At 46.8% G+C, this 134,311-nt stretch overlaps 2 protein-coding genes and 1 long non-coding RNA gene across 3 annotated transcripts; 1 reads left to right on the plus strand and 2 right to left on the minus strand.

Moving 5' to 3' along the window:
- Positions 1–18,703: 18,703 nt before the first annotated feature.
- Positions 18,704–69,739, minus strand: LOC141091512 (uncharacterized). The gene is made up of 7 exons (XM_073577141.1): positions 68,461–69,739; positions 68,201–68,353; positions 65,597–65,738; positions 65,403–65,506; positions 63,503–63,554; positions 57,754–58,453; positions 18,704–19,343 (listed from the first exon to the last, which is right to left on the minus strand). The coding sequence occupies exons 1-7, from the start codon at positions 68,566–68,568 to the stop codon at positions 18,830–18,832; spliced, it is 1,773 nt and encodes a 590-aa protein (XP_073433242.1). The 5' UTR covers positions 68,569–69,739; the 3' UTR covers positions 18,704–18,829.
- Positions 69,740–107,486: 37,747 nt separating this feature from the next.
- LOC141091565 (uncharacterized) lies at positions 107,487–110,848 on the minus strand. The gene is made up of 2 exons (XR_012232543.1): positions 108,673–110,848; positions 107,487–108,553 (listed from the first exon to the last, which is right to left on the minus strand). It is a non-coding gene; the product is annotated as an uncharacterized lncRNA (long non-coding RNA).
- Positions 110,849–120,019: 9,171 nt separating this feature from the next.
- Positions 120,020–130,735, plus strand: LOC141091513 (apovitellenin-1-like). Its single transcript, XM_073577142.1, has 4 exons — positions 120,020–120,067; positions 129,310–129,413; positions 129,506–129,668; positions 129,870–130,735. Exons 2-4 carry the CDS (start codon positions 129,362–129,364, stop codon positions 129,964–129,966), a joined length of 312 nt encoding a protein of 103 aa, XP_073433243.1. The 5' UTR covers positions 120,020–120,067; positions 129,310–129,361; the 3' UTR covers positions 129,967–130,735.
- The last annotated feature ends 3,576 nt before the right edge of the window (positions 130,736–134,311 follow it).

Raw genomic sequence — 134,311 nt, forward strand, 5'->3', positions numbered from 1 at the left:
AGATGAAGGACTTCAACTAGAGATGTCACCGGTGAGTCAGGGTGTTATTTGTACACTGACATTATACACTGTACAGTATATACAGAGCTCCTGTGTATAATGTCACTGGTGATCATTGTATTACCTGTACACTGACACTATATACAGAGCTCCTGTGTATAATGTCACTGGTGATCACTGTATTACCTGTGCACTGACACTATATACAGAGATACTGTGTATAATGTCACTGGTTATCCCTGTATTACCTGTACACTGACACTATATAAAGAGCTCCTGTGCAAAATGTCACTGGTGATCACTGTATTACCTGTACACTATACACTATATACAGAGGTCCTTTGTATAATGTCACTGGTGATCATTGTATTACCTGTACACTGACACTATATACAGAGCTCCTGTGTATAATGTCACTGGTGATCCCTGTATTACCTGTACACTGACACTATATAAAGAGCTCCTGTGCAAAATGTCACTGGTGATCACTGTATTACCTGTACACTATACACTATATACAGAGGTCCTTTGTATAATGTCACTGGTGATCATTGTATTACCTGTACACTGACACTATATACAGAGCTCCTGTGTATGTCACTGGTGATCACTGTATTACCTGTACACTATACACTATATACAGAGCTCCTGTGTAAAATGTCACTGGTGATCACTGTATTACCTGTACACTATACACTATATACAGAGCTCCTGTGTATAATGTCACTGGTGATCACTGTATTACCTGTACACTGACACTATATACAGAGCTCCTGTGTATAATGTCACTGGTGATCCCTGTATTACCTGCACACTGACACTATATATAGAGCTCCTGTGTATGTCACTGGTGATTACTATATTACCTGTACACTGACACTATATACAGAGCTCCTGTGTATAATGTCACTGGTGATTACTGTATTACCTGTACACTATACACTATATATAGGGAACCTGTGTATAATGTCACTGGTGATCACTGTATTACCTGTACACTGACACTATATACAGAGCTCCTGTGTATAATGTCACTGGTGATCCCTGTATTACCTGTACACTGACACTATATAAAGAGCTCCTGTGCAAAATGTCACTGGTGATCACTGTATTACCTGTACACTATACACTATATACAGAGGTCCTTTGTATAATGTCACTGGTGATCATTGTATTACCTGTACACTGACACTATATACAGAGCTCCTGTGTATGTCACTGGTGATCACTGTATTACCTGTACACTATACACTATATACAGAGCTCCTGTGTAAAATGTCACTGGTGATCACTGTATTACCTGTACACTATACACTATATACAGAGCTCCTGTGTATAATGTCACTGGTGATCCCTGTATTACCTGTACACTGACACTATATACAGAGCTCCTGTGTATAATGTCACTGGTGATCCCTGTATTACCTGTACACTGACACTATATACAGAGCTCCTGTGTATAATGTCACTGGTGATTACTGTATTACCTGTACACTATACACTATATACCCTTATATAAGATGGTTGTCTCAGTGAGTGCGCATGCCCGGTGTGGCCGCTCTCATGAGTCATCCCCCAGGCGGCTGGCTGTGATGCGGGAAGGCGTCTGACGTCATGAGGGGTTTTCCCTCTGCCTTCCGATCACATGGGCGGCTGTGGGCGTTGTGTCATGGTGCTTTGCTTCACACTGCGCATGCGCCGACTATGGCGCTGATGATTCTACACACCTGGGTCTCCTACATAAAATGCCCACAATTCCAACACACAGACATAGCCCCCCGAGGAAGCCCACGCGAAACGCGCGTCGGGGCTGCTCTTTTTAGTGCCGCGTTCACCTGCAGATACTTATGGGTATGTTTTTTGACTCCTTGGACTGTGTTGTTACTAATTTGGATGGATATTTATCCATTCACTTTGAATTTCTCTATTTGGAGTGTGATAGCTCTGTTTTCTCTTAGTGAGGGCCTGTACACTATGAAATTAATGGCTCTCTTTGAGATTCTTTGCTTCACTTTATATTACCCATTCTGTTATATATAGGGTGTTAGCAGCGGTTACCATATATGAGCCCTGTTTGAGCAACTTGTTTGTCTGTATTTTTGTACATTTTGTCTTAAGCGTTTGTTACAATAAAGTGACTTTTTTACTATATTTGCGGTTCGTATCTCCATGGTTTTTCTAGGATCTATACTATAGTGGAGTTTCCGTAGTTACTTATATATCCTCAATGAAGATTTATCTATCTATATGAGTAATGAGTGTGTATCAGTGGTATTTATTTTCAAGTCTTTTCTGTGTTTTCACAGCTTTTTCTGCTGATCAGATGGATTTTAAAGCACGTGAAAAAACGTGGCTTTTGCAGCTGGACAAGGTGTTTAACAGTGGTTCATGTGTGGTTGTTGACTCCAAGAATAGGGACTTGACTGAATTAACAATTAAATATAAAGAATTGCTCCAGAGAAGGATTCGCTTATGGTGGAATAAATCCTTTCTAGAAAGATATATCTCGTGTGGTCTTATACCAAGAGGTTTACGTGTTCAAATTTTTCCCTCTTTTAGTATTGAGTGTGATCAATTTAGAAATCAATGGGAAGAAATTGCATCCACGTGCTCAAAAGGTTTTATGGGGTTATTGATTTCCAACAATGAAGGAACTCTCAGTGAGATTGATAAAGATCTCATCCTTATTCAGGATGAGATCAATAAGAATCTAACTCCTGAAACTAGTATCAATTTCAAAAATGAGATTGATAATGAAATAGAGAAATGGGAAAAAGATATCGTTTCTGTTAAAACTAAGAAATATCAGCGTGACTCAATGGATGCCCAAAATAATCGGGTTTATAGATGGAGATCCAGTTTAAATAGGAGATCCACGTCCAGAGCACGATCTGTTTCATTCTCATCAGTTTCTTCTGTGGATGAGAGATCTGGAGCATCTGATATAAATAGAATGGGTTCGGACAGATCTGATGGCAAAGACCGTTGGCAGAGAACGACTAGATTCAGTAACAAAAGGAAAAAAGTTATATCACCTCAGAAAGACAAGAGACCTAAGAATAATACTCTAGAGCATTGAAAGATTTGCATCTATTTTCACGGAAACTTGTGTTGAAAAAACTGCATTCACGGTCTGCCACAGAAAATTTAAGTATTGCAGAACAAGAAGCCATCTCTATATTGGAGGATCTGGAAAAAGAATCTATGGAGTCATCTACAGTATTTTTGCTCATTCCATCATTGGCTTATGCTTTTTGGACATTTCGTGGTTGGAGACTGGAGATTCGTGTGGTATTGACAGGCTATTCAAGATACAGCAACCCTGAAGCAACCGCTTACTTATTGGGTTTTATATTTTATATGGTGGGATGCTCTCTTGCAACTCTATGTGTATTGTATCTGTGTATGTTTATATATTTATGTATTGTTATACACTTTGTTGTTTGTATTTCCCTTTTCTTTGGGATCTTTATAATAATATTTACAGTATATTTTTATGCCTATGTGACTTTTGAGAGATATGTATTAGTATTACGTTCTATATAATGTGCGTTCACTGTGTAGGGTTATCTGTATTAATTGTATATATATGTCATATGCATATGGGTCCATCTTGAGTATGTGCCCCTTATAATGTTTAGATTCACTGATGAACATTAATATCTTTCATAGCTTTTTAGACTGCACTATTATGAGTTGTAGCGATATGCATGCCCTCTTTTTTGCCCTTATATAAGATGGTTGTCTCAGTGAGTGCGCATGCCCGGTGTGGCCGCTCTCATGACTCATCCCCCAGGCGGCTGGCTGTGATGCGGGAAGGCGTCTGACGTCATGAGGGGTTTTCCCTCTGCCTTCCGATCACATGGGCGGCTGTGGGCGTTGTGTCATGGCGCTTTGCTTCACACTGCGCATGCGCCGACTATGGCGCTGATGATTCTACACACCTGGGTCTCCTACATAAAATGCCCACAATTCCAACACACAGACATAGCCCCCCGAGGAAGCCCACGCGAAACGCGCGTCGGGGCTGCTCTTTTTAGTGCCGCGTTCACCTGCAGATACTTATGGGTATGTTTTTTGACTCCTTGGACTGTGTTGCTACTAATTTGGATGGATATTTATCCATTCACTTTGAATTTCTCTATTTGGAGTGTGATAGCTCTGTTTTCTCTTAGTGAGGGCCTGTACACTATGAAATTAATGGCTCTCTTTGAGATTCTTTGCTTCACTTTATATTACCCATTCTGTTATATATAGGGTGTTAGCAGCGGTTACCATATATGAGCCCTGTTTGAGCAACTTGTTTGTCTGTATTTTTGTACATTTTGTCTTAAGCGTTTGTTACAATAAAGTGACTTTTTTACTATATTTGCGGTTCGTATCTCCATGGTTTTTCTAGGATCTATACTATAGTGGAGTTTCCGTAGTTACTTATATATCCTCAATGAAGATTTATCTATCTATATGAGTAATGAGTGTGTATCAGTGGTATTTATTTTCATATAGGGAACCTGTGTATAATGTCACTGGTGATCACTGTATTACCTGTACACTGACACTATATACAGAGCTCCTGTGTATAATGTCACTGGTGATTACTGTATTACCTGTACACTGACACTATATATAGTGCACCCTGTTAGACCGCTGCACCAGACAAGGCTTGGGATCTATCCCGTGCAGCAGGAGAATCCTGGTGCCTAACATTCTGTGTATATAATAGGATTCGAGGGGTGGAAGTGGAGCTAATGTGGAGCCTGGGCGGAGTCTCAAGTGGGCCTGATAATTTTGCCAGTATGGGTCACTGAAATTTCTGGTGGCAACCCTGTATGACATGGTAGAGGTTGAAATAAAACTTCACCCCCCCGGTTGTCACCAGTAAATGTAATTTTAACATTTCACTACCTTACCTTGCATGTGACATAAAGTAACCCTATGATATGTCATATCATGAGTGTACTTTATTTTGGACTTAATGCACTGGTAGTGCAAGAGAAATCAATTTTTGCATACTTTATTTATAGCTGCTACCACAAGCACTGTATGCAGATGGGGGTTTTGTGTGTGCACATGTATGTACCCCTCTGGACGTATACGCTTATATTTCCACCTACAATTTTTTGGTTCAGGCAGTGATTGGGCTTGTGATGCACTCCCACGGGCCTTTTCTTTTATCTTCTCCACTGGTGCTGATCTGGAGCATGCGCACTCTTGTGAGTGCAGACATTGCTCTGTGCGCATGCGGTGGTTGATAATTCTTTACCAGGCGGAGGTTTTGCAATGCTTGTACCCCATTACGAGAGCATCACTTCCAGGACAGCAGGAATGGTCCGTGCATAGAAAACAGGACTCAGGTGCAGAAAATCTCACAGACCATCCTAATTGGCTTGGTTACGAAACATATGCATCTACATTGGTACAACAGAGCTTCACTACAGGCCCCTGAAGAAGCCACTCAGTGTGGCGACACACGTCGGGCGCTCATGTGTCTGGCCGGAGTCCCCCACTATTTGAGCTTCAGTCTCTATCCATGAGCATTTAAGCTATTAAATAACACTTGCATTGTTGCACTTTCAGTCTTTTGGGTAAGATAGTGCCTTTCTCCAGGCAAAGATCTTGTTTGCTTAGGAGGTCTTAATTCATCTGTCCTGTGCAGTCTTTCAAGCTTTCACAGTGCCTGTGGATGCCAAAGACTACCCCGTCTCCAGAGTGTCAATCAAAACAAGCCAGGGTACTGAGTCCCATGAGGGTAGTCAAAGGTTTGCAACACCCCATGATATTCGGGCGGGACTTCAGCCTGTTCTGCAACTTGTGTGGAAAGGCGGGGATACAAAGTGACGCAGACAGGAGCCAGCTCAACCCTGATGAAACCCCATCGCAGTCTGAGGTGGATGAGTTCTCCTTGTGTGTTCTGGACGGTGACGAGGACAAGACGGTGACCAGTGAGGCCGAAATTCTTGAACTGGGGGTTTCTGGTGGAAAATTTTGGGACCATTCAAATGCGGGATCTTAAATTTTCAAATGCCCCTTTTAGGGTATCTGTGATAAATTTGGTTACCCAAGAGCTGGGGGGCCGACACTAGGTTTCCGTACTTTGCAGGTAACGAGGAGTTGCTATATCGGTTCACTAAACAGCGAGGGGAAGTATTAGAGGAGCTGTTAGTCCCAGGACCCTGTAGACGTAGGGTACTAGATCTGGCTCAGTCTCAAGTTTTGGGGGTCATCTAGGCGTAGATAAAACCCAAGAGCGAGTCCTTCAGTGGTTATACTGGCCTGGGTGTCACAGGGACATTGTTCATTTTTATTGATCCTGCCCTACCTGTCAGTTAACTACTCCCGCATCCCACTTCCATAGTCCCCTAGTTCCGTTACCCCTTATAGAGGTCCCCTTTGACCAGATAACTAGGGGTCCTACACGGTCCATGGCTAAGTCCACCCGACCTCCACGTGTCTCTACATTATGGTGGCAGCGTTGGGATGCTACTCAGCCCGGGGGAGCTGCAGGTGATTGGTGTTCTCAGACACCATCCAGGGCTCTACACCAGGGAGACATACAGACAGACCCAGCAGACCATTGAAGAGGCATGCACAGCAGGTTTCGGACATTACTATGTCCAACACCACCAACTCTGCCTTGGGAAGAGGACCAGAGTAGATGTATAATCTCAATAAGTAACGGAAACTACAGGAGCTGTGCTTGATTCAACGGATTGAATGGCATTTAATCCAGGAATTAAGGAATGCGGAGGACGTCATGTGTGGACACAACGGATATGAGTAGTTTCTCCTCAATTACATGTGGAGTTTATTTTCACAAGGAAGACATGGAATATGCTCTGAGGAAACTGGATGTTACAAAGTTTTGTTGTCATAAAGATGAGATCTCTTACATACATGACTGTGCTTAAAGACATGCTGTGGACTGTCCCAGATAAGTGAAGGATAATCAGAATCCTATCACACCTGGCTAGTTAACATGGGGGGGCAATGTGAGAACACAGCATTGTATACAGTATTAATTAACCAGATGTCTATTTCCAGCAAGCCAGGAAGAAAAGACTGTTATCTATATGTTGACTTTTGAATTTATGTGTTTCTTTCTGGTTGGTCAAAAAAACAGACTTTTGTTTGTGTAAGCCTATAATATTGACTTGTAACTTGACAATTTGTTGTAACATATTGTGCTCTTATCTTGGATGACTAGTGATACAGGGTCATGGAAAAATGATGTTTGCTGATATGTTGATTACACATTGTCCAGGCCAGCTGGACTTTTAAAATAGAGGAAAAACTATGCAAATAGCTTAAATAATCAAATAATGTGACTTGATCTTGTCATGATTCTTTCCCTTTACCTGTGAATACTGAATGAAGGACACTTGTTAACTATAAAAAGAGGTTATATGCCTCTGTATGAGGAGTGAAACATTCAGCCAAGACATCCATGCATGCAAAGAAGCAGAGATTCTCTACAGGACAGCAGCCAAGACATCATGACTCCATCAAGACAGACACAGATTTGACATTCTATAGGATGCCAGCTAAGGGGAATACGGCCACGGTTGGAAGAATACAGATCTGCTCCATTGACCATCTCTGAACCACGGATATGTTTCTCAAAGTCAGGCATGAAACCCATCTGTCGCCTGGCTCTATGGAGATGTTCGGAGAAGCCAAGTTGTGACTCTCAGGTCAACTGGCCTTGTACCTGAATGTACTGCCATATTCCTAAGCTTGTCGTTACCTTCTCTCTATTTGTGTGCCACAGGTGGGGTAGTCAGCCCTGGAAGCTGAAGCCAGGTTGTGACCCTACGGTCAACTGGCCTTGTAACTGAATGGACTGTCATCTTCCTAAGCTTGCCATTACCGCCTCTCTATGCGTGCCACAGGTGGAGAGTCAGCCCTGGAAGCTGAAGTAACAGCTGCTCTTATCCCGGCGAGTCACGGTAGGGTGAGACTCTGTAATGTGCACCATCTTGGGTATTTTGCTGGGACTGTTCTATGTGTTATTTGCCTGTTTTGTGGTTCAATAAAGTAGTTCCACACTGTTTTACTTTCACCCTGTGTTCTCAGAGTGGCGCTACGCCCACGGTGAACGGAGGGCGGGTGTTCGGTGGGATGATCCCTGGTGGAGCGCCCCGCAGGGCCTGGGGGTACTCGGTACCGTGACCGTCGACTTCCATGAAGGACAGTGTCACGGCGGGGGCGACCCGGTCCGTGGCCCAGAGGCGTCCAGTAATAAAATAGGGGAAAGTTGTATGGTATTTATGTAGTAAAAATGAAAATAAAGTTATTAGACGGTGACATACGTGACGCCACCTGTGGTATTCTGGTCAGAGGTGACCAGCGCTGCGGTGTTGCTTCTCTGGGATGGATGTTGGGCGCAGCTATGATGTTGTAGCCCTCCACAGGTAGGGCTGTAGTCCCAGGGCAAAGATGTTAAATAAATAGTAAAAGTGGCTGTAAACGTTGGGGTGCAGATAAATGAGAGAAAGACAGAGAGAGGTGCAGTTTCTTTACTTTTTACTGGTAATAGGTTGCAGTCCGGAGTACCACGTACAGGTGATGGAATGAGTCCGGCTTGCCTGGAGGCATTCAGGGGATCCACCTTGCAAAGTGGGGATTTAGGACCTTCCTTTCTGCGCTTTGTGTGTGGGTCTCCGCTGTATATAACTATGCTGCGACCCTCTATTCGTGATGGTTTCACTAACCTGTACGGCTGTCAGCGTGAGCCTATTCCTCGGGTACCGTTCTCTTCACCGTCGGCCCCGGGCTCCTTATCCGCTGCCGTGCCCTCAGGTGATCAATGTGCACAGGAATTTACAATCCCCTGTACTTTCAGATTTGGCTATCAGGACTTACAGCTCCTGTCAGCCTAGGACTCTGATGTCCCTTTTCTCTTTATTAGCGATTCACTCAGGGGTCTGCTATATGCAGTATTTTAGCTTCCCTAGAGTCTCTCAGTCTCTGCTCTTGTCCTTTCCCTCTTCACTGTCATGGTTTGAACAGGGTTCTTGCCCTGCACTCACAGGGTTAAGTGTTCGTGGCCTCTTTCTGGATCTGGGAGGGGTATTTATACTCACTCTTTACCAGGGTTCTCTGTCAGCTATACTGTTGTTCTGGTGTGTCTGACCCCTGGTGTGCGTGTATTCTGCGTTGCTTGTTTGCTTCCCGTGTATGACCCGGCCTGTTCCCTCACTCTGTACTCCGTCTCTCGCTTTGGTACTATTGTCTTCTCCAGTTCTGACCTCTTGGCTTGGCTATCGTTACTCCGTTACAGTTTGTCCCTATTTTACCGTCTATTGCCTGTTCTGGTTTTTCTGATCTATTGCTACGTCCTGACTATCCATTCTGTCTAACCCTTTGGTACTGTATTGCTATCTTGTGCTTTGACCCTGGCTTCATCTGGTTTCTGTCTCTGTCTATGCCCCTTGGTAACATTGTCCTGTAGTTACCTTTCTAGGAGTTTCCCTGCTCCACAGGTATCTTTGGGCACTGTTTTTGTACTCAGGACACCCGCACTGGCTCAGTGAGCAAGTGCAGTGCAGGGCTCCTGACATTCACAGATCAGCTCCCTGTCTTCATCTCACAGGATCTTCCAGAAAGATCTCTTTACCTCACGTCCTCACGTTTAACTGTCATTATTTCTCCTCACAGCTCACAGCTGTTTTGTTTCCATGACAACCCCCTCAGCTCACCTCTAGCTGACTCACCAACCCCCTCTGCTGGCCAGAATTTAAAAGGCATCTCCCTTTTCTGACCTGCAGCAGGAAATTGTGATTAAATCTATTACCTGGCATGGGGGTCCCTTTCTGCCTCCAAGCACGACTTTACCCATTAGAGGGAGGCGATATCACTGTGACAACTGGACTCTGGGGTGTCACACTGGTCCATGCGGTCTCTGTTAGCGGACCAGTGCACCCACTGACCCCCCCGTGTCTCCACAATTGCATTAATAGGAACTCAAGAGTGAAGTGCATGTTACCTCAAGGAACAGGTTGGAGGAGACACCACGTCAGGTGATGGCTGTGGCAGTTAGTAATTATAAAAGGCCCAGGAAGGCAGTGAAGAGGAGGTGTTGGGGCTCAAACCTGTAACAGGACAGACATGCAGTACAGCGGGCTGGATTATAGCCGCTATTACGAGACCAGACCTAAGCAAAGGAGTCAAGAGATTAGATCTGCGTAAAGGAGCCGTGAGAACAGATCCAGGTAAAGGAGTTTAGAGACCAGATCCAAGTAAAGGAGCAAAGAGACCAGATCTGTGTAAAGGAGCAGAGAGACCAGATATGAGTAAAGGAACAGGGAGACGAGGTCTGAGTAATGGAGCTGAGAGATCAGATCTGAGTAAAGAAGCCAAGAGAACTGATCCAGGTAAAGGAGTTGAGAGACCAGATCCGAGTAAAGGAACAGAGAGACCAGATCCAAGTAAACGAGCAGAGAGACCAGATCTGGGTAAAAGAGCTGTGAGATCAGATCTGAGTAGTCTATAGACGAGATCCGAGTAGAGGAGCCGAGAGACCAGCTCCAGGTAATGGAGTTGAAAGACCAGATCCGGGTAAAGGAATTCAGAGACCAGATCTGAGTAAATGAGCTGAGAGACCAGATCCGGTAAAGGAGTTGAGACTAGACCTGAGTAAAGACCACAGAGAAACCAGAGCCGGGAGAGCGGAGCCGAGCAAGCAGAACCAGGGCGGAGAGAGACAATTAGGCCACAGCTAATGGACATTTGTGTGACCGGACTGTCCTTCAGGGAACGAAGGAGGCCAGTGTGACGAGTGTACCAAGTAACTCACCAATCTGGGACTTGAGGCCTAGGCAATACCATCGTTGACCCCAATTTGGGCCTGTGTGACGGTTTGGGTTGCCTAGAGAGTGACAACAGTGACGGGCCCAGCAGTGACAGTGCCGCCCTTTAGGTTGAGGTGTTAGGGCTAAGACATCACTGATGATAACAGATATTTAATGGTAATAATAGAAGAAAGTGTGTAAATAGCATTGTGCCAATATCCTGTTCATCTGAATTATTGTGTTCTTCTTGTAACATATTTCCTGCTATTGTGTCGTAGGCAGCTCTGTGATTTTGTTAATCGAATAAGTAGATGTTGGTTTGTAGTACCACTATCTCCTCTTTGGCTGCACTGTTGGATCCATTTACCTGTTAACATTGAACACCATAAAATAAATACCGGTGATTCTCACCTTACCCAACCCTGGCTTACAACACAGTCAGAGTCTCATGCCAGTCTCTGTACTTTCTGTTCTGAATGGACAGGCTTATGATCGCTGCAGCCAATTACTAGCCCTATTGGTGACCAATGCGTCATCACTGCACCCGGTCATTGGCTGCATTGGTTTCATGTCCATCCAGAACTCTACTTCCTGCTCGGTCCATATTCTCCCTCAATCCTTCTTATTTTAGATGATTCTGCACAGCTGCCGCACAGCAAATGACCACTAGAGGTCTCCATTGCATATAAAAAGAGACATAAAAACAACTGTGATCACATACTGGGCTTAAAACGGAAGTAACTCCCCCAACCCTCCAAAAAAAAATTTATTATAATTATATATTTTTTGGAGGGCTGGGGGAGTTATATACAGCTCTGGCAAAAATTAAGAGACCACTGCACAGTTTTATAAATATCATCTCTCCATGTCTGACAGCCATTCCATTCCAGTGTCAGTTGAATTCCAACCAGAGTCCACCTCATTCTACTTAATGTGCTTCTGATTAGGTGATCACCTGAACCAAATCTTATTTAACGAAGGAAAGTATAAAAAAAAACCCTGCTGTGGTGTTCACAATCCTCTCGGCAATAGTACAAGTGCTAGTAATATCCCAAAAGTAATAGGATGAAAAAATAACTTTTAACCATGCCAAAGGAGTTGAAAAGAAAAGTCTTGAATGAGGAAAAGAAGGGCTCAATTCTGGCTTTACTGGCAGAGGGATACAGTGAGCGTCATATTGCCTCCATCCTTAAAAATTTCTAAGACGGCAGTCCATTACAACAAGGTCAAGCAGCAGACATTGGGGACAACAAAGCTACAGATCGGCTGAGGGAGAAAACGACTCTCCACTGACCGGGATGACCGTCATCTTATTCGAATGTCACTCAGCAACCGCAGGATGACATCAAGTGACCTACAAAAGGAATGGCAAATGGCAGCTGGGGTGAAGTGCATGGCAAGAACAGTTCGTAACAGCCTCCTAGAGGCAGGGCTCAAGTCATGTAAAGCTAGAAAAATAACTTTCATCAATGAGAAGCAAAGGAGAGCTAGGCTGAAGTTTGCCAAAGACCATAAGGATTGGACCATAGAGGACTGGAGTAAGGTAATCTTCTCTGATGAGTCTAATTTCCAGCTTTGCCTAACAGCAGATCGTCTAATGGTTAGATGGAGACCTGGAGAGATGTACAAGCCACAGTGTCTTGCACCCACTGTGAAATTTGGTGGAGGATCGGTGATGCTTCAGCAAGGCTGGAATTGGGCAGGTTAATCTTTGCGAAGGACGTATGAATCAAGCCACATACAAGGTTATCCTGGAAAAACAGCTGATTCCTTCTGCTCAGGCAATGTTCCCCAACTCTGAGGACTGTTTTTTTCCAGCAGGACAATGCGCCATGCAACACAGCTAGGTCAATCAATGTGTGGATGAAGGACCACCACATCAAAACCCTGTCATGGCCAGCCCAATCTCCAGACCTGAACCCCACTGAAAACCTCTGGAATGTAATCAAGAGGAAGATGGAGAGTCACAAGCCGTCAAACAAAGAAGAACTGCTGACATTATTGTACCAGGAGTGGCATAAGGTCACCCAAAAGCCGTGTGAGAGACGGGAGGAAAGCAGCCAAGACGCTGGAAAGCTGTGATTAACAATCATGGTTATTCCACAAAATATTGATTTCATGTTTTCTTAGCATTATTTGAGGTCTGTAAGCACTCTGCATTTTTTGGTTATTTTGACCATTTCTCATTTTCAGACAATAAATACAAAATTTATTGCTTGGAAATATGGAGACATGTTGTCAGTAGTTTATAGAATAAAAGAGCAATTTACATTTTACTCAAAAATATACCTTTAACCCCTTACTGACAGATGACGTACTATCCCGTCCATGTGCCCTGAGCTTTAATGCCCATGGACAGGATAGTACGTCATAGTGATCAGCGGCGCTCACGGGGGAAGCGCAGCTGATCGCAGCTGGGTGTCAGCTGATTATCACAGCTGACACCCGGCACTATGTGCTAGGAGCGGTCAGGGACCGCTCCCGGCAAATTAGCATAGGGAAGAATCACGCAGGGAGGGGGCTCCCTCCGTGCTTCCCTGAGACCCACGGAACAACACAATGTGCTTGCGTTGTTCTGAGGACCTGCTCCTGCAGGCCCCCGGATCCAAGATGGCCGCGGGGGCCTTCTGGGTCCTGCAGGGAGGTGGCTTCTCAGTGCCTGAAGTACCTGTCAGATCGCTGGTCTGACACAGTGCTGTGAAATTATTGGCAATTATCAAGACACCCTCAATAAAGGAGTGGTTCTGCAGGTGGGGACCACAGACCACATCTCAGTACCAATGCTTTCTGGCTGATGTTTTGGTCACTTTTGAAGGTTGGTTGTGCTGTGACACTCGTGGTAGCATGAGACGGACTCTACAACCCACACTAGTGGCTCAGGTAGTGCAGCTCATCCAGGATGGCACATCAATGCGAGCTGTGGCAAGGTTTGCTGTGTCTGTCAGCGTAGTGTCCAGAGGCTGGAGGCGCTAACAGGAGACAGGCCAGTACACCAGGAGACATGGAGGGAGCCGTAGGAGGGCAACAACCCAGCAGCAGGACCGCTACCTCAGCCTTTGTGCCAGGAGGAACAGGAGGAGCACTGCAAGAGCCCTGCAAAATGACCTCCAGCAGGCCACAAATGTGCATGTGTCTGCACAAACGGTTAGAAACCAACTTCATGAAGATGGTCTGAGTGCCCGACATCCACAGATGGGGGTTTTGCTCACAGAAAACTGTCTTTGTTGCCCATAACAACCAATCAGAGCGCAGCTTTCATTTCACTATTTGCGCTTTTAAAATGAAAGCTGTGCTGTGATTGGTTGCTATGTGCAACAAAGACAGTTTTCTTTCAGAGAGGTTTACTGTATTTCCCAGTGTGCCTTTCAGGGAGGCTGCAAGCTTCTCCAGCCAAAATTACTTAAAGGGGTTGTCATATATTGGTGTGGGTCCAACAACTGGGCCCTGTCATGATCCAGGTTGGATATGACAGAGAAAATGCACAAGTAACCTTTTTTTCTCCTTTGGCTGTGTGCCAAAGTTTGTTTTTTTGCCCCCCCGGTGGCCATTAGGATTATTGCACTGTGGTGTCTTTTGTTCTAAATTTGCCCCCCGGTTGTGGTGAGCATCATTGCACTCTGTTTCTTTTGTTTTGTGCACGTAATTATAAAACAGGTGTGATTGCTCTATAAAAGAGTATCAGGTGTGGTAATCACTGTTGGTGATATTGTGAAGTCCTCAGTTACAAGCAAGCCTGGGTGAAGGATGGAGCTGAAGGAGAGTCCCGGGCAGCTCAGAGAGAGTCCTGGAGTGGCAGCTATGGTGTCTGCGAGGAGGGCTGGCATTGCTTGGTGGAGTTGCAGCTATGGTGTCAGCAAGGAGTGCTTGCATGGCTTGGTGGAGTGGCAGCTATGGTGTAGAGCTGCACTCACGATGCTGGACTCGGTTGCTGGAAAGCTGGACTCAAGATGCTGGACTCTTTTGTGGGAGAGCTGGACTCATATGCTGGACTCTGTTTCTGGACAGGTGCATGCAGGTGGTGGACTCTGGTTGCTCCAAGGCTGCACTATGGTGTTGGATCTGGTCGGAGGAAAAGATGCACGCAGGTGGTGGGCTCTGTTGCTGGGAGCGTAAGCAACAGAGCAAAGCTAAGTTGTGTTCCCCTGTTTTGTCTCTCTCTTCGATATGTGTGTTTAGTGCAGTGGTGGGAATAGTTTCCGCCCCGTCCACTACACTAGAAAGGGGTAGGTGGAGGGCGAGCTAGAGTTTAAAGGTATCCTGAGCGGCGCCCGGTGCGGAACCGGCCTAGGGGACGTTAGGAGTATAGAGACACTGACTCAGGGGAGTGCAGGAGGTCTCCACATCCCCCGTTCCCTATCGCAGGGCCACCATTTTTATTGTTACCCAGGTTTTCCCTTTTATTGTTTAAATTCGCCTAACTGGAGGCGGGGTTTCCAGACATGTGTATTTCCGAAATTCGCCTGTTGGAGGCGGCGTATCCAGCTGCATATTTTATTATTATTTAAATTTGCCCTACTGGAGGCGGTGTATCCAGGGTCATGCGTGTCATCTAAATCCGCCCTGCCGGAGGCACTGTGTCCAGCCATGCGTGACCGTGACATTATCACCAACCTTACATTTTTTTTTTCTGGTGAGCTTTGGGCCATGTTCAGACCTGTGAGCAATTGCTGCTGGGCCTCACTGAGGTGAGTGAGGAGTTGCATAGCGTGTAAGCAGTTCCAGCAGCTGTAATCAGGGTCTGGGGCCTTCCCTCTGACTCAACCGGAAAATCAAATAGAGGCTGGCAATGAAGCCCCCTAGTCGCTGCTGGGGAGCGGGACTTGCTCATACTGGCGGACGCACCCAGACAGGTGGATGGAGTTGGTGTCCCCATGGTGCTGTCTGGGGTTCCCCGAGGTGAAGGGGTACGTCCCGGTAGTGAGCAGACTGCTGTTATAGTCCGTGGGGCTCACGCCAAATCTTCCATACCACCGAAGAAGCCGCCCCCTCCTGGTCGTGTGGAGGAAGGTGACCAGGGAGTGTATTTTTCCTCCATATCCCAGGCCCCTCCCTCTCCGGTGTGAGCAGCAGGTGCGCTGCGGGGGAGTAGGGGCAAATCTCAACCCTCGCCATTAGCCAACCCTGGGAGGCGCAGTCCTCGTGGTGTAAAGGGTTGGAGGATGGTGTTCCCTTGGTGATTAGCGGGGGAGTGAGTGTGGTGACACAGGGTAACGCCCCTGTTGTTGATCCCAGAATGAGTTCACTGAATTATGACAAACGAATGTGTGGCAATAAAGGTTCAGGTCCGGACCTGTGTGCGAACGAGCATGTATGGGTGGCCACCAAAAAACATCCTGTGGAAGTGTGTTGCGGAGTCTTACCAGCTCTTACCGAACATACACATACATAACTCGTTCCCCAGGTCGGTGCTTTGGAGATGTGTGGTGCCTGCAGAACATACATTGCCTATACCAGCGGTGCGTTTGTCATTAACCTGAAGTGTCAGGTAGTGGTTGGGGTGAACTCTGGAACTGGGTGCCCCCGCTGTAGGTGGTTCCCTAATGAGGAGCAGACTTGAGGGTCCAGAGGCCCCTCATTAAGGGGAGGGTACTGTCATGATCCAGGTTGGATATGACAGAGAAAATGCACAAGTAACCTTTTTTTTTCCTTTGGCTGTGTGCCAAAGTTTGTTTTTTGCCTCCCGGTGGCCATTAGGATTATTGCACTGTGGTGTCTTTTGTTCTAAATTTGCCCCCCGGTGGTGGTGAGCGTCATTGCACTGTTTCTTTAGTTTTGTGCACGTAATTATAAAACACTTGTGATTGCTCTATAAAAGAGTATCAGGTGTGGTAATCACTGTTAGTGATATTGTGAAGTCCTCAGTTACAAGCAAGCCTGAGTGAAGAATGGAGCTGAAGGAGAGTCCCGGGCAGCTCAGAGAGAGTCCTGGAGTGGCAGCTATGGTGTCTGCGAGGAGGGCTGGCATTGCTTGGTGGAGTGGCAGCTATGGTGTAGAGCTGCACTCATGATGCTGGACTCAGTTGCTGGAAAGCTGGACTCATGATGCTGGACTCTTTTGTGGGAAAGCTGGACTCTGTTTCTGGACAGCAGCATGCAGGTGGTGGACTTTGGTTGCTCAGAGGCTGCACTATGGTGTTGGATCCGGTCGGAGGAAAAGATGCACGCAGAGCAAAGCTAAGTTGTGTTCCCCTGTTTTGTCTCTCTTCCTTATGTGTGTTTAGTGCAGTGGTGGGATTAGTTTCCGCACCGTCCACTACACTAGAAAGGGGTAGGTGGAGGGCGAGCTAGGGTTTAAAGGTATCCTGAGCGGCGCCCCGTGCGGAACCGGCCTAGGGAACGTTAGGAGTGTAGAGACACTGACTCAGGGGAGTGCAGGAGGTCTCCACGTCCCCCGTTCCCTATCGCAGGGCCACCATTGTTATTGTTACCCAGGTTTTCCCTTTTATTGTTTAAATTCGCCTTACTGGAGGCGGGGTTTCCAGACATACGTGTATTTCCGAAATTCGCCTGTTGGAGGCGGCGTATCCAGCTGCACATTTTATTATTTAAATTCGCCCTACTGGAGGAGTGTATCCAGGGTCACGCGTGTCATCTAAATCCGCCCTGCTGGAGGCGCTGTGTCCAGCCATACGTGACCGTGACAGGCCCCTCACCGATCAGCAGAATGCGTAACTTTTATTATAGGTCAGTTTTATCTTGGAGTGAAGCGTCAGTGCTCAAACTCCTGCTGCAGCTCCAATTATTCCCTATGGGGCGGCCATCAAGATTTATCCAGCATCCACATAGAGTATGAGGGGAGCGGTAGTTGAGCATACGCACTCTCGGTCCATTCTAATGGGGATAAAATGGGGACGGACCATCTCCAATCTATAAGATATCACCTAGGTGACCATTTATTTTAATTGGACAACCCTTTTAATTAAATAGAATAACTTTATCGTTATTTTAAACACACATGTATGAATACTTGATTTTGTGGCCATTACTAATATACAACAATTTCAGGTTCTCCTTTTCCTGACAGACAGCACAGCCCTCCTGTATTCAAAATGGCCACTAATGGAGGGAGGAGCATGTGGCCAGTCTTCACGTGGGAAAGCTGATGTCAGAGGACACCATATGCACATGGGTACAAAGCTTGTGGAAGGACGGGGAACAAAAAAGTAGTCGTAGTAAATGGTACTATTCTCCAAATGGGCTAAAGTCATTAGGGAAGTAGAACGAGGCTCTGTGTTTCTACCAATGTTACCCCAAAGTCACCTGTCCTACAAAGGAGAAGTCTTTAAGAACTATCATCACCATGATGAAGAACGAGGACTCCTGGAAGTGATGACCCGGCCCCCACAGAGCCCTATTACAACAAAGGTTTTTCTGGATTATATATTTTTTTTTAAATCTTTTTCATTTCTTGGCTTGTTGGACTTGTGCGGTACATCGGCCACACAATCTTTCCCTGCTCAATACATGACATGACGAATGTAAGTGATCTTAGCTCTTTAATTAACTGCGCATGCGTCAAATGTTTACAGTGCACATGCGCAATCCAAGACCCGATACCAGGCAGGCTCAAATATGACGTAGATCAGTAGGAATCAGAAACGCTTAGGACATTTGACCTTATCCTATGTTGTCTAGACTAATTCAGTAGCGATTTTAAAATTCCCCATATTTTTTTTTTAGAATTTCTACACATTGTACTGAAGAGGGAGGGAAATTAACAGGATGTGAGGTGTGGTAGGCGACGAATAACGCAGCTTTGAGTGGCATTGGGCGGTGATGGGTTGTACTATAAGGAGGTATAGATGGAAAGTGCAAAGCGTATTCTATGGGAGTTGTAGTAGAGGGATGACTGAGCAAATGGCAAATAGAAGGGATATGGTGTCCAAAATAATACGACAAACTAGACATCAAGGTGTTGTTTTAATTTTATTTGTACGTTACAATTTTTTTTTTAAATTCCCTGAAAACCACAAGACATTCCGTGGCAGCAAGTCCTACAATGTAGCTCCACACCTGCCATATTTTTTACAATATGAACATTAAATTGGTTTCTCTTTCATGTGAGTTCTTCGATGTACAATAAGACCCGATTTCTGACTAAAACATTTCCCACATAGCAAACACGAGTACGGCTTCTCCCCTGTGTGGACTCTGAGATGATCCGCAAGTCCTGATTTACGGTTAAAACATTTCCCACATTCCGAACATGAATACGGCTTCAAACCAGTGTGATTTGTCAGATGTTTCATAAGACTCGATTTGTGATTATAACTTCTACTACATTCGGAACAAGAAAATGGTTTCTCCCCTGCGTGAGTTCTCTGATGGCCTATAAGATAAGCTTTTCTATTAAAAGTTTTCCCACATTCCAGGCATGAAAACGGCTTCTCTCCTGTGTGCTTTTTCTGATGATCCACAAGACTTGAATTTTTACTAAAACATTTCCCACATTCTGAGCATGGGAATGGCTTTTCATTTCTATGAGTTTTCTCGTGCATGGCAAGATGAGATTTATTTTTAAAATGTTCTCCGCATTCAGAACATGCAAAAATCCTGTCCATCAGGAACTGATAATACTCCAGTTCATAAAAGGGAGATATAAGGAGTGGTCCCTGGGAGCCACTCATCAAGTCTTCATCTGAAAAAAAAAGAATCAGAATTTTTTAGGAACAAAATGACTGATTTTTCATAAACCCGTACAGTGAGCAACATGAGCATGCAGTCAAGTCGTATCAGAATACATTCAAGGCGAGTTTTCCCTTGTCCAAAACTATCTAGCTAGTTCCACATATTGGAGGTAGCTACCCTATAAGTCAATACCTTGGTTGCCATCTTTAATAGGTGAGATTAGTAAAATAGCTTTTTTTTTACTTATATACAAGGAAAAAGGAGGCCACGTCAATGCCGGGGATTCAGGAGAGAGCTGGCATTTACATTGGTAAAATCACAAGTGACAGGTCCTCTTCAAAGCTAAAGGTACAAGGACCACTATTAATTGATTTTACCAAGGGACAGCTGCAGTCCATAAAACAGAAGACAACTCAATGCATTTCTTTTAGACTGCATTCAAAACCAAGACCCAAGCACTACAAAACAACAACGGTACTAGGATACTAAAACCTTATTCACTATGGTTTGTGATGAAGGCTTCTAAGACGTGGTTTGGAAAGCTGCCCTCAGAACATGGTTTTTAGTATCTTCTCCCAGAACAGGGTTTTGGAGGCTAAACTGGTTGGTTGAGATTGCGGCATACTGGCAATCTCATAATGGGGTGGGTTTTTTTTTTCTTCAAAAGATGTCTTAAGTTTTAGTCCTTTAGCCGGGTATTGTGATGCTCAGCAGGTTCACCGTGTCCTGAATATTGCCTGGAAATTTTGCTTTTTAGAAGATGGCGATACACATAGGAAGTTTAGTACTTATTTGGAGTAGCTAAGAAGAAGTCTGATGACCAGTTGCGAGTTGGAAACCTGAAGTGTTTTTTTACTCTTAGTTTGTTTGATTAGTAAGGGTTCAAGACAGTCAGACAATAAATGTAGGGTCAATTTTAGGTGCATTTTCCAAGATGATTTTCATTATATATGAACCCGCCCAGGCCATCACTGACCAAGAGAAGATCTGGTGTGTTCCTGGCTAGAATATGGTGCTTGACCAATTGAGGGTAGTCCTATCTGCTCCTATTCCTGATAGAACAAGGCATGTGTTCACCACATGCTCTGCTGCCTTTACACCCCTTTGAGTGAGTATGACATGACCATTCTTTGTGCACCACCCTAATTAAGCCTTAATCCTTGGCATGAAATAAATACATTGCTGGACCAGGTTACACTGGTAATACTCAATGTCCGAGTTTTAAGAAGACTATAAAATGTGGTTATACAATTTTGCATATAAATATTATTTGCATTTTATTTATTTCTTTTAATATATTGTGCTTGTGTTTCCGCTTGGATCTGGTCCCGGGGCATCAGGACAAGACACTATATGTGGGGCATCTAACGCGGTGGTTGGTTAAGTAGGGCTATCAGTTGGCATAAAGTACTGAGATCATTGAAATTCATAGTGTAAAATAAGAGAGCTTTTGAAATTCTGCTATATGTATATTTTTGCAGAAGTGGTAGACCTTGTGTAATCGCAAGTGATATCATTGTTATGTCGAAGCCGAACGCTATTTACGGAGTGTTGTCAGATGCTTGTTTCCAGGTCTGATCTCCTGGGTTGGATATATGTAGCAGAGCTTAGGATGTCATTTGCTGCGGAGTCTTCAAATGGTGATGTTACAATATGATTGCCGAGTTACCTATTTTGGTGAACAAGTTCATTTTGACTTACGATGGTGATGTAATAATGTAAGGGTATTGGCGTCTAAAATATTGGTGAAAGTTTTCCCATTCATGTCTGAGAGCTTTGGCAGCTCCATGAGACCGAAGTTGGCCTCATTTCCTCCCATGAATGTCCCTCTCTATGAGCAACACAACTTGATGATTATACCGTCTTCTAAAAGGTATGAAGTGGTGACTGCTACTCCCCGAAAGATAAGAAAGTCATGAAAGGAATAGTACCAGGACGGTACCATTAGTGCAGTAAGTGGCCCGCTCTCTTGTGCTGTGGCATCATCGTAGGGTGTGCTGAAAGATGCCAGGCATTAAATATGGGTCAACTGTTGGGATGGCAGCTATCCTCACCGCTATAAGGGAACTATGCTCACCGCTACAAGGCAGCTACGCTCACCGCTATAAGGCAGCTATGCCCACCGCTATAAGGTGGCTATGTTCACAACTATAAGACAGCTTTGCTCACCAGTAAACCATCAATGACTTTATTGGATATGCTGTACGTTACTGGATGTACTGTGCTGAACATCGAGTACATCCTTTGGGTCTTCACAAGATTTTTTAAAATATGTTTGGTTCAGTCTTGACTGACAATATGGCTAAGAAAAAGTATTGTGCAAAGGCGTTATGTGACCCAGCTTGATTTAATGGGATTTGCTGTGTTTTGCCAGGTTTAGGGGCTCGTGCATTCTTAAATAACCATTATGTGAACAGAGGAACAACTTTCCAATAGATTGTGTTTCAATTCCTCACAAATTCCTCCACTCGTTATCAGTGAATTTCTATTAAGGCCGAATTACGTTCTTTAGAGACTCTTTAGCCAAATATTATAAGTGTGGATCTCTTTGCAATAATGTTAGTTATTAGGAAAACATTTTTTGGATTTCTTATAAAAAAAAAAAAGAAGTAAATAATTATCAAATAATATTCCACTTAACCTTACAGTAAATGTTGATATCAACTGATTCAAGTCAATTGAAGAGAAATTCCATGCGATATACATAAAACACCAGATCAATTGATAGGCTCTTACCTTTCACAGATATGACCTTTTCGAGACCACTCGTCATTTCACCATAACTTTTCTGAAAGGATCACACAAAGGAAATGAGAAAAAAAACAAAAAAGTGAGTTTTAATTATTTTATAACCAGGCAAAGGTCAAAATCTCTAGAAAATGTGGACCATTTTTTTCTGAAGGTAGAAAGATCTCCTCAAATGATGGACCGCCAGCATCGACATTTACCCAATTATTGTACACACTAATCGAAACGGTTTTGTCATTATGTTGCAGGAAATGATTTAAGTCTACGCTGAAGAGGACATCTGTGAGTATTAATACCAGTTCTCAGATAAGCAACATGACCGCCTTTACAGTAAAGAAGCCTTAAGTCATGCGCGTCTTGATGCCAATCATTGGCCACTGATGGGCCTCTTCACTCTCTCTTCCTTCGGATATACCCGACACCTGGAAGAAGTCGGGGAGAAGCAGCTCTCACTTCTTCTGGATCTCAGCTTCATCCAATGTAAGCGAGAGTGAAGTTGGCCCATTAGTGGCCACTGATTGGCAGCAGGACACATGACATCACTAGGTCAAGGAAGACCTGATGTCGACATTGCTGGAATGGTGCCGGCACCAGAGGTGAGTACAGCCTGTTTTTATTTTCCTTGGGGAAGTATGTTAATTGAGAAGTGGTTGTCTGAGTAGTGTACAACTCCTTTAATCACTCCCGGGGAGGAGTGGTCTTTTAGTGTGACTTTAGTATGAAACATACTAACAATATTTCGACGGCTTGTTGAGACAAATTGAAGCTGTTATTAAATTTGTTAGTTACATATAAAGTTTCTCTATTTCCTTGCACCTGTTCACATTTGTCTTTATGTTTGGAAGTGATGATCAGTCTCTTGACATTTTTAATACACTCCTGACTGAACACTCCACCCATCAGCATACGGCAATTTTAAACAAAGCTTGATCCTACTTGCCCACATGATTTTAGGTGTCACGACTCTGTTGTCGGGTGTTCCAGGACAAGGGGTTCCTTCCCTGTCCCTACCGCTAGGGGCGCCCTAGCTCGTCCTGTTCCCCAGATTTCTTCTGATGGTGAAGATGCCGGGTCCACATACCTTGCCTTATCTCCTGAATCTGCCCTCAGACTGTACCCTTCCCCTACCCAAGGAAGAGGGGAGTAGTAGCGTACCGTAATATACCAACCAGACTAACAAGGTAATATGAACAGGGAGAAAGGAAAATTCCAAAACATACAAATGTATTCATATAAACAACAGAGGAATGCACAAGGGAGTGGAGGATGGGGTTAAACCAAAGTAAGACAAGAAAGGGAATTATCACACACTCGAAACCTAGCAACGGTCACACATAAATCCACCAAACGCGTTCTCCAATAACAACCTCCAGCCATGCAGCATAAGCTTCTGACAATGAGTGCTAGCCAGGGCCCAGATTATATAGAAGATGGGAGTGGCTAACAGTGCACAGCTGAAAGCCTAAATGCAGGAAAGCTTCCAGGAGCTCTTAATATGAAGGTGAAATGCTTCTAATCAGTGCAGAAGTAGGAGAAATCAAATGCTATGGTCTTCTCTGTTGTGGTAAACCCGTTACCGTAGGCTTTTAGCCCAGGAGAAATGTCATGTTAGGTAGGGGCCCAGCAGAAGTAGTACGCCTTGTCGTTGGCTGTTGGGCACACATGAATTGGCTAATTTATGTGCTAAGTACCTTCATTTTTAATGTATTTTCTATAGCCGTAATGCAATTCCAATTTCATATATTAAAAGTTTGCATACTACAGCGTTTCAGAGTGCAGCTTTAATTTGTTATTTACATATAGAGTGGCTCTTGTTATGAATGGGAAACCGAGGAGGAAAAACAAGACAACAAGCAAAGTCTCAGAAAACCAGAGAAGTTGGTAACTATGCATATCCCTGATCTTAACCGCACAATTAGAAGCAGTCGTGGAGCGTTCCTACGTTGGTCCTAGACGCCTCGTCACAACCGGAGAACTACATAAGCCTAAAGCAGGAAAAGAGGAAAACTAACTTCCCCAGAGCAGACCCCAAAGGAAAGACAGCCCCCCACATGTATTGACGGTGAAGCAAGATGAAAATACAAACAAAGGCAGGAAAATAGGCTGAGCAAACGATGCGGCCCGGCTAACTAGAAAGGAGAGGAAAGGAAAGACACTGTCTGCAATCTGCCAAAAAACCTACAAAAATATTGTCCAACACTTCTGATTGCAAAGTTAACCCTGAAGTCACTAGACTTCTAAACCTATATCAGCACTCTGAAATATTCTGAGACAGAGCAAAAAAGAGGCCAATCTAATAAGGAACAAAAAGCAGATTGGCAAATACTGATTAATAGGAGTGGAAATTCAGCATAGCCCCAGCAGGGGCACACTGGTTACACAACAAACTGAATTGACCAACAAGCGCAAGTGTGAACATTAGCAAAAAACAAAGACTGGAAGAGAGCTGAAGTCCAGGATCTGAGAAGCAGACTGAATCACCAGCACCCGGATAGGGCGTCGGCTGTCTTATATCCAGTCTACTACTCCAGAGATCCAATCATTATCTTCCTCACCAGGTGGCAGATCACTACCACTTAAACCAACAGCACTACCTCCTGTCACCACCAGAGGGAGAACGGAAGGGGAACTCTCAACTGGTGGAGCAGAAAATGAGTTCATGACAGTACCCCCCCCCTTGAGGAGGGGGTCACCGAACCCTCATCCATGCCACCAGGCCGATCAGGATGGGCCCGGTGAAAAGCACGAAATAATTTATTGGCATGAATATCAGAGGCAGAGACCCAAGAATTATCCTCCTGGCCATAACCCTTCCATTTGACCAAATACTGGAGTCTCCGTCTAACCAAACGAGAATCCAATATTTTCTCTACCTCATATTCCACATTGCCTTTAACCAATACAGGATCAGGAGGTGCCGCCCACAAGAACTACTGGCTCAACAAACCTCTTCAACAGTGACTTGTGAAATACGTTATGGATTTTCAACGTAACTGGAAGAGTCAATCGAAAAGAAACAGGATTAAGAATCTCCAAAATCTTATAAGGTCCAATAAATCTTGGCTTAAATTTTGGAGATGCAACCTTCATAGGAATATTCTTAGACGACAACCAAACCATATCACCCACTTTAAACTGGGGACCAATGGTCCTACGCCGGTTGGAAAAACACTGGGCCTTTTCCTGAGAGAGTGACAACTTATCCACCACTTGGTCCCATATCTGCTGCATTCTCACAACCACAGCTGCATTCTCACAACCACAGTGTCCACACCTGGGCAGGACGAAGATTCCACTTGCCCTGAAGAGAATCGAGGATGAAACCCAAAATTACAGAAAAAGGGTGACATCAGAGTGGCAGAACTAGCGCTACTGTTCAGCGCAAATTCGGCCAAGGGCAAAAATGAGACCCAATCATCTTGATCAGCAGATATAAAACATCTTAAATAAGACTCCAGGGTCTGGTTTGTTCTCTCAGTCTGTCCATTGGTCTGGGGATGAAACGCGGAGGAGAAGGATAACTGAATTCCCAGATTGGAACAAAAGGCTTTCCAAAATCTGGAAACAAACTGGACCCCTCTATCGGACACAATGTTCTCAGGAATCCCGTGTAACCGAACCACCTGTTGTAAAAACAAGGGCACCAACTCAGCGGAAGATGGCAACTTTGGGAGTGGTACAAGATGGACCATCTTCGAAAATCTATCACAAATCACCCAGATAACAGTCATTCTCTGAGAGACAGGAAGATCAGAAATAAAATCCATTGAGCTATGGGTCCATGGCCTCTTGGGCACCGGCAGGGGCATCAGCAACCCACTAGAACGAGAACAGGGTTTAGACCGATAACAAGTCCCACAGGACTGTACAAAATTCCTGACATCACGAGAAAGGCAGGCCACCAAAACGACCGACTCACCAAATCTCTGGTACCAAAAATATCCGGATGACCAGCCAATGTGGAGCAATGGACTTCAAACATCACTCTCTTTCTCCACTGGTCAGGAACATACAATCTTCCCATAGGGCAACGCTCAGGTTTATCCTCCTGAAATTCCTCCAGGGTGCGTCTCAAATCGGGAGAAATGGCAGAAAGAACTACCCCCTCACCTAGGATAGTAGTAGGCTCGGTCACATTAAGAGAATCAGCAAAGAAACTCCTAGAAAGGGCGTCTGCCTTAACATTCTTAGTGCCCGGAAGAAAAGAGACCACAAAATTCAAACGCGTGAAAAACAAGGCCCATCTAGCCTGTCTAGGATTCAAGCGTTTGGCCGACTCCAGATAAATCAGATTCTTGTGATCGATGAGGACCACAAATTAATGTCTAGCTCCCTCCAGCCAATGTCTCCACTCCTCAAATGCCCATTTCATGGCCAACAATTCCCGATTCCCCACGTCATAGTTGCGTTCAGATGGGGAGAACTTTCGAGAAAAGAAGGCACAGGGATTCATCTTAGAAGTCATAGGGTCTTTTTGGGACAACACAGCTCCTGCACCAATCTCAGAAGCGTCCACCTCCACTTGAAATGGAAGTGAGACATCAGGTTGCCGTAAAACTGGAGCTGAAGTAAATCTCCGCTTAAGCTCCTGAAATGCTGAGACAGCTTCAGGAGACCAATTCAGCACATCAGCTCCCTTCTTGGTCAGATCAGTCAGTGGTTTGACAATACTAGAAAAATTACTTATAAATTTACGATAGAAATTAGAAAAACCCAAAAACTTCTGAAGAGCCTTCAAAGAAGTAGGCTGAACCCAATCATAAATGGCCTGTACCTTGGCTGGGTCCATTTGAATAGTCGACGGAGACAAAATAAATCCCAAAAATGAAATCCTCTGTACATCAAAGAGGCATTTCGATCCCTTAACAAACAGGGAATTCTCCCTCCCGGAACACAGTCCGGACATGTTCCACATGAGAATCCCAATCACTGGAAAAGATCAAAATAACATCCAGATAAATGATCAAAAACTTATCCACAAAGTCTCGGAAAATATCATTCATAAAGGACTGGAAGACAGAAGGGGCATTAGCGAGCCCAAAAGGCATCACCAGGTACTCAAAATGTCCCTCCGGAGTATTAAACGCCATCTTCCATTCATCCCCGTGCTTGATGCGAATAAGATTATACGCCCCCCTGAGGTCAAGCTTAGTAAACCAGCAGGCACTCTTAACTCTGGAGAATAAATCAGACATCAGAGGTAACGGGTACTGATATTTAACCGTCATCTTGTTAAGGGAACGATAATCAATACACGGTCTTAATGAACCATCTTTCTTGGCCACAAAAAAAAAAAACCAGCGCCTAAAGGTGACGAGGATGGTCTAATATGACCCTTCTCCAACGACTCCTTAATATAGGATCGCATAGCATCATGTTCGGGTACAGATAAGTTGAAAAGCCGACCCTTGGGAAATTTACACCCAGGCATCAACTCAATTGCACGTAACTCATAACTCCTATGAGGAGGCAAAGACGCAGACTTACTCTCACTAAAAACATTAGAGAAATCAGCCAGATAATCAGGAATATCATGAGACTTAGGAGAGGTGGAGAAAACAGGAGCGTCCCAGAGAACACACTGACAACCCCAACTCACCACAGACACAGATTTCCAATCCAAAACTGGGTTATGAGTTTGCAACCAGGGGAACCCCAGAACAATAGTATCATGCAAATTATGCAGCACCAAAAATTTACACTTTTTTTCTTGGTGGTCTGGGGCAACTCGCATTATCACCTGGGTCCAAAACTGGGGTTTATTCTCTGCCAAAGGAGTGGCATCAATACCCCTTAAAGGAATAGGCATCTGCAGAGGCGTCATGGACAGACCACAACGTTTAGCAAAGTCCAAATCCATCAGATTCAGAGCTGCTCCTAAATCCACAAAAGCCTTAGTGGAAAATGTGGACAAGGAGCAGATCAGAGTAATTGCCAAAAGGAACTTAGGTTGTATACTGCCCATAGCAAATGTGTGTGCAAAACGTTTCTCTCATTTAGGGCAGACAGAAATAGTATGAGAGGCGTCTCCACAGAAAAAACACAGCTTATTACGCCTTCTAAACTCCCGACGTTGCGCCCTAGACAAAACCCCATCACATTGCATAGGTTCAGACATTTGTTCAAAAGGTGGCAGCGCCTTCCGTGTAGTTTTACGTTCACGTAAACGACGAGCAACTTTAATGGCTAATGACATAGAGCCATCCAGACCAGAGGGAACAGGAAATACCACCATAACATCCTTTACGGTCTCTGATAAACCTTTCCGAAAGAGAGCTGCCAATGCACTATCATTCCATGTAGTAAGGACCGCCCACTTTCGGAATTTTTGACAGTACAACTCTGCAGAATCCTGACCCTGGTTTAATGCCAACAGGGTTCTCTCAGCTTGATCAACGGCACTAGGTTAATCATACAACAACCCCAAGGCCTGAAAAAATGCATCCACATTAGTCAGAATAGGATTTTCAGGTGTCAGAGAAAAAGCCCAATCTTGGGGATCGCCGCGCAGCAAGGAGATGACAATTTTAACATGCTGCACAGAGCTCCCCGATGAGTTAGGCTTCAAAGCAAGAAATAATTTACAATTATTCTTAAAATTCAGAAATTTAGACCGATCCCCAGAAAACACATCAGGAGTAGGGATCTTGGGTTCAGCAGCATATGACTGAATAAGGTAGGCGGAAATTCCCTGCACTTCAGCAGCATGCTGCTCCACACGATCAGACAGTTGCTTAATCTCCATTAGGAAAAAAAAAAAAATCCTCCTACGGCCCCAGAGAAAAAGAGGAAAAAATACATAATAAAAAAAAAAAAAAAAAATTCTGACACTTTTTTTCCTTTCTCTAACAATTCTTTCCTGCTTTTGAGTACCCTAGAATCTGCGGTATGGCTGGTGATTCTGTTATGAATGGGAAACCGAGGAGGAAAAACAAGACAAGAAGCTAAGTCTCAGAAAACCAGAGAAGTTGGTAACTATGCAGATTGCAGATCCCTGATCTTAACCGCACAACTAGAAGCAGTTGTGGAGCGTTCCTACGTTGGTCCTAGACGCCTCGTCACAACCGGAGAACTACATAAGCCTAAAGCAGGAAAAGAGGAAAACTAACTGCCCCAGAGCAGTCCCCAAAGGAAAGACAGCCCCCCACATATATTGACGGTGAAGCAAGATGAAAATACAAACAAAGGCAGGAAAATAGGCTGAGCAAACGATGGGGCCCGGCTAAATAAAAAGGACAGAAATGGAAAGACACTGTCTGCAATCTGCCAAAAACAACCTACAAAAATATTGTCCAACACTTCTGATAGCAAAATTAACCCTGAAGTCACTAGACTTCTAAACCTATATCAGCACTCAGAAATATTCTGAGACATAGCAAAAAAGAGGCCAATCTAATAAGGAACAAAAAGCAGATTGGCAAATACTGATTAATAGGAGTAGAAATTCAGCATAGCCCCAGCAGGGGCAGGCTGGTTACACAACAAACTGAATTGACTAACAAGCGCAAGTGTGAACATTAGCAAAAAACAAACTTAACTTGAGAAGACTGGAAGAGAGCTGAAGTCCAGGACCTGAGAAGCAGACTGAATCACAAGCACCCGGATAGGGCGTCGGCTGTCTTATATCCAGTTTGATACTCAAGAGATCCAATCGTTATCTTCCTCATCAGGTGGCAGATCACTACCACTTAAACCAGCAGCACTACCTCCTGTCACCACCAGAGGGAGAACGGAAGGGGAACTCTCAACTGGTGGAGCAGAAAATGAGTTCATGAAAGGCTCTCTTAGCTTACACCTGTTCACTTTGTATTTCTGCTTGGAACCGACATTCAGTCTGTTGATATTCAGAACTCATTTGTAGCCATTACCTAACATATAAACCCCCCCTGAAAATAAAAAAAATAAAAGAGCATAGAGTATACTCCATGACGGCTGGAGGAGTTTACCATTAGCTTACTATGTCAATCTATAACTACCGTATTTTCCGCTTTGTAAGACGCACTTTTTTTCCCCCAAAATTGAGGGGAAAAAGGGGGTGCGTCTTACAAAGAGGATATACATTTGCGCTGCCACTGAGGGTACTTGCCGCGGCACTCTGTGCCCTGATGCTGCCGCTGCGCTGTCCGCCACCGCCGCGCTCCTGTCCCCCGGTGGTTTCTTCCGCCCCACCGCCGCCGCCGCGCTCTGTCCCGTTCAGCGTGGGGGGTCTCTGTCGCTCCATGCCTGCTTTCTTCCTGGAAAATGGCCGCCGCGCATGCGCAGACGGACATCTCGGCACTGAAATCTCATCTCCCGAGAGATGTCCCTCAGAACGGGACAGAGCGCGGCGATGGCGGCAAACACCGGGGGATAGGAGCGTGGTGGTAAGAACCGGGGGACAGAGCATGGTGGTGGCGGTAAGAACCGGGGGAGAGCGCGGCGGTGGTGGCAAGCAGGCACCGGGGGACAGCGTGGCGGTGGTGGCAAGCACTGGGGGACAGAGTGCGGCGGTGGTGGCAAGCAGGCACCGGGGGACAGAGCGTGGCGGTGGTGGCAAGCATCAGGGGACAGAGGGCGGCGGCAGTAACAGACACCGGCAGCGGCACGCTGCACATCAAAACACCCCCTCATCCCAGCAGCAATGTTCCACTCCGGCCTCCTCCATCACCACCCCTGGAAAGCAATAAGACGCATGGATTATAAGATGCACCACCATTTTATTAAAAATAAAGTTTTTTTCCTATTTTTCTCCTCAAAATTTGGGGTGCGTCTTATAATCCGGAGCGTCTTATAAAGCGAAAAATACGGTAATTTGCAGAAATTGAAGCTCAATATACCTGATGATCCAGCTGGGCAATTGGCATTTTTTCTGGAAACTCATGGGAATAAATAAGATAAGGACACGCTTCTAGCGAAGTTCCCATACTTGATCCATCTGTAAGGAATAAAAACAATGACTGAATAAATTATTTATACCTTAACAATCAGATGATTGGTGACTATATAGTAGGTGATCCACCAACCTGTTATCTCTTCTTTAATCAGTAAAGGTCTCTCCGTCTCCAGGGATGTGATGGACTGGTGATCTTTCATCAAGATATCTTTATATCGATCCTTGTGTCCTTCTAAATACTCCCACTCCTCCGTTGAGAAATAGACAGTGACGTCCTGACACCTTAAAGGAACCTGACACACACACAATGATACCATCATCCGCCATCACTGTATAATAATTTCCCAGCGTTCCCGGCAGCGCTCACCTCTCCGGTCAGCAGCTCGGTGATCTTGTTGGTAAGTTCTAGAATCTTTTGTTCATGTATCAGAGATGGAAGCGGCGTCTCGGTGATGTCGCTCTGGGTCTTGCTCCCTTCTTTTGACATGTGGGGGGTCTCTCTGTTGCCGGATGGCTTTTTTACTACTGTGTAATCCTGTGTGTGGCAAGATAATGATCATTATATACAGTGGGTAAAATAAGTATTTGAATCTTTGCAGATTTTGCAAGTTTTCACATCTGTAATTTTTTTCTGAGGTACACTTCACCTGTGAAAGACAGAATCTAAAAATAAAAACAGAAAATCACATTGTAGGATTTTTAAATAATTCAATTGCATTTTATTGCATGAATTAAGTATTTGATCACCGACCAACCAGCAAGAATGCTGCTCTCACAGACCTGTTAGTCTCCAACTCTGCACTCATTACCTGTATTAATTGCACTTGTTTGAACTCGTTACCTGTATGAAAGACACCTGATCACACACACAATCACACTCCAACCCCTCCATCATGGCCAAGACCAAAGAGCTCTCTAAGGACACCAGGGACAAAATTGTAGACCTACATAAGGCTGGAATGCACTACACGACAGTAGGCAAGCAGCTAGGTGAGAAGGCAACAATTATTAGAAAATGGAAGAGCGGTCAGTCTTCCTCTGTCTAGGGCTCCATTTAAGATTTCGCCTCATGGGGTAAGGATGATTCTGAGAAAGGTCAGGAATCAGCTCAGCCCTACACTGGAGGATCTGGTCAATGGCCTGAAGAGAGCTAGGACCACAGTCTCAAACATTACCGTTAGTAACATACTACGCAATCACGATCCAGAGGAGGCATGGGAGAAGGTCACGTGGTCAGATGAAACCAAAAAAGTTCTATTTTGGTCTCAACTCCACTCATCATGTTTGGAGGAAGGATGAGTACAACCCCAATAACACCATCCCAGATGTGAAGCATGGTGGGGGAAACCATCATACATTGGGGGTACTGTTCTGCAAAGGGGACAGGACGACTGCACCATATTGAAGGAAGGATAGATGGAGACATGTATCACAAAGTTTTGGCAAACAACCTCCTTCCCTCGTTAAGAGCATTGAAGATGGGTCCTGGTTGGGTCTTCTAGCATGACAATGACCTGAAAAACACAGCCAGGGCAACTAAGGAGAGGCTCCGTAAGAAGCATTAGAAGGTCCTGGAGTGGCCTATCCGGTCTCCAGACCTGAACCCAATAGAAAATCATTGGAGGGAGCTGAAATTCAATGTTGTCCAGCGACAGCCCCAGAAAACTGAAAGATCTGAAGATCTGCAAAGAGGAGGAGGCCAAAACCCCTCCTGCCCCGTGTGCAAACCTGGTCAAGAACTACAGGAAACGTCCAACCTCTGTAACTGCAAATAAAGGTTTCTGGACCAAATATTAAGTTCTGTTTTTCTATTGTATCAAATACTTATTTCCTGCAATAAAATGCAAATTAATTATGTAAAAATCATACAATGTGATTTTCAGGATTTTTTTTATATTCTGTCTCTCAGAGTTGAAGTGTACCTACGATAAAAATTAGAGACCTCTCCATTCTCTGAAGGGGGAAAATTTGCAAAATCATCAGTGTATCAAATACTTATTTTCCCCACTATGTATTCTAATAAATCCTTCACCTTTCCCATCGCTGACCTGTTTTATTAATAATAGTGATGTCATGTGGATCTCTCACCTCTCCTGTTATCAAGTAGATTATCTCAAGAGTGAGGTCTAATATATCTGCAGCCATGAGGTTTCTGTGCTTGTCCATCGCTGGTGGGTCATTCAAAACCATGGTCTCTCAAAGGAAACTTTAGCAGCGATTGTTCCGTACCTAAGGAACCTGTGCAAAACATGGAGGACTGAAAGCAAAATAAAAACTTACATGATGTATAGTATCGTCCTAATCATCAATTGTAAATGGATACTCACAACATGCGTGTGGAGGTGACTAAAGTGTATTAAATGGCCACTTTATTATAGATACCCATTTAGAAGCTGCTTGGACCTCCTTTGGTTTCAGAATCATAGCAATGTGTCATGTTATAGATTCCATTAACTGTTGAAATCACAGCTGGAATATTGGCCCACGCGGACAGGATAGTTTCTCACAGTTGCCACAAATTAGATGGAAGAACTAATACTCTGAACAGCCTGTTCTACGTCGTACTAGAAATGGTCTATAGCCAGGTCAGGTAACCAGTAGACTGAGGTCCTGACTAGATTACAATCCTTTAAGCCTTGCCATAGACTAGAGATTTTAGCTTTCTTAACTTGTTTTAATTGATTGGTCAGTGGTCAGTCTGAATTAAGATAAAACACCAAATCGGCATCTGGTATTTCTGACTTGATCTGTGGACTTAAATTTCTTAACCAAGATTATTGGCCACTTCATATGAAAGCTGCTGAAAATTGTCCAACACATTATGTTGGATTTTTCCCAGCTGGTCCTGTGGTCAGTATTTATTAGTCTTGATACTAATCAGTTATAACGAATGACAAAATCACAATCGGTACAATCGATTTTAAGGCCCCCATATACCTTAAGGCCCCTTTACATTTAGCGATGCACCAGCAATCCCGACCACGATACGACCCGGTCAGGATCGCTAGTGCATCGCTAAATGGTCGCTAGTGAGCTGCCACACAGGCAGATCTCACTAGCGATGCAGCAGCAGTCGCTCTTACCTTTCAGACGCGGCGAGGGTGACCGTCTTCCGCCTGCGTCCATGGCTCGCTCGTCGGCACCAGCAGGAAGCAGACGACGAGAAATGGACCAGGCCGATCTCGCGCGATCAGCGATAGCCAGTGGGGAGCCCGGTCAGAGGTATCACATGTAGCGATATCACTAGCGATATCTCTGCTGCGTTACAAAATTGGTGACGCGTTAGCGATATCGCTGTGTAAAGGGCCCTTTAGACTAATGCCGGCCAAATTTGCCGACATCGACGGCTTTAGACATCACTAACGTGAGGGGAAGATGTTGATTGCGCATGTCCAATTTCAGACTGCTAACCGCTGTATATTCTCCTGAAGATAAGCCACTGGAAAAAAAACGTTTCTTGGTGGCTTTCTCATAAAGAACAATGCAGCACTCATTTAGCTGAACGAGCGATCCTGTATATGGGAGACACCGCCGAGATAGTACGTTGAGTAATTAGTTTATGCATTATTCAGCGACACCCATCTAATATGTATGGCTGCCTTTAGCCTAATACTTTTTCACTTGAGGTTTTTCTACCATCAAACATTCTCAGTAACTTTGTCAGGCTAGGAAATACTGGCCCCGACTTGTCTACAACCAATGCCCAGGTCTTGCTTGAAGTTGATCAGATCACTACAATAATGGACAAACATGTCTCTCTTGGGCTGCAAGCCTACAATTTGAATGGGTAAGTAGAATTGGTTGAGAACATCTTGTCCATTATTGTAGGCTTTTTATCCCGAAAGTGGCATTGTCACGTGGACCCGTCCTGTGTGACACGGCTCGCAGGCCGGTAACTAAAACAATAGGACGTGGCACGTGATACTGTCCTGTGTGACACGGCTCGCAGGCCGGTAACTAAAACAAGACAAGGGGTAGGGAAACAGTTACAACGGTGGGCCCTGCGATAGGGAAAGGGGACGTGGAGACCTCCTGCACTCCCCTAAGTCAGTGTCCCTAACGCTCCTAACGTTCCCTATGCCGGTTCCGCACCGGGCGCCGATCACGAACCTGTCGCCCTGGCACACCCTACACCTATCCCTTGCTAGGAAGCTGGGTGGCGCAGGCACTGGCCCCACCACTGTACTAATACACACTAAGGAGAAAACACAACGGGGAAACACAACTTAGCTTTACTCTGTTGCACTTGTTCCTGGCAACAGAGTCCACCACCAGCATGCAGCTCTCCTCCTGAATCGCTGACACCAAGCTCTGTCAGAGTTACCAGGAAATCCCCTATGACTCCTTTCACACCAGGGCTCTGACTGAGCTGCCAGGACCTCTCTCTAGATCCTTCCTCCACCAAGGATGGTTGAAATGAACATGGTTGAAATGAACACTATCACCAACACTGATTGCAACACCTGTGACTCTTTTATAGTAGAGCCAGCAATCACACCTGCATTATAATCATGTGCACTAAACAAAATAAACTAGAGTGCAATGACGCTCACCACCACCGGGGGCAAACTTAGAACAAACAACACCACAGTGCAATAATCCTAATGGCCACCGGGGGCAAAAACACCTAAAGCACAGCTTAGGAAAAAAAAAAGGTTACCTGTGCTTTATATCAGTCCTGATCCAGCATGGATCATGACAGGCATGTACTGTAGGATAAGGAAGGGTTATGATAGGACCCGTCAGAAAAGTGTCACCTTGCCGTGGTTGACGGACCCACATGATTCGGCCAATTTATGTGCTAAGAACCTTTGCTTTTTTTGTAAATAAATCTAGCTGAGGGACAATGCAGTTGGAAGTTATTTCCATTGACACTATAGGTCTTGGCATTCACAGAGTGCTGCTGGGCTTTTTTTTATACATAATTTGCAGTCACTACAGCTTGCACCTAATCACACTTAGGAGGTGCTGGTCAGGTTTTTTTTTTGAATAGCTCATTTTAAGGGTGTGACTCCCTCTGCTCTGACACTGCGCTCCTCCCATTGACCTGCAGGTGAGTCGATCGGCATTGAGATGGCCCAGAACTGGGGATCATTAAGAAGGAAGACTACAATCCCCACTTGTTGCTCCTTACTCCCTGAGGAACAAGGGGGAGCCTGAAATATAATTTGCAGGCTTCTTTGAAAACCATACTTTTTTCTCTCCCTCCAAAGAACCTGTCAGGGAGAGATGTTTTGGGTTATGGTCTAGCCAGGGCGTGAGCCGACACCAAGAACCCAGACATCTGCTGAAGGTTCTGCACCATCTATGACCGCAACTCAGTAACATCATTTGTGAGGGTCTGGATAAGGCTTGCAAAAACTTCAGCTTGAGCCATAAGAACTCCGGAAAATGGTGCAGGTCCGTTATAATGTCACGCTCGGACACAGGTAAGTCCGGCAGATGACAAAGCATATAAATACAGCGGGATAGAAAACGAAGAGGAAGGCCCTAATGATCGGGGGATGGGACAACTCCTGACACCAATCTGTGTCTGTCCCTAACGCCCCATACAGGTTCTTCCACCCACTGCCGTCACGTGCCTAGTCCCTCACTGTCACCTCTATGAACCCAGGCTAGTGCACTTTTGCGGGACGAGTTGTACTTTTGAACGACACCATTGGTTTTACCATGTCGTGTACTCGAAAATGGGAAAAAAATTCCAAGCGCGGTGAAATTGCAAAAAAAGTGCAATCTCACATTTATTTTGTTTGGTTCAATAAATGCAAAATCTGACCTGCCATTGTGATTCTCCAGGTCATTACGAGTTCATAGACACCAAACATGTGTAGGTTCTCTTTTATCTAAGTGGTGAAAAAAAATTCCAAAGTTTGCTAAAAAAAAAAATTAAAAAATTGCGCAATTTTCCGAGGGCCGTAGAGTCTCCATTTTTCGTGATCTCGGGTCGGGTGAGGGCTTTTTTTTTACGCGCCGAGCTGATGTTTTTAATGATACCACTCTCTTGATCGTCTGTTATGGCATTTCAATGCAACATTGCAGCAACCAAAAAAATGTAATTCTGGCGTTTTGTTTTCCTCTCGGTACGCCGTTTAGCAATTGGGTTATTCCTTTTTTCTTATAGATAGATCGGGCGATTCTGAACTCGGCGATATCTAATATGTGGGGCAAAAAGGGGGTGATTTGTACTTTTATATTTCTTTTATTTTTAAAAACATTTTTTTTTTCACTTTTGGCATGCTTCCATAGTGTCCATGGGAGACGAGAAGCTGACATAACCCGATCGCCTCTGCTACATAGAGACGACGATCAGATCTCCGCCTCTATAGGACAGAATTACTCACATACTATGAGGGCCGATCACCGGGTGGCGCTCACAGCAAGCCGGCACTGACAACCACAGTGGTCTCCAGACCTCCGGTTATCATGCCAACGAACCGGTGACCCGCGATCACGTGAAGCGGGTCACCGGTGGGAGTATTTCCGGCGCGATTGTTAAATGCCACTGTCAGCGTTTGACAGCAGCATTTAACAGGTTAATAGCTGCGGGTGGATCGCGATTCCACCCGTGGCTATTGCGGCACGTCAGGTGTTCAAAACAGCTGACATATCCCGGGAAAGATGCGGGCTCACCGCCAGAGCGCCCATCACAGTGAGGAGGTCCGACATCGGCATAAATATACACCCGATGTCGGAAAGGGGTTAACATGCAAATCACCCCTGGGGTTAAAGGTTTTACAGAATTCAAAATTTCAAAGATTTTCTCATCTCTACTAATGACATGCACAGTGTCCAGTGACACAAGTCACCATGTTGTCCACATTCACACACTACAGAGTCAGCCGCAGACAGGACTGAGGCCTGAACAGCAGCGCTCCATGCACTGCTGAGGTAAAATGAAAGCCGAACTCTGATTGGTTGTTCTGTTAACCTGCAGTCAGAACTGATCGGGTGCCAAGTTAGGATGAAACCTGAGCTCTGATTGGTTGCAATGTCAGAATGAAACCTGAGCTCTGATTGGTTGCAATGTCTCAGGATGAAACCTGAGCTCTGATTGGTTGCAATGTCTCAGGATGAAACCTGAGCTCTGTTTGGTTGCAATGTCTCAGGATGAAACCTGAGCTCTGATTGGTTGCAATGCCTCAGGATGAAACCTGAGCTCTGATTGGTTGCCATGCCTCAGGATGAAACCTGAGCTCTGATTGGTTGCAATGTCTCAGGATGAAACCTGAGCTTTGATTGGTCGCTATGGGCAACAATCACAGTATAAGTCGGTGCTGATAAATGAGGCCTGAGAGAGGAGTCGTCCGGTACTACAGACCGCAGGAGGGAGGAGCACGAGGGGCAGTGCTGGCGGCCCGGCCTGTGCTCTCCCCCAGCACCGCTACTGACAGCATCACCTCCCCCCTCTCCATTATCAGCAGCTGCTGCATTGTGCTCCTTCCCCCTCCGGCCGCAGCATTCAGCCCCTTCCCCACAGAGAGCAGCACGTTCCCTCTCACACCGGCGCTGGGAGCCGGGCTCAGCCCTCCGGCCTCCATTCCTACCTGCCTGGTGGTCACTCGCGGCCTCCACAGCCCTTCTCCTCCTCCTGAGAGCAGCAGTCATGTGACCGTGATGTCACCGCAGGTCCTGCGCTCCTCTCTCTCCTCATCAGGCCTCTGCAGCCTGCACCATCGCCTCTTCTCCTTCATGTTTGTGCTGTGATTTTTTTTTTTATTTCCTCCTCCATTTTTCACTGCCAGAACTTCTTCATTTTTTTCTGGTGTCTCAGCCACACAAGGCTTCATTTTTTTTTTTTTTTGCAGGACGGTTCGTAGTTTGCATTGTGACACCATTCCCTTTACCCCAATATAGTGTTGCAAAAAGGGAGAGAAAAAAAAAGGTGTTCTTGGGGTGAAACTGTGAAAATTTAGTTTATATGTCGTATATCGTAAAAATGACTGAGCGTGCCGATGCTGCGGTTCAGAACAGTTATGGTGATTGTTATGACTTAAAGGGAATCTGTCGCCTATTTTTTTTTTTTTTTGCCCTATGAGCTGCGGCCACCGCCATCAGGGGCTTATCTACAGCATTCTGTAATGCTGCAGATAAGCCCCCGATGTAACCTGAAAAGAAAAATGAGTTTTATCCTACCCGGGGTCCGGTCCGATGGGTGTCGCGGTCCGGTGCCTCCCATCTTCTACAGATGCCGTCCTCCTTGCTTCTCCCTCGGCTCCTGCGCAGGCGTACTTTATTGGCATCGGACCTTTCGGACCTCTCACTGCAGGACTCTGCTCTGCCCTCAACAGGACAGAGTAGTGCGCTGGAGCACAGCATGAAGCAAGGAGGAGGACATCATCCCTAGAAGATAGGAGGTGCCGGACTGGATCGCGGCACCCATCGGACCAGACTGGACCCCTGGTGAGTATAATCTAACTTTTCTTATCTTTCAGGTTACATTGGGGGCTTATGTACAGCATTACAGAATGCATTACAGAATGCTGTAGATAAGCCCCTGATGGCAGGGGCCGCAGCTAATAGGGCAAAAAATAGGTGACAGATTCCCTTTAAAGTAAACATGTCACCAGGAATAATGCTGTTAGGGCTCATGCACACACTGAGTATTTGGTGAGTTTTTTACCCCAGTATTTGTAAGCCAAAACCAGGAGTGGAACAGTCAGAGGAAAAGTATAATAGAAACACGTCACCACTTGTGGATTTTTTCACCCACTCCTAGTTTTGACTTACAAATACTGGGGTAAAAAAACTCACCAAATACTCAATGTGTGCATGTGGCCTTAGACGAGTCTCATACGGCAATACCCGGCACTGCCACCGGCACTCGGGAGCGGAGCGTGCAGCCACATAGAAATACATGGACCCACACGCTCTGCTCCTAAGTGCTGGGTATTGACGTGTGAGACTCGTCCAAGTTTCTCACATGTGTGACCCAGGCCTTAACCTGGTGATATGCGGTTAATCTGCACGTTAACAGCGTTATGATTTCTGGCTCCTGCATGCAGCCGAAGACAGCAGGGAGAGAATGATCTTTTTTCTCTCCACCAACATTCGGTCATAGGGGGTGCCGGTTCAGTCCCCACTCTGAATATACCTCTGTAACACCATCCTCAGCCCTGACTGACAGCCAACCTCAATGTAGAGCCAGTGTCAGTCATGCCTGGGGGCGCAGCTACAGCGGCCGCTCTGTATTCTTACAGTGGGAACTGAACCGGCGCCCCCCATGATTGAATACAGGATGCCAGCGGGGAGAATAAAGATAATTTTTTCCCTGCTTCATTTGGCTACATGCAGGCGGTGGACAGCATCATAACACTGGTAATCTGTAGATTAACCCCATATCTGCAGGTTAACAGCATAATTCCTGGAGTCCTTTTAGTGACCTTCGACTCCATCTCGAGTCATGGTGACTTGATGGATGAATGATCTGTAGGAAGATCAGTGTTGTGCAAGCCTAGATAAGACCTTGGACGACCTATTATTGAGCACATCAAAACCATATAATTTACTGATTTTTATAGTTTAAAAAAAAACATGAAATCACTCTAAGGCCGGGGTCACACTTATGAGAAACTTGCATTAATACCCAGCACTGCCACCGGCACTCGGGAGCAGAGCACTCAGCTGCACAGAAATACATGGAGCCGCACACTCCGGTCTCGAGTGCCAGCGGCAGTGCCGGGTATTGAGACATGCGAGTTTCTCGCAAGTGTGACCCCGGCCTACCTCTGTTATTCATCCCTGTATTATATCAACAGCTTCCCTAAAAATAGTATGATTTTCTCAGACTCACAGCTACCCACACAGACAGTATACTGGATCCCATGGTCCCCCAATACACAGTATGAACTCCGCAGCTCTGCAAAAAGTCTGATCCCACACAAAAAATTATGACACCCATTCAGGGTGATTCCATACAGCTTCTCAGAATGATGACTTCACAGTCCCCTATACGATAGTTCCTATGGTCCACCATGCAATATAACCCCCCCCCCCGCAGCCCTCAACACAATATGATGGCCCATGGAGCACAACCAACACAGTATGATCCTTTGCAGCCCCCAAAGACATAATGATGACCCCCATAGCCCCTCAAACAAATGATCATCCCCACAGCACCCCCAACACAATATGATGCAGATACCAGTGAAATCGGGGAAAAAGGCAGGGAGGGTGGCTACCACCGTAGATTGCCCAGATCTGCCATAGGGGACTTGAACCCGCTTTCCTTTCATCACTTGTACTATGGGCTGTAATGAGGGCAGCAGCCGGGGCCCCCAGATGACATAATCAATCGTCCAACATGGCGCAGATGGAACAATGGGTGGCGGTACATGCACGCATCAGCAACTTATCATGTAAATGCTGCTGTCAGGGATTGATAATGGAAGCTAGTTTTAGTCACTGCTGTTAGAAGCAGGAGTAAGGCCGGTTTCACATTTGCGTTAAAGGCCGCAGCGTCGGCCTGTGCACGGCTGCCGCTAAGCCCCGCCCCCTGGCGCGCCTTCGGGCGCATGACGCTGCATGCGTCCCCTATCTTTATCACTGAGGACGCAGGTCGTGCGCAGTATGCGTTTGGCGGCGCCTGCGTCCTTTTGACGGTGCGCCGAGCGCAACCAAATTGCAACAGGTTGCGTTTGGCGCTGGTCGGCGCACCGTCAAAAGGATGCAGGCACCGCCAAAACGCATACTGCGCACGGCCTGCGTCATCAGTGATAAAGATAGGGGATGCATGCAGCGTCATGCGCCCGGAAGCGGAGCTACCGGCGGAGGCGCGCCAGGGGGCGGGCCTTAGTGGCGCCCGTGCGCAGGCCGACGCTGCGGCCTTTAACGCAAAAGTGAAACCGGCCTTAGCTGTGTAACTCAGCCCGCACCAGCTTTGTATGGTGCGGGCTCAGCTCTTGAGCCTGCTTTATATATGTAAACCCTGACACTGATGTACATGTATGTCAGGGCATGAAACAACCGACAACAAGCTTTAACCCCTTCCCACTCCATGACTATTACGTTACGGGTCTGTGGAACAAAATACCGGGGTATTCTTTTCAGACAAGGTTGACTCTGGTCAAGGCAGCGATGTCAATCAACACAGGTGTCAGTTGGTACTAATGGAGGGTGCAGACAACTGACCTCAATGTAGAGCCGTGTCCCACATCTCTTTGCCTGGCTAATAGGGCACTAATCACCCTAATTTGCATATCACACAAAATGCTTTCTGTGCACAGCAAAGGCAGCATTTACTACCACAATGTTATAGTGTCAAATTCCCTTTAAGTTTTGCACATCACTTGGATGCCATCAATTTTACTACAGAAACAGCAGCCTTGAGGAGAGTAGTCTGGGGTCACTTATTTTATGAGCCTCATTGTAGCAAATATTGCCAAATTAGACCTCACATGATTCATGGTGCTATTTCCCTTCAGAGTCTTGCCCTGGGCACAGGCAACACATTTTGCTTAGGCCACATTCAGTATTTGATCAGTATTTTACATCAGTATTTGTAGCCAAAACCAGGAGTGGGTGAAAAATATAGAAGTGGTGACTAGTGATGAGTGAGTATACTCGTTGCTCGGGTGTCCTCCGAGTATTCTGGCGTGCTCGTAGATTTAGTTTCAGCCGAGGCAGCTGCATGATTTGCGGCTGCTGGACAGCCCGAATACATGTGAGGAATGCCTGTCTGTTAGGGAATCCCCATATGTAATTCAGGCTGTCTAGCAGCCGCAAACCATGCAGCTGCCTCGGCTGAAACTAAATCTCCGAGCACGCCAAACTACTCGGAGGACACCCGAGCATGCTCAAGAAAACCGGAGCAACGAGTATACTCGCTCATCACTAGTGGTGACGTGTTCGACTTTTCCTCTGATTGTTCCACTCCTGATTTTGGCTTACAAATACTGATGTAGAATACTGACCAAATACTGACCGTGTGAACGAGGCCTAAACGTAGGGTATTGCTGTATCTCGGAGAACTCGCAAAACAATTATTGAGAAAATATCTTGAAAGGCACAAGTTGGATACTGAAATGGTACAATTATTGAAAAGCTGTAATGCTGACTCTGAACCTTCCACTGCATATTTATTTCTGAAATACACCTGTGGGGTCAAAAGTCTCACCGCACCCCTAGGTATGTGTCTTGAAAGGTGTAGTTTCCAGATGGAGAAATTCCATTACACTGGTACATCACAGTGCCCACGAACTATGGTGCAAATTCTGCTCTCCAGTGGGCTTAGGACAGTCCTTCCCTTCTCATACATCTTGTTTCTCCAGGTTGCAGTCACAGGTAGCTATTGCTGTATCCCCATAACATTTTATAAGGTTTATTAGAATTTTAGACAGTAAAATGCTGGAACTTTGAAAATTGTGATAACAGTGAAAAATTTGTAATATTTATCCTCTACATATTAAATTCTGGAAAAAAAACCAAACACTGATGTGGTGAAAACTCACTGCAGCTCAAAGCAGGTGCCTTGAAAGGTGTCACTTCTTTTAGGTTTCGCTGTACTGGGACTTCAGGGGCTCTGCAACTGCAACATGGCACCTGAAAACCATTGTGTATAATTAGTGATAAGCGAACGTGCTGGGATAAGGTGTTATCTGCCATGCTCGTGCGCTAACCGAGTGTATTCGGCGTGCTCGAAAAATATATTTGAGTCCCCCCGTTCCTGCATGTCTCGCAGATGTTAGACAATCCCTGCATGTGTTGCTGCTGTCGAATAGCCATGAGACATGCAGCCGCGGGGACTCAAACACATTATTCGAGCACGCCGAATACACTCGGTTATCACTCGAGCACGGCGGATGACGCCTTATCCCAACACGTTCGCTCATCACTATGTATAATTCGTACTTCAAAAATCTAAATAGTATTTTTTTTCTCTCTGGAGCCCTGCGGTGTGTGCTGGCAACAGATTATGTCCACATTTGGGGGATTGCTGTTAGGTCGGGGTCACACATGTGAGAAACTCGGAGGAGTCTCGCATCTTAATACCCGGGAGCGGAGCGTGCGGCTGCATAGAAATACATGGAGCTGAGCACTCCGCTCCTGAGTGCTGGGGATTAACATGCGAGACTCGTCCGAGTATCTCACAAGTCTGACCCCGGCCTTACTTAGAGAACCCATCACATTGCTTGATTGGTATCGTTTCCAAAATGCTGTCAAGTCTTTGATGTTTTACTTGTATTAGTACCATGGGGGTCTCTGCAAATGAAAAAATGGTACCTGAAAAGAATTTGTGCAAAATCTGTCCCACAAAAACCAAATGGCGGCCCCTCATAGAATCATAGAATAGTAGAGTTGGAAGGGACCTCCTGGGCCATCTGGTCCAACCCCCTGCTCAAAGCAGGATTCGCTAAATCATCTCAGTCAGATGTCTGTCCAGCCTCTGTTTGAAGACTTCCATTGAAGGAGAACTCACCACTTCTCGTGGCCGCCTGTTCCACTCATCGATCACTCTGTCAAAAAGTTTTTTCTAATATCTAATCTGTGTCTCTTCCCATTCTGGGTGATCACCTGATCGATAAATACTGTCTTTGTTCCTGTTTGCAACTCCATGGAAGGAAAAATAAAAATGTTAAAAAAGGCATCATAAACCAAAAATGTATTTTATGTTTTTAATAGAGAAAAAAAAAATCTATAAAAGTTTGCTATCGCCATAATCGCATTGACCTGGAGAATCAGGCTCACTGGCCAATTTTACAATTCAACGAATATCGTAAAAGCAAAAAATAACCGAATTGTGTTTATTCACTGCAGATTTTATACTGCGGGGACGAGAGTCATTTCAATTTTCACTTCAGGCAGCAGGAAGAGTAGAATTGGCTGTGGCTGCCGTGATAACCAGCTGGGGGGAGCTGCCGCCCCATAGCGGGAGGCCAGTGAAAGCCAGCGCATGTCTGCATTAGCATTATCATTATTGATGATTGACGGCAGCATTTAAATGGTTAATTAGCACCAATAAGAGCAATCACTCCTTGCTGCAAAAAGACAGATTACAGCTGCCAGTTATGGTGCAGGCTCAGCTTCTTAGCCCGCTTCATAACATGCAGCCGCGGGGACTTTAAAATTTTTTGAGCATTCCGAAGACACTCTGTTAGCACCCGAACATGCCGGATAACGCCTTCTCTGAGCAAGCTCGCTCATCACTAGTGGGCCCTTATTGTTATAGGGGAACTCCGGTTACTGTGACTGTCAAACGGAGCACACAGAGGGCAATATTACACTCTAGGTGGCAAAATGTGGGCACTGATTTCTAGGGCACTTGCACCCGGCATTACTATATTCTAGAGGGTTGCGTTAGAATTTAGAGCGCATATAGTGCCACACAGCAGGTGCAGTAATAGGGACACATACAGTAGCAGTGGCTCAGTATCGGGGTATCAGGTGCAGTAATAGGGACACATACGGCAGCAGCGGCTCAGTATTGGGGTATCAGGTGCAGTAATAGTGGCACATACGGCAGCAGCGGCTCAGTATTGGGGTATCAGGTGTAGTAATAGGGACACATACGGCAGCAGCGGCTCAGCATTGGGGTATCGTGCAGTAATAGGGACACATACGGCAGCAGCGGCTCAGTATTGGGGTATCAGGTGTAGTAATAGGGACACATACGGCAGCAGCGGCTCAGTATTGGGGTATCAAGTGCAGTAATAGGGACACATACGGCAACAGCAGTTCAGTATTGGGGTATCAGGTGCAGTAATAGGGGCACATACGGCAGCAGCGGCTCAGTATTGGGGTATCAGGTGCAGTAATAGGGACACATACGGAAGCAGCGGCTCAGTATTGGGGTATCAGGTGTAGTAATAGGGACACATACGGCAGCAGCGGCTCAGTACTGGGGTATCAAGTGCAGTAATAGGGACACATACGGCAACAGCAGTTCAGTATTGGGGTAGCAGGTGCAGTAATAGGGACACATACGGCAGCAGTGGCTCAGTATTGGGGTATCAGGTGCAGTAATAGGGGCACATATGGCAGCAGCGGCTCAGTATTGGGGTATCAGGTGCAGCAATAGGGACACATATGGCAGCAGCGGCTCAGTATTGGGGTATCAGATGCAGTAATAAGGAAACACGGCAGCAGCGGCTCAGTATTGGGGTGTCAGGTGCAGTAATAGGGACACATATGGCAGCAGCGGCTCAGTATTGGGGTATCAGGTTCAGTAATAGGGGCACATACGGCAGCAGCGGCTCAGTATTGGGGTATCAGGTGCAGTAATAGGGACACACGGCAGCAGCGACTCAGCATTGGGGTATCAGATGCAGTAATAAGGACACATACGGCAGCAGCGGCTCAGTATTGGGGTATCTGGTGCAGTAATAGGGACACATGGCAGCAGGAGCTCAGTATTGGGGTATCAGATGCAGTAATAAGGACACATACGGCAGCAGCGGCTCAGTATTGGGGTATCAGGTGCAGTAATAGGGACACATACGGCAGCAGGAGCTCAGTATTGGGGTATCAGGTGCAGTAATAGGGACACATACGGCAGCAGGAGCTCAGTATTGGGGTATCAGGTGCAGTAATAGGGACACATACGGCAGCAGCGGCTCAGTATTGGGGTATCAGGTGCAGTAATAAGGACACATACGGCAGCAGCGGCTCAGTATTGGGGTATCAGCTGCACTAATAAGGACACATACGGCAGCAGCGGCTCAGTATTGGGGTATCAGGTGCAGTAATAGGGACACATACGGCAGCATAGGCTCAGCATTGGGGTATAAGGTGCAGTAATAGGGACACATACGGCAGCAGCGGCTCAGCATTGGGGTATCAGGTGCAGTAATAGGGACACATATGGCAGAGGCTCAGTATTGGGGTATCAGGTGCAGTAATAGGGATACATATGGCAGCAGCGGCTCAGCATTGGGGTGTCAGGTGCAGTAATAGGGACACATACAGCAGAGGCTCAGTATTGGGGTATCAGGTGCAGTAATAGGGACACACATGGCAGCAGCCGCTCAGTATTGGGGTATCAGGTGCAGTAATAGGGACACATACGGCAGCAGCAGTGGCTCAGTATTGGGGTATCAGGTGCAGTAATAGGGACACATACGGCAGCAGCGGCTCAGTATTGGGGTATCAGGTGCAGTAATAGGGACACATACGGCAGCAGTAGCTCACATTGGGGTATGAGGTGCAGTAATAGCAACACATACGGCAGCAGCGGCTCAGCATTGGTGTATCAGGTGCAGTAATATGGGCACATATAGCAGCAGTGGCTCAGTAATGGGGTATCAGTAGGGTTTGTGCAGGTTGGGGATAGATAGTAATGGAGCTGGAATATGACAAGTGAAATGTGTATGTGCTGTAATCTCTGCAGATGAGTCCTGGCTGGAGAAGTCGTCATGTCGGTCTGGGCCAGATGGAAAAGACGTGAAAAGTGAACGATTCCATCAGAAAGATCGCCAGCGGTAAGTCATTATCTGTAACTCTGCTGTAATCACTTATATGTTCTGCAGGACTGGTATCTACTAGAGATGAGCTACTTTGCCTTTTTTAGGGTCGAGTCGGGTTTCATGAAACCCGACTTTCTCAAATGTCGAGTCGAACGAAATCGGCCGACTATCGGGAAAAGTCGGAGGTTCGACTGAAACAGGAAACCCAATGCAAGTCTCTCTCTCTCTCGTTGGTCTTTATAGAGATTACTTTCAGTAACAGCGCGGTTCTCTGCTGAGGTTCTCCTCCACTATTAGGGTGCGTCACCAGGATGTAATCAAGGTTACCTGGTTAGGGGCCCAATCATAAGTTTCACCCCCCCCCACCTTAACCAAAACCCGGGCCCAGCTACATCATACGTACTATTGCGTCCTGCATTGTGAAGGAATTCAATGTGACATTGAAAAAAAATCTCAGAATCCTTTTGATACATAAAAACATTCCAAAGTTATTACCACGAATAGTGATACGTCAGGTTTGAACATTGAGGCTTAGTTTAGACTAATGTCACAAAAGGGCTGCGTCCACGAGGAAATAATATTAGGAGTAAAATGTTCATGATCACTTGGGTGTTCTCTGGGGATTTCGATGACCTCGTCATTGAGCAAATCGTCCTCTAGGTGTCGCTCTCGCGAAGTATGAAAAGACGACACCAGTATTATTATTACCCAGTTAGCCTAATAGTGGAGGAATGACAGGAGTGCCTGCTGCCGGAGTAACCACGAGCGCTCCTCCCATTGTACCATGTACACGTTCCTCGCTCCCAACATGAATTTCGTTAAATAGTTTCAGCTTGGTCTGAAAATGAATTTCAGAAACCTTAGCCTTCATGTAACATAATAGCCCCAGAACAGACTTGTTTCTGTGAATGATGATCTTGGAAAGGGCAGCAGAGTGGCTCACTGGTTAGCACTGTATGGTGGCTCAGTGGTTAGCACTGTATGGTGGCTCAGTGCTTAGAATTGTATGGTGGCTCAGTGGTTAGCACTGTATGGTGGCTCAGTGCTTAGAATTGTATGGTGGCTCAGTGGTTAGCACTGCATGTTGGCTCAGTGGTTAGCACTGTATGGTGGCTCAGTGGTTAGCACTGTATGGTGGCTCAGTGGTTAGCACTGTATGGTGGCTCAGTGGTTAGCACTGCATGTTGTCTCAGTGGTTAGAATTGTATGGTGGCACAGTGGTTAGCACTGTATGGTGGCTCAGTGGTTAGCACTGTATGGTGGCTCAGTGGTTAGCACTGTATGGTGGCTCAGTAGTTAGCACTGTATGTTGGCTCAGTGGTTAGCACTGTATGGTGGCTCAGTGGTTAGCACTGTATGGTGGCTCAGTGCTTAGAATTGTATGGTGGCTCAGTGGTTAGCACTGCATGTTGGCTCAGTGGTTAGCACTGTATGGTGGCTCAGTGGTTAGCACTGCATGTTGGCTCAGTGGTTAGCACTGTATGGTGGCTCAGTGGTTAGCACTGTATGGTGGCTCAGTGGTTAGCACTGCATGTTGTCTCAGTGGTTAGAATTGTATGGTGGCACAGTGGTTAGCACTGTATGGTGGCTCAGTGGTTAGCACTGTATGGTGGCTCAGTGGTTAGCACTGTATGGTGGCTCAGTAGTTAGCACTGTATGTTGGCTCAGTGGTATTGTATCTTGGCTCAGTGGTTAGCATTGTATCTTGGCTCAGTGGTTAGCACTGTATGGTGGCTCAGTGGTTAGCGCTGCATGTTGGCTCAGTGGTTAGCACTGTATGGTGGCTCAGTGGTTAGCACTGTATGGTGGCTCAGTGGTTAGCACTGTATGGTGGCTCAGTAGTTTGCACTGTATGTTGGCTCAGTAGTTAGTATTGTATGGTGGCTCAGTGGTTAGCACTGTATCTTGGCTCAGTGGTTAGCATTGTATCTTGGCTCAGTGGTTAGCACTGTATGGTGGCTCAGTGGTTAGCACTGTATGGTGGCTCAGTGGTTAGCGCTGCATGTTGGCTCAGTGGTTAGCACTGTATGGTGGCTCAGTGGTTAGTATTGTATGGTGGCTCAGTGGTTAGCAATGTGGGAATCCACATTGTGTGCCCCAATGGGGTCAGTGATGGGATGTGTCAGGGGTCAGTATTTATTCAGAGTCTGTTTAGGGTCCGTGTATATTTAGTTGGTCAGTTCCATGATATCGTATGTAGATTGTGATGTACGGGGTCATAGGCTTGTGTATCCCATAGATTTGGAGAGTTCCCTATATAACCCCTATAAATGAAGAAACATTATAAATTATTTAGTATCACAGACTCTCCATAATGTCACTATTTAAAAAAGTGAAAAACAGTATGATCAATGGTCAGATGGGGCTTGGACACTAGCGGAGCTGATCATAAAAACATTACATAGCTTTCCTACAGAAGTCATCTGTATGATGATGGGAAGATTACACAATTCCTGGAATTCTTACAAAATCGCACAGGACTCGGGTGATCCATATCAGCTACAGTTAGGTCCATATATATTTGGACAGAGACATTTTTCTAATTTTGGGTCTAGACATTACCACAATGAATTTTAAACAAAACAATTCAGATGCAGTTGAAGTTCAGACTTTCAGCTTTCATTTGAGGGTATCCACATTAAAATTGGATGAAGGGTTTAGGAGTTTCAGCTCCTTAACATGTGCCACCCTGTTTTTAAAGGGACCAAAAGTAATTGGACAGATTAAATAATTGTAAATAAAATGTTCATTTCTAGTACTTGGTTGAAAACCCTTTGTTGGCAATGACTGCTGAAGTCTTGACCTCATGGACATCACCAGACGCTGTGTTTCCTCCTTTTTGATGCTCTGCCAGGCCTTCACTGCGGTGGTTTTCAGTTGCTGTTTGTTTGTGGGCCTTTCTGTCTGAAGTTTAGTCTTTAACAAGTGAAATGCATGCTCAATTGGGTTGAGATCAGGTGACTGACTTGGCCATTCAAGAATATTCCACTTCTTTGCTTTAATAAACTCCTGGGTTGCTTTGGCTTTATGTTTTGGGTCATTGTCCATCTGTAGTATGAAACGACGACCAATCAGTTTGGCTGCATTTGGCTGGACCTGAGCACACAGTATGGCTCTGAAGACCTCAGAATTCATTCGGCTGCTTCTGTCCTGGGTCACATCATCAATAAACACTAGTGACCCAGTGCCACTGGCAGCCATGCATGCCCAAGCCATCACACTGCCTCCGCCGTGTTTTACAGATGATGCTTTGGATCATGAGCTGTACCACGCCTTCGCCATACTTTTCTCTTTCCATCATTCTGGTAGAGGTTGATCTTGGTTTCATCTGTCCAAAGAATGTTCTTCCAGAACTGTGCTGGCTTTTTTAGATGTTTTTTAGCAACGTCCAGTCTAGCCTTTTGATTCTTGATGCTTATGAGTGGCTTGCACCGTGCAGTGAACCCTCTGTATTTACTTTCATGCAGTCTTCTCTTTATGGTAGATTTGGATATTGATACGCCTACCTCCTGGAGAGTGTTGGTCACTTGGTTGGCTGTTGTGAAGGGGTTTCTCTTCACCATGGAGACTATTCTGCGATCATCCACCACTGTTGTCTTCCGTGGGCGCCCAGGTCTTCTTGCATTGATGAGTTCACCAGTGCTTTGTTTCTTTCTCAGGATGTTCCAAACTGTAGATTTTGCCACTCCTAATGTTGTAGCAATTTCTCGGATGGGTTTTTTCTGTTTTTGCAGCTTAAGGATGGCTTGTTTCACCTGCATGGAGAGCTCCTTTGACCGCTTGTTTCCTTCACAGCAAAACCTTCCAAATGCAAGCACCACACCTCAAATCAACTCCAGGCCTTTTATCTGCTTAATTGAGAATGACATAACGAAGGGATTGTCCACACCTGTCCATGAAATAGCCTTGGAGTCAATTGTCCAATTACTTTTGGTCCCTTTAAAAACAGGGTGGCACATGTTAAGGAGCTGAAACTCCTAAACCCTTCATCCAATGTTAATGTGGATACCCTCAAATGAAAGCTGAAAGTCTGAACTTCAACTGCATCTGAATTGTTTTGTTTAAAATTCATTGTGGTAATGTCTAGAACCAAAATTAGAAAAATGTCTCTGTCCAAATATATATGGACCTAACTGTATATACACTGCACAGTACCACTCCACCTGTATATATACACCGCACAGTACCACTCCTGTATATATACACTGCACAGTATCACTCCTCCTGTCCTGTATATATACACTGCACAGTACCACTCCTCCTGTATATCTACACTGCACAGTACCACTCCTCCTGTATATCTACACCGCACAGTACCACTCCTCCTGTATATATACACCGCACAGTACCACTCCTCCTGTATATCTACACTGCACAGTACCACTCCTCCTCTATATCTACACTGCACAGTACCACTCCTCCTGTATATCTACACTGCACAGTACCACTCCTCCTGTATATCTACACTGCACAGTACCACTCCTCCTGTATATATACACTGCACAGTACCACTCCTCCTGTATATATACACTGCACAGCACCACTCCTGTATATCTACACTGCACAGTACCACTCCTGTATATCTACACTGCACAGTACCACTCCTCCTGTATATATACACACTGCACAGTACCACTCCTCCTGTATATCTACACTGCACAGTACCACTCCTCCTGTATATCTACACTGCACAGTACCACTCCTCCTGTATATATACACTGCACAGCACCACTCCTCCTGTATATATACACTGCACAGTACCACTCCTCCTGTATATATACACCGCACAGTACCACTTCTCCTGTATATATACACCGCACAGTACCACTCCTCCTGTATATATAAACCGCACAGTACCACTCCTCCTGTATATATAAACCGCACAGTACCACTCCTCCTGTATATATAAACCGCACAGTACCACTCCTCCTGTATATATACACTGCACAGTACCACTCCTCCTGTATATATACACCGCACAGTACCACTCCTCCTGTATATATACACCGCACAGTACCACTCCTCCTGTATATATACACCGCACAGTACCACTCCTCCTGTATATATACACACCGCACAGTACCACTCCTCCTGTATATATACACTGCACAGTACCACTCCTCCTGTATATATACACCGCACAGTACCACTCCTCCTGTATATATACACTGCACAGTACCACTCCTCCTGTATATATACACCGCACAGTACCACTCCTCCTGTATATATACACCGCACAGTACCACTCCTCCTGTATATATACACTGCACAGTACCTCTCTACTGATCGGGTGTGGAGGGAGTGTTATATGTGGGCTGGTGGGGATTGTGTGGCAGGGCTGCTTTTTTTTTGTCCCAGTCTGGCCCTGCTTAAATTGGTGTCTAACAGCGCTCTTACGCTTGCAGCTTAGCCATGGAGTCAGAATAAGGATTTTGATCTCATCTTTATTGACCAAATGTTCTAATTTTCTTTTACTTTTTAAGTAAAAACATCTAATACGTGATAAACGAAATACACATAATATACAGGTATTACAAATCTTGGACACCACATAACACGTACTGTACGGGGAATCCTCTGCCCTGCATGCCAAAATTATCATTTGCTCCTGTGCTCTATATCAGGTGCCCTGAATTGGGCCCCTTGCTATTTTTTCTGTCTTGCTTAGCTCAGAAGTTGGAGTGAGGCCGGGGGTCACACTTGTGAGAGACTCGCACCAGTCTCGCGTCTCAATACCCGGCACTTGGACCCGAGCACTCAGCTGCATAGAAATACATGGAGCCGCACACTCCGGTCCCGAGTGCCGACGGCAGCGCCGGGTGTTGAGATGCGAGACTCGTGCGAGTTTCTCCCAAGTCTGTCCCCGGCCTGAGGAGCAGATTGGCACGATGTCTGCAGACCTTTACTGACTTGTAGACCCATTATTCATTACTGCAGATTAGTAAGGTTTAGCAGGTGTTTGCTTCCCCACAAATTTCTCCAAAAGCTGTAGTGCTTCCAATATTTGTCTCCTGGTTAACTCCTTCCCGATCCAGCGATTTGCTATTTTTGTACTTTACTTTTTTTTTTTGACTTTCGTTCTTTCAAAAACCATAACTTTCTTTTTTTTTTCCCCCCTGTCCACATATCCAGTATGAGTGCTTGAAGGTTTGTTTTTTTTTTTTGTTTTTTTAGGACGAGTTGTAGTTTTGAATATCACCATTCATTTTTCTATATGACGTAATGAAAACGAGGATCCAAGTGGGAGGATATGGTGGAAAAAAAAAACTACGATTGTTTTTTGGGTTTTGTTTATAAAGGCATTCCTTATAAGGTAAAAAAAAAAAAAAAAAAAGACTTCCAATGATTTTTGTTAAATACGGTAACTGGTAAAAAAAAAAAATTCTGCATTTTACGTAAAAAAAAAAAAAAAAAATTGCTTTTTTCCAAGGCATGTAACATTTACATTTCTTTTAAGATAACTTGTTTATTGAGTGGCATAATGGCGGGCTTACTGATGCCAATTTTGGATACACACAACGTTTTTATTGTATTTTCTTTTAGGGAGACCAAAAAAAAACCCCACAATACTAGTGTTAACAATGTATTTTTACATTGTTTTTCTGAAAGGGTTAATTCATTTTATACATCAAACTTGTATTTAAGAGGCGTTAGAGAATTTAATTTGTTTAACTCGCTTAACAACCAGGGGTATTTCAGTTTTTGAATTTCCGTTTTTTTCCCCCTCCCCTCCTTCCCAGAGCCATAACTTTCGTATTTTATGGTCATGTGAGGGATTGTTTTTTTGCAGGACAAGTTGTTCTTTTGAACAACACCATTGCTTTTAACATACAGTGGGTACAGAAAGTATTCAGACCCCTTTAAATTTTTCACACTTTGTTTCATTGCAGCCATTTGGTAAATTCCATAAAGTTCATTTGTTTTTCTCAGTAATGTACACTCTGCACTCCATCTTGACTAAAAAAAATAACAGAAATGTAGAAATTTTTGCAAATTTATTAAAAAAGAAAACCTGAAATCTCACATGGTCATAAGTATTCAGCCCCTTTGCTCAGTATTGAGCAGACGCACCTTTTGAGCTAGTACAGCCATGAGTCTTCTTGGCAATGATGCCACGTTTTTCACCCCTGGATTTGGGGATCCTCTGCCATTCTTCCTTGCAGATCCTCTCGAGTTCCGTCAGGTTGGATGGTGAGCGTTGGTGGACAGCCATTGTCAGGTCTCTCCAGAGATGCTCAATTGGGTTTAGGTCAGGGCTCTGGCTGCGCCAGTCAGGAATGGTCACAGAGTTGTTCTGAAGCCACTCCTTTGTTATTTTAGCTGTGTGCTTAGGGTCATTGTCTTGTTGCAGGGTGAACCTTCGGCCAAGTCTGAGGTCCAGAGCACTCTGAAAGAAGTTTTCATCCAGGATATCTCTGTACTTGGCCACATTCATGTTTCCTTCAATGGCAACCAGTCGCGCTGTCCCTGCAGCTGAAAAACACCCCCATAGCATGATGCTGCCACCACCATGTTTCACTGTTGGGATTGTATTGGGCAGGTGATGAGCAGTGCCTGGTTTTCTCCAAACATACCACTTAGAACTTTTTGATGATAATTCTATCTTCCTCTCATCAGACCAGAGAATCTTATTTCTCATAGTCTGGGAGTCCTTCATGTGTTTTTTAGCAAACTCTATGCAGGCTTTCATGTCTGGCACTGAGGAGAGGCTTCTGTTGGGCCACTCTGCCATAAAGGCCCGACTGGTGGAGGGCTGCAGTGATAGTTGACTTTGTGGAACTTTCTCCCATCTCCCTACTGCATCTGTGGAGCTCAGCCACAGTGATCTTGGGGTTCTTCTTTACCTCTCTCACCAAGGGTCTTCTCCCATGATTGCTCAGTTTGGCTGGACAGCCAGGTCTAGGAAGACTTCTGGTGGTCTCAAACTTCTTCCATTTAAGGATTATGGAGCCCACTGTGCTCTTAGGAACCTTGAGTACTGCAGAAATTCTTCTGTAACCTTGGCCAGATCTGTGCCTTGCCACAATTCTGCTTCTGAGCTCCTTGGCCAGTTCCTTTGACCTCATGATTCTCATTTGGTCTGACATGCACTGTGAGCTGTGAGGTCTTATATAGACAGGTGTGCGCCTTTACAAATCAAGTCCTATCAGTGTAATTACACACAGCTAGACTCCGATGAAGGAGTAGAACCATCTCAAGGAGGATCACAAGATAATGGACTGCATGTGACTTACATATGAGTGTCTGAGCAAAGGGTCTGAATACTTATGACCATGTGATATGAGTTTTCTTTTTTAATAAATTAGCAAAAATTTCTACATTTCTGTTTTGGTTTTTTTTAGTCAAGATGGGGTGCAGAGTGTACATTAATGAGAAAAAAAATGAACTTTTTTGAATTTACCAAATGGCTGCAATGAAACAAAGAGTGAAAAATTTAAAGGGGTCTGAATACTTTCCATACCCACTGTATCTTGCACTGGAAAAGGGAAAAAAATGCCAAGTGCGGTGAAATTGCAAAAAAAGAGCAATTACACTGTTGTTTTTTTTTTACCATGTTCACTAAATGCTTAAACTGACCTGCCATTATGATTCTCCAGGTCTTTCCGAGTTCACGGACACCTAACATGTCTAGGTTCTTTTTTATATAAGTGGTAAAAAAGAATCCAAAATTTGTTAAGAAAAAAAAAAAATGGCGCCATTTTCCGAGACTTGTAGTGTCTCCATTTTTCGTGCTGGGGCTGGGTGAGGGCTTTTTTTTTTACTTTTTGCATGCTTCAATAGTCTCCATGGGAGACTGGAAGCTGAACTACTTCGATTGCCTCTGCTACACACAGGCGATAATTAGATTGCCTGTGTGTAGCAGAAATGCTCACTTGCTATGAGCGCCGACCACTAGGTGACACTCATAGCAATCTGGCAATGACAACTATAGAGGTCTGCCATAGACCCCTGGTTGTCATGTCGACCCATCTGTGACCCACAGTCATATGATGGGGTCACCGATGGCCGGAATTAGCAACGCGCCTCCTGTGAGCGCAAGATAAATGCTGCTGTCAGAGACAGACAGCAGTATTTAAATAGTTAACAGCTGCAGGTGGATTGCGATTCCACCCACGGCTGTTGCGGGCACATGTCAGCTGTATAGAGCAGCTGTCATGTGCCTGGAAAGGTGCTGGCTCAACGCCAGAGCCCGCACCAAACAGGGGGAGTCTGACAAGGGCGTACTATTACGCCACATGTCGGACAGGTGTTAAAGGAGGAAAAGTTGATTGATTTGAACTTTTTAATGCTTTATTTTTTTTATCACCTTACTTTTTTGTCCCCTTAGGGAACTTGAACCTGTAATCGTCTGATCGCTTGTACTATATATTACAGTATATAGTGAAAATGGTGGTCTCCTATGAAGCCTGTGACTGACCTTCACCGGAGTATCAAGCCAGGAGCCATAGCAACTCATCAGTACCCCATGATTGTGTAGTGGTGCTGATGGGAACTGGTGTGCATACGCAGCGACAAATGCAATGTTGTCAAAAACGGACGGCATCATCTAACTCCAGGCATTGCGCTTTGGCCGGGATCACACATGCGAGAAACAGCCGCATCTCGCATGTTAATACTCGGCACTGCCGCCGGCACTCGGATCGGAGTGTGTGGCCGCATAGCAATACATGCAGCCGCACGCTCCGCTCTCGAGTGCTGGCGGCAGTGCCGAGTATTAACATGCGAGACTCGGCTGTGTTTCTCGCATGTGTGCTCCCGGCCTTTTGAGTCAGATCCCGGCTGTGTAACCCACCTTTTTGTCTTCCTCTCCGTTCCAAAGTTATCCCACCCTACCCCTGGAAATAAAGATGCTAATTTTCCCGTCAGCCAACTGGGCGTGGACCAACTTCTCTGCATTATAATTATACACTGCACAAGTGCAGTATATGATACAATATCAGGCAGTCCCATATGTGACGCAGAAACGCGTAGCCTATTTTTTTAATACTAGTTTTCACATTTGACCCTATCCTATGTTGTCTGGACTGTTTCACCAGTGCTTTTAGAACTGTCCATATATATTTTTTTTAGAATTGCTAAGTATTGTCTGACCAGAGGTTTGCCACCAAATCTGAATCAAAAACAACCCCACTACAAAATACACATCAAGCTATAATACTAGTAATGTTTCTACAAGCTACAATATACTGTATTTTGAACCTCTCAGAAAAACCCTTTTAAACTATTTATCAGAAGCATCTTGAGGCAGATCCTACCATGGCGATCTATACCTGCCACCTTTCCTACAATCCCACACTTGGTACAATACGAACGTTACATTGGTTTCTGCAGTATGTGAGTCTTTCGATGTACGATAAGACCTGATTTCTGGCTAAAACTTTTCCCACATATTTTACACGAGTACGGCTTCTCCCCTGTGTGGACTCTCAGATGATCCACAAGACTCGATTTACGGTTAAAACATTTCTCACATTCTGTACATGCAAACGGCTTCTCTCCCGTGTGAGTCGTCAGATGTTCCATAAGACTCGATTTGTGATTGTAACACTTGCCGCATTCGGAACAAGTAAATGGCTTCTCCCCTGTGTGAATTCTCTGATGGGCAATGAGATATCCTTTACTTTTAAAAGATTTCCCACATTCAAGGCATGAGAATGGCTTTTCTCCAGTGTGCATTCTCTGATGTCCAACGAGCTGTGATTTCCTAAAAAAACATTTCCCGCATTCGGGGCAGGCAACTGGCCTCTCTCCTGTGTGCTTTTTCCGATGCTCCACAAGACTTGATTTCTGCCTAAAACATTTCGCACATTCGGAGCATGCAAACGGCTTTTCGGTTCCATGAGTTTTCTCGTGCATGGTCAGGTGAGATTTCTTTTTAAAATGTTTCCCGCATTCAGGGCATACAAAAATTTTAAGAATCCCTAATCCTTTTTTGCTAATCAGTGACCTATAATATTCTAATTCATAGAAGGGAGATAGAAAAAAATGTCCTTGGGTGCCTTTGATCCAGTCTTCATCTGAAAAAACAAATAAGAGTTTTTGAGGAAAAAATTTTGTGGTTTCTTTTTTTTATACTCGTAATGTGAGAATACTGTCAGGTCATGTCAGTAAACGCAAATTTGCACTGTCCCAAAACTACTAGTGCCACATATCTGAGGTACAGTACTGTGCAAAAGTTTTAGGCATGCGTGGAAAAATGCTGCAAAGTTAGAAGCTTTCAAATATAGAAGTGTTAGGCTATGTGCACACGCTGCAGATTCATCTGCGGGTTATTCCGCGCGGATCCGCAGGTAAAACCGCAGGTAAAGTGACCAGCGGTTTGTCCTGCGGTTTCACACCTCTACTATGTTAAAGGTGTGAAACCGCTGCGGAATCCGCACAATTGACATGCTGCGGTTTGTAAACCGCAGCAAAACCGCGCGGAAAAAACGCACCGTGAGCACTGCGGTTTTGAAAACCCATAGGGTTACATGGTACTGTACCATGTCTGAGGAACTGCTGCGGTTCCGCAGGGCCAAAAACGCTGCGGAACCGCAGCAGAATCCGCAGCGTGCGCACATAGCCTTAATAGTTTATCTTTATTAATTACGGTAATACAATGATGTAATAATAATCATCTAATAATAATCTTTATATAGCGCTAACATATTCCGCAGCGCTTTACAGTTTGCACACATTCTCATCACTGTCCCCGATGGGGCTCACAATCTAAGTTCCCTATCAGTATATCTTTGGAATGTGGGAGGAAACCGGAGAACCCGGAGGAAACCCATGCAAACACGGGGAGAACATACAAACTCCTTGCAGATATTGTCCTTGGTGGGATTTGAACCCAGGACCCCAGCGCTGCAAGGCTGCAGTGATAACCACTGAGACACCGTGCTGCCCCATACCATATTTTTCCGATTATAAGACGCACTTTTTTCCCACAAATTTGGGGGGAAAATGGGGGTGCGTCTTATAATGCGGATATACCGGTGTCCGGTGCTGCCGCTGCACTCTGTCCCCGATGCTGCGGGGGGGGGGCTCTGCCGACATTTTATGAAAGCCCAGAGCCCCCGGCAGTTCTTGAATGGTTTCTTGTGAGGTGGACTCAGGGAAAATGGCAGCTGGGAGGTGGCGCAAGCGCAGATGGAGATTTCGGCACCAAGATATCAGGAGATGAGATCTCAGCACTGAAATCTCATCTCCCGAGATTTTGGTGTTGGGATCTCCATCTGCCCATGCACCGCCTCCCGGCGGCCATTTTCCCAGAGTCCACCGCACAGAAAACCATGTAAGAAATGCCGGGGGCTCTGGCCTTTCATAAAATGTCGGCAGAGCCTCCCGCAGCATCGGGAAAAGAGTGCAGCGGCAGCACCGGACACCCACAGCGGTGCGCCGCACATTGGAACACCCCCTTATCCCAGCCTGCAGCAACGTTCCACTCTTGCCTCCTCCAGCAGCGACCCTGGGACCCCGCTTCACCGCAGCCACCACCCCCGGTAAGCAATAAGACGCATGGATTATAAGAAGCACCACCATTTTATTAAAAAAAACGTTTTTTTTTCCTATTTTTCTCCTCAAAATTTGGGGTGCGTCTTATAATCTGGAGCATCTTATAATACGAAAAATACAGTAATTAAGGCTATTTCACCTAGTCAGGGCAGAGAAGAACATCTGAGCAGGAGCACGATGGCGGGAAGATTGTGCAGCAAGAAGGACGGCATTGCAAGAAGAAGACAGGCACCGAACAAAGACCAACGATGCCCCTCAGACCCGGATCTGAACCGCCCCCGCAGGTGAATACGGTCCAGTTGGGGGCTTGTATACAGCATTAAAGAACACTGTATATCAGGCCTGAAGGTTGGTGGCCGTATCTCATATCGGCCAAACCTGGGGATAGGTTCGCTTTTAGTGTGTTGCCAAGTAAAGATTGCTTTGTTTTTATGAATGTCCTTGTCTTGAAATCTAATGGACCTAGTGAGGAGTGGAATGGGACCGGTCTGAAGGTGAAGTTACCCATAGCAACATTGCCAGCACACACACACATACATCCAGAACTCACGTTTTTCTGTAACGTGCGGGGTCTTCGAACACGTGACGTGCGCCTACGGCTATTGCCCCGGGCACCGTTACAGAACCCTGATGTCATATCATCCAGTCTGTCTGGGATCACATGAAAGACAGAAGGATTTTCGCAAGCGACATCCACAGAAGATTTGTTGTTAGTTGTCTAAGATGTTTGGAACAACAACCTAGGCGAGTTCCTTCAAAAAGTGTGCACACGTGAAAAGTGACCGAGAAGAGTTGATGGTTTTAACACATCAAATCTTGATTTGAGTAATTTTAATTAGATTTCTATTTTGTTTATTCACTTAGCTATTTGACCTATACAAACTATTAACTCTTCTATTTTTGAAAGCTTCTTACATTGCAGCATTTTTTCCCCACACCTGCCTAAAGCGTTTTCATAGTACTGTAGCTACCATATAAATCAGACCTGAGCAAACTACGGCTCGTGGTCCACATCCAGCCCCTTGGTTGTTCCTGTCCAGCCTATGGACAAGGACAGTCAAAGAGCTAGAGACAGTGGTGTACCGCTCAGGAGCTGGGGGAACCGGTGATGAATGGCATAATGATCCCCCTGCCTGGCATATGGATTTTCAACAATGGTGGAGCAGGGAGCTGTCGGCTCACACTGCCACCATTCAGCCTGTGCACCTGAGTCTTAGCATAGCAGGTGTGACAATGTCACTAGTGGGTGCCTTCTGTGTGGCGCCTCAGCCTGAACACAGCACAGATCAGACCTGCGTAGAGCAATCAGTACTTGTGGAGGCGTCATATTGTATGTAGGGGGCCTCTGCAGACCATCATAATATGTATGTGGTAGAGCTCTGAGGGTCATCATACTGTGTTGGAGGGCTATCACACTACTCGGAGGGCATCATACTATGTTGGAGGTCTGTGGGAACATCATACTGTGTGCAGGAGATATGGGAACATCATACTGTGTAGGCGTCTGTTTGGTCATCAAACTGTGTGTTGGGATATCATACTGTGTACAGAACTGAGGGGTCGATCACACTGTGCAGAAGAGTTCTGGATACTACTGATGGAGAGCTGCGGACAGTCTGACCATTGTGGTCCATACTGGGACTGCAAAACTTGGATGTGTGAAACTGGCCTAATGGTACTAACAAAGTCCTCCAGATTTTCCCATTATGGCCGGAGTAAGACTTGCGAGAAACTTGGCCGAGTCTCGCATGCCAATACCCGGCACTCGGGACCAGAGCGTGCGGCTTCATGTATTTCCATGCAGCTGAACGCTCCGATCCGAGTGCCGGCGGCAGTGTCGGGTATTGACGTGCGAGACTCGTCCAATTTTCTCGCATGTGTGATCCCGGCCTATCTTTAATACTCAACTCTTTTAATCCTTTGTCTTGTCACCTAGAGTTTGTATTCTACTTACACTACCTTTACACAATAGTTTCTTAACTACAAAAAGTGAATCTTCCCATGCTTCTTTTGGTCTATCTCATGATTTTATTTGCTTTGGCAGAACTTAATTTTCATCCTTATCCTCTATTTAATGCGATAATCTAATCTATTTTCTAACATACTTTGATTAAAAATTCCCTATCCTTCCCTAACTACGCTATCTAACTGCATTTCTTTTTTATTAGAACTTCCTTTTTAAATGACTCAAAAATCCCAGTGCATGCTGGGATACTCAAACAAAGTGTTATCAGGGGGAAGAGACTCCGGTCACTGCCGCAGATATTGTCCCCACCCTGAAACTAAGCATCATCAATGATGCTCACTTCAGGGGTTGGGCTACTCCATGCTTTGTCACTTTGTGATATTCAAAATGACAGTGCGCTCTCTCACCAGTTCACATCAGTAGTAGCTAGCCAGCAACCAAGCGTTCTGTCATTGTGTGTTGTAAAAATATCTGGTGAGCAGAGACACAAGCGCCGCCCTCACAAGTGATGTCACATGCAGGGGCAGCACTGGTCTCTGAAAACCAGGTATTTATTTTACAACACACGCTGACAGTGGGCCCTGTTGCTACTGATCTGAGCCGGCGGAAGAGTGCACTGTCATTGTGCACATCACACAGAAACTAGCCCAGCCCTTAAAACAAGCTTCACTGATGATGCTTCATTTCAGGGAGGGGGCAGGAGCTGTGGCAGTGATCGCAGCCTCTGACCCCTGATAACAATTGGTTTGAGTATCTCAGCATGCACTTGGATTCTCAAACAAAGCGCAATCAAAAAGAGAGTTGCACCAAAAAAAAGCAGTTAAAGAGTGTCGGTAGGGAAGGGAAGATAGAATTTTTAATTAAAGTATATTAGAAAATAGATTAGACTAAGGCATTAAATACAGAGACAATTAGGATGAAAATTAAGTTGTATTTCTGATCGCCTGTTTAAGATCATTGTTACCCACATTTTATTCATTGAAATGCCTATTTATTTATTCTATACTTAAGAGTCCAGTGGGCGGTCCAGTTCAGCAAATGACATAGATAAATGTCAATCACTGACTAAGATCATCCACTGGACTGAAAATTCAGGGATTAACAGGTATAAGGCTATGTGCACACGGTGCGGATCCTGCCGTGGATTTTTCCGTGCAGATTTTAAGAAATCCGCAGGTCAAATGACTGCATTTTTCCTGCGGATTTCTTCCTGTTTTTTCGCGGTTTTACAGCGGTTTTTGTGCGGTTTTCCACCTGCGGATTTGTATAATGGAGCAGGTGGAAAACTGCAGCAAAACCGCACAAAAGAAGTCAGTCACATGCTGCTTTTTTTTTACAGCACAAAAACAGCGTAGAAAAATCGGCAGCGTGTGCATAGCGGGTTTTTTTTTTTTTCATTGGCTATAATGGTATTGTACATCACCTGCAGTTCTGCTGGAGATCCGCAGCGGAAAATCCGCTGCAGATCCGCGGTAGAAACCGCACCGTGTGCACAGGGCCTAAAATGTTTTATTCATTATTGTCCTGCTGGAAGGTCCAATGTCTTCCAATCCTCAGCTTTATCACAAAAAGCATCAACATTAGATTTTTAAAAGGCTCTTACCTTTCAAAGTGATGAGGTTTTCAAGTCCACTCGTCGTTTCCCCATAACTTTTCTGCAAGGATCACACAAAAGGGAAAGAAGAAAAAAGAAAAAAAAAAAGTCTTTGTTTATCTTATATCCAGGGGTAGGTCAAAAGCCCTGGAAGGCATAAACTAATTTTCCCTAAGGCTGCGTTCACACGTCGCGTTTTTTTTCACGGCGGTTTTTAACGCGCTATTTTGCTGCGAAAACGCAAAAAAACAGCATCCAATGCAATCCTATGGGATTTTGCAATGCTGTGCTAATATTGCGGATTTTCCCGCGGCGGAATCGCATCGCGGAAAAATACATAGCATGCTCATTATTTTGTGGAATCGCGGCGATCCCGCACCCATAGGAATGCATTGTTCTGCTTACTTTCCGCATGTGGCTGTGCACACCATGCAAAAAGTAAGCAGAACAATTGCGGATGGTACCCACGGTCCGGAGGAGAGGAGACTGTCCTCCGGGCTGTGGGTACCATATCCCTGTAAAAAATAGAATTAAAAATAAAAAATATTGTTATTCTCACCTTCCGACGTCCCGCGCAGTGTCTCCATCACTGAGAACGGACCTGCCGGAGCATCACGGAGGCCTGGAGACGCTGCGTGGGACGTCGGAAGGTTAATATAACACGATTTTTTATTTTTTTTAATTATTTTTAACATTTGATCTTTTTACTACTGATGCCGCATAGGCCGCCTCAATAGTAAAAAGTTGGTCACACTCGTCAAACACTATGTATGATGAGTGTGACCCACCCGTCAATCAGTTCTCCAAGCGATGCTACAGATCACTTGGAAAACGCTATCATTCTACAAGCTAATTATGCTTGCAAATCGCTAGTTTTTCCGCGGGAAAATCACGGGAATTTAAAATGTGATTTTCCCACGGAATAGAATTCCGGAATTCTCACGTTAACTTCCGCGGGAGTTCCGCTATGTGTGCACTTAGCCTAAAAGCTGAAGTATCTCAACTGGTGATCAGACAGGATCCACATTTAGGCCGGGGTCAGACATGCGAGAAACTCGCACGAGTCTCGCATGTCAATACCCGGCACTGCCGCCGGCACTCGGGACCGAAGCGTGCGGCTGAATAGAAATACATGCAGTCGCACGCTCCTGTCAAGAGTGCCGGGTATTGACATGCGAGACTCGTGCGAGTTTCTCACGTCTGACCTCGGCCTTAGTAGATTTCACACATCAATGAATATTTTTGTTAATCATTGCATAAAATGATCGAAGTCTATCCTAAAGTGGACAACTGTGCAGATTATTCAACAATGTCACAGCTTTTACAGTAAAGAAGCCTTTCATTGCAACCTTTGATTAAACCTGCTTTCCCCCCAGCTGAACAAGGGTCTACATTACCCTATGTAGTTATATTTCTGAGAAAAATGCTCAAACTATTACTGCATACTGTACATAGTTTTTCCAATTGTGTCATGCAGCTATGGCTCCAATTCGTGCACTTTAGGAAGAATTCTGGCATAAATTGCTTTGAAAACTTACAAAATAATGGTGCAAATTAGTGCGGAGCAAAAATGTTATGGCTTTTGGCGTTTTCGAACGTGGGAGCGGCGGGAGTGTGACGGCACAGCTTGTCTAATTCATGAAGACCAGGGACGAATAAGATTTATGGTGTAGGGCACAGAAGGGCACGCCACTCATCTCGACAAGGAAATCGACGGTCTTTATGAATCGGGGCACACAGTCTCTTTGCAAAACTAAATAAACGTCATTGCTTTTCACACAATCGTTTCTGATGCTCCTCTTAAGAAACGTTTTACAAAACTTGATTCACGAGTCCATGGCTCCTTTGAGACAGGACTGTATTACGTTAACCTCAGAAGCAGCTGATTGACATTGTGTGCTCAATTTACCTGATCATCCACTTGGACAATTCGTATATTTTCTGGAAAATCATTTGGAAACATAGGATAAGGACAGATCTCTGTGGGATCCTTCATAGGCATAGCCGATCCATCTATAGGTACAAAAAGAAAAAAAAAAGTGATTGAATACATTAGTTCTATATGATGATCAGACGAGTGATTACGATTAGTGATCTACAAACCTGTTCTCTCTTCTTTAATCAGGGATGTGAGGGACTGCTGGTCATTCATCATGACATCCTGATACAGGTCCTTGTGTCCTTCCACATACTCCCACTCCTCCACGGAGAAATACACCGTGACATCTTCACACCTTAAAGGAACCTGACACTCACAATGATACCGTCATCCTCTGTCATAGTACAGCCTCAATTCCCAAAAAGTTGGGAAGAAAACAAGGATGCAATGATACGGAAATCTCTTACAGCCATATTTTATTCACTAGAGAGCACAGATCAGTTGAACGTTGGCCATTTTTCCAATTTATTTGAAAAAATTAAATAATTTAGAAATTGATGACAGTAAAAAGAAAAAACCTTCTCAAAAAAGTTGGGCCACCAGGGCCATGCCCACCATTGCTCAGCATCCCCTCTTGTTTTTACAAAAGTCTGAAAACATCTGGGTAGTGAGGAGAAAATTTCTGGAGTTTGGGGGACACAAATATTGTCCCATTTTTGTCTGATGTGGAACTGTCACTGCTCCACAGTCCAGGGTCTTTGCCGGATATTTTGCTTCATTATGTGCCAAATGTTTTCAATGGGTGAAAGGTCAGAAATTAATCACTCAACTCTCCCCTCTGTGAAGTCATGCGATGGATGTAGTAAGTACCACCAGTAGCATCAGAAATGCAGGCCTCTGAACTGTGTGCTGATAACAAGCTGGATGGTCCCTCTCCTCAATAACAAGTTGGATGGTCTCTCTCTCCTCGATAACAAACTGGATGGTTCCTCTCCTCGATAACAAGCTGGATGGTCTCGCTCTCCTCGATAACAAGCTGGATGGTTCCTCTCCTCGATAACAAGCTGGATGGTTCCTCTCCTCAATAACAAGCTGGATGGTCTCGCTCTCCTCGATAACAAGCTGGATGGTTCCTCTCCTCGATAACAAGCTGGATGGTTCCTCTCCTCAATAACAAGCAGGATGGTCTCGCTCTCCTCGATAACAAGCTGGATGGTTCCTCTCCTCGATAACAAGCTGGATGGTTCCTCTCCTCAATAACAAGCTGGATGGTCTCGCTCTCCTCGATAACAAGCTGGATGGTTCCTCTCCTCGATAACAAGCTGGATGGTTCCTCTCCTCGATAACAAGCTGGATGGTTCCTCTCCTCGATAACAAGCTGGATGGTCCCTCTCCTGAGTCCGCAGAGCACGGCGTCCGTGGTTTCCATTAAGAATTTTACATTTTAATTCATCCAATCACAGAACAATTTTATATTTTGTCTCAGTCCATTCTAAATTAACTTTAGCCCCGAGAAGAAGGCAGTGTTTCTGGATTGTGTTGCTATACGGCTCCTTCTTTGTATGATGGAGCTTTAATTTGCATTTGTAGATTGCCCGACAAACTGTGCTCAAAGACAATGATTTTGGGAAGTATTCCTGACATCATACCCTGATTTGAATTACTAAGTTATGCCTGTTTTTATTGCAGTGCTGCCTGAGGGCACGCAGATCACGAGCATCCAATATTGACCGTTGGCTTTGCCCCTTGTGAACATGGATTTCTCCAGAATCCCTGATTATATTATGTACCATAGATAGGGGGATATTTAAAGTGTTTACAATTTTACGATGTGGAACTAGTAACATGGGAAGAAAAAGTTCACCAGTATTATCAAAAAGCAACAATCACATTCAGGGAAGCACCCCTTTAAAAGGTAAAAGTAGGGACCCTTAATTCTGGCTGGGTTGGGAACTATCAGTGGGCTCAGCGATATAAAGCAGAACTATAGATCTCAGGTCTCTGGAAAGCATTTTCATGCGTGAAACGGCCGTAAGTTGTTCTGGAATACTATTCTTCCCGTAAGTGCTATCCATGAATAAAATAAATCAAATGGATATTTGGCGAGTGCAGTGGATTACATTCTCTGAAATTGGATTATGTTGAATTTTTTTTCTGAAATTGTTTTACAATTTGTAGACGCAGTCGTTCACAGATTGGTGACATCTGACCATATTTTCTCGAGAGACTCTGCCTCTCCAACAAGCACTTTTTATAGACAGTCGTGACTTACAGCAATTACATTTTCTGATAAGAGGTCTCAAAAACATAGGTTAACATGTGCAAATCCCTTTTAAACCATATGTATATTATTAGATATGCTTAAAATGGACTTCTGTCCAGCATATAACAACCAAAAAAACCAACACACTACAAGCAAATATTATATACTGAATGGGAGTCCATTTTAAAGTGGGTCTGATAAAATATATATGGTTTTATAGGGGTTTGCACATGTTAGTCATGTGACTTAGTTGAAAACTTGCCCTCCAGTTGTTTTTCCTTAGTGCCACTTACTTTTCCAGTCAGTTTTTAATCGAGTCCCAACTTTTTTGGAGATGTGCTGTTGCCATCAATTCCTAAAGGAGTATATTTTTATCAATTGAAGTGGAAAAATGTCCAACGTCAGCCTTCTGATCCGTGTCCTATGTTCAGTTGTGGATAAAATATGGCTATAAGAAATTTCCAAATTGATTCATTCTGGTTTACTTTACATTTTACATAGCTTCCCAACTTTTTTTGGGGAATTAGGGTTGTGTGATGTCCCCAGCGTTCCCGGCAGCGCTCACCTCTCTGGTCAGCAGCTCGTTGATTTTGTTGTTAAGTTCTAGTATCTTCTGCTCATGTATCAGAGATGGAAGAGGCGTCTCGGTGATGTCGCCCTCAGTCTGGTTCCCTCCTTCAGACATGTTGGGAGACGACTTTTTCACTACTGTGTAATCCTGTGTATGGCGAGACGCTGATCACTACATAGATTCTAATAAATCCTTCACCTTTCACCTCATTGACCTGCGTTATTAATAATAGTGATGTCACGTGGATCTCTCACCTCTCCAGTTATCAAGTAGATTATCTCTAGGGTGAGGTCTAATATATCTGCAGCCATGTGGTTTCTGTTCTTGTCCATCGCCGGTGGGTCGTTGGTGGAAAAATGCATGGTCCTTCAAAATAAGAACTTAAGCTGCGAGTGTCCCGTACCTTAAAAAAAAAAACTGCAGAAAAACAGAAAAACATGGAGGACTGAAAGTAAAATCAGATTTGAACGAACATCTTCCATGAATGATACAGTGACATCACCCCAATAGTGAAAGATAAAAGAATACTCACAACACGAGTATGGAGGTGGCTTTTATAGACTGAATGGCCACTTTATTAGCGACACCCATCTAGTAGTGTGTTGGCCCTCCTTTGGCTTTCATCAATTCATCATATCATAGATTCCACTAGGTGTTAAATTCACACAGCAGGAATATTACAGTTTCCCGCCTTAAATGGAACAACTAACATGGCCTGAACAGTTTGTTCTGACTCATCGGGGAGATGTCCTACGGCCTAGGTAGACAAACACCAGATCGAAATCTACTGGTACATCTCTGATGGGTCCCGAGAAGATCATATTGGAAAGTTAGTAGATTTCAATTGTCTGGTTGGTCCAATTTACAGCTAATTAAATCATGATATATAGAAGGCGTTAGCGACACAGTGAAATTAGAGAGACTCAACATCTCAGGTGAGTCCTAACTCAAATAATGCTCCATCTCTCCATAGAAAATAAGTAGTTGTCTCCAATACTGAAGTGCCCACCAGGAGGCCCCTTCCCACCATTTACCTCCAGTCTATGAAATTCTAAATTAGAACACAATTTCTCCGGTTTCCATATTTTACGAGACCGCCCATCATCCATACATTGTAAAGGCAGGGTACAGACATACTTCCAGTGTCGGACTGGGGTGCCAAGGGCCCACCAGTAACCAACTCCATGGCCCCAGTTCTCAGCTTCATGCAAATGTGACATTATCCTCAATCACAAATTTATTAACGGGGTACATTGTTAAATGAATAAGATGCCGCCTTTGTCTGTACACAGTGATTCATGTATATTGTGCCAAGTACTGATCATATAAGAAAGTGGTGGCCTACTCTTGCACAGGGGCCCGCTGGAGGATTCTTCTGTTCTCCGGTGGGCCAGTCTGCTCACAATCCTGTTTAGCGCCTGTAAAAGACACTAGAGATTCTCAAGGAAATGTTTATATATGAATCAGTGTAAACACCATTTTAAAGTCAGCTCAACCAAGACATTCAACTGTACACATGACTCTCCATTTTAGTTTTGTTTTCAAATATTTTTATCGATTTATATTATTAGGCTATGTGCCCACGATGCGTTTTTTTTAGCGTTTCCGCTCCTGCGGAAACGCTTAAAAAACGCATTCCCATGCAATCCTATGGGATTCCGCAGTTGCTGTGCCAATGCTGCGGATTTTACCGCTGCAGACTCGCATAGCGGTAAAATCCGCAGCATGTCCATTATTTCTGCGGAATAGGATTGCATTGAAACACTCACTTTACGCATGTGGCTATGCCCACGCTTGTGTTTTGCGGGAAAACGCATGCGAATTCCGCATGCGTTTTACCCGCGGCAGGGAGTTGTGGAAATGCTGTGGACATTTCTGCAGCATTTCTGCAACGTGGGCACATAGCCTTACAAGGAAAGATAAGGTAAGAAGAACGGGGAAAGATAGTGAAAATCTTGCTTGACAGAGTCTCCTAAGAAACCAAAGGAAGCGCAGGATAGGATAACGTAAAACATCTTCAATAAGCCTATTTCATCACACTCCAGTGCAGCTGTACACCCAACAATGCAGCTGAGGTTTATGGATTCTCTCTGCTTACTTTTAATAACAGATTCCCCTTAACACAACAACCATTTTTTGGCTGTTATAAAGCAATATTTTTATTTTTTTTTTGCCAGAAGACATATGTTTGTGATTTTTAAAGATGGTTTAGTAGGGTAAATATAAAGTACTGCTAAATTTTATTAGTGGTCAGATAATCTATAACAACATGAGGGTCTGAGCCCGCCCCACATGCAGTAGATTCTGGCTAAATTTAGGACAACCCCTTGTCAATCAGCGTTTGTCAAGGGTTGCCCCCCCTGACGAAGCCTTTGGTTGAAACATGCGTTGGGGTTGGTGGACCAGGACATCGGCTCCCGCATGAAACGTTTACTATAATACCGTATATACTCGTGTATAAGCCGACCCCCCTAATTTTGCCAGAAAAAAACTGGGAAAACTTATTGACTCGCGTATAAGCCTAGGGTGGGAAATGCAGCAGCTACTGGTAAATTTCAAAAATAAAAATAGATACCAATAAAAGTAAACTTAATTGAGACATCAGTAGGTTAAATGTTTTTGAATATCCATATTGAATCAGGAGCCCCATATAATGCTCCATACAGTTCATGATGGGCCCCATAAGATGCTCCATACAATACACCACATATAATGCTGCACAAAGGTTAATAATGCCCCCATATGCTGTTCCATAGAATAATATGCCCCATATGCTGCTCCATAAAGGTTATGGCCCCATAAAATGCTCCATAAATTATGCCCCCATAGAATGCCCTATAAAATGCTCCATAGATTTTGCCCATATGCTGTCTCTGCTGCAAATAAAAAAAAATGACATACTCACCTCTCAGTCGCTGGGTGACAGGTGCCGGTGTCACTGCTGGCTCAGGGCCTCGGCACCTGCGATATTCACCTGTCCCCGGTCCATCGATGTGTCCGCTCTGTCTTCCGGGTCCTGTGTCAGTGACGTTCATTGCGCCCTCTGACCTGAACGTCACTGACAGAGGATGCAGAGAGGACAGAGCAGCGCGCAGCGATGGACCGGGGACAGGTGAATATCGTATATACTTACCCCCACCTGGCGCGGTCTCTGCAGCCCCTGCGTCTCCGGCAGCTCTTCCTTCCTTCAGCAGTCACGTGGTACCGCTCATTAAAGCCATAAATATGCACATATTCATGACTTTAATGAGCGGTACCACGTGACCGCTGAAGGAAGGTGTGGAAGAAGCAGGGGTGCTGCAGAGATGTGCCGGGGGTAAATACGATCTCTGACACCCCCGCTCCCCCTCCCCCGCCGACCCCCGTAAGTGACTTGCGTATAAGCCGAGAGGGGGACTTTCAGCCCCCAAAAATGGGCGAAAATCTCAGCTTATACGTGAGTATATACGGTAGTAAGTTTATCCTAGTAATAAAGAGGCATGCAATCTGCTAGAAATAATCCTTAAAAGAACTGTTTAGGGGTCAACAGTGCACACATGTAAGGAGGCGGCGGGACCCTCACGTGCCTCCTCTCCCCTGGTAGCTGCTCACAGGATTACGCGCGGCACCTCATTGTTTATTAATGTGAAATGTAATGTTTATGTACTGTAATGTTGTGTGTCTGTCAGGTACTGTGTATAGGCTTAGGGTTAGGATAGGATCTTAGATAGTATAGGACCATAGGGGGATTAGAATAGAAGGGGGCACAATAGAAATAGGAGTGTTAGGTAGCATAGGGGTTTAGCAGCTGGGAGGAGTTACAGGGCAGGGCAGTGCAGAGCCAGGGATATAGTTAGGACACTACCTGATTAGACAGCAGCGCTCGGGCAGCCTTGCCCAAGGCAGGGTGCATGCAGCAGTGAGTCCATACGGATTGCTAGCCATTGGGATAAAGCTGCAAAGGCAGTAAGGGGCCCCAGGTAGAGAACAGTGCAGTCAGGCACCAGCTCAACGGGACCATCCCCAAGAAGCATCCGAGGTCTACGACATGGGCGGAAGCTGCTGAGATGGCGTTTCCGGCACCTTTCCCAATTGGAACCGGACGCGTGGCTGACAGGGAGCTGGTGACGTTGACGACACAGATGGGACATGGACTGTCCAGAGATACGGCAGCAATTGCCGTAATAAGAAAGCTAATAGGATAGGGCCTACCCGGATGGCAGAGAAAAATAAGAAGGCGTCTTTGTGTTTGACCTGTGCTGCCAATGTGATGGATGTTCTAATTTTTAGTAAAGTTCAACTGTTGGAAAGAACGGTGACTCTGTGATGGTTTGTGGAGCCGAAGTGACAGAACTGGAAAGGACTCCGACAGTGACAGTGCTCTACTGCGCAGGCGGCACATGCAGCAGAAGGGACATTGTGTTTTATCTGTGGGGCGCCAGGGTGTGGGAACAGTACAGCCCGTTGCCACGACTATCACCCTGGCCGCCTTACACACACACAGCGCAGTAATGCCTGGTAAGGTTAGTGAAAGGCGGCCGTATGCGCTCACCTGGCGGTTTTGTGTGTAGGCACAACACCTGTAGAAATGTGTGACTGCTGCTGCTTGCTGGAGAAGAAATACATCTTACAAATGAATAATAGTAGAGGAGGATGATATCACGCTGAACGGGCTGCACTGCAAGAAATGAGAAGTGTATTGTGCTCTTTTGTATTCCAACGCGTTTCGGTGTCGGAACTTTTTTTCACCTTGAGAAAGGCACAGATCCAGTGCTGCTATAATAAAAGAACCATTTGTCACGAGTGTGTCTCATTTCCCTGGAAGACCTAGAGTTAGACAATCATGTCGGATAATGAATTGCTGGTCTTCTTTAGAGATGGTGTGATTTGTGTCCTATATTAAATGGATTTAGATTCCTCTGGTGCTATAGAGGCAGGGGCGCACCTGTAATGTGGCAACTTGAGCTTGTTGCCTCAGGCGGCGCCACCTGCTGGGCGGCAGTGGGGGCGTTCAGTGCAGGAGACCCGATACACAAAGTTCTGAGCATTGCTCCTGTGCAGAGCTCGGTGCCGCCTCCAGCACTGGCTCCTCCTTACCCTCCGGCTGATCAGGACATGGGCAGTGAGGGACAAAGCAGGAAGAGCTCGGAGCCAGAAATCTCCTCAGTGTGTGACAGTTATAGTGTCCAGTAGGTGGCAGTGTCATAAATAGATGCTGCCCCCACCTGGCTCCAGATGTAGGACTGCTCCCTCCACTGCAGGAAGGACCCCCAGCATTCTTGAGAATAGCTGCTGCCACTGCCTGCTGATGCCTCCCTACACTGCCCCCTCCATAACACCTTCCTCTGCAACTGCCGGTCCTGAGATCACAGGATGCAGTCGGATCGAGAGGCGGGGGAGATCCTGTCTGCAAAGACTCATAGAGGAGGCAGCAGCTCCCTGTGTCCTCCTGAGCTGGGGCCCATGTATGGAGCACTAACCTCTGCCCCAAGGTTATTTCATTCTATACTGTATAGATGCAATGATGAGTCTGGGTTTAGGTTCCTAACTGACGGAGAATCATGTCGGCTCTGTGTGGGCAGCCAAAGTCTCTTTTCTGTTTGACTAACCTATTACAGATAGGACCCGCAGGCTGATATCAGAGATTTGTCTCGAGAACAATATGTATTGCTGACATAGCAAAATGTCCTAATGACTGTGGTGGACTCTTTTGTGCAGTTCCTCTGTTGGATAATGGGACTGATTAAGTTAATGCCTCTGATCAGACTGTCGGCTTAACATGATCCAATAATCTCACGAGAGTATCGGAGCACACTGAGGAGAAGATGGAGGAAAAAATTCTCGTATCTTCTCCATCTTATCACTTTGCGGAAATCAAACTGCACTCAGATGTCATCCGAGTGCAATCCAATGTTCTGCACGCACTCACTGACTTGAATGTTTGCATGCCGTCCAATATTCCCTGCTACTCAGCATGCTGCGATTTTTTTTTTTTCTCCTGCCAATTCAGTATGAGAATTATTGCAAGTCTTTAACCCCTTAATGACCGGAGCTTTTTTCGGTTTTGTGCTTTCGTTTTTCGCTCCCCTTCTTCCCAGAGCCATAACTTTTATATTTTTCCCGTCAATATGGCCGTGTGAAGGCTTATTTTTTGCGGGACGAGTTGTACTTTTGAACGACGCCATTGGTTTTACAATGTAGTGTACTACAAAACGGGAAAAAAAATTCCAAGTGCGGTGAAATTGCAAAAAAAAAAGTGCAATCCCACACTTGCTTGGCTTTTTTGCTAGGTTCACTATATTCTAAATCAAACCCGCCATTATGATTCTCCAGGTCATTACGAGTTCATAGACACCAAACATGTCTAGGTTCTTTTTTATCTAAGTGGTGAAAAAATTCAAAGTTTGTTAAAAAAAAAATATATTGTGCCATCTTCCGAGACCCGTAGCGTCTCCATTTTTCGTGATCTCGGGTTGGGTGAGGGCTTATTTTTTTCGCACTGAGCTGACGTTTTTAATGATACCACTTTTGTGCAGATATAATCTTTTGATCGCCCGTTATTGCATTTTAATGCAATATCTCAGCGACCAAAAAAACGTAATTCTGGCGTTTTGATTTTTTTCTCGCTACGCCGTTTAGCGATCGGGTTAATCCTTTTTCTTTATTGATAGATCGGGCGATTCTGAATGCGGCGATACCTAATATGTGTATGTGCGATTTTTTTTTTTTTTTTTTTTTAATTTTATTTAGAATGGGGCGAAAGGGGGGTAATTTAAACTTCTATATTTTTATTTTCATATTTTTTTAAAACTTTTTTTTTTTTTTTAAATTTTGGCATGCTTCAATAACCTCCATGGGAGACTAGAAGCATGCCACACTTGATTGGCTCTGCTACATATAAGCGATGAGCAGATCGCCTAGATGTAGATGAATTACTGCAGGAGACCTCTGGTTGTTATGCCAAAGCATTGCTGACCCCCGATCACGTGACGGGGGTCGGCGATGCGCCTATTTCCGGCCCGGCGGCCAGAAGCACCGGTTAAATGCCGCTTTCAGCGTTTGACAGCGGCGTTTAACTAGTTAATAGGCGCAGGTGGATCGTGATTCCACCTGCGCCTATTGCGGGCACATGTCCTGGTTTTGATGCGGGCTCACCGCCGGAGCCCGCATCAAAGCGGGGGGAGACGTCCAATGACGTAGTATGCCTGTCATTGGACGTTAAGGGGATAAAGGGGGGGTTGTCCACTAATAATCGGACAACCCCTTTAAGAAATGACAAGGTGCTGTCCAAGTAGTGGACAACCCCTTAAAATAAAGATGGTTAAATCAATTAAAAAAAATTCTGATGTTTTTGTCACTAGTTTTACAGGAATCACCAATTTGCCTGATTCTAAAGGATGGGAAGGAGCAAAAATAAAATAAATTGTACCCCCCCCTCTCATCGGCCGTCACTACCTTCACCTAGGTCTACTCTTCCGGCATCTTCGCCACCGCCGGCACTAACTAAGCTTCATAACATCGTGTGATGCTTTTTCCAGACCTGTCATGATGTGCGTCTATCCACGACGTCACGAGGCCGATTCAGCCCCAAAGATGAAGAGACGAGCGGAGGGAACGATAAGCGGTGGCCCCGGAACACACGAGTATTATATACTTTCCCTGAGATTATAATCATCTGACGACACGTATGAGAAAAAGGGACCAGATATTTCTGTCAGACTTTGAAAAGAGCGCGGTCCGAGCGTCATCAGCTTGTCTCGTGCTCGGATGTCTCGTACGTCTCGTGCTCGGATGTCTCGTACGGCTTGTGCTCGGATGTCTCGTACGGCTTGTGCTCGGATGTCTTGTACGAGAAAAAGGGACCAAATATTTCCATCAGAACGGTGTTATCAATTTTTCTCGTACAAAAAGAAATAAACAAAAAAAAAAATCTCTTTTCTGTCAGTCTGTGAAAGCTGGATGGCGCTCGAGTGTGGTCCGATTTTTTTTTTTTCACAGAGCCAGAGATCTGGCTGATTGATTTTTATCTGACCCTTGGATTTATATCAGACATGGCTTCACAATTGTCAACAGACCGCTCGGTCCGTGAAAAATCACAGCCGTGTGACTGGCCCCATAGATCTTCATAGACACAAGTGCTCTCTGTGAAAACTATATACAGTATATATATATATATATATATATATATAGTATGCAAAAATTGGACTTGTGTATATATATATTCAGCAGGTTCTCTCAAATTCGGGAAAAAGTCTGATTTTTGCGTACAAGTCATATATATATATACGCAAAAATCGGACTTTTTCCCCATCTTAAGAGAACCTGCTAAAGTCGAATTTGGGCAGATTCGCCCGTCTCTACTAACGACAAGAGGTGTAAAAAAAAATATATATATATATATTGGAGATTGCCCCGCAGAGCAGCAGCGGCGTGTTCCTGGGAATGACCCTGTGTGCACTTCAGCCTTTATTATCCCTGTTCACCATATTGGACTCAGTCCTCCAGAGAGAAACCCCTCAGCCATTACACTGCTGAGGTAAAATGAAAGCGGCCCTCTCATTGGCTGCTTTGTTAAGATGAAGCCTGAGCTCTGATTGGTCGCTATGGGCAACAAAGACAGTTCTGCTAGAAGTCGGTGCTGATAAATGAGGCCTGAGAGGAGTCGTCCGGTACTACAGACCGCAGGAGGGAGGAGCACGAGGGGCAGTGATGGCGGCCCGGCCTGTGCTCTCCCCCAGCACCGCTACTGACAGCATCACCTCCCCCCTCTCCATTATCAGCAGCTGCTGCATTGTGCTCCTTCCCCCTCCGGCCGCAGCATTCAGCCCCTTCCCCACAGAGAGCAGCACGTTCCCTCTCACACCGGCGCTGGGAGCCGGGCTCAGCCCTCCGGCCTCCATTCCTACCTGCCTGGTGGTCACTTGTGGCTTCGTTCTCCTCCGTTCAGGACCTTGAGTTCTGGGGTCATGTGACCGTGACGTCACCGCAGGTCCTTCTAGCTCTCCTAACCCTATAGCTGGCAGATAGTCTATGCCCGCGCCATGATGTTACCATGGAAACCCAGCAGCTATCGGCTTCCCAGCAGCTTGTTGTCACCATGGTCGTCGTGCGAAATTGAATTATTTCTCCTCTCAGTCAATGACAAAAAAACAATAATAAATATTCGTGAAGCTGCGTTCCCGCAGAGGCTTCTCAAGCTGCACGTTTACATGCAGAAAATTCACTGCGTTTTGCATTACGGGAGATTTCAAGAAATGTCATCGACATGAGGCAAAATATATCCGCAGCGTCAATCGCGAGGAGCTCCGGGTATACCGCGCCCATTGATGCTGAGGACGAGATGCAGTCAGTGCTTCGTCTAGGAGCGCGCTCAGATTTCCTCACACGAGTTCTCTCTGTGTTTTTCATGGATGGAACTCGCACCCAATCTGGTCTATGGGGTAGATCACCTGTCCGTGTACTGCTTGTGGTCTGCACAGAATTATGGAGACTTTTCGGATTAAACTAGACAATGCAAAATTATGGGTCCATGATTAAGGATGAGCGAGTATACTCGTTAGGATTCGGTTCTCGGCGAGTAATGCGGTACTCGAATCCTGGCAAGTATTTCACTACTTGCCTCGCAATATTCGGCACAGTCCCGCACAGCCCAGCACAGTCCCCGCACAGCCCAGCACAGTCCCCGCACAGCCCAGCACAGTCCCCGCACAGCCCAGCACAGTCCCCGCACAGCCCAGCACAGTCCCCATACAGCCCGCACAGTCCCCATACAGCCCGCACAGTCCCCGCACAGCCCAGCACAGTCCCCGCACAGCCCAGCACAGTCCCCATACAGCCCGCACAGTCCAGCTCGGTCCACGCACAGTCCAGCACAGCCTAGCACAGTCCCCACACAGTCCCCGCACAGCCCAGCACAGTCCCTGCACAGACCCCGCGCAGCCGAGCTCGGTCCCCGCACAGTCCACGCACAGTCCACGCACAGCCCGGCACAATCCCTGCACAGCCCAGCACAGTCCCCGCACAGTGTCGCACACCCTGGCACAGTCCCCGCACAGCCCAGCTCGGTCCCCGCACAAGCCAGCTCGGTCCCCGCACAGCATGGCACAGTCCCCGCACAGTCCAGCACAGCCTGGCACAGTCCCCGCACAGCCCAGCTCGGTCCCCGCACAGTCCACGCACAGCCCGGCACAGCCTAGCACAGTCCCCGCACAGTCCCGCACAGCCTGGCACAGTCCCCGCACAGCCCAGCTCGGTCCCCGCACAGCCTGGCACAGTCCAGCACAGCCTAACACAGTCCCCGCACAGCCCAGCACAGTCCCCGCACAGCCCAGCACAGTCCCCATACAGCCCGCACAGTCCCCGCACAGTCCAGCACAGCCAGGCACAGTCCCCACACAGCCCAGCACAGTCCCCGCACAGCCCAGCACAGTCCCCGCACAGCCCAGCACAGTCCCCATACAGCCCGCACAGTCCCCATACAGCCCGCACAGTCCCCGCACAGCCCAGCACAGTCCCCGCACAGCCCAGCACAGTCCCCATACAGCCCGCACAGTCCAGCTCGGTCCACGCACAGTCCAGCACAGCCTAGCACAGTCCCCGCACAGCCCAGCACAGTCCCTGCACAGACCCCGCGCAGCCGAGCTCGGTCCCCGCACAGTCCACGCACAGTCCACGCACAGCCCGGCACAATCCCTGCACAGCCCAGCACAGTCCCCGCACAGTGTCGCACACCCTGGCACAGTCCCCGCACAGCCCAGCTCGGTCCCCGCACAACCCAGCTCGGTCCCCGCACAGCATGGCACAGTCCCCGCACAGTCCAGCACAGCCTGGCACAGTCCCCGCACAGCCCAGCTCGGTCCCCGCACAGTCCACGCACAGCCCGGCACAGCCTAGCACAGTCCCCGCACAGTCCCGCACAGCCTGGCACAGTCCCCGCACAGCCCAGCTCGGTCCCCGCACAGCCTGGCACAGTCCAGCACAGCCTAACACAGTCCCCGCACAGCCCAGCACAGTCCCCGCACAGCCCAGCACAGTCCCCATACAGCCCGCACAGTCCCCGCACAGTCCAGCTCGGTCCACGCACAGTCCAGCACAGCCTAGCACAGTCCCCACACAGTCCCCGCACAGCCCAGCACAGTCCCTGCACAGACTGGCACAGACCCCGCGCAGCCGAGCTCGGTCCCCGCACAGTCCACGCACAGTCCACGCACAGCCCGGCACAATCCCTGCACAGCCCAGCACAGTCCCCGCACAGTGTCGCACACCCTGGCACAGTCCCCGCACAGCCCAGCTCGGTCCCCGCACAACCCAGCTCGGTCCCCGCACAGCATGGCACAGTCCCCGCACAGTCCAGCACAGCCTGGCACAGTCCCCGCACAGCCCAGCTCGGTCCCCGCACAGTCCACGCACAGCCCGGCACAGCCTAGCACAGTCCCCGCACAGCCCAGCACAGTCCCCGCACAGTCCCGCACAGCCTGGCACAGTCCCCGCACAGCCCAGCTCGGTCCCCGCACAGCCTGGCACAGTCCAGCACAGCCTAACACAGTCCCCGCACAGCCTGGCACAGTCCCCGCACAGCCCAGCTCGGTCCCCGCACAGTCCACGCACAGCCCGGCACAATCCCTGCACAGTCCCTGCACAGCCCAGCACAGTCCTCGCACAGCCTGGCACAGCCCAGCTCGGTCCCCGCACAGTCCCTGCACAGCCCAGCACAGTCCTCGCACAGCCTGGCACAGCCCAGCTCGGTCCCCGCACAGCCTGGCACAGTCCCCGCACAGTCCAGCACAGCCTGGCACAGTCCCCGCACAGCCTCCGCTCAGTCCCGCACAGCCCCCGCACAGCCCAGCACAGTCCCCACACAGCCCAGCACAGTCCCGCACAGCCTGGCACAGTCCCCGCACAGCCTGGCACAGCCCAGCTCGGTCCACGCACAGCCCGGCACAATCCCCGCACAGCCCAGCACAGTCCCTGCACAGCCCAACACAGTCCCCGCACAGCCTAGCACAGCAGCCCCCGCACAGCCCAGCACAGTCCCCGCACAGCCCTGCTCAATCCCGCACAGTCCCCGCCCAGCCCTGCTTAGTCCCGCACAGTCCCCCGCACAGCCCAGCACAGTCCCCGCACAGCCCAGCACAGTCCCCGCACAGCCCTGCTCAATCCCGCACAGTCCCCGCCCAGCCCTGCTTAGTCCCGCACAGTCCCCCGCACAGCCCAGCACAGTCCCCGCACAGTGTCGCACACCCTGGCACAGTCCCCGCACAGCCCAGCTCGGTCCCCGCACAACCCAGCTCGGTCCCCGCACAGCATGGCACAGTCCCCGCACAGTCCAGCACAGCCTGGCACAGTCCCCGCACAGCCCAGCTCGGTCCCCGCACAGTCCACGCACAGCCCGGCACAGCCTAGCACAGTCCCCGCACAGTCCCGCACAGCCTGGCACAGTCCCCGCACAGCCCAGCTCGGTCCCCGCACAGCCTGGCACAGTCCAGCACAGCCTAACACAGTCCCCGCACAGCCCAGCACAGTCCCCGCACAGCCCAGCACAGTCCCCATACAGCCCGCACAGTCCCCGCACAGTCCAGCTCGGTCCACGCACAGTCCAGCACAGCCTAGCACAGTCCCCACACAGTCCCCGCACAGCCCAGCACAGTCCCTGCACAGACTGGCACAGACCCCGCGCAGCCGAGCTCGGTCCCCGCACAGTCCACGCACAGTCCACGCACAGCCCGGCACAATCCCTGCACAGCCCAGCACAGTCCCCGCACAGTGTCGCACACCCTGGCACAGTCCCCGCACAGCCCAGCTCGGTCCCCGCACAACCCAGCTCGGTCCCCGCACAGCATGGCACAGTCCCCGCACAGTCCAGCACAGCCTGGCACAGTCCCCGCACAGCCCAGCTCGGTCCCCGCACAGTCCACGCACAGCCCGGCACAGCCTAGCACAGTCCCCGCACAGCCCAGCACAGTCCCCGCACAGTCCCGCACAGCCTGGCACAGTCCCCGCACAGCCCAGCTCGGTCCCCGCACAGCCTGGCACAGTCCAGCACAGCCTAACACAGTCCCCGCACAGCCTGGCACAGTCCCCGCACAGCCCAGCTCGGTCCCCGCACAGTCCACGCACAGCCCGGCACAATCCCTGCACAGTCCCTGCACAGCCCAGCACAGTCCTCGCACAGCCTGGCACAGCCCAGCTCGGTCCCCGCACAGTCCCTGCACAGCCCAGCACAGTCCTCGCACAGCCTGGCACAGCCCAGCTCGGTCCCCGCACAGCCTGGCACAGTCCCCGCACAGTCCAGCACAGCCTGGCACAGTCCCCGCACAGCCTCCGCTCAGTCCCGCACAGCCCCCGCACAGCCCAGCACAGTCCCCACACAGCCCAGCACAGTCCCGCACAGCCTGGCACAGTCCCCGCACAGCCTGGCACAGCCCAGCTCGGTCCACGCACAGCCCGGCACAATCCCCGCACAGCCCAGCACAGTCCCTGCACAGCCCAACACAGTCCCCGCACAGCCTAGCACAGCAGCCCCCGCACAGCCCAGCACAGTCCCCGCACAGCCCTGCTCAATCCCGCACAGTCCCCGCCCAGCCCTGCTTAGTCCCGCACAGTCCCCCGCACAGCCCAGCACAGTCCCCGCACAGCCAAGCACAGCCCCCGCACAGCCCTGCTCAGTCCCGCACAGCCCTGCTCAGTCCCGCACAGCCCAGCACAGTCCCCGCACAGCCCAGCACAGTCCCCGCACAACCCAGCACAGCCCCCGCACAGCCCTGCTCAGTCCCGCACAGTCCCCCGCACAGCCCAGCACAGTCCCCGCACAGCCAAGCATAGCCCCCCCACAGCCCTGCTCAGTCCCGCACAGCCCTGCTCAGTCCCGCACAGCCCAGCACAGTCCCCGCACAGCCCCCGCACAGCCCCCGCACAGCCCTGCTCAGTCCCGCACAGCCCAGCACAGTCCCCGCACAGCCCAGCACAGTCCCCGCACAACCCAGCACAGTCCCCGCACAACCCAGCACAGTCCCCGCACAGCCCTGCTCAGTCCCCGCACAACCCAGCACAGTCCCCGCACAGGCCTGCTCAGTCCCGCACAGTCCCCGCACAGCCCAGCACAGTCCCGCACAGCCCAGCACACACACACAGCCCATTACTCGCATTGCCCATAGACTTACATTGGACTCGTTACGAGTACCCGAGTATTAGGAGCTACTCGTAACGAGTACAGCGAGTCTGAGTATTTAACTACTCGCTCATTCCTATCCATGATAAAAAATTGGACAGCACTCGGATGCCATCTGTGTACTGTCGGGTTTTCACCGTCTGTTTGATAAGAGAAGGTTTGAGAAACCTCCATCAGTTTTCTTTCTCATCCATAAAAAAAACTGATTAAGGTGATGACATTCTAATGTTTCACCTCTATCAGGTCTGGTTTAACAAAAAAATGAGGCTAATATAGGACTTGTGCCATTATGTTCATGTTTTTATCCATTTGGGCATCATTTCTATCACCTGAATGTTCACTTGTTTTCTCAATTCTCTCTCAATTAGGTTCTATTATTGAAAATTACCAAGAGAAGATACCTGGATTATCCTGAGGATATCATCATATTATGTTGCTTAGTTTCTCAGGATTTTTAGACTGTGACACTCACCTCTTTAAATATATTGTTTATGAAACTTTTTTCTATTTTCACTACTGCCAGGAAGAGTTAGGGTGAGTGCACACAGTGCAGATTCACCTGCGGATTTGCCAGCAGTTTTCCCCTTCGGTTTGACACCCGGACAATGGAGCAGGTGTCAAACCGCTGCGGAATCCGCAGAAAGAATTGACATGCTGCGGATTTAAAACCGCAGAAAATCCGCAGCATGTGCACTGCGGTTTTGAAATCCCATTGGCTAACATGGTACATTGCTTGCGGATCCACAGAGCCAAATCCGCTGCAGATCCGCAGCAGAATCCGCAGCGTGTGCACATACCCTAACCTGAGTCGCAGCCTTCTTTTGTACATATTTCTGCTGTATCTATCTTTTTCTTGTTTAAGGACATGATGATGGATTCTATTAATAATACCTTTGTGTTATAATATCTGATGAAGGTCCATGGTGTGTGGACTGAAATGTTATTGATACACGCTTTTTTGATTGCTCAGGGGTGGTCGGGCTCAGCCTCCTCACCTCGGATGTGTCTCTAAGCACTGATCACCTTGTACTTCTGTGTCTTGCTCAGCGGTGGTCGGGCTCAGCCTCCTCACCTCGGCCGTGTCTCTGAGCACTGATCACCTTGTACCTCTGTGTCTTGCTCAGTGGTGGTCGGGCTCAACCTCCTCACCTCGGATATGTCTCTGAGCACTGATCACCTTGTACTTCTGTGTCTTGCTCAGTGGTGGTCGGGCTCAGCCTCCTCACCTCGGATGTGTCCCTGAGCACTGAAAACCTTGTACTTCTGTGCAGGGCCGCCATCAGGGCATTACTGCCTTGACTGGCGTATGGGGCCCGATGAACAGAGGGGGCCCGCATCAGGCCTCGTCTCATCTGCTCACTGGGCCCTAGCGGCAGGCTTCTGCCGGTGCATAAACTGAACCTGCGTCTGAGACGCAGGTTCAGTTAAACTCTATTGCAGCTGACGTCAGCGCACACGTCGCGGGAGTATGACGTAATTGTCATTTGCCGGCGAGTTCGTGCTGAAATGCCTGGGGTGGACGTCGGCGCTGGACCGCGGCCAGGTAAGGATAAAGTGTTTGTGTTTTTTTAATTTTTATTGAAAGCGGCAAGCCCGGTGCAGAATGGAGACATGAGGTAGGATGTGCGACACAGGCGGCAGGATGAGAGACATGGGGCAGGACGTAAACACAAGAGGCAGAATGGAGACACGGGGCAGAGTGGAGACACGGGGGAGAATGGAGATGTAAGGTTCGGCCAGGACCGTAGTTGTATCAGTGTACACCTGAGTTTTAGTGTCTTGGTCTCCCCTCACAGAAAAGTAATGTCCACTGGTCAGCCTACCTGTGTCTCCCGTTCCGGCTGCTTCTGGATCTTCCCTAAGTCGCGGGGGTCCTTCTCCAGGCGGATTTACATTAAGTGAGACACAGTCCAAATCAACTTCAACAATATCATCTTTGCTGGTTCCGATACACAGCACATCCAGAGACTTCACATTCTTTACAACGGGCTTTACAAAACAAAGTTCCTTTTCTTTCCCTGTGTTACCCTTGTGATCATAAAGTGCGGGCCTGGGTCGAATAGTCCCTGACGGGTCCTCTGCATTTTATCTGCGCAGCTCTGCTATGGGTATACTTCCCTCGGTCTGTTTCGCCCCAGACTTAAGATTATTAATCTCCGCAGTATAAAGCCACTGAAAGAGAGCACTGCCCTTCTGTTCTGCCTTATGCCTTTGCACCACGTTCTTACTATACGTTTTCACTGCTTCCACGGGATCCCTTGAGCATTTCGCCCTGTTTCTAAGGGTTTCTGCCCAGACAATGAGTTGCTACTGTTAGGAACGGCGGAACGTACTAAATAAAAATAAATAATAAAGTGCGTTCGCCGCTCAGGGTCCACCGTGCAGTAGATGTTACACCGCTGCTAGGTAATGCCAGACAAGCGATATGGCGGTATAATGCGCACAGGTTAGACTTCACCCAAAGTGCGCAAAGCGGGCTCTGTTCACACACAGAGGCGTCGTAACATAAACATACAAAAACACTGAGCCTGTTAGTATCACAGGCCTCAGGTAGATGCACACACGGTATCAGGTCACAGAAGCAGGACCTAAGACAGAGGAGCTGCGTCCGTCTAGACCTACTGTGTGTGCGGTGTCGCTACTGCGAGCGCCAAGAAGGGCTGCAACTGCAGCGCGGCGTAGGGCACTGCCGCAGGACGACACAGCTACAAAGCAGGCGCAATGTCAGATGCTAGCGCAGAGGTGCGGTGTGCACAGTGGCCTAAGGCTTGCCACTGACTGGCGCTGACTGCTGAACTAATTCCCTATCCACATGCGTAACATCAGAGGGAAGGGGTTTCTTAATAAGTCAGTCACCAGAATCATACATCCGTCACCATTCACACATAGCAGTATAGTCTATACTAGCGCATGGCCGAACGGTCATGCGTGCTTTTTATAGCCGTGCAGGACCTTCCAGATCTCCGAGATGGACCAATGAGATCTGGAGCAGGACCTGGGCACATGACTCCCGATCTCCAATGGGAGATCGTCTCATGAGCATGCCCAGTATGAGCACAGAGGAACTTAGTCTCTGGAGCGGTCTGCTGCAAAGTAAACTCTGCAGTAGATAGACAGCAGGAGACCGCAGAATGTGAGGCTCTGGATTCCTGCAGAGCAGATGCAGAAACCTGACGCCTAACATTACCCCCCCTCTTAGGGCCCCCTCCCCTCTGAGCCTTCCAATCCACCACCTTGTGCCCATCAGAGGCATAGGCCTCAGACTCGTCCGAAGGCAAGTCTGATGTTCCGGTAGGTGACACGGAAAACCAGGACACGTGGAAGGTATCAGAGGCGGCAAGATCACCAGGTTTAAGAAGGGACCCGTGGGATACAACGGGAGCGGAAAAACCTCCCGGAGCATAAGTTGAAGTGGAACGCCGCGGTGTGTCAGCGGACGTCTCCACTCTCTGTTTAAGGAGGCTAACCCGAGCACATGAGGCACATGCCTGAATATATTTTTTATTGTCCCGAGCCCTGTGCTGCCACCAATAAGACCCTGCCAGGAGTTTTGTGGTCTGCATGTAGCCACAGTGACCACCCGCCCTGGACGCGTGTGCCCACGCGAGAACCTTCGGCCGAAGGCGAGGGGGAACAAAGGTCTTGTCCAGCGGCACAGAGTTTGGCCATTGCGGGGCCCCATTATCCTGGGGAACACCGTGTTGACAATGGTAACCGCAAATGGAGTTTTGTGCCGGATGCGCCTCGAGAACGGCGCGAGACACCTCCATGGGCTCTGGGAGTGGAGTCTCTGGCTTGGGTGGTTCCAAAGGCTCAAAAAAATTGGGAGCCGAGGTAACTTTCCGTTTGGATTGAGCACGCTCCAGGCCGCGCTCAGAAAAACGGAGATCAATGCGGGTGGAAATGGCAATCAGCTCTTCCAAACTTGCAGGAACCTCTCTGGTAGAGAGAGCATCCTTAACATGCTCAGCTAAACCTCTCCAAAACACAGGGATGAAGGCTTTGTCAGACCATTCCAGCTCGGAAGCCAGTGTCCGAAAACGAACGGCATACTGACTAACCGAGAGGGATCCCTGAGTCTAAGCAAGTAGCTGAAGAGAAGTGTCGTGCATGACCCGTGGTCCCAGGAAGACCTGCTTAATAGCTGTTAAAAACTGAGCAGTGGTCCGAACCTCTGGGTCACCACGCTCCCATAGTGTCATAGCCCACGCCAACGCCTTGCTCGACAGAAGGGAAACAATAAACCCCACCTTGGCCCGTTCCGTAGGGAATCGCGCAGCCAGTAACTCCAGCTGGATAGAGCACTGGCTGATGAAACCCCTACAGGAGGCGCCATTGCCAGAAAATTTATCGGGCAACGGGAGGCGGGTAACTGTCGGCGCGTGGAAGGACGTGGATATACGTGAAACCGCGTCTGCGATTGCCTGTACAGCAGCTTCAGTGGATTATGCAGCTGAGAGAGCCCTCCAGACACTTCATACTAAGTACACATCCCTTGTGTATAATAGCTCTTATGGTGATAGTATTGTGTTTATATGGTAATATGTGGTCTGGCCATGGTGTGGTGGTATTTGTTCCTTGTATGTGGTATTATAGGTCACTATGTGGTGGTAATATTGTGTCTGGTCATGGTGCTGTGATTATTTTAAAAATTTAAAAATAAAAGTATACCTAAATTATATTGCATATTTTAACAAATGTTTAATAGGTTACAGTAGAGTACTACCCAGCCAAAAGAGTCTACCTTGTCATGGTGGCAGATTAAAAAAATCTTTTGGCCAAAACAAGAGCTGCTGGCTATATGTGTGATCTGGTGATGGGAACTGTTAATGTGTGATAGGTGAGAAGTGGAGTTTTTTCAAGAGAGAGTGGTGGGGCTGTGGACCATTTGAGGGGTGGAGCCTGGGCAGAGTCTCAAGGGGGCCCCGAAATTTTTGCCAGTATGGGGCCCCAAAATTCCTACTGGCAGCCCTGTGCTCAGGTACGATCATTTCTCGATCGAGTGTCCCGGGTGCCCGAGTTCCATGCTCTAGTCCCCAACCCACATGTTTCGTGCCTCTTAGCCAATAAACATGCGTGGATTCTCTGACATACACTTTAATACCGTAGACATGATGGCAACTGGCATTACAGTGATTGTCCGGCTGCATTGCATCATGGGATCTTATATAAGACCTGGTGACGTGATGCTCGTCACACTCTCTCCTCTGGAAGCAGTCCAGGAAGAGTTTGTCTTGGAACAAGGACTTAGATTAGAGCAGACATATAGGCAGTGCTTTATTGCTATTGCAGTACTTGTATATCGCTGCTGCACCATTAAATCAAAAGTCCTTTGCAGGCAAGGCCACAGGGACAGCGTTAGGGGCAGGCAGACTAGGCAGCTGCCTAGTGCCCCCACTATACCAGGGGCTCACAGGCCCCAGAGGGTTGCCGCTAATAGCGGCAGACCAAGCGGGCACAATGGGGCCTGTGAGTCAGGGGGGCCCGGTGCCAGCACCCCCCTCCCACATTCAACTATATCAGCATCATAGATGCAATACAGTTGAAAGCAGTAATGGAGGTGAAAGCGTCACGTGACACTCCCTCTCCCATCATACACTCTGCCTCTGACCCAGCGGGTGCAATGTCATCACTTCACACCACGCTGTTACGGGCAGTGGAGCTGCTGAGTTGAGGAGACGCATTGCAGCGGTGAATGAGGAGAGGTGAGTATTGTATTTATTTAATGGGGCTGACACATTACATTTTATTTGGGCTGCATTAGTCTATGGGGGTTGGCTGCATTACATATTATGGGGTCTGCATTGCAGTGTATGTGGGCTCGCTGCATTACATTCTATGTGGGCTTCATTAAATTTTATGGGAGCTGCATTGTATTCCTGCTTGGAGCTGCATTGCACTACATGGAGTACTATGGTGTGTATTGTAACTGTATGGAGGACTATGGGGTGTGTATTATACTGTATGGAGGACTACAGGGTGTGTATTATATTTGGAGGACTATGGGGAGTGTATTATACTATATGGAGGCCTATGGGGCACATTATACTATATGGAGGACTATGAGGAGTGCATTTTACTGTTTGGAGGACTATGTGGTGTGTATTATACTATGTGGAGAACTTTGGGAAGTGGATTATACTGTATGGAGGCCTATGGGGCACATTATATTATATGGACACTATTGGGAGTGTATTATACTATATAGAGGACTTTGAGGTGTGCATTATACTGTATGGAAGATTATGAGGTGTGTATTATACTATGCGGAGCACTATGGGCTGTGCATTATACGGTGTGGAGGACTATGGGGTGTGTATTGTACTATATGGAGGGGAACATTATACAATATGGAGTATTATAAGATCCATTACACTATGTGGACCATGGGCAATGTATTATACTATATGGAGGACTATGGGGAGTACATTATACTATATGGAGGACTATGGGGAGTACATTATACTATATGGAGGACTATGGGGAGTACATTATACTATATGGAGGACTATGGGGAATGTATTATGCTATATGGAGGACTAAGGAGTTTATTATGCTATATGAAGGACTATGCGGTGGATTATAGGAAGAGAAGAGGGACAGGGAGTCTCTACACATGTAGCTTGAATCAGTAAAGGCCAAATCAAGAGAAACTATAATAATCGGCAATATGCTGTCTCCCAATCTACTGAAACATTATAGTCCCATTTCCAGTTGGCTGACAATTAAGGGATTTCATATCTGTGGAAGTACTAGGTGTAATGTATGCTCTCATACATTAGCCAAAACTAGCTACAAAACATTTTCTGTGCGTTTATAAAGGGGACCTTACATATTTTGTGTTTTTTTTGGTCTGGAAAAAGTCAGCAATCCAAGACGTGGTGGTAACTGACAAAAAAGTCTAATGATGAGAGAAGTTTTTGGATATTGCATTTAGATACAAGATTTCCAAAGGGAATGCATTTAAAAAAAAACATGTGTTCTATATATTGACCTATCTATATTGACAGCATTTATCCCTTTAAATTTGCCTGCTTTAGTGTTTGCACAGCTGCTGTGGTCATGATGTGATCACATTCTTTGCTCGGATTTGACTTGTTCCTCTATTTAGACCAGCTTGTACGTTCTTGCTGACATCCCATGACTAAGGGCACTTTGCCGCTCCAGAAACGCGTCAGGTTGTTCCTAATCTTTTTGTTTTAAAACATTGTTTGAATAAAATCTTAGATTTTTCCTGGTTGGTGTGCCGGAGACGAATCCTCCTCCTTTCTACTTCACGGGGTGCAGTATACTAAGCGAGCAAAATGCTGCCTATTCATCGGTGTAAACTGGAGATATTCTGCTAGATAGTGTATGGGGACAGATTGATCTAATAGGGATCGTTCTGTTCCCATCATTCTTTCTCAGTTGGTGAAAAGAGGCCGTGAAACAAGTGTGGAACGACTTCAATATTGTCGATCACACTCGTTTAATGGCCTGAACTCAGCGCATGTAAATATAACCGAAATGTTTGAGTGTGATGGTGCAGTAAGGGAGCATTTGGGGCCCCATTCTAAACATTCTAGAATTAAAAATTAGTATATAAGATCATATAATGACTTCTATAGATGGACTGTTAAAAAGGATTCATTATAAACCATATATTTTCCCCTCTCTCCTTAGTGCACTATATAGACTGACAGCAGATCTTTGCTATGAAGAAAATGGACAAACAGAACCTGGATACTCCAACATTCCGGGACATCCTAACATTCCGGGTAAGTGCACATGTTCAATAATTGGCAGCGCTTTGGACACAGCACACCTCCGCTGGATCCAAAGAGCTGTTGGCTATTCAACGCAGATGATTCCCCGTATGTGACCACTGAACCATGCAGATTCACCGCGTCCAATACATTGTACAGGTGAAATTTATTTTGCAGTGGCTAACGTCTCCGCAAGTCAAATAGACATGCTGCGTTCTGGAAAGTCCGTCTCCGCAGGTAAACCGGGGGCATCTCTGGAAGCATAGTGGACATGGGATTTCTTGAAATTGGGGGCATCTCTGGAAGCGTAGTGGACATGGGATATCTTGAAATACCATACACTATGCTGTAACACCTGGATGCTGCAGGTTGGACGCTGTGCAAGTATGCAGCGTCCAACCCACAGCATTTACTGACCGTATGCACCTACCCTCACAGAATGTCCCTTTGTGGTATCCATGCTTTTCTACTTTCCAACGAACTCTCATCTGCATATGGTCATGCATTATATCCAGCCTATGTCTCTGTAAGAGGGTCACTAGTAATGTGCTGAAGGTGAGATATCTTTCACTGAAGTTATTAGCTTCATTGATATAAACCTGGAAGCTTTGCTCCAGTATGTTATGTGCTGAGAGGGGTTAATCAGCCATGACAGGGCTAGATATATTATGAACAGCTGAAGAGTTGGACGGGACAGCTTTTCACCATATCTCCACCCTCGGTTGGAGTACAGGAGGTAAAAGTGAAGCCTTTGGACTTAATAGTTGCTCTGTGTACCCTGGAGGTGAGCTGAATCCTGTTTGCCGTGCGGGAATAAGGGCTATACTGAGTGTTGTTTTGTTTATGTCAAAAAGACTGAATTTGTCTATTTCGTTTGTTTGCACTTGTTTATGAAGCCTGTTTAATAAACCAGTGGAAAATTTAAACTAGAAGCATTCCTGAGATTACCTCGTTAAGCGAGCCGATCTACCACACTGCTTACATCTTATCACCTGTCATACAATTAAGACTTGTCCCCGTGGACAGTTAACTCTCCAGAGAGCCTTTACTGTAGATATAAAGTTATTGATCTGTGCGACCTCCCTGAATGTCCACGCTGCAATTTTTGAATATTTTATGTTCTTAAAACAGATAGTTATACCTCTGAAAATAGTTAATACATAATGATTTCCACATATCTAATTTACATTAGAATCATTTTTGTAAACTCTTTTTTTTTGCTAAAAATGTAGAAAAAGAGTTAAAATTTTAGCAGCAGTTTTTCATTTTTCTGACAATTTGCAATACCTATTTTATCAGGGTCCACTTCACATGTGAAGTGTCAAAAAATGTTCAAAAGTGACCTCATTTTAAAAACTGCACAATTCGAGGTATTCAAAATAACATTTAGGCCTGTTTCATACCTCCATCATCGGCGGTCAGTTGAAATCCGCCAAAGGTTGAAACCAGCTGATCCGTGACGGACGGATGTCAGCGGAGCACGTAGGATGAAGGATCCGTGGGAGAAGTGATGCAGCCAAATTTAAAGCGACCTCAGCGGTCGCGAATTGCATGTAGATCGTGTGAGTGGAGCGCGACCGGGAGAGGGACATCGCGGGAGCTGGAGTAGCGCATTCGGGAGAGGGATATCGCGGGAGGTGGAGCGGGATCGGGATATCGCGGGAGGTGGAGTGCGATCAGGAGAGGGATATCGCGGGAGCTGGAGTGCGATCGGGAGAGGGATATCGCGGGAGGGACGGGTGAGTTGGAGCGCGATGAGAGAGAGAGAGATTTTATCTGCTCCCGGAGCGGCATTTATGGGTTAATGCTGAAATTAGCGGACCATCAAAGCAAAAAAATGTTGCAAGGTCCGTTTCATCCGCCCGGGAGCTGCTAAAATCTTGGCGGATCCGTAAAAAAACGGGTGGGCCGGACAACCTTCAGTCAAGATCCACCAATAATGTAAGTCTATGGGGGGAAAAAACGGATCCGCCCCTTTTTTGGCGGATCCGTTTTTTAAAAAAATTGGCGTATTTTGACTGAAGGGATAAAACGGATGTGTGAAACAGGCCTTAGGAAGTTTGTTAACCTTTACAGTGCTCCATAGCAATCAGAAAAAACAATTTTTACTTTGGCACCAAATTTTTCATTTTCAGGGGAAACTGGACCGTGGAATTTCCCCTGAGAATGCCGACACCCCATATGTGGTCGGAGACTGCAGTTTGGGCGCACAGCAGGGCTTGGGAAGTGAAGGAACGGTATATAAATTTTGGAGCCCAATTTTGGCTGGAATAGATTGCGAACACCATGCTGCATTTGCTGAGTTACCAAGGTGCTAAAACTGTAGAAACCTCCCACAACTGACCCTATTTTGGAAACTACACCCCCTCAAGTTATTTATTTAGGGGTGTGGTGTTCACCTTGAACCCACGGGAGTTTCACAAAATTTTATAACATTGTGACGTGAAAAGGAAAAAATTTACATTTTTTCCACAAAAATGTTACTTTAGCCCCACATTTCTCATTTTCAAAAAGGAAACAGGAGAAAATGGACTGAAAAAAATTTGTTGTGCAATTTCTCCTGACTGAGTACGACGATACCCCATATGGGATCTGAAACTACTGTTTGGGTGCACGGGAGGGCTCTGAAGGGAAGGAGCGATATTTGAATTTTGGAGCACAATTTTGCCTGGAATAGATAGCGCATGCCTTGTCATATTTGCAGAGCCTCTGACATACCAAACCAGGAGAAACCTCCCACAACTGAATCCAATTTGGAAAATATATCTCTTGAGGAATACATCTAGTAGTGTAGTAACTGTTTTTTACTCTTTGGTGCTTTACAAAATTCTATAACATTGTGCCGTACAAATGAAAAATTGCAATGTTTTCCACTACAATGTTGTTTTAGCCCCAATTTTTTAATTTTCAAAAGGGCTGATAGGAGAAAACTACATAGTAACAGGTAGTTATTAATGTTGAAGGAAGACTTTAAGTCCATCTAGTTCAACCCATATCCTACCCTAACTTGCCCTAACATGTTGATCCAGAGGAAGGCAAAAAAACTCCCATGTGGCAAACAGTAAGCTTCACATTGGGGAAAAAAATTCCTTCCCGACTCCACATACGGCAATCAGACTAGCTCCCTGGATCAACGCAATATTATGGAGACTAGTGTATACACCCTGTAATATTATACTTTTCAAGAAAGGCATCCAGTCCCTTCTTAAATGTTAGTAGGGAATCACTCATTACAACATCATATGGCAGAGAGTTCCATAGTCTCACTGCTCTTACAGTAAAGAATCCACGTCTGTGAGTACGCTTAAACCTTCTTTCCTCCAGACGTAGAGGATGCCCCCTTGTCCCTGTCACAGGTCTAAGAGTAAAAAGATCATTCGAAAGGTCTTGGTATTGTCCCCGCATATATTTATACATTGTAATAAGATCACCCCTAAGCCTTCGATTCTCCAAACTAAATAACCCCAAGTGTAATAACCTGTCTTGGTATTGCAGACCCCCCAGTTCCCTAATAACCTTGGTCGCTCTTCTCTGCACCCGCTCCAGTTCAGCTATGTCTTTCTTATACACCGGAGACCAGAACTGTACGCAGTATTCTAAGTGTGGTCGCACTAGTGACTTATATAGAGGTAAAATTATGTTCTCCTCATGAGCATCTATGCCTCTTTTAATGCATCCCATTATTTTATTTGCCTTTGCAGCAGCTGCCTGACACTGGCCACTAAATGTGAGTTTGTCGTCCACCCATACACCCAGGTCTTTTTCAGTAACAGTTTTGCCCAGTGTTTTACAATTAAGCACATAATTATACATCTTGTTCGTTCTACCCAAGTGCATGACCTTACATTTATCCCCATTAAAGCTCATTTGCCATTTATCATCCCAAGCTTCTAGTTTACATAAATCCTCCTGTAATGTAAAATTGTCCTCCTCTGTATTGATTACCCTGCAGAGTTTAATGTCATCTGCAAATATTGAAATTCTACTCTCTATGCCCCCTACAAGGTCATTAATATGTTAAAAAGAAGCGGGCCCAAAACTGACCCCTGCGCTACCCAATACTGACCCCTGTGGTTCCCAGTACTGACCCCTGTGGTACCCCACTGCTAACCGTGACCCAGTCTGAGTGTGCTCCGTTAAAAAACACCCTTTGTTTCCTATCCCTGAGCCAGCTCTTAACCCACTTACACATATTTTCCCCTATCCCCATTGTTCTCATTTTATGTATCAACCTTTTGTGTGGCACCGTATCAAAAGCTTTTGAAAAGTCCATGTACACCACGTCCACTGCGTTTCCTTGGTCCAGTCCGGAACTTACCTCTTCATAAAAGCTTATCAGATTGGTACAATTTGCTATGCAATTTCTCCGGAGTACGCCAATACTACTTTTGAGGCACAGTGCAAAGCTTGGAAGGGAAGGAGCGCCATACTAGCCCCCCCATCAGTTATCCATTCTGCAAACTACACCCCTCAATTAATTCATATAGGGCTGCAGTGGTCATATTGACACCACAGGTGCTTCACAGAATGTTATACCATTCGGTGGTGAAGAAAAAAAAAAATTACGGTACATTTTTACCAATAAAATTTTGCTGGCTGTAATTGATCTCCTGTCCTGCATACTGGGAGTAATTCTCAGATAGTAGAGGATCCAGCAGATGCAATTAGATAAAATCATGGTTTATTCCAAAATTGTTAAAAACATCTTCATCAGTGCATATTCCATAATAAGATTAGACGAAAGGTCTATGAGACATAGGACTTATGACACATTTCAAATAATGTTTTTTTTTTACATGACAGGTTCTCTTTAATATCGAAGACCTATCCGTTCAGCCAAGAGTCCACTAGGTGTCTCTCTCGTGAAAAAGAATAACACTAATATTACCGTATAGGACGCGCAAACGTTTTTGTACAGGATAATAGTGTAAAAATGAAATAGCTACCCATTACAGGAGATACCAGCGGCTATATAAAGGCCCTAATACACATTAGACTAATGTCGACCAAGGCCACCAATATCTAAAAGTTCTGCCTATGGTCTATTGTGTATGTGGGCACCGGCTGACTGATGGTAGGGAATGATGTCGATTGTGGATGTCTGATTTCAGACTACCTATCTCCGGCTGATGTGTTAAGGCCCCGTCTCACATAACGAGATCGTTAGCGAGATCGCTGTTGCGTCACCGATTTTGTGACGCATCAGCGATGTCGCCAGCGATCTAGCTACTTGTGACACATAGAGGCGACCGGCCCGCCCACTGGATATCGCTGATCGTGCTCGAATGTCCTAGGTCATTTCTTCATTTCTTGATCGTTGGCGTCCTGCTGGCCAGCGCGCATCGCTGTGTTTGACGCCGACGAGCGACCTCGTTGGCGATGCAGAACTCAGGGACGCAGGCGGGAGTCATCAGAATAGCTGCTGTGTGACAAGGTACCAACGACCGCCGAGGTCGTTATACGGATCGCCGTATCGTTGCTGCGTCGTTGAGTAGATCTGTCTGTTTGACATCTTACTAGCGACCATGTAGAGACACACCAGCGATCCTTACCAGGTCGTATCATTGTCGGGATCGCTGATGCGTCGCTTAGTGTAACGGTACCCTTAGTCTAGAGCTTTTTCATAGACCACAGAGGAGCACTGAGTGAGTGAGTCGGCTGAGCCTTCTATCAGGCAGACAATCATCCTTTGCATCGTTTGGCCGACCGCCATCTAATGCGTATGGCCAACTTAAGTTGTGCCCGTCTTATGTCCAGGAACAGCTGGTGCTACACCACATGCTCCAACTCCCGAAATTAATTTCATCATATAATTTTGGCTTAAACTTTGCTGGGAATTACTTTCACACACCCTAGCCTTCATGCAACACTACAGGCCCATAAATTGGCCTCCATTGTTACTCACACGCTAGTGATGGGGCGATCGCAACTGATCTGAGACAAAGATTCGGCACCCTACCGGGAACGATGGGTAAAAGTCTCTGACTGGCTCTCACTCAGGGTTAAATGACAGTGTTCACCAGCCTAAACCTCACTCACCCGAAACAAACCTGCCTACTCATCGATTTCATTGGCTGATGGTAAGTTGGTTGGGTTTTTGCGGCAGGTGCTGGGTCTTTCAGCTGCATTAATTTCATCGTAAATGTGTGTTCCTCTATGGTGAACACATCTCTAGTAGGGATCTATTTAGGATCCAAAAGACCCGGCTCTATTTGGTGAGCAGAGCCAAGCGATCCAGATCACCAAAATGGGCCAGACCTCATCGTTATCATGACTCCTATCGGCAACCAGCCAATGAAATAACTGTGTGGGCAGGGTTTCTTCCATGTGGGCATGGTTTAAACTCCCAAACATTATAATTTTACCCCTGGTGATAGCCATTTAGAGTCTAGAAGTGGCCAACACTGGAGTCTCGGCTCCAATCATTCACAGAAAGGAGCCGGAGGCTTTTGTACCGGATCATTCGCGAACAACCCGTCACTAGAAGTGATAGATATGGCAGATCAGAACAGGGGTGAGAATAGCGCTGCTGCCTTCCCTTTTACATTGTCATGAACCCGACAGCTGTGCAAGCAGGACCGGTCAGGAATATTAGCTGTGATGGGTTTTCACAGATTGTCTTTGCACAGTGGTGGATGGGAGAACAACTGAGCAGGGCAGCGCCAAAGACCCCTCTCCATACGAACGATCGGCGGGCTCAGGCTCAGCAGTTGTGAAAATGATGATGTATCCAAGTCTGAGGGTTCCTGTGTTTTATTTTTTTTTTATTTTATACTCTGATTTCAGAAACTCACACTAAAACTAACTGCTTGACCCACCCTATACTCCTAAGGATAAAGCTGGATTTTATTTGTGTCAGTTTGGTGAAGTGGCATGACAATACTCATGGTCATCAGGAAATCACAAGGCAGCCATGGGTCATGAGTCTCCTTGATGTTTCCGACCATCATGATCCTCCTTCTGTCTTTTTGATCACTCATATTTCCTAATCTGATGCTACAAATGTTCCTAACCCACAAGTGTTATATAATGATCACGCCAATCATTCCTTCCTTCGGCTGTGAAGCTTGCAGAATTGTCAATACAGCTCCGAATAAGTGTAATGTATTTGTAAAGGTTCTTTACCAAATAATTCTTATAATAATATTCCAGAAAGAAACTTCCCATCTACACTCACAATATGGAACAATTGCAACCTGCAAGCAGCCGGCAGACTACAGCGATTGGGGAAGAGCGGCTCCTGACCTATTATCACCAAATACAGATGTTAAGACGTTTTGTCGGTTACACCGGCGATGAATCATTGGCGTGAGGTTCAGTGGTTTTAGCCCTACTTTTCTCATACTTCCTGCAGATGTTAATTTCTGTTTCATTACTGGGTGGAAATGACACATAAAAGTCACAGTTCTGGTAACGACTATGTTTGGGCTTTCCATTTTTGAAGGACACGTGCTTGGCTTATGATAATGTGATGTGAGTGTTTTGGGGAATCTCCTTAGACAACCCTTTCTCTTGAACAGTTAACAGTGGGTCTGGTTGTTAAGACCCCCGGAGTGGGGAATGGAGTATTAAAAAATGCCGGTTCAAATGAATAAATGGCCATAAAATAGAATTCTCACTAAGTCCTCGAGGACTTTTCACCCTAACATATGGGGTCCAACAGATAATTTACCACTCGGACTATCGAAGGTGATCAATAAAGTGATTAAAGAGCACCTGTCACCTGTTTTGGTGCGGCCACTGCCTTTCAGGGCTTATCTACAGCATTCTATAATGCTGACCTGCAAGATAAGAAAAATAAGTTTTATTATACTCACCCAGGGGCGGTCCGATGCCGTCCAATGGGTGTCGCAGGTCCTGGTTCGGCGGCTCCCATCTTCTTGCAACGCCGCCCTCTTGCTTGCTTCATAGCTCCCTGGAATCGCGCTCCTGTGCAGGCGTACTGATCTGCCCTGCAGGCACCGAAAAAGGTCAGAGAGGCCCGGCGCCTGCGCACTGCAGTACTTTGCTCTGCCCTTAACAGGGCAGGTCAGTACGCCTGCACAGGAGCTATGAAGCAAGCATGAGGGCGACATTGCAAGAAGATGGGAGGCGTCGGACCCGGACCTGCGACACCCATCGGACCGGACCGCCCCGCAGGTGAGTATAATAAAAGTTATTTTTCTTCTCTTGCATGTCGTAACTGGGGCAGATATACAGCATTATAGAGTGCTGTTGATAAGCCCTGAAAGGCGGTGGCCACATCTTATAGAGGCCAAAACAGGTGACAGGTTCCCTTTAATTATAATAACCCTGGTGGCCTAGAGTAGTGTAGATGTTATCCCTTGGTTTCCTACCACCCAGGAATGGACATCTGGTGCAAACACATATGTGTTCACTTAACCTCTCCATGGTGGGTCATGTAGAACGTGGAGAAGTTCATCAATGGACACTAATATATATGCCATGTAATAGCCCTTGTTTGGGTCAGTGCCTTGCTATTGCATGAAGTCTCTAAAGCGCAGGTTTTTGGCCATCAGTGGATGTTGAGGCACCATAAACTGTTGTTGGCTCATGTCTACTTAGAGGGAATTTGTCACGAGGTTTTTGACACCTAATTAGAGAGCAGCATAATGTAGGTAAATAGACCCTTGTTCCAGTGATGTGTCTTACTTGACTGCTTGCTATAGTTTTAATAAAATCACAGTTTTATCAGCAGGAGATTATCACTGGAGGACTAATAAACCTGCTGTCATGTAGCTCTCCCTATTCATAAGTTCTGTACTGTGCACAGAAAGCAGCTAATCAGTTATGTTGGCTGGGTTATGTAGAGCTCAGCATTCAAAGACCTGCTAGGTCTGCAGCAGATAAAAAAAAGTTTTCTCACGGTGCTAGTGGAGATCTCACCGAGGTCATGGCAGCTCAGCCCAGCGGGGAGCGGAGCCTCAGTGACCGGAGGTAACCTCTATGACATCACAACCAGTCACGCCGTGTTCCTGTCATGGTCTGCTGAGTTTCTGGGATCAGGTGGTTATAGGCCTCGATCACACGTACCGTTTTTTTCGCGGCGGTATTTTCCACGCGTTTTTGCCGCGAAAACACGAAAAATAAGCACCCCATGCATTCCTATGGGATTCCGCAATGCTGTGCTAATGCTGCGGTTTTATCGCGGCGGAATCGCTTCGCGGTAAAAAACGCAGCATGCTCATTAATTTTGCAGAATCGCGGCGATTCCGCACCCATAGGAATGCATTGTTCCGCTTACTTCCCGCATGTGGCTGTGCCCACCATGCGAAAAGTAAGCAGAACATTTGCGGATGGTACCCACGGTCCGGAGGAGAGGAGACTGTCCTCTGGGCTTTGGGTACCATATCCCTGTAAAAAATAGAATTTAAAATAAAAAATATTGTTATTCTCACCTTCCGACGTCCCGCGCAGCTTCCGATCCCAGTAAGCCTTTGCGAGCGATGACGTCCGTTCTCGCGGTCATTCGCGCGACGTCATCGTGAATGACCGCGAGATGTTGCGATCCCGCGAGAACGGACGTCATCGCGGTAATTGTCGCAAAGGATTACTGGGACCGGGAGCGTGGAGAGAGGCGGGAAGGCTGCGCGGGACGTCGGAAGGTGAGAATAACAATGTTTTTTTTTATTATTATTTTTTACATTCTGTCTTTTACTATTGAGGCCGCATAGGCGGCCTCAATAGTAAAAAGTTGGTCACACTCGTCAAACACTATGTTTGACGAGTGTGACCAACCTGTCAATCAGTTCTCCAATCGATGCTACAGATCGCTTGGAAAACGCTAGCAATTCTGCAAGCTAAATACGCTTGCAAAATGCTAGTTTTTCCGCGGGAAAATCGCGGGAATTTAAAATGCGATTTTCCCACGGAATGGAATTCCGGAATTCTCGCGGTAATTTCCGCAAGAGTTCCGCTACGTGTGAACCCAGCCTTAGGGTTAACCTGGATGTATTGTCTCTGCGTATGACCCCTTGGCTACGTCCTGACTACCCTCTGCCTACTTCTCTTGTACTGCGCTGCCCTCTCTGTGTATGACCCCTTGGCTACGTCCTGACTATCTATTTTGTCTAATCCTTTGGTACTGTCGTGCTATCTCGTGCTTTGACCCCGGCCTGATCAAGTTTATGTCCCTGTCTATGTCCCTTGGTAACTTTGTCCCGTAGTTACCCTTCTAGGAGTTTTCCTGCAGCTCCTAGCTCCCCGGAGCTTAGGCCACGCCCCTTGGCAGTCACATGCTTCAGGTCCTGCTTGTCTGAAGCATGCATCTTCACCGCTGCTGCCCCAGTCCACAGATATCTTTGGGCACAGTTTGTTTTACTCAGGACTCGCGCACTGGCTCAGTGAGTGAGTGCAGTGAGGTGTTCCTGACAGTTCCCAGCAGCTCATTCACCAGCGATTTTTAGGCTGGACGGTCGCATCTCGGCACCGTCCAGGTTGAAAACTGTTTATCCCCCAGAAATTGATTACGGTGTGGGACAGAACGACAGACAGGTATGGTATATTGTTGTTTTTTATTTTTGGTTAATTACAGGAGATCGAGGGCTTTGGTGGAATTAGGCATTAGGTGAGTATAACTGTGTTTGTTATTTTTAAATAAAAATGAAAAACTGTGTTTTGTTTTATTTCTAATAAAGGACTTTATTCTGGCTGTGTCTTTATTTACAATACAACTATAGGATTAGTAATGGATGGGAGTCTTACAGACACCTCTCCATTACTAATCCGTGGGCTTGATGTCACCAGACAATACAAAGGTGACATCAACCCCACAAATATGAACCCCACTTGCCACCGCTACAGGGCAAGTGGGAAGAGCCAGGCAAAGCACCAGAATTGGCACATCTAATAGATATGCCTTTTCTGGGCAGCTGTGGGCTGCTATTTTTAGGCTGGGGGGGCCAATATCCATGGCCTCTTACCAGCCTGAGAATACCAGCCCCCAGCTGTCTGCTTTAGCAAGGCTGGTTGTCAAAAAATGGGAGAACCCCAAGCCATTTTTTAAAATTATTTAAATAATTAAAAAAACAATGTGGGACCCATCTATTCTGGATAACCAGCCTTGCTGAAGCTGACAGCTGAGGCTTGCAGCCCCCAGCTGTGAGTTTTACCTGGCTGGTTATCAAAAATACAGGGGAACCCACACTTTTTTTTAAAATTATTTATTTACAGCGCAGGAGGGGCTGATGAATACTCCCATCAGCCGCTCCTACTCTCACTGTTATTAGCGGCTGCAGGTGTCGGATGACGGGAGCGGTAGTCCCATCAGCTGACTCCAGTGACTGGAGGTAAACTTTATACATCTGATCACAGCTGAGCGCTCACGCTGTCTTTTGACAGAGTGGGAACCATGGCTCTCTGACCGGCGGGGATGATTTCACCACCGACCAGAAGTTGTGTTTGCTGCGCTGTCATGCATATGACAGCACTGCAAACACTGGATGTTTGGATCCCCCATTCAAGTGAATGGGGTCCGGGTTCGGGTACTGTTCTGGTACCCGGGCCCGAACTTTTCATAACTGTTCGGCCGAACCCGCCAGACCCGAACATCCAGGAGTCCACCCATCTCTATAAACGAACACATGAGATCACATCGGAACATCTGCAAAACCCGATGTGGGGCACAACAGAGTTCAGTGGACCAGGGTGAGGACAGCAAAAGCTGGATTAAGGACAGGATAATGCTTCTGTCTCGCTTTCTGGATTTGTGTCTTATAGAATTTGGTTTCTGTCTTGCTGATGCTCATTGGGCTGTAACTACAGGCACTCTGGTGTTGGAGACCTCAGTAGCCCCTTATTTACTGAAGCCGCTCGCTGAGCTTCCCACTAATTGCTAAACAGTAGCGTAGCTACCGGGGGGGGCAGAGGGGGCGGTCGCCCAGGGCCCTGCGCTCTGAGGGGGCCAACCCGGAGCTACGCTACTGTAACTGTATTGGTGTGCACAGCGTGCCGATACAATTACATTCTGCGGCAGAGCAGGGAGAATCGATCTCACTGCACTGCCGCCCGGCCGCCATTGGCCCCTGAGCAGGTGGTGGGGGGCCTGGTGCCAGCAGTGAGCCCCCCACCGGTCATCGCAGGGTCAGCTGTATCGGCATCTAGCCGATACAACTGGCTGCATTGATGAGAGAAGGTGCAAGCGCTCCCTCTCCCATCATCCCCCTCTCAGCGTCTGACATAGACACTGACAGTGGGCGCGTTGATGTCACTACCTGGCGCCCGCTGTCAGAAGATGAGCGGGAGCCGGGAGCAGCGCAAGAACCAGGAGGAAGAGAGGTGAGTATTTATTTATAATTTTTTTTAATGGGGGTGCATTATAATACAGAGGCTGTCTATGGGGGTGCATTATAATACAGAGGCTGCCTATGGGGGTGCATTATAGTACAGAGGCTGCCTATGGGGGTGCATTATAATACAGAGGCTGCCTATGGGGGTGCATTATAATACAGAGGCTGCCTATGGGGGTGCATTATAATACAGAGACTGCCTATGGGGGTGCATTATAGTACAGAGGCTGCCTGTGGGGGTGCATTATAATACAGAGGCTGCCTGTGGGGGTGCATTATAGTACAGAGGCTGCCTATGGGGGTGCATTATAATACAGAGGCTGCCTATGGGGGTGCATTATAATACAGAGGCTGCCTATGGGGGTGCATTATAATACAGAGGCTGCCTATGGGGGTGCATTATAATACAGAGACTGCCTATGGGGGTGCATTATAGTACAGAGGCTGCCTATGGGGGTGCATTATAATACAGAGGCTGCCTGTGGGGGTGCATTATAATACAGAGGCTGCCTATGGGGGTGCATTATAATACAGAGGCTGCCTATGGGGGTGCATTATAATACAGAGGCTGCCTATGGGGGTGCATTATAATACAGAGGCTGCCTATGGGGGTGCATTATAGTACAGAGGCTGCCTATGGGGGTGCATTATAATACAGAGGCTGCCTATGGGGGTGCATTATAATACAGAGGCTGCCTATGGGGGTGCATTATAATACAGAGACTGCCTGTGGGGGTGCATTATAGTACAGAGGCTGCCTGTGGGGGTGCATTATAATACAGAGGCTGCCTGTGGGGGTGCATTATAGTACAGAGGCTGCCTATGGGGGTGCATTATAATACAGAGGCTGCCTATGGGGGTGCATTATGATACAGAGGCTGCCTATGGGGGTGCATTATAATACAGAGGCTGCCTATGGGGGTGCATTATAATACAGAGGCTGCCTATGGGGGTGCATTATAGTACAGAGGCTGCCTATGGGGGTGCATTATAATACAGAGGCTGCCTGTGGGGGTGCATTATAATACAGAGGCTGCCTATGGGGGTGCATTATAATACAGAGGCTGCCTATGGGGGTGCATTATAATACAGAGGCTGTCTATGGGGGTGCATTATAATATATAGGATGCCTATTATTATTATTTATTTATAAAGCACCATTGATTCCATGGTGCTGTACATGAGAAGGGGTTACATACAAATTACAGATATCACTTACAGTAAACAAACTAACAATGACAGACTGATACAGAGGGGAGAGGACCCTGCCCTTTCGGGCTTACATGCTACAGGATAGTGGGGAAGGAGACAGTAGGTTGGTGGGTTGCAGCAGTTTCGGTGTTGGTTGAGGTGATATCTCCGGTAGTGGTGAGAGAGAAGGAGGTAGCGGGTCATTGCAGGCTGTAGGCTTTCTTGAAGAGGTGGGTTTTCAGGTTCTGTCTGAAGGATCCAAATGTGGTTGATAGTCGGACTTGTTGGGGCAAAGAATTCCAGAGAATAGTGGCTATTCGGGAGAAGTCTTGGAGGCGGTTGGGTGAGGAGCGAATGTGTGGAGGAGAGAAGGAGGTCTTGGGAGGACCGGAGATTACGTGAGGGAAGATATCGGGAGATTAGTTCAGAGACATATGGGGGAGACAGGTTATAGATAGCCTTGTAGGTCAGTATTAATAATTTGAACTGGATACGCTGAGGGAATGGGAGCCAGTGAAAAGATTTGCAGAGTGGAGAAGCGGAGGAGTAGTGAAGAGAGAGATGAATTAGTCGGGCAGCAGAGTTAAGGATGGACTGGAGAGGTGCGAGGGTGTTAGCATGGAGACCACAGAAAAGGATGTTGCAGTAGTCGAGGCGGGAGATGATGAGGGCATGCACAAGCATTTTAGTAATTGGGGTGCATTATAATACAGAGTCTGCCTATGGGGGTGCATTATAATATAGAGGATGCCTATGGGGGTGCATTATAATACAGAGGCTGCCTATGGGGGTGCATTATAATACAGAGGCTGCCTATGGGGGTGCATTATAATATAGAGGCTGCCTACTGGGGTGCTTTATAATACAGAGGCTGCCTATGGGGGTGCATTATAATACAGAGGCAGTCTATGGGGGTGCATTATGCCAGGGTTTCCCAACTCCAGTCCTCAAGGCACACCAACAGATCATGTTTTCAGGATTTCCTTTGTATTGCACAGTTGAAGCAATTATCACCTGAGCAATACTAAGGAAATCCTGAAAACATGATCTGTTGGTGTGCCTTGAGGACTGGAGTTGGGAATCCCTGCATTATGCTATAGAGGCTGCCTAGGGGAGTGCATTATGCTATAGAGGATGCCTATGGGGGTGCATTATAATACAGAGGCTGCCTTTGGGGGTGCATTATAATACAGAGACTGCCTATGGGGGTGCATTATAATATAGAGGCTGCCTATGGAGGTGCATTATGCTATAGAGGCTGCTTATGGGGGTGCATTATGCTATAGAGGCTGCCTATATGGGTGCATTATAATATAGAGGCTGCCTACTGGGGTGCATTATAATACAGATGCTGCCTATGGGGGTGCATTATATTACAGAGGCAGCCTATGGGGGTGCATTATGCTATAGAGGCTGCCTAGGGAAGTGCATTATGCTATAGAGGCTGCCTATGGGGGTGCATTATAATATAGATGCTGCCTATGGGGGTGCATTATAATACAGAGGCTGCCTTTGGGGGTGCATTATAATATAGAGGCTGCCTATGGAGGTGCATTATGCTATAGAGGCTGCTTATGGGGGTGCATTATGCTATAGAGGCTGCCTATATGGGTGCATTATAATATAGAGGCTGCCTACTGGGGTGCATTATAATACAGATGCTGCCTATGGGGGTGCATTATAATATAGATGCTGCCTATGGAGGTGCATTATGCTATAGAGGCTGCTTATGGGGGTGCATTATGCTATAGAGGCTGCCTATATGGGTGCATTATAATATAGAGGATGCCTATGGGGGTGCATTATGCTATAGACTGTTCCTATGGGGGTGCATTAAACTATATTGAGGACTATCTGGTGTATTATGCTATATGGAGGCTGTTATGAGCTCATTTTCTGCTCCACCAGTTGAGAGTTCCCCTTCCTTTCTCCCTCTGGTGGTGACAGGAGGTAGTGAAGTTGGTTTAAGTGGTAGTGATCTGCCACCTGGTGAGGAAGATAGCGATTGGATCTCTGGAGTATCAGACTGGATATAAGACAGCCGACGCCCTATCCTAGTGCTGGTGATTCAGTCTGCTTCTCAGGTCTAAGACTCAGCTCTGTTCCAGTCTTCTCAAGATAAGTTTGTTTTTTGCTAATGTTCACACTTACTCTTGTTGGTCTTTTCAGTTTTTTGTGTGGTCAGCCAGCCCGGCTGGGCTGTGCTGAATTTCCACTCTTATTTGCCAAATTGCCTTTTTTTTGTCCCTTATTAGATTGGCCTCTTTTTGCTCTGTCTCAGAATATTTCAGAGTGCTGATATAGTGGGAGAAGTCTAGTGACTTCAGGGTTAATTTTGCTATCAGTTGTGTTGGACATTTTGTAGGGTTTTTTGGCAGACTGCAGACAGTGTCTTTCCTTTCCTGTCCTTTCTAGCTAGTTTGGCCCCATCGTTTGCTCAGCCTATTTTCCTGCCTTTGTTTGTGTTTTCATCTTTTTTCACCGTCAATACATGTGGGGGGCTGTCTCTCCTTTGGGGTCTGCTCTGGGGCAGTTAGTTTTCCTCTTTTCCTGCTTTAGGCTTATTTAGTTCTCCGGTTGTGACGAGGCGTCTAGGACCACTGTAGGAACGCTCCATGACTGCTGCTAGTTGCGTGTTAGGATCAGGGGTCTTCAGTCTGCATAGTTACCAACCTCTTTGGTTTTCTGAGACTTAGCTTGTTTTGTTTTTTATTTCCTCCTCGGCTACCCGTTCATAACATAATCACCAGCCTTACCGCAGATTCTAGGGCGCAACGTCGGGAGTTTAGAAGGCGTAACAAGCTGTGTTTTTTCTGTGGAGACGCCTCTCACACTATTTCTGTCTGCCCTAAATGAGAGAAACGTTTTGCACACACATTTGCTGTGGGCAGTATACAACCCAAGTTCCTTTTGGCAATTACTCTGATCTGCTCCTTGTCCACATTTTCCACTAAGGCTTTTGTGGATTCAGGAGCAGCGTTGAATCAGATGGATTTGGACTTTTCTAAACGTTGTGGTTTGTCCATGACGCCTCTGCAGATGCCTATTCCTTTGAGGGGTATTGATGCTACTCCTTTGGCGGAGAATAAACCTCAGTTTTGGACCCAGGTGACGATGCGAGTTGCCCCAGACCACCAGGAAAATTGTAAATTTTTGGTGCTGCATAATTTGCATGATACTATTGTTCTGGGGTTCCCCTGGTTGCAAACTCATAACCCAGTTTTGGATTGGAAATCTGTGTCTGTGGTGAGTTGGGGTTGTCAGTGTGTTCTTAGGGACGCTCCTGTTTTCTCCACCTCTCCTCAGTCTCATGATATTCCTGATTATCTGGCTGATTTCTCTGATGTTTTTAGTGAGAGTAAGTCTGCGTCTTTGCCTCCTCATAGGAGTTATGACTGTGCAATTGAGTATCTGATGCCTGGGTGTAAATTTCCCAAGGGTCGGCTTTTCAACTTATCTGTATCCGAACATGATGCTATGCGATCCTATATTAAGGAGTCATTGGAGAAGGGTCATATTAGACCATCCTCTTCACCTTTAGGTGCTGGGGTTTTTTTTGTGGCCAAGAAAGATGGTTCATTAAGACCGTGTATTGACTATCGTTCCCTTAAGAAGATGACGGTTAAATATCAGTACCCGTTACCTCTGATGTCTGATTTATTCTCCAGAGTTAAGAGTGCCTGCTGGTTTACTAAGCTTGACCTCAGACCTCAGAGTTATGGTACATTTAACCGAGTGTTGTGTATTACCTTTACCCAAGTGTCGTGTATATACCTGTACACCACTGGTGTACATTGAACCTTTTTGTTGTGTATTACCTTTACCCAAGTGTTGTGTATTTAACCTCAACACCACTGGTGTTTTTTTTTTTTACTTAACACTAAAGAAAAAAACTAAACCACACAATAAAATTGTTTTGAAACAAAAAATAATTTATTTTTTTTGACTTCACAATTTACAAATGCCGGAATTGTTGGGTGGAGATATCATCGAAGGGGTTAACAGGGTTGACCACATCAAGGGAGGGGGAGGATTGGGAACAAGGTTGGTGAGGATCAGAAGTGGAAGGGGGGTTTAAAACATGAGGTTGGGATGGGAGTTGATGGACAGAGGAGGTTTGTGGGAACATTGAAGGTGTGGATGGGTACGGTGAGGTCATTGGGGTATAATGCAGTGGGGAAGGAAGGTACTGGGAAGAATGGAATGGGGAACTAGAGAAAGGAGAAGGAGTGGTGGGAGGATGGACGGAGGTAGGATGGACGGAGGGAGGAATGACGGAGGTAGGTTGGACGGAGGAATGATGGATGGAGGAATGATGGATGGAGGAATGATGGATGGAGGGAGGATGGACGGTGGAATGATGGACGGAGGGAGGATGGACGGTGGAATGAGAAGGTGATGGAATAGGTGCATGGGTAGATTGGGAGGCCTGGGACACTGCAGTCACTAGAGCATTGTGACATCCTTGCATCACATGCATCTGTAGGTGAGGATTTAAATCTTCCATTTGCCGGACAGCTGACTGAAAAAAAATATGTCTCGGCGCCTGGTTTGACTCTGAATTCATCCATTCCATGTAACTTCTGAGTTCCTTGATACTTTGATTTATCATGTTCAACCCAGAAGTTAACTGTTGCCCCAAAATTCAGAATGCATTCTGGACGTTGAATTCAGATTCAAACAGTCAGACAAGGTCATCCGTTCCTGACCTCTCAGACGCTGCCGTCCAGAACCAAAAGTTGGTAGAGATGTTGCGGCAGTGTCAGAAGGGTGGGGTAAAGGGTACTGTAAATTGTCACCTGCATGTGATGAAGACCGCCCTGCTGCTCCAGTGCTGGTGGAGGGGACAGAGGGATGACACAAGAGGGAAGGTACAGAGGGGTCGGATACCTCGATGTGATCCCCGGTGTCGGTCTCACAAGGGATCCCTCCAGAGGGAGGCAACTCAGAAGCAGGCTCCCGAGTGCTGCAGATGGTGCTAGAAAAGAGAAAAAAATATATATCAATATATTGATATTTCATTTGGCCTTGCTGAAAAAAAAATTAGGTTAAACATGGAAACATTTGTACTACAGAAATGGTGTGTGGAATATTTACCTTCTGCTCACATCGTCGACCGGAGGAACGACAGGGCTCTGTAATGCTTATACTGGGTGCTCCTGCGTCCTCTCGATCCACTCGGGGCCTGCATCTCCTTGTTGAAATCCCTCTTGAAGCGATCCCTGAGTGACCGCCAAAGACACTTGTTAAGCTACTATACAAAGGATAAAAAAAGCTTTCAGGCCTTTATACTTACGGAGAAAATTTCATTCTTTTATCTGGGTCTGCTGCGGCCTGGCGGGTCTGCTGCGGCCTGGTGGGTCTGTGGTCCTTCCTGAACTGATCTGCAAGTATAAAGACACTTGTTAAGCTACTATACAAAGGATAACAAAAGCTTTCAGGCCTTTATACTTACTGAGAAAATTTCACTCTTTTATCTGGGTCTGCTGCGGCCTGGCGAGTCTGCTGCTAGATGGTTTGTGTGTTTTTTGTGAATGGATCTGCAAGTATAAACACACTTGTAATAAGATAAAAAAAAAAATTCATATATATTTTGATTGAAAAACCACCCCAAAAAATTGAATGTTGATATGTGAAATGCGCAACCTTCCCAACCCTAAACCTCGTGTTACCCTTTAAAATTTTGGTATTGCATGTTTGTAATTCCCTGATGCACAGTTAACTGAGAATCTATCAGTGAGAGTATACTGTGGTGTAGTGACCACTGTGTCCACTAGGGGGCGCTGTATGGATTTCCCAGGAGAGAGGATGAATGGCAAGATACTGAATGACAGTTATGTATCTCAAGGTGGGTGGCCTTTATGTGTGTGTTAATCAGCAGTGATACTGCTGAGGTACTGGTTCAATGTGTCAGGGACTAGTTGCCTACAAACCCACCCAGGGGGTGTGTTTAATAACGCTATTGTAAAGTGTATATGTGTGTGAAGGACCTGTGATGAGGTCATAGTCATGTGACCCGGTGGGCATGGCTATGAACCATATAATGTGGCCAGGGTAGGTAACATGTGGTGAATGCTGGGACCCCATTGGTGCAGTGTGGAAGGTCCCGCTGAGATGGAGCTTCCTGGCTAACAGACTGTGGAGTGGAAGTGGTGAATGGCTGCACGTTTCTGAGAGTTCCCAAGGGAGGGAATGAACGTCTGCAGTAAGCTGAAGCAGCCATGAGGAAACCCGGACGTGGGTGAGATAAATGAGGCTAAGAGAGCCTGTATGCTGGATATTTACAACCTGTGTGAACACAGGGTTTACAGAGTGAAGCTATAATGGACGCTCTTCTGTTTATATGCTGTTGCATATTGCTTTGGTTTATGATCATGAATAAACCTCATGGATTATACTGCTTTATGAAAACCCGTGCTGGATCTGGTTTTGTGGTGGCTAAGCGAGAATCCCCTAACTAATGACAGCGCTACCTCACAATACCCACACTTTAAAGTGACCTTGTTTTGGTATTGCATGTGTGTAATTCCCTGATGCAGAGTTAACGGAGAATCTATACCCACACTAAGTATACCTTGTTTAGGTATTGCACGTATACCAACACTTAATGTGACCTTGTTGCACGTATACCCACACTTAACGTTACCTGGTTTTACAATGATACTACAGAAACTTTTTGGAGACATTTTATTTTTTATAATTTTTTTGTTTTCTTTTTTTTTTTTGACAAGTAGGAGCCACTATGCTCTTTATTTTAAATACCACAGTACATGAAAAATAAAAAAAATGCTGAACACATACTACAGTCACACCACATACAATACCACAATAACACCACATACAATACACACATAACACAATCACAGCACACTTGCAAATTTTCAAATAAAATTACAGTAGTATGAAAATAAAATGCAGTACACATGCAACAACAGAAAAACAATTAGGCTAAGTGCACACGTACCGGAACTCTCGCGGAAATTACAGCGAGAATTCCAGAATTCCAGTCCGCGGGAAAATCGCATTTTAAATTCCCGCGATTTTCCCGCGGAAAAACTAGCATTTTGCAAGCGGAATTAGCTTGCAAAATGCTAGCGTTCTCCAAGCGATCTGGAGCATTGCTTGGAGAACTGATTGACAGGTTGGTCACACTCGTCAAACATAGTGTTTGACGAGTGTGACCAACTTTTTACTACTGAGGCCGCCTATGCAGCATCAGTAGTAAAAGATAGAATGTAAAAAAAAATAAAAAATACTGTTATTCTTACCTTCCGACGTCCCGCGCAGCCGTTCCCAGTAGTCCTTTGCGAAAATGCCCGCGATGACGTCAGTTCTCGTGGGATCGCGACGTCTCGCGGTAATTCGCGATGACATCGCACGAATTACCGCGAGACTTCGCGATCCCGCGAGATCGGACGCCATCGCGGGCATTTTCGCAAAGGACTACTGGGAACGGGAGCGTGGAGAGAAGCGGGAAGGCTGCGTGGGACGTCGGAGGGTAAGAATAACAATATTTTTTTATTTTAAATTCTATTTTTTACAGGGATATGGTACCCAAAGCCCGGAGGACAGTCTCCTCTCCTCCGGACCGTGGGTACCATCCGCAATTGTTCTGCTTACTTTCTGCATGGTGTGCACAGCCACATGCGGGAAGTAAGCGGAACAATGCATTCCTATGGGTGCAGGATCGCCGCGATTCCGCAAAATAATGAGCATGCTGCGGTTTTTACCGCGAAGCGATTCCGCCGCGGTAAAAACCGCAGCATTAGCACAGCATTGCGGAATCCCATAGGAATGCATGGGATGCTTATTTTTCACGTTTTCGTGGCAAAATCGCGCGGTTAAAACAGCCGCGGAAACTCGAAAAAAACGCCACGTGTGAACTCAGCCTTAAAGTATGAAAAAAAGCATAATAAAAATACACACACACAGACAGACATGCAACACTGGGAGGCCACGGACACACACACAGGCAGGAAGGCAGACCACACACACAGGCAGGCCACACACACAGGCAGGCCACACACACAGGCAGGCCACACACACACACACACAGGCAGGCCACACACAAATAGGTTTTATACTCACAATTGCAAGCTTTGCTGGCAGGCTGTTGGTGCTGGCTGGCACTGGCAGGCCTCTCGGTTGTGGCTTGGTGCTGGTCAGGTGCTCCTCTTGCTCCTGGCTTGTGCGTGCAGGGTCTTGCTGCTGGGCAGGTGCTGGCAGGCTTTGTCTCTTTATCTTCTGTCTTGATATCTTGTCTCTCTTGCTGGTGCCGGATGTCTGGGCCCAATGAGTCATTAGCCCACCATTATATAGTTTTTGAACTGTCTGGAAAAGTATCTTTTTTTCTGAGCATGCTCAGTGCGAAAAAGCGAATTCCGCCGGCGGATTCCGCTAAATGGCGGATCCCGGCGGATCCGCCGCCCGTAGGCGCCCATTCTATCAAATGGTGTACGACGGCGGATCCGCCGTGATCCGCCATTTTGACACAGACAAAAAACGTTACAAAGTCCGTCCACCTCAGACAGAATCTGCCAGAAATCTGGCGGATCCGCCGAATAGCGGACATAACGGACGACCATCCGCCAAAATCCGCCACTAATGTATTTCAATGGTAAAAAAAAAACGGCGGATCCGCCACAAGAAAAGCGTATCCGCCATTTTCAAATTTTGGCGGATTTTGACTGATGTGGAAAAACGGAAGTGTGGAAGAGGCCTTAGTCATGGGGGAGGACAATGTTTCCTCGTTATCGATTTTATGGTTTGGTAATTTACTATGAGAAGTTGATAAAATGAATATGTCACAAGCGATCATACAGTGGGGAAAAAAAGTATTTAGTCAGTCAGCAATAGTGCAAGTTCCACCACTTAAAAAGATGAGAGGCGTCTGTAATTTACATCATAGGTAGACCTCAACTATGGGAGACAAACTGAGAAAAAAAATTCCAGAAAATCACATTGTCTGTTTTTTTTTCATTTTATTTGCATATTATGGTGGAAAATAAGTATTTGGTCAGAAACAAGCAATCAAGATTTCTGGCTCTCACAGACCTGTAACTTCTTCTTTAAGAGTCTCCTCTTTCCTCCACTCATTACCTGTAGTAATGGCACCTGTTTAAACTTGTTATCAGTATAAAAAGACACCTGTGCACACCCTCAAACAGTCTGACTCCAAACTCCACTATGGTGAAGACCAAAGAGCTGTCAAAGGACACCAGAAACAAAATTGTAGCCCTGCACCAGGCTGGGAAGACTGAATCTGCAATAGCCAACCAGCTTGGAGTGAAGAAATCAACTGTGGGAGCAATAATTAGAAAATGGAAGACATACAAGACCACTGATAATCTCCCTCGATCTGGTGCTCCACGCAAAATCCCACCCCGTGGGGTCAGAATGATCACAAGAACGGTGAGCAAAAATCCCAGAACCACGCGGGGGGACCTAGTGAATGAACTGCAGAGAGCTGGGACCAATGTAACAAGGCCTACCATAAGTAACACACTACGCCACCATGGACTCAGATCCTGCAGTGCCAGACGTGTCCCACTGCTTAAGCCTGTACATGTCCGGGCCCGTCTGAAGTTTGCTAGAGAGCATTTGGATGATCCAGAGGAGTTTTGGGAGAATGTCCTATGGTCTGATGAAACCAAACTGGAACTGTTTGGTAGAAACACAACTTGTCGTGTTTGGAGGAAAAAGAATACTGAGTTGCATCCATCAAACACCATACCTACTGTAAAGCATGGTGGTGGAAACATCATGCTTTGGGGCTGTTTCTCTGCAAAGGGGCCAGGACGACTGATCCGGGTACATGAAAGAATGAATGGGGCCATGTATCGTGAGATTTTGAGTGCAAACCTCCTTCCATCAGCAAGGGCATTGAAGATGAAACGTGGCTGGGTCTTTCAACATGACAATGATCCAAAGCACACCGCCAGGGCAACGAAGGAGTGGCTTCGTAAGAAGCATTTCAAGGTCCTGGAGTGGCCTAGCCATTCTCCAGATCTCAACCCTCTAGAAAACCTTTGGAGGGAGTTGAAAGTCCGTGTTGCCAAGCGAAAAGCCAAAAACATCACTGCTCTAGAGGAGATCTGCATGGAGGAATGGGCCAACATACCAACAACAGTGTGTGGCAACCTTGTGAAGACTTACAGAAAACGTTTGACCTCTGTCATTGCCAACAAAGGATATATCACAAAGTGTTGAGATGAAATTTTGTTTCTGACCAAATACTTATTTTCCACCATAATATGCAAATAAAATGAAAAATAAACAGACAATGTGATTTTCTGGATTTTTTTTTCTCAGTTTGTCTCCCATAGTTGAGGTCTACCTATGATGTAAATTACAGACGCCTCTCATCTTTTTAAGTGGTGGAACTTGCACTATTGCTGACTGACTAAATACTTTTTTTCCCGACTGTATCTGCCCTTCCTCTAACTTAACTCTGATGGCAAGAATGTTTTTTTTTTGTTACCAGTCAGATCATGAGACTGCAATGGTGGTGTCACGCCGCTCTCACCTGGGGGCGGGACCTCGCGCCCGACGTCACCTCTTCTGGTGCCGTGGCCGCTCCAGGGTTCCCGTCGGGTGCGCACTTCTTGTACTTAGTTCCATGTTTGCACCAGGTTCTTAGTACGCACGCACGCTCTGCTCTGCCTCCGGTCAAGTCCTCTCTGTGATATTGGAGGACCTGACCCGGAAGTCCTAGTGCTAATGTGCTGTATCAGGCCACCTCTTCCTAGGGGAGGTGCCTGATTATTGTGCTTCCTGGCTTGGTCAGCCTTGTCCTTGCCTGGCTGTGTGCTGTATTCGGGTCCTCTGCCTTGTGCTCCATTGTGCCTCCTGGCACACGCTCTGTCTCTGTACTCTGCCTTGAGCTCCATTGTGCCTCCTGGCAAACGCTCTGTCCCTGTACTCTGCCTTGTGCTCTGTTGTGCCTCCTGGCACGTGCTCTGTTCCTGCACTGTGTTCTGTTGTGCCCCTTGGCACACGTTCTGCTCTATGCTCTGTTGTGCCTCCTGGCACACCTTCTGCCTAGCCCTGCACTCAGGCCCTGCTTTGCTCGCTCCCGGGCGTGCTAGTCTGTGCACGCCATTCATGCCCTCGTGTATTTGTCTTGCACTTTCCTGTATCTAGCGCACTTCCGTGTACCTGTCCTGTACCGTCCGGTAACCTGCGTGCCCCTGTGCCCACTCTTTGCACGTTCCTGCAGACACATTCACTGGTGTCTCCTGTGAGCCGGCCACCTGGTGCCAGCAGTCGTGGTACCTTACTCCTTGAGCTTGCCCCTGACACTCCCTGTATAGGGGGTGGTCCTCACTAGGTCAGCTCACCCTGGGAGGGCTGGTGCCACGACCCAGAGGGTCCACTCCAGGAGTCGTCACACAGGTGGCAACTAGAGAGAGGTCGCTATGTTAGCTTCAGCTAATTTCCATCTTAATGGCTAGTAAGAACCTGCAGAGGGATGTACCCAAGTCATATATTTATATTACTCGCTTCAATAGCACCAACATATTCCGCAGCTCTTTACAGACATTCTCATCACTGTCCCCGATGGGGCTCACAATCTAGATTCCCTATCAGAATGTCTTTGGAGTGTGGGAGGAAAAAGAGGATCCCGGAGGAAACCCACGCAAACACAGGGAGAAGACACAAACTCCTTCCGGGGTTGAGATTTGCATCCCAGACCCCAGCACTGCAAAGCAATAGTGCTAACCACTGAGCCACCATGTTGCCATGTCATGAATGTAGGGGCTAGAACAAGGGCACCTCATACATTTTAGCTAGCTGTCTCACCTGACTTTCCCATTCACAGAAATTGTCAACCTCTTTATTCTCTACTAGAGCCACTGCCAGAATCGTCAGCCCCCGAACAAAAGGATCCGCCTCTGAGATTCCAATGGCCGATCCTTCTCTTAGGAGGCCCCCGTCATTGTAAAACTCAGCTGATCCCTCTTTTATCGGCAGGTCAAGATGACTTTAGGCTTAAGACCTCAGGACTAAGAAAGTTCTGGTGTCAAGCAGTTCTTGAAAGAAACCTTTGCATTGACCCTCTCCATTGTCTATGCCCACCACTAACTGATGAGTAGTGTTTGGTGGAATTAGTCTTTGCCTTTGATTTAGGCTGGGATGTGACTTGTGCGGCATCTTCTTCTTGTATCTCCATATTGAAACACAAACAGAGAGCACAGAATGACAATTGTGCAAAAATATCCTGCAGTAAAACATGTAACAGTAGTCAGCAAGTGCTGATAAAAAGATGATAACAAATACAGGGTATTTAGTCGATACTTTTTTTGCAAAAAATGTATACCAAGCTGCTCCACAGCGTCAAGGTAACCCCTATTGAAGCAGTCCCTATCTAATGTATTTAGACGCGGTGGAGCAGCTTGGTATACATTTTTTTGCAAAAAAAGTATCAACTAAATACCCTGTATTTGTTATCATCTTTTAATCAGCACTTGCTGACTACTGTTACATGTTTTACTGCAGGATATTTTTGCACAATTGTCATTCTGTGCTCTCTGTTTGTGTTTGAGTCAGTGGGTGGTGTGAACATTGTCCTACCGACTTGTTCATATGTGTGCATGTCACATGTGTTTTTTATCTCCATATTGAGTAATGTCTAACAGGTCATTGTTACTTTCTGCACTTCCAGGAGTTGTCCACTACTTTTTTTTTTGCATTTTAAAAATGGTTGACGAAAAAAAAAAAGAAAAGAAGTATATTCACTTACCTGACTCCTGCTATTTGTGTGTGGTTTCCCTGGACCCCTTACAGGTCTCCTCACTTCCTTTTCAAGTGAGGGTCATCATCCTGTGACTGCTGCAGCCAGTCAGTTATCACTATAGACATGTGCTGTCCACTTCTGGGAAGGAAAGTATGGGGAAGCAGGCAGCAATAATGGAGGAGTGGTTTAGGTCCAGTGGGGGGTACATACTTTTTTTTTTTAGAGACCCATGCCAGGTTTTAAAGTAAAAAAAAGTAGTGGACAATTTCTTTAATTATTGTCATACACTATAATGGCCGAATATCAGTGCCACCCTCTAAATAATATACTGTACAGTACCTTCGCAGTAGGGCCACACAATTGTCAAACCGCCATACTGTGCTCAGTGACTAAATATCAGCTCAAAAAATAATCTAATAACACCGCTATACAACTACTGTGAAAATTTATAGCCACTGATGGCACATAGGTCTTCCCCGCGTAAAGTCAGTCCTGTATCTAGTTATTGGTTAGTCCCACTGAAAGTTGTGGGCCCCAATGAAAAAGCTGTATCAGGGCCCCAACTATCAGAGTAGTAGTAATGGTCTTTTCATGTGGGCCCAAGGAACCTTTTGGACCCCCCTAAGCACCAGGAAACAGGTGCAACTGTAACCCTCGCACCTACTATAGCCATGGCCTTGGTTCTTTCCTATGTGTATAACGCAACCATTAGGAGTCCAATCTACAGACACCTATAAAGGGCACCTGATGACCGGATGAGTATATAATATACCAATTATACTAAAAAGACAAACAATACATCAATTCGAGCTACTTGGATTTTTTCTAAACAAAAAAAAATAGTAACAAAGAGCTAAGTCATAAAACACGACAACGTAGTATAGTAAAAGGGGAACTGGCAACACGATATGCAGTATGCTATTTATCTAGTGCGGCCATAGAGGAAGCAAATAAAGCAATAGAAACTATTCTACTTGTGACAATGTTGTTTTGTTGGATTGGTGGGAGTCCAGGTGCCGAGCCCCCCACCGATATCTCATAGTCTAAGGTTCTCCATACCGATAAACTCATGGAAGAGCTGAGCTCCTCTGCCTGCTGAGCTCTGCTGTTCTGCACAGTCTTTTGAGAGATCTGTCGGGGTCTCACGAATATATGATATAGGGCAGTGATGGCGAACCTTTCTGAGACCGAGTGCCCAAACTGCAACCTAAAACCCAATTATTTATGACGAAGTGCCAACATGTGTCAATGCCCCATCATGATCCCCTTCATGCAGAAATATGCCCCATCATGATCCCCTTCATGTAGAAATATGCCCCATCATGATCCCATTCATGTAGAAATATGCCCCATCATGATCCCCTTCATGTAGAAATTGCCCATTCCACCACCTCCATCATTTCCTCCTCCCCATCACCCCATCGTTGCCCTCTCCCCAGCACTCCCATCATTGGTCCTTTCCCCAGCACGCCCATCATTGGCCCTCTCCCCATCACTCCCATCATTGGCCCTCTCCCCATCATTGGCCCTCTCCCCATCACTCCCATCATTGGCCCTCTCCCCATCACTGGCCCTCTCCCCATCACTCCCATCATTGGCCCTCTCCCCATCACTCCCATCATTGGCCCTCTCCCCATCACTCCCATCATTGGCCCTCTCCCCATCACTGGCCCTCTCCCCATCACTCCCATCATTGGCCCTCTCCCCATCACTCCAATCATTGGCCCTCTCCCCATCACTCCCATCACTGGCCCTCTCCCCATCATTGGCCCTCTCCCCATCACTCCCTTCATTGGCCCTCTCCCCATCACTGGCCCTCTCTCCATCACTGGCCCTCTCCCCATCACTGGCCCTCTCCCCATCACTCCCATCATTGGCCCTCTCCCCATCACTCTCTTCATTGGCCCTCTCCCCATCACTGGCCCTCTCCCCATCACTCCCATCATTGGCCCTCTCCCCATCACTCCCATCATTGGCCCTCTCCCCATCACTGGCCCTCTCCCCATCACTGGCCCTCTCCCCATCACTCCCTTCATTGGCCCTCTCCCCATCATTGACTCACACACATACACACCCACACACCACAGCAGCTTCACTGGCACAGCGGCCACAGTCACCTCTCCGTGCGCCGGCAGCTTCCTTCCTTTCACTGGCACAGCGGCCACACTCACCTCTCCGTGCGCCGGCAGCTTCCTTCCTTTCACTGGCACAGCGGCCACACTCACCTCTCCGTGCGCCGGCAGCTTCCTTCCTTTCACTGGCACAGCGGCCGTGGACCTGAATGAGGATGTCATCTAGCCGCGGCCAGCTGAGAGGGCTTTGCGTGCCATACGTTCGCCATCAGTGATATAGGGTATACGGTAGTCTTTAAACTGATGTGGATTTCCTCCGCATTTTGTGCTTTCCTCCCAAATTGCGCAACCATACTGATCGGATGATTGACTTTTTTTGGAAAGCTTTGCATTTGTGAGATTAGATTGTAACCTCCGCTGCGGAGTAATTACATTCCATGTCTAGCGCTCTTAAGGCTAGCAGCATGACCATGATGGCGATGTCAAACATTTTCCCATTCTTTTGAGCATGTTTTTTTATATTGGCACGGATTACACTGCTCAGATCTCCGAGATCTATTTATAAGAACGAACCTTTTGAAATTTGAATTTTCCCTGAAAAGACCCGTATGACACAAATATCTTTTCTTCAAAAGCTAATCTTCACTGCTGTGTTGTCACACACTATCTGCACAGTTTCTTCAGTATTTTATTACTTTCTCTCCCTGTCTCTATGGCTAAACTGTGACGTTCTGTCACTATCCAGATTCATCATAACATGGCTGCTGCATTCCTGGCCTCGGCTTTTATACAAGTTTCGATAGTCTCTGCATTTGGAGCTTTGTATTAGGCAACATTGGACCTATTCAACATTAAAATACAAGTTTAAAATTATAAGTTGACTTTCCTTTCCGAGACTACCACCAATATTTTCACCAACATAATACAATTATATAATATTAAGTGTTATACAATAACCTTCCAACCCCGCAGACCTCCAGAGATATTGGATACTAACCTATAACAATCCTAGACCACCATGCATGGTGCATATTCATATTAACTCTTTTATCTCAATAAACTTTACCCCTTAGACAGTCCTGGTTTGGATTTTATTTTAAGTCATGTTTCAAGGCTCGTTGAAGGGTCGATATTGACTGCTTCCAATAGGGGGTGCTAGAGTTCAAGTCCTTTCTCTCAGAAAAGGCAATTTGCATATTTACTTTCCCAGATGAGCATGCTTGGCTTTTAAGTCTCCTTACGGTGACATGTCACTCTCCACAAGGAGATATGTTACCCCTTAGACCCCAGTCCAGAGTCTCTCTCCTAGCCAAATCAGATCTCACACTTTGAACTGATGAGGGGCAACACCCCGAAACACCGCGTCTGCAAACTGAAGTTCTGATTTGACTTTTTATTCTAAGTCATATGACGAGGATCGTTGAAGGGTCGATATTGACTTTTAGGATTGTTACTTCCAACAGGTTGTGCAATAGAGTTCTAGTCCTCTTCCTCTCTGAAGAGGCAATTTGCCCCAGTAACGGTTCAGAGGATTAATTTGAAGCTTGATGCCAAAGTTGTGCAAACTGGATTTTGACCTGTAAACAATGAACTGAGAGCTGTTTATCTTCTAATTCCCTTGTTACATTTTTCCTGATCATTTTGACTGGCACAGAACAGGAGAGACGACCATTTATAATCAGCGGTAAGGAAAGAATGACCATAATATAAATCATGACCCTCCCCCGCTATATATACAAGTCACAGCCCAAGTGTCAGTGTCATTATCCTGCACCCCAAGTGTCAGTGCCATTATCCTGCACCCCAAGTGTCAGTGCCATTATCCTGCACCCCAAGTGTCAGTGCCATTATCCTGCACCCCAAGTGTCAGTGTCATTATCCTGCACCCCAAGTGTCAGGGTCATTATCCTGTACCCCGAGTATCAGTGTCATTGTCCTGTAACCCGAGTGTCAGTGTCATTATCCTGTAACCCGAGTGTCAGGGTCATTGTCCTGTACCCCGAGTGTCAGCGTCATTATCCTGTAACCCGAGTGTCAGTGTCATTGTCCTGTAACCCGAGTGTCAGTGCCATTATCCGGTACCCCGAGTGTCAGCGTCATTATCCTGCACCCCGAGTGTCAGTGTCATTATCCTGCACCCCAAGTGTCAGTGCCATTATCCTGCACCCCAAGTGTCAGTGCCATTATCCTGCACCCCAAGTGTCAGTGTCATTATCCTGTACCCCGAGTGTCAGGGTCATTATCCTGTACCCCGAGTATCAGTGTCATTGTCCTGTAACCCGAGTGTCAGTGTCATTATCCTGTAACCCGAGTGTCAGGGTCATTGTCCTGTAACCCGAGTGTCAGTGCCATTATCCGGTACCCCGAGTATCAGTGTCATTGTCCTGTAACCCGAGTGTCAGTGTCATTGTCCTGTAACCCGAGTGACAGTGCCATTATCCGGTACCCCGAGTGTCAGCGTCATTATCCTGCACCCCGAGTGTCAGTGTCATTATCCTGTACCCCGAGTGTCAGCGCCATTATCCTGTACCCCGAGTGTCAGTGTCATTATCCGGTACCCCGAGTGTCAGTGTCATTATCCTGTACCCCGAGTGTCAGTGCCATTATCCGATACCCCGAGTGTCAGTGCCATTATCCGGTCCCCCAAGTGTCAGTGCCATTATCCGATACCCCGAGTGTCAGTGCCATTATCCTGTACCCCGAGTGTCAGTGCCATTATCCTGTACCCCGAGTGTCAGTGCCATTATCCTGTACCCCCAGTGTCATTATCAGGGATGTAACTACCATGGTCGCAGCGGTCGCCACTGTACACGGCCGGGGGGGGTGAGTCAGGGGCCCGCAGGTCAGACCATGTCATCTCCCAACCATGCCGATTCTCGCGGGACAGTCCCGTTTTTGACCCCTCCCCCTGCGTCCCGCACTGAGCCGCCCCCCCCCCCCATGCACCCAATCCTCGCCCTCCCAGATAGACCCAACGCAGCCCCCCAGAGCCTGCAATGAAGTCCTAGGCTGTTCTGTGGCTGTGTGCACAGGACTGTGCTGGTTGTCATGATGCTGGATGAGGTAAAGTTTCTGTGTGGGGTCAGGAAGGGTTTACAGGGTGTACGGAGCGGAGCCGTGTGTGTACGAGGTGTACGGAGCGGAGCCGTGTGTGTACGAGGTGTACGGAGCGGAGCCGTGTGTGTACGAGGTGTACGGAGCGGAGCCGTGTGTGTACGAGGTGTACGGAGCGGAGCCGTGTGTGTACGAGGTGTACGGAGCGGAGCCGTGTGTGTACGAGGTGTACGGAGCGGAGCCGTGTGTGTACGAGGTGTACGGAGCGGAGCCGTGTGTGTATGAGGTGTACGGAGCGGAGCCGTGTGTGTGTATGAGGTGTGTGGAGCCGCATGTGTACGAGGTGTACGGAGCAGAGCCGTGTGTGTACGAGGTGTACGGAGCGGAGCCGCGTGTGTACGAGGTGTACGGAGCGGAGCAGTGTGTGTACGAGGTGTACGGAGCGGAGCCGTGTGTGTACGAGGTGTACGGAGCGGAGCCGTGTGTGTACGAGGTGTACGGAGCGGAGCCGTGTGTGTATGAGGTGTGTGGAGCCGCATGTGTACAAGGTGTACGGAGCAGAGCCGTGTGTGTACGAGGTGTACGGAGCGGAGCCAAGTGTGCACGAGGTCTACAGAGCGGAGATGTGTGTGTATTTTGGCATGGGGGGCCCCATTTGAAAGTTCGCACCAGGGCCCATAACTTTGTAGTTACACCACTGGTCATTATCCTGTACCCCCCGTGTCAGTGTAATTATCCTGTTCCCCAGTATCAGTGTCATTATCATACCTTTCTGACCGCACATTCAGCGTCTCCCACTCCCACACTACCTCCTCATCCCGCCCCTTCTCTGTTGGAGTCCCCCAAGGCTCTGTCCTGGGGCCCCTACTTTTTTCCATCTATACTCTTGGCCTAGGCCAACTCATAAAGTCCCACGGATTCCAGTACCACCTGTATGCAGATGACACTCAGATCTACCTCTCTGGCCCAGATGTCACCTCTCTGCTGTCCTGAATCCCAGAGTGTCTATCAGCCATATCCTCCTTTTTCACCTCTCGCCCAGGAGGGGCGCACTGTCGGACACTAATTAGATGATGAAATGCACTGTGGCCAGTAGCGTGCCACTGACTGGCGCTGACGTTATGACTAAATCGCTATCCTCACACGTAGTATCAGAGGGAGAGGAGTCTTAATGAGTCATTCACAGGTTCATGCATCCATCATCATTCACACATATAGCAAGTAGAGTCTATACTATACTAGAGCCTTTCATAGCCGTGCGCTTCCGAGACCTTCCAGATCTCGGAGATGACCCAATCAGATCAGGAGAAGGACCTGAGCACGTGACTCCCGATCTCCACTGGGAGATCGTCTCGTTAGCATGCCCAGTAGCGCGGCGAGAGGACTTAGCCTCTGGAGTGGCTTGCTGCAGAGCAGGCTGCGCTACTATTGCTGGTCCAGAGGTGGCAGCAACAGCCAGACCCAGAGCACTGGTCTGAGCAGGGTGTCTGGATCGCTGAGATAGCTGTGCAGGTCCCTGAGAGGTCGGAGGGGAATGGGAGACCGCTGGCTGCGTGGCTCTTGATTCCTGCTGTGCAGCTGCAGGAACCCGACGCCTAACATTGCCCCCCCCCCCCTCTGAGCCTCACTATGCTCTAAGACCGCAATCAGGAGCGGAGCGTGGATGTTCTCCACTGGCTCCCAGCTCCGGGTCTCTGGACCATGACACTTCCAGTCCACCAAATAAAATTTTTTGCCACGCACAATCCTGCGTCCCACAATGGCGTTAACCTCAAACTCATCCGAAGACAAGTCTGATGAGCCGGCAAATGACTCAGAGAACCGGGCCATGTGAACAGGTTTGAGAAGGGACACGTGGAAGAGGTCAGAGATGGCCAAATGTGGTGGAAGAGCCAGGCGGTAGACCACCGAGCTGATTCGCTCGAGAACCTTAAAAAGTCCGATGTATCGCGGTGCAAACTTGGTAGACTCGGCCCGCAGCTTGATATTTCGAGCAGAGAGCCACACCAAGTCGCCGGGGGAAAAGGTTGGAGCGGGACGCCGATATGTGTTGGCGGACGCCCTCATTCTTTCTTTAGAGGCTCGAATAGCATCCTGGGTGTGATCCCAAATGTCGCGAGCCTCCATTGACCAGTCTGCCACCCTGGAATCAGTGGAGGACACTGGCATCGGGACAGGGACGCATGGATGCTGGCCGTAATTAAGAAGGAACGGCGTCTGACCAGTGGAATCAGCCACTGCATTATTCAGGGCAAATTCAGCACATGGTAGCAAGGATGCCCAGTCATCCTGCCTGGCAGAGACAAAATACCGCAGGTATGTGACCAAGGTTTGGTTGGCTCTCTCAACCAACCCGTTCGTCTCGGGGTGATAAGCGGAGGACAGGTTTAGCTCAATGCTGAGTAGGCTGCAGAGCTCCCTCGAAAATCGGGACGCGAATTGGGGACCTCGGTCACTGACAATTTTGTCCGGCATTCCATGCAAACGGAATACATGTTTTATGAACAATATGGCAGGACCATGAGCGGAAGGCAACCGCACAAGTGGCACCAGATGCACCATTTTAGAAAAATGGTCGGTGACTACCCAGATGACTGTACTGCCACCAGACTTGGGCAGGCCAACCACAAAATCCATGCCAATCATCTCCCAAGGTCTGTCTGCCACCGGCAGAGGATACAATAACCCAGCTGGCCTCTGTCTATAGGACCTATTCCATGCACACGAGACGCATGCCTGTATGTATTCCTTCGTGTCTTGAGCCATGTGCGGCCACCAATAAGACCTTGCCAGGAGTTCTGTGGTCCGCTTATTGCCGAAGTGACCACCCACTCTGGACGCATGTGCCAACGCAAGAACCTCCAGCCGTAGCTGAGGAGGGACAAAGGTCTTGCCCGGCAGCACTGACTCGAGAGCAACTGGAGCCACGGTCCTAAAACACTCAGTAGGGAGAACTAGCCGATGCCCAGCCTCCTCTTCCTCCGCTGAAACCACCGAGCGCGAGAGAGCCTCCGCATGGATGTTCTTCTCTCCAGAGAGATAGTGCAAGGTGAAGCGGGAGAAGAAGAGCGACCACCTAGCTTTACGAGAGTTCAAGCGCTGGGCCGTTTGTAAATAGACCAGATTTTTATGGTCCACATACACCTGGAAGGGAAACCGGGCTCCTTCCAGGAGATGTCTCCACTCGGAAAAGGCCAACTTCATTGCCAGCAGCTCCCTGTCCCCGATGGAGTAGTTCTTCTCCGCCGTTGAGAAGGTCTTAGAGAAAAAGAAGCAGGGATGCTTCCGACCTTGAGCATCCTTCTGGAAAAGGACTGCTCCTGCACTGACGGAAGAAGCACCTACCTCTATGATAAAAGGTTTATCCACATCGGGACGGTGTAAGATGGGAGCGCCAGCAAAATGGGATTTTAGAGACAAGAAGGTCTTGGAGACTTGTTCAGACCAAGCCTTAGGATTAGCTCCATTCTTTGTGAGAGCAACCAGGGGAACTACCAGTGTGGAGAAGTGGGGGATGAAGTGGCGATAATAGTTGACGAACCCCAAAAAGCGCTGCACCGCTTTGAGTGAATGTGGTTCCTGCCAGTCCATTACTGCTTGCAGTTTGGCCGGATCCATAGCCAACCCCTGGGCCGAGATGATGTAGCCCAGGAACGGCAAGGACTCCTGCCCAAACTGGCACTTCTCCAGCTTGGCAAAAAGAGAGTTTGCCTGCAGACGTCTCTCCGGTGGGAGGTCAAATCTGGCGAAAAGATGAGGATGTCATCCAGATAGACCACCACCGAGGTAGACAGCATATCGCGAAAGTCGTCGTTAACAAAATCCTGGAAGACAGCAGGCGCATTACAGAGGCCTAAGGGCATGACCAGATATTCATAATGGTCGTCCCTGGTGTTAAATGCTGTCTTCCACTCGTCTCCTTCGTGAATGCGGATCAGGTTGTACGCCCCCCGTAGATCTAATTTTGTTAAGATCCGGGCCCCTTGCAACCTGTCAAATAACTCAGATCAACGGAAGAGGGTACTTATTTTTAACCATTATGGCGTTGAGACCTCTGTAATCAATGCAGGGACGTAACTCTCCACTCTTCTTCTGCACAAAGAAGAACCCTGCACCAGCCTGCGACACCGACTTTCTGATTAAACCTCTTGCCAGGTTCTCCCGGATATATTGAGACATAGCCTCCATCTCAGGGAGTGATAGCGGATACACGCAGCCTCTAGGAGGTTCCGTGTCTGGCAAAAGATCTATCGGACAATCGAAAGGACGGTGTGGCGGAAGCATCTCCGCAGATTTTGTAGAGAAGACGTCCGCGTACTGATGGTACGGTTTGGGAAGCGCGGAGAGATCCGCGGGTACTTCAGTGGAAGATACCTGAACACTGCCCCTCAGGCACCTTCCCTCACAGTCTTTGCTCCAACCCAGTATATTCCCCAAAGCCCAATCAATATGAGGGGAATGGAAACAGAGCCAGGGAACTCCGAGAAGCACCTGGTCGATGCCATCAGGCAAAATGAACAAGTACAAAATCTCACGGCGGGACAGTGAGATTGAGAGACCGAGTGGTGGTGTCTGGTGGGTCACCTGAGATGGTAAAGGTGCACCATTAACCACCCTGATGGTCAGGGGTTGGGGCAGTAACACCAGAGGAATAGCGTGCTTTAGGGCGAAGGTCGAGGACATAAAGTTCCCTTCTGCCCCAGAATCCACCGTGACCTCTACCTCCCAGGTGGAAGCCCCGCTATCTAAGGTCCCTTGGAATACTGGTTTGGGAGAAAAGGGTTTCATATTAGTTAGACCACCACCTACGACCACTGGATGTGATCGTTTTTTCGACCGCAGAGGACACGTGCTAGCCGAGTGACCAAACTGCCGGCAATGGTAACAACGTGCGGAGCTTCTCACCGGACGTGGCTTGGGGCCGGCGCAAGACACCTCCTTAGGTTCAGAGGGTGTAAGCTCCTGAGCGGGAAATCTTAGTGGCTCGGAGAAGGTGGGAGCCAAGTTAACCCTTCGTCCGAATTGCGCACGTTCCAGCCCGCGCTCCGTAAACTGGAGATCAATGCGGGTGGAGATGGCAATCAATTCCTCCAGACTTGTGGGGACCTCTCTGGTTGCTAGAGCATCTTTAACATGCTCCGCTAGTAAATCAACGCATGGCCAGTAACTCAAGCTGGATAGAGCACTGACTCACGAAACCCCTGCAGGCGGTGCTGTCACGGGAAACATTATCGGGCAACGGGAGGCGGGTTATTGTCGGCATAGGCGTGGGTGTGGACACGCGTGAGACAGCCTCTGCGACTGCCTGAGCAGCGGCCACTGTAGCATTCACAGCTGAGGTGGAGCTCTCAATAGCTGCCAACCTGCTCTCCAGCTGCCGTATGTACCGCTGTAGCTGCTGCAGGGCCGCCATTACTAGCCAGACCCTGGCGCTAGTATAATGTTAGGGATGGCGGAACGCACTAAATATAAAATAATAAAAAGTGCGTTCACAAGTGGGGTCCACCGTGCAGAGGTGTTAAACTGCTGCTATATAATGGCAGACGCACAATATGGTGGTATATCGCACACGGGTTGAATGTCACCCGGTGTGCACTGGGCGTACTCTGTTAACTTCACAGAGACGCTTAAGACATAAACATAAGTACTGAGCCTGTTGGACTCACCGGTCTCAGAGAAATGCACGCACGGTATATGGTCACAGCAGCTGGGCCCAAGGCAGAGGGACAGAGTCCCTGTCACCGCGGGCACCGGGGCTGCGCACTCGGGTCTCCGTCTCTGCACGCTCAGGAGGATGTATACCTCTTATCAATGGGGACTCCGCGTCCACATATTCATAGACAGCAGTATCTACTGTATGTCACGTCCTCCTGTCTTATCCCTCTGACCGGGAATTCTCTCTCCTCTCCTGCGTGCGGCTGCGACCTGCTCTCCTTGCTGCACACGCTGCTTTGGACTGCACGCGCTCTCTCTTCGTGCCCTCAGCCTGCAATGCTTTCTGTCCAGCACAACTTCCCCTTCCCCTCTGTTACTGACAGGCCCATGATGCTGTCGGTCCAGATCCAAAAGTCCTCTCCCCGGCAACCCTGCTGCCCAGCTAAATGGTTCCGGACACAGAGCAGAGGAGGTAACCCCCTTCTGATTCTTCACCTCCTTACACTTGTTTTGAGGTCAATTTTGCAGTGAAGAGAAATGTGATTTTGGGTTTTAGGCTGGAGTCACACACAACGTTAAAAAAAAAAAAAAATCGGTCCGATTTTGACAGACCATAATCGCGCAAATGTTTCATGAACAGTGATCCGTCTGTCATCCGATTTTCATGCGAGGATGCGATTTTGTCGCATGTAAGCATCCGTTTGACATCCATCAGCCAAAATTTAGTCGGAGGCTTGCAAAATGGACATATAATGGAGCCCAATGACAGGACAAAATAGAAAAGAAAGGATATATGCACATAGAATACATATATATATACACACATATCATAGAGACACATATATATATTTACATTTCATAGAGTTCTACATAGCAGAATAGCCGCTAAATCAATTGCCGGCTTCTGTAAAATCATTCTAAAACCCGACATGAAATGACACATGGTTTACATACAGTAAACCATTTCATTTCATTTTTTTTATATGTCTTTGACTAATAATTAGATTAGGGTATGTGTGCAAAATTTGGGACATGTAGGTGTTAAATTAAGGAGTTAATTCGTTGAAAAAATTTGCGTGCGCTCCCGTGGCAATTTCTCACCAAGAGAAGTAAAGCCAGTGAGTGAGGGCATATTTTAATAGCCTTGAGAGGGACCATTGTTTTTGCCCTTCCCCCCCCCCCGGCTACAAAAATCTGCCCCCAGACACCCCAGAAAAGGCACATCTATAAGATGCACCTTTTCTGGCACTTATCCTCTCTCATCCCACTCCCGTGTAGCGGTATGATATGGGGTAATATTAATGGGTTAATGTCACCTTGCAATTGGAAGGTGACATTAAGCCAATTAATAATGGAGAGGTGTCAATAAGACACCTTGCCATTATTAACCCTAGACTATTAAAGGGTTAAAAAAAGCACACAGACATTAATGAAAAATTCTTTTAATGAAATAAAGACACCAAGTTTTTGACAAGATTTATTCCTCTGCTAATCCAAAAATAAACCATCGACCTGTAAAAGAAATAAAATAAAAAAGCAACCATATCCTTACCTCTCCGCTGTTCAGTCACGTACCCCGCTGCAATCTATCAGAAGGGGTTAAGTGGTTTACAAAGGGGACCGGTGCTAATGTGACCAGCCCGGTCTAAACCACTGCCAGAATGAATTAGTTTATCTCTGTGCAGCCTCTTCGGCTGCCCGGAGATGAACTAATGAGCGTGGGAAAGTTTAATTTTTTCCCATGCTCATCAGTTCACCTCAGGTCAGGCAGGGGACTCCGCGCAGCCTCACTGATGTCCCTTTATTAAAAAAAAAGTCCCTTTCGTTTCTTTATTAAACATGTCCGAGTGATTTTACTGTAGTGCAAAATGAATTTCCGGCTTTTATTAAAGGACACCGAGTGCGATTTTCTCGCAAGTCACACTTGTGGTCCATTTGAAATCCGATTTTTCATCGCACCCATTGACTTGCATTGGCGAGTCCGATCCGATAATCGGCGACAATCGCATCATGCTGCCATTGTCTTGGCCCGATTAAAACGGCCGAGGAAAAATCGGATGATGGGAGCTGCCCCATAGATTAACATTGGGACGATTGCAATGCGATTTTTTTTATCGCATTGCAATCGTCCATTTTTGTCGCCAGTGTGACTCCGGCCTTAGGTTTCTCGTCTCCACCGTTGATGTCATGACCTCATTATTCTTCGTATTCTTACAGCGCTGACCTCAGATCTACATATAACCGTTTCGTTACCTGTTGGGATCCGGTCATGCGTCTGCCGGTTATCGCAGCCATCTGCTTCCTGCTCCTTCTGTCCGGTGGTAGGTGAATCTTGATGCCAAGCTCAACATACCTGTAACAGACCCATAAAATTTTTTTCTCTTTTTTATGCTTTTCCTGGAACCCATAACAGAAGTTGAAGGAAAAGAAGTTTCCAAGAGACATGTGCGTCGGGACTGGCTGATCATTCCAGACGCTGTGGCCTTCTATGTCTATGTGGCCGTGAATAAGGTGTCTCCAGAAGCTGGGAAGAGCCTTATGGATTTGTTTGAAAAACCCCTTGTCCAAGACGTACGGTAAAATATCTAAGTAGGATTATTCTCCATAAACATGTTTTATACGTTCCGTCTACTCCTTATCTTGAAGGATGACCGTCACGTGCTGACGCCCTAATCCAGGTGACCGGTTTAAAAAAAAGATGAAAGTTACAAAAAGAAGTAATGGTAAAAAAATAATAAAAATCTAATATATTAATCTTAAATAATTGTCTTTCGCAGGGGCTACTTAATAAAAAAGACATCTGAGCTCACCGTGAAAACAGAGGAACTTTATCAGAACATATATGATTTCCTGAACAAGAAAAGTAAAGAGTGAAGTTGTGCAAGTCCTCCCCCAACTGGCGGCCCCCCGACAGGCTGTGGAAATGGTTCATTATTTAATTAGTTGCCCCTAAAGGAGAGAAGGAAAATGTATGATTGCTTGTTTACACCACCGATCCCAAGAACAGAGGATCCCAAGTTCCCGGTGTGAATTGAGCTGTAGTGAGCATGTGCGACCACCACTCCATTAGGCACTGAATACAACAGTGGTCGCACATGCTCACTGCTGCTCCATCCACACAGGACACTTTGAAGCCCTTGTTTTTTATGATCGGGGGGGGGGGGGGGGGTTCCAGCATTTTTGATCCCTCATTCTTCATACCTTTGTCACCTCTTTAAATCTTTTTCAGTATAGCGTTCTGATGTGAGGAATGGATGTGTCGGAGCAGGGTGACTTTTATCTTGGTATTGTCAGGTTGAAGTATTACTGTTAGTGGTAAATAAAATTCAGTGAGATAAATAACCTTCAACGGAAGACTGTGGATTTATTTTTAGGTGGTGGTCCAGAGCTAAATTTATCATAGCGGAGAGACTTATGTGCATGGAGCCGGTAGATCAGCACAGAATTCATATATATTGCACAGATATAATCACACAGTGCAGTGTGCTGCCATGTGGTGCTCCTGTACGGCACCGAGTTATGGAGGTATTCTCCCACAGAAGCAATGATTCCACAATAGAAACCAGCTGTGATGCAGTGCTGGATGGAAAACTCCAGATATATTGTTTAAATTCTGCTTGGAATAAAAGGCATAAAGCTTGAAGTGTGTGTAGCGTGTATGTATTGATGTATAAGGAGATAGACTGGACCGCGGGTACCTGCATGCCGGGTTCGGAACTAGGAAAGCTGCATCCTCTGTTCCCGAGGGGAAGCCTGAGTGAGGAGGACCTTCCCCTGCTACAGGAGTATAAGAAGGAAAAGCGTGCGAAAGAGGAGAGTTTGGCGCTAGGTCAGAGCTGCGCACAGTGGGGTGAGCAGTACGCTCTGCTCCCCATCCTGACATGGAGTACCGGCGCTGCGTCAGGCTCTGCTGCAGTCGACCAGAAGGACAGGGACTGCTTCGGTGAGGGAAGCAGTGTGCCCAGCAGCATTTCAGAGCAAAGCCGCGCACAGCAGAGCCGTACACACAGAGCAGAGCTGGGTGTTGCAGCAGCCACAGAGAGGAGTACTTCAGCCAGGAGCACCAGCAGCGTGCAAGCTCGTGCCCGTCGTCGCCCGTCGCCAACAGCGGGGACCAGAGAGAAGGTGACGTGCAGTGTAAGCCCAGTGGCTGCCAGAAAGCAAGGCGCAGAACGCTCCGTGTCTGTGAGTACAACACACGTGCCCCATAAGAGTGACCGGGGACAAGACAGACACTTGCACCCTGACTGTGCCAGTAAACACCTGCCGAGCCACTTTGGGCTCGTACAAGATGGTGACCAGCATTACCGTCAGCTACTTTGGGCTCGTTTGACCGAGACTGTGAGGAGAGTTGTGCAGGAGACATGTCGGGCTTAGACAGTAATGTGGCCCGTAAGCATCTATAGTATATGGACTAGGGGAAGTGGAGGGTACTGGAGACCGACCACTGTTACCAGAAGAAGGGGTATTGTTGGTTTGCCGGACACCATTAATAAGGACACTGCGTCGGTCGTTGCTGGCGCCATTGAGTTTGCAGCAGGAGCTGCAGTTTAACCCCTTCACCCCCAAGGGTGGTTTGCACGTTCATGACCGGGCCAATTTTTACAATTCTGACCACTGTCCCTTTATGAGGTAATAACTCTGAAACGCTTCCATGGATCCCGGTGATTCTGACATTGTTTTCTCGTGACATATTGTACTTCATCTTAGTGGTAACATTTCATTCAAATAACTTGTGTTTATTTGTGAAAAAAACAGAAATTTGGCGAAAATATTGAAAATTTTCGCAATTTTCCAACTTTGAATTTTTATGCCCTTAAATCACAGAGATTTGGCACACAAAAAACTTGATAACTAACATTTCCCACATGTTTACTTTACATCAGCACAATTTTGGAACCAAAATTTTTTTTTGTTAGGAAGTTATAAGGGTTAAAAATTGACCAGAGATTTCTCATTTTTGCAACACCATTTTATTTTTACGGACCACATCACATTTGAAGCCACTTTGAGGGGTCGCTATGATAGAAAATACCCAAAAGTGACACCATTCTAAAAACTGCACCCCTCAAGGTGCTCAAAACCACATTCAAGAAGTTTATTAACCCTTTAGGTGCGTCACAGGAATTTTTTTGAATATTTAAAAAAAAAAATGAACATCTAACTTTTTTTCACAAAAAAAAACACTTCAGGTTCAATTTTTTTATTTTACCAAGGGTAACAGGAGAAATTGGACTGCAAACGTTATTGTGCAATTTGTCCTGAGTACACTGATACCTGATATGTGGGGGGGAACAACTGTTTCGGCGCATGGCAGAGCTCAGAATGGAAGGAGCGCCGTTTGACTTTTTCAATGCAAAATTGGCTGGAATTCAGATCGGACGCCATGTCACGTTTGGAGAGCCCCTGATGTACCTAAACAGTGGAAACCCCCCACAAATGACACCATTTTCGAAACTAGACCCCCTAAGGAACTTATCTAGATATGTGGTGAGAACTTTGAACCCACAAGGGCTTCACAGAAGTTTATAACGTGCAGCGGTACAATTAAAAAATCATATTTTTTTCCACAAAAATGAACTTTTCACCCCCAATTTTTATTTTCCCAAGGGTAACAGGACCCTAAAAGTTATTGTGCAATTTGTCCTGAGTACGCTGATACCCCACATGTGGGGGTAAATCACTATTTGGGCGCATGGCAGAGCTCGGAAGGGAAGCAGCGCTATTTGACGTTTTTGGCTGGACTTGAGATCGGACACCATGTCGCGATTGGAAAACCCCTGATGTACCTAAACAGTGGAAACCCCCCACAAATGACACCATTTTGTAAACTAGACCCCCCAAGGAACTTATCTAGATGTGTGGTGAGCACTTTGAACCCCCCCAGTGCTTCACAGAAGTTTATAACGCCCGGGCGTGGAAATAAAAAATTCGTATTTTTTCCACAAACATGATCTTTTAGTCACCATTTTTTTTATTTTCTCAAGGGTACCAGGAGAAATTGGACCCCAAAAGTTGTTGTCCAATTTGTCCTGAGTACGCTGACGCCCCATATGTGGGAGAAAACTACTGTATGGACACACGTCGGGGCTCGGAAGGGAAGTAGTGATGTTTTGGAATGCAGACTTTGAGGGAATGTTCTGCGGGTGTCATGTTGCCTTTGGAGAGCCCCTAATGTACCTAAACAGTAGAAACCCCACACAAATGACCCCATTTTGGAAACTAGACCCCCTAAGGAACTTATCTAGATGTGTGGTGAGCACTTTGAACCCCCAAGGGCTTCACAGAAGTTTATAATGCCCGGGCATGAAAATAAAAAATTCATTTTTTTCCACAGAAATGATATTTTTGCCCCCAATTTTTTATTTTCCTAAGAGTAACAGGAGAAATTGGACCCCAAAAGTTGTTTTGCAATTTGTCCTGAGTAGGCTGATACCCTACATGTGGGGGTAGAACACTGTTTGGGCGCATGGCAGAGCTTGGAAGGGAAGGAGCACTATTTGACTTTTTCAACTCAGAATTGGCTGGAATTGAGATCAGATGCCATGTTGCATTTGGAGAGCCCCTGATGTGCCCAAACAGTGGAAACCCCCAATTCTAACTCCAACCCGAACCCCAACACACCTCTAACCCTAATCTCAGCCCTAACCCTAGCCCTAACTGTTATGATTGAGTCACCGTAGGAGGCAGACACAAAAATAGAAGCTACGTCCAGAAAACCAGAGAAGTTGGCAACTATCAGATTGCAGACCCCTGAACCTATCAACACAACTAGCAGTAGCCGTGGGGGGTTCCTACGATGCCCTAGACCCCTCGATCACAGCCGGAGTGCTAAATAGCCTAAAGACAGAAAAGGAAATCTAAACTGCCCCAGAGCAGACCTCAAAGTAAAAGGCAGCCCCCAACATATAATGACGGTGAAGCAAGATGAAAAAACACTCACACAGATAGAAAGATAGGCTGAGCAAACGATGGGGCCCAAGCTAGCTAAACAGAACAGGAAAGGAAGGTTGCTGTCTGCAATCTGCCAAAACCCTATCAAAGACATAAGCCAACAAGCTGATATGAAAAAGACCCTGAAGCAGCTAGGCTTCAAAAACTAAATCAGCACTCAGGTATTTTCAGAAGTCAGAGCTAAAGGAATTCAGCACACCCCAGCAGGGAATGGCAGAAATCCAGAAAAACAAAGCAAAACAAAGTCTAAGCACAAATGCAAAAG

The sequence above is a fragment of the Dendrobates tinctorius genome, unplaced genomic scaffold, assembly GCF_039654945.1.
Source record: "Dendrobates tinctorius isolate UK_male_01 unplaced genomic scaffold, ASM3965494v1 ptg000054l, whole genome shotgun sequence".
In the NCBI taxonomy this organism is placed as follows: Eukaryota; Metazoa; Chordata; class Amphibia; order Anura; family Dendrobatidae; genus Dendrobates; species Dendrobates tinctorius.

Excerpts from the sequence above, each read along its gene's own strand:
- LOC141091512 (XM_073577141.1), bottom strand. The coding sequence starts at position 68,568 with ATGCATTTTTCCACCAACGACCCACCGGCGATGGACAAGAACAGAAAC. Across the intron at positions 63,555-65,402 it reads TTGTCCAAGTGGATGATCAG|AAAAGTTATGGGGAAACGAC; the intron begins GTAAATTGAGCA and ends TGATCCTTGCAG. Across the intron at positions 58,454-63,502 it reads AAACCTCATCACTTTGAAAG|ATGAAGACTGGATCAAAGGC; the intron begins GTAAGAGCCTTT and ends TTGTTTTTTCAG.
- LOC141091513 (XM_073577142.1), top strand. The coding sequence starts at position 129,362 with ATGCGTCTGCCGGTTATCGCAGCCATCTGCTTCCTGCTCCTTCTGTCC. Across the intron at positions 129,414-129,505 it reads CCTGCTCCTTCTGTCCGGTG|AAGTTGAAGGAAAAGAAGTT; the intron begins GTAGGTGAATCT and ends AACCCATAACAG. Across the intron at positions 129,669-129,869 it reads CCCCTTGTCCAAGACGTACG|GGGCTACTTAATAAAAAAGA; the intron begins GTAAAATATCTA and ends TGTCTTTCGCAG.